The sequence below is a fragment of the Rhinatrema bivittatum genome, chromosome 16 (genome assembly GCF_901001135.1).
Source record: "Rhinatrema bivittatum chromosome 16, aRhiBiv1.1, whole genome shotgun sequence".
Taxonomy (NCBI): domain Eukaryota; kingdom Metazoa; phylum Chordata; class Amphibia; order Gymnophiona; family Rhinatrematidae; genus Rhinatrema; species Rhinatrema bivittatum.
The window spans coordinates 12,794,224-12,904,017 of NC_042630.1; the positions used below are offsets into that span (position 1 = coordinate 12,794,224).

General features: G+C 40.9%; 8 protein-coding genes across 8 annotated transcripts; 3 read left to right on the forward strand and 5 right to left on the reverse strand.

Moving 5' to 3' along the window:
- Nucleotides 1–1,750: 1,750 nt before the first annotated feature.
- Nucleotides 1,751–7,583, forward strand: LOC115077335 (olfactory receptor 11H6-like). Its single transcript, XM_029579628.1, has 2 exons — nucleotides 1,751–1,770; nucleotides 6,638–7,583. Exons 1-2 carry the CDS (start codon nucleotides 1,751–1,753, stop codon nucleotides 7,581–7,583), a joined length of 966 nt encoding a protein of 321 aa, XP_029435488.1.
- Nucleotides 7,584–10,017: 2,434 nt separating this feature from the next.
- On the reverse strand, nucleotides 10,018–22,026 carry LOC115077336 (extracellular calcium-sensing receptor-like). The gene is made up of 6 exons (XM_029579629.1): nucleotides 21,989–22,026; nucleotides 19,731–20,022; nucleotides 16,919–17,749; nucleotides 16,168–16,395; nucleotides 13,429–13,552; nucleotides 10,018–10,940 (listed from the first exon to the last, which is right to left on the reverse strand). Exons 1-6 carry the CDS (start codon nucleotides 22,024–22,026, stop codon nucleotides 10,018–10,020), a joined length of 2,436 nt encoding a protein of 811 aa, XP_029435489.1.
- Nucleotides 22,027–25,030: 3,004 nt separating this feature from the next.
- Nucleotides 25,031–34,984, reverse strand: LOC115077337 (extracellular calcium-sensing receptor-like). Its single transcript, XM_029579630.1, has 4 exons — nucleotides 34,409–34,984; nucleotides 33,181–33,408; nucleotides 30,602–30,725; nucleotides 25,031–26,066 (listed from the first exon to the last, which is right to left on the reverse strand). Exons 1-4 carry the CDS (start codon nucleotides 34,982–34,984, stop codon nucleotides 25,141–25,143), a joined length of 1,854 nt encoding a protein of 617 aa, XP_029435490.1. The 3' UTR covers nucleotides 25,031–25,140.
- A 125-nt stretch (nucleotides 34,985–35,109) lies between these two features.
- Nucleotides 35,110–41,636, reverse strand: LOC115077338 (vomeronasal type-2 receptor 1-like). Its single transcript, XM_029579631.1, has 3 exons — nucleotides 41,355–41,636; nucleotides 39,477–39,768; nucleotides 35,110–35,244 (listed from the first exon to the last, which is right to left on the reverse strand). The coding sequence occupies exons 1-3, from the start codon at nucleotides 41,594–41,596 to the stop codon at nucleotides 35,110–35,112; spliced, it is 669 nt and encodes a 222-aa protein (XP_029435491.1). The 5' UTR covers nucleotides 41,597–41,636.
- Nucleotides 41,637–47,347: 5,711 nt separating this feature from the next.
- On the reverse strand, nucleotides 47,348–62,456 carry LOC115077339 (extracellular calcium-sensing receptor-like). The gene is made up of 6 exons (XM_029579632.1): nucleotides 62,245–62,456; nucleotides 59,234–59,525; nucleotides 55,027–55,866; nucleotides 53,495–53,722; nucleotides 51,389–51,512; nucleotides 47,348–48,456 (listed from the first exon to the last, which is right to left on the reverse strand). The coding sequence occupies exons 1-6, from the start codon at nucleotides 62,454–62,456 to the stop codon at nucleotides 47,534–47,536; spliced, it is 2,619 nt and encodes an 872-aa protein (XP_029435492.1). The 3' UTR covers nucleotides 47,348–47,533.
- Nucleotides 62,457–67,261: 4,805 nt separating this feature from the next.
- Nucleotides 67,262–81,796, reverse strand: LOC115077340 (extracellular calcium-sensing receptor-like). Its single transcript, XM_029579633.1, has 5 exons — nucleotides 81,585–81,796; nucleotides 77,938–78,229; nucleotides 74,605–75,441; nucleotides 70,347–70,470; nucleotides 67,262–68,184 (listed from the first exon to the last, which is right to left on the reverse strand). Exons 1-5 carry the CDS (start codon nucleotides 81,794–81,796, stop codon nucleotides 67,262–67,264), a joined length of 2,388 nt encoding a protein of 795 aa, XP_029435493.1.
- Nucleotides 81,797–91,831: 10,035 nt separating this feature from the next.
- On the forward strand, nucleotides 91,832–92,779 carry LOC115077341 (olfactory receptor 6M1-like). The gene has a single exon (XM_029579634.1). It carries the CDS (start codon nucleotides 91,832–91,834, stop codon nucleotides 92,777–92,779), a length of 948 nt encoding a protein of 315 aa, XP_029435494.1.
- Nucleotides 92,780–102,318: 9,539 nt separating this feature from the next.
- On the forward strand, nucleotides 102,319–103,290 carry LOC115077343 (olfactory receptor 6N1-like). Its single transcript, XM_029579635.1, has one exon. It carries the CDS (start codon nucleotides 102,319–102,321, stop codon nucleotides 103,288–103,290), a length of 972 nt encoding a protein of 323 aa, XP_029435495.1.
- The last annotated feature ends 6,504 nt before the right edge of the window (nucleotides 103,291–109,794 follow it).

Genomic DNA, 109,794 nt, shown 5'->3' on the forward strand with positions numbered 1-109,794 from the left:
CAGAACAAACATGCCCCATAACAACGAAAGTACTAAACCCCACCCCCGATAATAGAAAACCCTGGTTCACACCGGAACTGAAGATACTCAAACAAGAACTAAGAAGCAGAGAACATAAATGGCACAAAAATCCCTCCACAATGACGTTGGCCGCCTACACATCCCACATGCCTTGTTACAGGAACTCCATCCTCCGCACAAAGAGAGATTTCTTCGCCCGAAAAATCCATCTCTTCATCTTTGACCCAAAGGCCTTGTTCTCCTACATCACTGTTCTCACTAAACCTTCCCCACCTGCTATCCCCGATGACCAAGCACTACTCAAATCTACAGAACTTGCTACTTACTTTGAGAAAAAAATGACCAACCTTATAGCCCCGCTTATCTCATCCAATCTCCAGCCCCCACCCCCTTATACCCCTACCAACCACCGGACAACTAACTTTGAATCATTCGAACCCACTTCATCCCTTGAGATAGAAACCATGCTCAAGAAGATGAAACCCTCCTCTCACCCGTTGGACCTTATACCTTCAAAACTACTCATCTCCATCCCAAAAACTATCGCTAAGCCTCTAGCAGAAATCATCAATTGCTCTTTATCACAAGGATTAGTATCAGACTCTCTAAAACTTGCCATTCTCAAACCATTATTAAAGAAACCTAACTTGAATCCAGCTGATCCCGCTAACTTTCACCCTATAGCTAACATACCGTTTATAGCTAAACTCTTGGAAAAAATAGTCAACAATCAACTCAAGCCGAACACAAGATCCTCGAGGAACACAAGATCCTAGCTCCCGCTCATTTCGGATTCCGCAAATCGTTAAATACTAGAGATGTGAATCGGAAAAATGGCGCAGGCCATCCAGTGCTCCTACCATGTGACAGGGGCCGGCCAATGGCACGGATACCCTGTCACATGGTGAGGGCAAAGGGCCATCGGTGCCATTTTGATTAGTGGCAGCCGACGGCTCGGGAGCGGGAGATCGCTCCCGGGACCCCCATTTCCAACCCTTATAAAAATAAGATTGTGATATACTTTAATTCATAAATGATTATCTTAAACAATTATGGCTGCCTGTATTTCACTACTTAAAATTTAAAAATTATCCAAATGCAAACAAAAATAACTCCTCTTCACACAACATTCATTAAATTAGATAGGACAGTCTGCAGAGGTTCCTCTTCAGTTTGGTAAAGTGGCATTTACATCTATGAATTGCAGTTATGAAGGTACTTGCTATAAAGTTTTGGTTGTTATCTGTATGTTCATTGAATAAATGTATGTCTATATTATTATTTTATTATTTTTTATTTGTATATTATTATTTTATTATTTTAACTTTGATACTTATTGTTGGATTTTATGTATGTACTTAAAACTGTAGCATGCTTAACAAGTGGGATATTAAGAACAATAAATGAAATGAAATGAAATACACAGATATCTTTAATTAAAGAAGGGGATGGCACACATAGCTATCTCTGGTGTGGAATTCCCTTGTACTCACAGAGTTTTAGGGCAATCAATGTTCTCATCCAGGTAAGCCTCACATGAAAACTGTGACCTGGATTTTCCCATGGAGAAGAAAGGAATGCTCTGAGTTCCTTTTAAAATTAATGATTAAATGAAAGAAGCTTGCAGGACTTAATGTGAAACAGAAAAGAAAACCATTTGAACAATCCTAGAGGCATGTGCATACCCTTTGTTGTGTTGTACAGCCTTTTGTACATATCTTTACTACTGATGACATTATATCCACAGCAGTCCTTTTAGACTTGGTTGCTCAGATCTCTCTGGTAAACAGTTTGTATATTTTTCTTCTCCTGGGTTACTGGGTGAAATTTAATTTACTAAATTCCAAAGCCTCACCTCTCATTTCTGGGCATACTCGTATTTAATCTCCCACAAATCCATAGTCTACAGTCAATAGGGACTTCTGAAATTCAAAAAAATACAATATTTGGACAGCTTTCAGCAGAGTTTGTGGAGGAGAGATTGTGCTGTAGAAATATAGGAGAAGCAATGCTATGAAACTATCTTAAAATGGAACCCATTTAACCCTTCATTTATGACATATTTTTGTTTACCTCATCAGCTAAATTTTGTTGCTCTTTGATATTAAGTATTTCATTCTCCAGTAACATTCTGGTTTTGTTCCCTATATCTGTGAGTCGAGTTAACAGGCAATTCAGTGTAACTTTATTGCCTATCTCTGTAAGCACATTAGTGTTGCCTGTTCCATCAACATGGTCAATATCAACTTTAAGCCTTTGCAGCTGCTGAAATATTTCACATTCAGAAAAGTTCACCTATTACAATTACAGTAGGTTTTGAAGGATGGGCCAATAAATGGAAGACAGGAATCACCTTATTTTGGCTTATCAAGCTTCTTTCCCATTACTATTTGCATTTAGTCTCTAGAGAAGACAAATTAGGAAGATGTCCAAGGGGGGGGGGGTGGGGGTAGAGACAGCAAGTAAGTTAAATTAATACTGAGGTATTTCACTCATTGTTCATCTCCTCACAGTTAAATTGCGATGTGGTAACCATCAAGTAAACATTATCCAACAAGAATAAAAGATCTTGCCTTTGTTGGTAGCGTTCTCATTGGCAAAACAAGATTGATTTGATGATAGTGTTCTAGGATTTCTTTCTTTTCTTTATTTCATTAAAAATGAGTTCCAGGAGAGGATAAACCAGATGTGAATGTTTTTATGTCCATCTATCTCTGTGTCAGTAAGAATCATGAAAAAAGTTGAGTGAAGAGTATATTGTTGGTGAAAGAATGAAAAATGAATGGGGAGAACCAGGAAATAGTTTGCCTACTTAATAAAGGTGCACTCCCATCAGTCTGATTCCTCTCCATGAGCAAGAGGTGGTATTGGGTCAGCAACGGCTGTGAGGGCCTCTAAGCTAAAAAAAAAAAAAAAGTCAACATTCAAACCAAAATAATTGGTAAACTCAAAGTAAGGTTTGAGTTTCACATTGCTGTATAGGTTCAAGCCTCAGAACTTCTTCTGTGGTCTTTTTTGTCTTTTGATAGCAATGACAGTAGCCATATACCAGCAACCAGTGTTCAGGAAACCAACACTGCTAGCACCCCATCCACCAAATCTAATTTCACACTTCCAACTGTGCCCTTACCATCTATTTCATACAAGAGTTCCTACACAGACCACAGACCAGAGAGATAAAGTATGGAGCAGCTGTTCAAGTGTTGCCAGGAATAAGCTTCCTCCTCACCCACCACCCCTACTGGGTCCCCCATTGTGTCTACAGTGAGGTGCTAACCGTTTATCTGATACTGTCTTTTTATCTGCTCCCATCCAAGTCTTACAGACTGTTAAATAATCACATATCATGCAGGAATTAAACCATGCAATTAAATGTTTCTGCATAAGACTGGTAATGTTTATTAGAGATGTGCATTCATTTTAAATGAATTAGACAATTTCAATGAAATTGTCTAATTCATCTTGTTTTGGGAGCGCCCCAAAATGAAGAAAAAACCCACCAAATTTTCAGGGAAATTAAAATTTTGTTTGCACTAACAGGAGTTAGCGCACACTAACTAAATATATCAGCATGCACTAATTATAGTTAGCGCACACTAACACAAAATAACCCAAACAATAAAAAAAAATCCCCAAACCATTGAAATAATGAAATTTGCCATGATACAAACTGAGACGATTCTGATACAATAAAAATAAAATATACACATCTCTAGATATATGAACCTTTATTGGAAATGAAACCATTGTACTTCTACATTGTGCAGTATTACATCACCTCTAACTTTCAGTTATAATGAAAGATGAAAACTGAGCTCACTAATATATTAATACCTGATCTCAGGCAGATGTTAAATTTTAGGCCTAAGTGAGCACATACTAATTATTGATAGAGAAGAATATACCAAATATAACTTTTGCCTGCTAAAGTCTATTTTGTAGATGATATCCCCTCATCTACAAGCACGTGGGTGCTTACTGTATCCTGCTAATTTATCCTGACATTAGTTAGGGTGCATGCTAGGCCTTTAGTACATAGCATGTTAAAAGGCCTTAAGAGACACAATAACATTTAGGCCCCTAAGAAGTAGACAAAACTTACTACATAAAGGGGTAGATTTTCAAAGGGTTACGCATGTAAGTTATGCACGTAACCCTTAAGTTACGCCTGCCTGAGGCAGGAGTAGCTCCATCAAATAAGGTAGGAGGGGCTTTAGGTAGGGCCGGGGGGTGGGTTACATAGGGGAAGGGAGGGGAAGTTGGGGGAGTGGAGGGAACGGAGGAAGCCTGCGCGGCTCAGTGTGTGCAAGTTGCTCAATTTTGCGCCCCCTTGTGCGCGCCGACCCTGGATTTTATAACATTCGTGCGGCAGCGCGCATGTTATAAAATCGGGTGAAGATTTGTTCACGCCGGGTTGCGTGAACAAAAGTACGTCCACACGCAGGTTTGAAGATCTGCCCCAAAGAACCTAAGAAGGACTCAGCAAAATGACTAGAAGATGTCACCAATCTCTGCAAATAATAGAAAATGAACGTCTTTTGAATTTAAAAGGCCGCTGCGTCTAACTGGCAATTTTACAAAAATTAATTGACAATATAAGAATAAAATTGCATGTGCTCACTTTTATCTGTAATACTAGACCATTTGAAAGTCAGGCCTTGAGGGGCATCTTTGTTTGTAAGCTAAATTTCTAATATGTTGTAACCCACTTTGAGTGAATGCCATATTCAAAAAGGCGGGTAATAAATTCAAGTAGTTAATACACAAATTCTTAAATCTTTCTCTCTTTCTTCCTTGCTGCCTCAATTTATCTCTCTCAGATCACCTTCTTCCCTTCTTCTCCAATCTTTCTCTTTGTGTTCATCTGTCGCACTCTCTCTTGCTCTCTTGCTTCCTTTCTGCTTCCCTTTCTGTCTCACAGATCCCCCTTCTCCCTTTAATATTTCTCTCTGTGTTCATCTGTCGCACTCTGTCTCGCTTTCTGATCAATTTTTTCATTGCTTCATGGTAGAACGTGCAGGTGTTTTAGGTCAAACTTTAAATTTGGCACAGGCAAAGAAATCCTGGTTCTTTTCTGCAATTTTCTTTTCCATGAGAAAGATTAAATCTGACCCTGTAGAGAAATGAGATCTATTGATTGATTGTCTAATTATTTACATAAAATAGGAGACCCACCGACCATTCAAAGGGAATCTTCCGACCTTCCAATTATGACTAACAAAGGGAATGTGACCTTTTCTTTGCCATCATTGCTGTTTCTTGTTTATATCCCATGTACAATAAACTTGTTGTTTGTTTTAAAACAAATTATTCATAATAGTCTCTGGAGTAGACATATATATTCTATAGTTATTGAATTCTTTAGAGATTCGGCCCCAGCAGTTCTTAATGGGAACAGACTTAAAACGATCCCAGCAGCAATAGTTATTATACTCTTAGGCATGAACAAAGAGGCTTGCTGCTCAAGAAAATAAACAATTAAGCCTGATACATCACTTTGAATACATATACAGCGTCGCTCTCTACTTCTACGGCAGGGGAAATGTGGAAAACAGGATTTGTATTCAGACAATCACCAACAAGGACTGAACTTCACAATCTGGGTAAACAAATAAGTGGGGGGTAGTTTGCTTATTACGGCAGTTAATACCCTAAACAATTAAGCCTGATACAGCAATTTGAATACATATACAGCACTGCTCTTTGCTTCAACGGTAGGGGGAAATGTGGAAAACAGGTTTTACATTCAGACAACATCCAGCAAGGCATTGACCTGTGCAGTCAAGCATTGGGGTAATTTGCTTTATGTGGCGGTTACTACCCTTAACCATTAAGCCTTATCTTCACCTTTGATGCAACTCCAACATTACTCTCTGCATCAATGACAGGGGATGGCAGGAAATTTGAATCAGTTACTAACAATGGCCCTGAACTTGATGGTTGATGAAACAGATAAGTATGGGAAAATAATGAAACAGATAAGTATGGGAATATAAGTGTGGGAGCTTACTAGGCAGACTGGAAGGGCTGATTGGCCTTTTTCTGCCGTCATTCCTATGTTTCTATGTATCTATATAATGAATCTCCTTTAATGAGCTTCCCTCCAAATGAGTCTAAATTATTTCAAGTTATGATAGATATTGTTGTCAAATATGTCATGAATATCCCTATTTACATAAGTTCCTACTCAGCTTTTCTTGACTATTTGCCCTTTAGAGCTTAAAAGTAATTTGGGTAAATCAAGTCCTAAATTGTGATATGCTCAGGACTAATTTGTCTGTACGCAATAAATAATTCCTGTTTTTATTCCTACTTCAGTGGTACATTGTGCTGTCTCCTTCAGTACAGATCTATCCTTAGATAGCAGACAGATCAATAACTGCCTGGACAGTACATCTGCTCTTTCTGAACATGTGCATCACCCTGGGATACGATCATTTCAATCATCTGCAATAGTCCATTTCACCAAAGATCATCGGGAATATAAAAGCACTGCTTCTGGTTATGCTCCTCTTATCTTTTTCTTATCCAAGGCTATGATCCAGCAGAACCTGGACTCTTGCTTGCACTTATCTGTCAGGGAAACTTATCCTTCATGATAGATTTATCACACAAGACAGATGGAGGAGAATCGCACCCTGGTGACAGAGTTTATGTTCCTGGGTTTTCCAACTTGTCCAGAGCTACAGATTGTTCTTTTTCTAATCTTTTTCATTATCTACATGTTAACATTAATGGAAAATCTCATCATTATTTGCCTAGTTTTCTTTGACCATAATCTTCACAAACCTATGTATTTCTTTATCAGTAATTTTTCTGCTGTTGAAATTGGCTTCACCAGTACTGCTATTCCTAAGCTGCTTTCAGGTTTCCTAATGAAAAAGAATATTTCCCTGATGGGTTGTTTGACTCAGTTGTACTTATTTTTTTCTTTTGGAACAGTGGAGTGTGTCTTTCTAGCAATCATGAGCTTCGATAGGTATATGGCCATATGCAAGCCCCTACATTACACATCAGTAATGAACAGTAGGATGTGCACCATCTTAGCCATCTTCTGCTGGGCGACTGGATTTCTGTGGATTGTGGTACCCATTACTTTAGTTTCCCAGTTAACCTTCTGTAGTCCAAATGTTATGAACCATTTTATCTGTGACACCTCACCACTCTTTGCACTAACTTGTATCCGATCATACATCACTGAGCTCATTTGCTACACCTTTACCTCTTGCATGATTCTGTTAAGTTTTGTGTTGACCAGCACATCTTACATCTTCATCATAAACACAATCCTGAATACACCATCCACAACAGGGAGACAGAAAGCCTTTTCCACGTGTACATCTCACCTTACTGTCATCTCCATCTTTTATGGCTCCGTCATATTTATGTATGTGAGATCTGCAAACGCAGAAGCTGCACTAGACATGGACAAGGTAATAGCCTTGTTCTATTCCGTGATAACCCCTCTGATTAATCCCTTGATCTACAGCCTCAGGAATAAAGATGTAACCAGGGCCCTCAAAAAGGCAATGGGTAGAAGCCAAGCTCAGGGAAGAAGATAAACCCTCTTGTTGACTTAAAAAAGCAACTTTTAAATCAAGACAGAAGGATACACAAAACCAAAGATTGCAGAAACGTGACTACAAATGAAAGCCATTTATTCTGATGTTTTTATTGTAATTATTTATTATGTTGCAAACCAAGCCACTTGGAGTCCTTGTAGAGGAAGGTGATATATAAATGGAAACCGAAATGGAAATGGAAATTCTGAAAACCTCATGTGTCAAAACTCTGACTTTGAATAAAACAGCTTTAGAGATTAAGATCATTCCCATCATATCCTGGTTTATGACTGAGGTTCATTCCTGTGCAGTAACATAGTAATGACGGCAGAAAAAGGCCAAATAAATGTTCCATCCAGTCTGCCCATCAAGCTTCTCATGATAGTATCTGCCGTTCTGTGCAGTTATCCCCAAGCCTTATGATAACACATAAAATCATTTACTGCTAGCAACATTTTTAATGGGTGATGAGCCTTTTGAAAATTCACACAGTGCTGCTTGACGTCCTTTTCCTCATGTTCAATGTTCAAATCATTTTTGGAAAACAGATCATACAAGGTCAAGATAAACAACAATGAGTCCCACCCCATCGAATCCAAAAGGGGAGTACCACAAGGATCATCCCTCTCCCCGACTCTCTTCAATATATATCTTCTCCCACTCTGTCAATTACTCACCAACCTCAAGCTAATTCATTTTCTATATGCGGATGATATACAAATCCTCATCCCTATAGAAGACTCACTACAAAAAGCTATGTCACACTGGAATAAATGTCTCTCAGCTATCAACAACCTTCTCACCAGCCTCAACCTAGTCTTAAACACAAAAAAAACTGAAATCCTCATTATAGCACCGGAAAACTATGTCTCACCCACAACTCTTAATACTAGCCAAAGCCTGGATACCTTTTCACAACAAGTAAAAGACCTAGGAGTCATCATAGACAGCGGATTCAGCCTCAACAAATTCGTCAATAACACTACAAAAGAATGTTTCTTTAAACTTCAAACCTTAAAGAAACTAAAACCACTCCTGCTATACAGAGACTTCCGCATGGTACTACAGGCCATCATACTCCCAAAACTGGACTACTGCAACTCCCTCCTTCTAGGCCTACCAGCATGCACCACAAAACCACTTCAGATGGTCCTTAATGCCTCAGCAAGAATCCTCTCAAATGCCAAAAAAAGAGATCATATTACCCCAATCCTTCTTCATCTCCACTGGCTCCCAATTAAATTCAGGATCCAATTCAAATCCTTAATGATGATACATAAAGCCTTGTACAACATCGCACCTCTCAAGCTAACATTCCAAATTCAACTACACACATCCATGAAACCGACCAGAAGCGCTTATCAGAACAGACTAATCACCCAACCAGCTAAATCCGCGCTGAGAAAACACGCCCTATCCACAGCGGGCCCTTCACTCTGGAACTCACTTCCCACAGACCTTCGCCTTGAACCATGCCACTCCACATTTAAAAAGAAACTTAAGACTTGGTTATTTAAACAAGCATTCCCGCAGAGCTAAGAGCAGGTCACATATCATCCATTTACCCCAGCATATTTCACATAACTTGTTATCTTATTTACTGTTACTTTTCATGGATGTTTACTGTTAGTTAGTTATTTTTTTTTTCATTTATTTATTATTAGTTATTTATTAATTGTTATTTTATCTATTTATTATTTACTTCTTAATTGTTAACATTATTTCTTAATTGTTAACATTATTATATATTTTTTCCTGTTATTTTGGATTAACCATGTTCATTGTAAACCGCTAACTTGAAGCGATAGTTACTGTTCATTGTAAACCGGGGAGATATGTATATTATACAGGAACCCCGGTATATAAATCCTTAAATAAATGTCGGCGTATCAGTACCCTGCATTGTAAAAGTTGTTGGTTGTCATCTGAACCCAATTACTCTCCCCTCTCCTCCCAAAACCATGAAAGAGGAGAGTGATGCTCCTGTCAAGGTAGGAAGAAAACATATCGATTTGGGGACACTGGACCACATGATACCATCTTATTCTGGTATTTGTACAACACCTTCTTTATGGCATACTTTATAAACTAGGATTCCTTTGGATACATTTTTTCTGCTCAATGATATTTATTGATTCACAGTCCTATACACTTCCAATTTTGTGATCTATAATTGTTGGTCAAGTATATCACATTTTCAATCTTCTCTTTGCTAGGCAAGCAGGTATGTTTTCACTGCATATTCCAGTAAATACAGTGGTAGGGTTTGAACAATCAACATGGACAATATCAACTTTGAGCATTGTTAGAGTATAAACCAAAAAATGCTGCTAGAAATGAGGTTTTGCTGCAGTTTGTTAGTTTTATTAAATTTATATTTCTGCTATTAAAGGTAAACACTTAACTAATTCTTACTTTTGTTATTGTACAGTACTCAACTAAATTCAGTTCTGCTCCTGATACTTGTTTTCCCCAATAAATAGTCTTTGGTATTTCTGTCTGGTTTCAGTAGGATGATGTAAACTTTCGGAAAAAATATACAGCTGAGCAGTCCAGTGCTGGAAGCCAGGATAGCAAAAACTTCCACGGCCACCATGTACTTCCCTCTTGTGCTCAGGTACGCTGGGATAAAGGAGATCCAGACACTCACAAACACCAGCAAACTGAATGTGATGTATTTGGCCTCATTGAAGCTATCAGGTAAATTTCGGGCCAGGAAGGCTACAATGAAACTGACACAGGCCAAGAAGCCCAGGTACCCCAGCATGGCATAAAACAGCTCAATTGACCCTTCAGAACACTGTATTATGATTTTTTGTGCTATTTCCAGGTTAACACTTGAGTAAGGTGGAGCAGTCCCCAACCAAACCAGACATAAAATAAACTGAATTACTGAGCACAAGGGGACAAGGTAAGAAGGAATTCTGGTGCCAACCCATTTCTTTAATGCACTGTTTGGTTTTGTGGCTTTAAAAGCAACCACCACTATAATGGTTTTAGCCAAAATACAAGAGATACTCAGAGAGAAGATGACCCCAAAAGTAGCTTGTCTCAGCAAGCAAGTTATCCATGTGGGACGTCCAATGAATAACAAAGAACAGAGGAAGCAGAACACAAGAGAATAAAGTAGAAGGTAACTGAGCTCTCTGTTGTTGGCTTTGACTATTGGAGTATCCTTATATTTTATAAAAATGCACAATATAGAGACAGTGACCAAAGAGCAGAAAATAGAGATGGTGGAGAGCAGAGAACCAAGGGGGTCTCCATAAGACAGGAATTCAATAATTCTTGGAATGCAGGTATCACGATTCCTATTTGACCATTGATCATCCGGGCACTTCTGACAATCTGTAGCATCTGTTTAAAACAAATGGTTTTTAATATGAATATACAATAATGCTTATTATTTGGGGAGGAGTCAGTGCCTCATGCTCCTTTATCTCACATCTTGTGCAATTTGTAAAATCTGTACTATGTACCTATTCTAAACATCGAATCACACATGCAGACACTACGGATGTGGAGTCCAAACTTTGTCATTTTGGATTGCTTTTTCATTTTGAGTTTTTTGGGGGATTTTTTGGTTTGTTGAGTGCTTTCTGTTTTCAATTTGGTGCATTTACAAAACAAAAAAAAAAATCATTAACATTTCCCCACCACCACCAAACAAAGCACAAAGCAAAAGTAATATTGAAACATGCACCACCCCAAAACAATCACTGGGGACTGGGCCGGGTGCAGCTGGGACATTTCCAGTGCCCTCCAAGCTTTTTCCAGCTGGTAAAATTCATTGTGGTCCAGGATTGAACGGCTGGGCTTAGCCAGGCTCACCTGGGGCTTAGCTGGGCTTCTCCTAACCCCTCCCACTCCCTTAAAAAATTGCTGAGGCCAGGGATCTTCATGCCCCCCCCCCCCCACTTACCCCTTTCAGGGGGGTGTAGCTGCAGCAGCAGCAGTGTTGGAAAGGGCAGGGGCAATGCCCACCTGCCCTCACTTTTCCCCTTTAAAAACAGCAGTGTCAGTCCTTCTGAATATTGCCAAAGTGATGCTGGGAGGCCTCCGCCCTGGCAAATTTTGAAGGGGGGAGCGGGTCTGGAAGGGTAAGGCTACCACCCCAGCCAGGCCCAGGTAAATCCAGCCAGATAGGCACAGGCCCCAGTCATTTAATGTGCAAGTAGCACATTTAAGACTAATCGGAGAAAATTCTTTTTCACTCAATGCACAATAAAGCTCTGGAATTTGTTGCCAGAGGATGTGGTTAGTGCAGTTAGTGTAGCTGGGTTCAAAAAAGGATTGGATAAGTTCTTGGAGGAGAAGTCCATTACCTGCTATTAAGTTCACTTAGAGAATAGCCACTGCCATTAGCAATGGTTACATGGAATAGACTTAGTTTTGGGTACTTGCCAGGTTCTTATGGCCTGGATTGGCCACTGTTGGAAACAGGATGCTGGGCTTGATGGACCCTTGGTCTGACCCAGCATGGCAATTTCTTATGTTCTTATGTTCTTGCAGGGCCCCTGGGAGGTGCCAGCAGGGTCCTAAGGCTTGTATTGGGGGTGGAGGTTGGCGGAGAGTGGACAGGAGGCCTTTTATCCTCGTCTCTCCCCCCGAACAAATGAAATATCTGAAACTTTTGGGGTAATTTTGTCAGTGGCCATTTTTAGTTCCATCTATTCAAAATGAACCAAAAAATGACCTAATTTGTCACATTTTTAGCAACTCCTTAAGACGCACACAAGCAAAATGAGAAAATGATCAGAAGAATTTCTTTATCTTTTTTACGACCACTCAACCACATAAACTGAGAACATTTTTTATATATATATATTCCATCCTCAGTTTTTATATATTTGGGTTGACTCCCTTGGCAACCTTTAACTTTCTCTCCTGATTACGGTCATTCACTTAGCTCTTGATATACCACATGTTCGATAAGATCACATCTAGGGGTGCATTTTCAGAAGCTTAGTGTCGATCTACGTAAGTACAATAGGGATTGCAGCAGGTAGATGGTGGGAATCCACGTTTGTAGATTTTCAGTTCCCTGGAAGTTAGCACGTGCATCCCAGGGCTGTTTTAAGGGACACATCTGCAAACAATGTTATGTGCCTGAGTGCAAAGCACTTCTTTACCCACGGAAATGCCCTTCAGAAAACTCAATAATAACCAATACACGCCTAAAATGATGCACAAACACAGACTGTATGCATGTACGTTTGCGCACTAATAGTTCAATTTCAAAAGCCCAGTGCGTGCATCACGAGATATGTGCGCACAAGCTGGGCCGGCGCATGCCAAGCAGATTTTTAAAAGCTGCCAGGGTACATGAGTAGACGCAGCTTTGCACACAAATAAGAAGCTAAAAAAAAAAAGGGGGGGCTGGATGTGGACATGGTCTGGTTCGGGCGTGGACGTGTCTGGAACAGGCCAATAGAATGTGCATGCGTACTGGGAGGGAACCGGTCAAAGGCCTGATCGGGTCACCACAAATATTCCCACCCCTGTGCGCGTGAGTTGAGGGCCGCCCACACATCCGTGCGCAGATGTTAAAATCCTGCACGTATGTGCACACGGATATTGCATTTTATAACATGCACGTATGTTGTAAAATGATGGCATCCATTTGTGCCCACCGGGAACCACGCGCACATGGACGCACTCTTTTTTAAATCTACACTTTATAGTGCACACAGTTTGGACCACAGAGGGGAAGGTATTTTCAGCATGGCAGATTTATCTGCTTAATTATCTTGGGCAAATTCTTTTATCTGTTGTCCTCTATATATATTTATACACACATACACACACCCTCTTTCTCCAATCTCTGCTTCAGTCATGCTCTCACCAGTCTGATTGGTGATCTCCCCATCAGTGCAGGGGATGCAGTCAAAGCAGCAGACGGGCTCTCCCTCTCTTGCGGCTTTCCTGAACCCGGGAGGGCAGCTGGCACTGCAGACTGAGTCTGGCACCTTCAGAACAGAACAGAGAATATTTGCTTAACTGACCATAATTAAATAAAGGATGTTTCACTGGTTATGGGAGAGAGGTGTGTGAGAGATAACTCGGGGATGAGTAGCTGATCTGTTAGCCTTGAACATGGTAGGGTTTCTTTTAAAAGTGGTTCCTGAAAAACCTTCTGCATGAGATACATTCTCTGAAGGTTAGAGAATGGAAAACAACCTATGGAATATTTTTACATTTCTTACTGGGCTGAATTTGCAAAGATCTTGATTTATGAGTGTAAATGGATGTTAGAAAACAGCCAGGGGCTGAGTGCATGGAAAAATATGGACAAAACCTGGGTTACATGCACACTTTTGTGAACACTAGAGAGAGGCATTACAAAGTGAAGTTTGGGGAAAGATCTGAAACTTGTGCGTAAACTCGCTTAGAATATCCTTTCCCTAATTGGCTGGGTATGCGCAGAATTGGCCATGCTAAGGGTTACACATGATCCAAGCTTGTAACTTGTACATGTTTGAAAATTAACCAGGGGCCAGCATATATAAAAGTGCACAAGTAACACAGTTTCCCCATGTAATTTTATGTGCCCTGGGAGTTCTAGCGGGTGTTGATGGGATGGCAAAACGACTTAAGTGCTTCTTTTTATATTTTGAAAATTATGCATAGAAGTTACCACACACGAGTTACAAATTTGGAGCTGATGTAACTCTTGTGTGTGGACAATTCCATGAATACCCAGCTATATAGGGAAAGATTTTCAAGCTGAATTTCTGTGCATTAGTTTGCTTTGAAAATCTACAGAAAATTCTGTGTACATTGTATATGCAGACTTTACTGCAATGTGGGCATTTATAAAATTAACCTCTAAGGGACCAATTTAAAAAGACTTGCTGACTGGGCATGATAACTGGTTAATTTTAACTAGAATTTTCGGCTGAACCTGATGGTCTAGGTTTTTGCCAAAACTTCCCCTACATTTTGACCTGCAAGATTTAGGTCTGCAATTTGAGCAACTGCCATCGTCCAGCTAAATTTAGCTTGTTAATCATGAAAATCAGCACTAACTGGTTAAGTCATAAGCACGCTCTAGGGACATCCAAGGTTAGCCAGGAAAAGGTTTTTAAAATTGACCATTAATACTCTTTCCCCTTTTGATCTATCATTGTTTTTCATTGATGACTGAATGAGGAGAGAAGATGTGTGGGAAAAGTCCAGTTCAAGATCAAAACAGCCTTTATATGTAGAGATGTGAATCGGAACCGGAATCGGTTCGGATTCCAGTTCTGATTCATATGTGGGATTTTTTCATTGGGGCCGAGCGAGGTTTTGTTTATCAGCTGCGCCCGAGCCGATAAACAAAAAACCCACCCCGACCCTTTAAAACTAATCCCTTTGCTTCCCCCACCCTCCCGACCCCCAAAAAACATTTTACAGGTACCTGGTGGTCCAGTGGGGGTCCCGGGAGCGATCTCCCACTCTCAGGCCGTCGGCTGCCACTAATAAAAATGTCGCCGATGGCCTTTGCCCTTACCATGTGACAGGGTATCCGTGCCATTGGCCGGCCCCTGTCACATGGAGGGAGCACTGGATGGCCGGTGCCATCTTTAAAAATGGTGCGGGCCATCCAGTGCGCCGGGCCAGCTGCTGCGCTCCATGTTCCGGTCTGGGGGCTGGTCCAGGGGCCGCTGTCACGCCCCCGGAACGCCCCCGGGCCGTAACCACGCCCCTGGACACGCCCCTGAAACGCCGCGTCACTCCCGACACGCCCCCGAAACACGGCGTCACTCCCAGCACGCCCCTGACACACCCCTGACACGCCCCTACATGCAAGCCTCGGGACTTACACACGTCCCGGGGCTTGCGCGCGCCGCCGAGCCTATGCAAAATAGGCTCGGCGCACGCAGGGGGGGTTTGGGGTAGGTTTTCGCGGGGTACGCGTGTATCCCTTTGAAAATCTATCCCACATTGGGGTAGATTTTAAAAACATACACCCTCAGGCTGGCGCATGGGAGAGGGGTAGAATTTTTCAAGTTTCGCGTGGAGACGCATCGCAGTCTTCCCCAGTTCCCTCCCAGTCCGCTGCAATTAAGGAGTGGACTGGGAGGAAACTTCCCTACCCCACTGCCCATACTCCCTCCCTCTTCCTCTGTCCTCCCTGACCCCTTAAAAAACTCTACCTTTTTTTTTTCTTTGTTTTAGAACTTACGCCAGTTTCTGATTGGTATACTTTGTGAGTGCTGGCAGGCTGCCGGCGCGTGATCCCCTGACACAGCAGCAAATGGCCGCTGTACTGGCCGCCTACAGCTCTGCTCCTCCCCGTGCCCTGGACCACCCCTCCCTGCCCCCTTTCTTCGGCTCGGCTCTTGTGCACATAATGAAGGTTACGCGCACTACTGGGCCCCTTCTAAAATGTGCGTGGAGTGTAAGGCCCAGCCATGCGTAAGCGCGAATTAAAAATTTCCCGATTATCTCCTTTGTGAGTTTAGTGCACTTTAGTTCATTGTCCTCAGAGTTTGTTGCACTAATTCTATGCCTTCTTGTGGAGACTGGTTGGTTTATTTATCAAGAGAGACTCTTGAGAATTCAGTGTGAAATTATCCATACCAAACATCTTTCTTGCCTTGGGAAAAAATGAATTCCAAGCAATGGAGCTCTGGTTGATATTGATCTTTTCACCTTGTGGAGCCGAGAAATTAAAGCTTCCTACAGTTAAGGACTTGTAGGATCTGTTTGGAAATATCTTCCAATTCAAAATGTCATAAGTTGCAGGAGGGTCGCCGTTCTCATCAAAAAACACCTCATCGCCAGATCCAGTGACAAAGCGAATACGTCTAAGGTGTTGGAGAACCTAAGCAAGCCAAAGAAGTATGCTGTAAAATGTTGATAAATATATAGCGCTGAGATCAATCAGACAGCATCTAACAAACACAAACTGATCTCTTGTTTTCCATTGTATTTCCCATTGCTTATAATTCTTATGTTTATCCCTCATTACTAGAATGTGATTTTTGCTTTTGCCCCCTACCATTTGATAGTCCCCGTTTATAAACCGTTTTGGAAAATTCGTTATGAATGTAGTAAAATTACATTTTAGAAAACCATCTAGAGAAATAAAGGTTAATAAAAAAAAAAAAAAAGATAAACCAATACTTTTTTATTTGACAAACGGAATCAATTTTTAAGAATGTGACACAACTTTCCTCAGGTGAGAACAGAGAGAACAAAAATGGACTGCACTGCAACCAAACTATTTTTTAAAAATCTAGAAACAAAAGAAAACATAACCATATAGAATGAGTAAACTGGCATTTCCATACCACTGGAAAACAGAAATGCCACAACAAATGAAAGATATATTATTTATATCGTACCTCTTGTGGATTAATTTTGTGAGCTGTAGCACATGAACCTGTAGACAATGATCCATGTTCAACTTTACATGAAAGTAGACTGTGCAGGGCATGTGCAAATGCATACACAGCTAGATACGCATTGTAGGTATACCTTAGATTGCTAAAATCAAATAATACAGGGTTCAATTGCTCTACCATCTCAGTCCCTGTGCAAAACGAAGAGTCTCTACTTGTATTGGCCATGCTGTGGCTTTCCTCTGGCCATATACATTCAAATGCTTTCTCCCAGAATGTTTTAATGAAGATGTCATCAATAGAGGTGGAAGGGTGGATGCGGTACACAAACTCCCTGAATCCAGGAATGTCCTCGACATGCAAAGCCAGTGCCAGGGAACCATTCAATGACTGCCAGGTGTCATCCGGAAACAGGTCTGGGGTGATGATAAAGGCAGTTGTGCCAACCCAGACCTTCCCCTGGATGTTCTCCTTTGCAACAGCTGTAAGTATAGGGGCCGCATTACTCACATGGGAATAAACAACGATTGCTGCTGCTGTGGACTGTCTTATGGTTTTCACAATCCTCATCACTATTTCCTTGGATGGGAGAACTGGGATTATTTCTATGAAGGCGACACATCCCCCAGACCTTGTGATTTCTTTTTTCAGACTATCAACGCTAACAACGTAGTCATTATCCTCTAGGACAAGTATTCCAATCCAACTCCAGCCAAAATGCTGAAGTAGGAGAGCCATGGCTTGGACCTCAAACAAGTCATTTGGAACAGTGCGGAAAAAGGAAGGGAAGATAATTTTGTCACTCAGTTTTGAAATGGTGGATCCGTAACTGATCTGTAAAGAAATAGGAGGCTTTACAATGTATAAACGTTCTTTTGGCTTATTAGATCAAAAGATTAAAGGGTGGGACATGGTTACATGACATTTTTAAACTTTTTTTTAATTTTAAGTGAAGTTTACATCACAGAACCTACATTTGAATTGTAAAACCTATATTGATGGAAAAAGACGGAAATGTTCTGCCATTATCATTCACTGCATGTTTTCCCCACATAATATGATTTCACAAATTCAACATCCCGATTCTCTTTATGAGGAACTGATTTGGAGAGATGTTTGCTGTCCTGATGTGATAATCTTGAAGATAAGTGATAATTATTAAGTATAAGAAAATTTACATTTTATCTGCAATATAAAAAGTTTTCAAAAAAAAGAGGAATAATGGACTATAGATTTTGATAAGTGGAGTAAGTACACACAGTTTTAAGAATGACTGATGATTAAAACCTCTGTACTAGAACTGGCACTATTATAGCACTATTATAGCCCTATATGATGTGCTTCTAGTAATGTCATACAATGGTCATTCTATTCTAATAGATGTTACAATTTTTCACACGTTTGCTTTGTTTAAGTAAGATTTTCACATTTTTGATTGATATTATTCTTACACTTTATTTTGGGTTTTCCTTTATTGAGTACTGTCTATCTAAGGCATGAAAATGCATTCTTTCCTACCAATTTCATAAAATTATGTGCATATATTTTATGTATCTAATAAAGGTGTTTGTATTTCCAAATCCTTCCCAAGAATGCTCCATTCTACTCCTTGTTTTCTTTCATATTTCTGTGCAATACCACAAATATTTATGTGCACATACTCTTGATGCTTTCCAAAATGAATATACATATGTACACAATGCATGTGTATATGCCAATTTTACATGCAGATTAAACCTCTGCACTATTGACTCCCATTCCTCCACCCATGAAAATATCAGGTATGAATTATTCATGTACTTTCTCCTTGTGCAACTTGTAAGCAATTTTCAATGTATTCCTTGCAAATTAACAGGGTCATTTTTCAAAGCATGATGGGCCATTATTGCATGTGTTAGGGCCTTACTGCATGCAATAATGCCCTAACGCACACGATAACGACTGCATCATGATGATAACATTTAAATGAGGGAAAGGGGAGGGGTTTGGGCAGGGGTTTCGATGGGATTTAAAAAATTCGGGGCCAGTTGCACTGCGGGCGATAAAGTTTTACACATTATGCCAGCAGAAGCGCTGGAAATAACTACACCTATTGCAGGGGTGATAGTGTGCGCCACGGCCACAACCACGGTGGGTGAAAACATACCGCCACATACAGGCAGGTGCACATTATCACCCCTCCCCCTGCCCCTTTTTCTGGTGGCCGCAGCTATTCATTCAGCTGTATTTATAGCGAAATAAAAAATATAGACCTAAGGATGGTCAATTATTCAAAAAGTCCACTTGTTTTTTCATAATAAAGCATGTAGGATTTATTTGAAACTTCAAGATGGCACTAATGCATTTATAATCCATTTTACATGGTCCCGCAACATGGAACATGTTTCGAATAATTGCATCGGGAGGGACCTTGAACCGAACACATCTTCATTTCAAATAAATTCTACATGCTTTATTATCAAATAACAAGTGGACTTTTTGAATAATTGACCATCCTTCTTGATGTTGGGATTTCCTATTTCTGGTTTGGTCCACCACCTTTCGCATGTTCCTTGCATGTTCCTTGCAAACTAGACATTTCAGAACTGCTCCCCCATATTAGCGTCCGCATGATAAATGTACACCTTGTCTCCAAATCACAAGACAATCCAGATACCCACAGCTAAGAAAAAAAAATCCTTCTAATTTGTTTCCAATGTCCCAATGAGCTTCTGGTGTAAGTACAGGCCGGAGGATAGATCCCACGCAGTTTGGGCTCAGTTCTTACTCAGCTGGGTAAGCTACATGTAAAGGGGAACTGATTCCCCTCTCTTACCTGTGGAATGTTATAGACACCCAGTAAACTTGCCATAGTCACACTGATATCAGGAGCAGCTTCTCCAACGACCCCTGATAACGGGGCACTGGCATGACAATGGTAGTTTGGCACGGGTTCCTCTGTTCCTGAGAGCAATGACATGGTACTCGCCACAGTCAGTGCTCTGGAGAGACAGGCATCATGGATCCTAAAGCCCAAGGTGATGTTCGGCAAAATGTTGGGATTGTGGTTTATCTGCTGGACAGCAAAGGCAAACACCAGCACCTCCCTGTAGGACCGCACCTGGAAGCTAATACAGCAAATATTAACTTATTCACTTTTTTTTACTGAAGCCTCATGTTTAGAGATGATGCTAAATATGATATTTTTTAGAGGGGGAATTATAAGCAATTTTAAATATTATTTTATCAAATAAAATAATACATGGGAATAATTCCATTCATAAAAATGCATATTTCACTGTATTTTATCTAGGTAAAATAAGCTTAAAAAAATCACAAGATTGAGTAGATATTTAATCATAAAATTTAGAGTACATTTTGGTTCTGATTATTTTTAGAGGTGGATGATTATGGCAATAAAATGTATTTTTAAGAGTCAAGGGAGAATATACAAGGACCGGTCTCAATAGAGAAATAATACATCTTGCCCAACTAACCTTACTCAAGTATATTCTTAGATGAGAAAGGCAAAGTAAATATGATTTCTGTCAAATGATTATGATACCGTGAAAGACTATTGCCCAGTAAAAAGATACATTTCCTTTGTGGTTGTCACAACCATGGCTACAGGACATATTCTGGAGAGAGGCAAGCCCTTGTAATTCTATCACATGTTGGGAATGGTCAGAGGTGCGCCTTGACGTTGCGTCTTGGCCTCCTTAACTTGTTTAAAAATGATGAGCCATGGGTATATCCTCTGAGCTATGATTGTGCTTAACTATCACATATTAAGAACAACAGGAGAAAACCTTAATTCACAGTATATTTTGTTGTTTGGTATTTTTTTTTTTTTGTTCATTCCTGTGTATTGTTTTGTGTTTTTTTAGTGTACAGCTATCTGCTATTTTTTTGCCTTTACATCTCAACATATTCTCATGTCTTCATAAATACATCTGTTTCTGGTCTGTGTGTGTTTTCTTTCTTTGTATATGTTTTCTGTATATCTTCCTTTGTTTCCACCATCTTATATGCGCGCATCTGGAAGTTTGCTTCCTATTCTCATTGAAATTTCCGGATGCTGTGCATTCCTGATTATGTTTTGGGGGTTCCCATGGGTATTCCTGTGAGCATGCGTAATTCTGGTTTCTTCCATGTGTCTACATTTAACGAGGGTAAACTTTAAAATGAGCGCCCGTATATGCGTGAATATTGGCGCGCGGAAACACACGCTGAAATCTTATATCCTGTGCGCAGGTACTTGCACGTATCGAGAAATAGGCCTTGTGCGTGCATGTGTGCTCCTCATTCTAAGCAATGGATGTGATCAGCTGGGAATAATCGGTATTTATGTGCACAAGTAAGGACATTTTAAAACATGCCCGCATGAAGGAAAGGACCAGTTTAACCAGTTCATCCACCAGTTTACCCAGCCTATATCTAAGTCATCAAGACCCCACCCTCACCCCTATTCTTTAGCTTGCACTCAGAGCTTACCCAGGCCCCTCCAAGCACCTCACATGTGGCTAAATATACTTTCATTCAGACTTACACCTGGTCAACAGCAGAAATAAATTTGCGCAGAAATGAACTGGAGGCACCGCATTTGCCATGTTATTTGCACATATATCTCTTGGCCCTGCCCTGGAACATCCATGACCTGCCCCCTTTCCACCCCCTTTTTTCACTCGATGCGAGATATTTGCACATTGGTGCTTGTACGCGTACGTGGCAGGCTTATAAAAATCGATCAGCGACACGCATGTGCTAGATGATTGCGTGCATCTGCGCTCTTTGGCGCGTGCATCTCTTTTAAAATTCACCTTTACGTGTTTCTCACCTAAAGAATTTCTCTCCTAAACCCAGTATATACTGTATTGTTATACTATCCATATGCAAAGGTATTCGACCAGGTAATTGATCATTCATCCCCCCTCCCCCTTTCACCGGGAAACATTTTCCTCTCATAAAATTTAGCTGGGGAAACGGAGAAAAGCGGCAGGGCTTAATTTTAGTCAGGTAGCGCCAACATTGAGTGCTAACTGGCTAAAGTTACATGAATCAGTCTGGTTGGAGAAAACTCTAGCCTAAAATTACCTGTGCAACTTTTCCTGGGTCACGTCAGGTGAGTGCATGCGGTGTCAGACTTACTCAGCTAAGTCCTGCTGAATTATTTTCCTAAAATCCCATTCCTTGTGCTGCTGAATCAATGTATACCTGATCTCAATATAATTATGAGTGTTTCACCATGAATGTATTTGTAAACATGTGTGCACGTGTGTGTTTTTCTGTGTCATTCTATATGCATGAATGCATGTATATGTCTGCTTTCTATTTATTTTTTGGGGTATTTCTCTTAGTTCATGTGTGTGTGTGTGTTGTTAGTTTGTCCATCTATAATTGTGCGTGCTTTCATTTGTGTCTCTTTGGGTCTGTACCGGGCTTGCCACTTCACCCAGATCAACCCAAACAGGCTGATCGTGTCCTGCTTTTTTGCTCACATGAAAGGTGGGAAAAGCTTGGACTGGATCAGCCTTTGGATCTACGGTGTCAGCCCAAACCTGGGGATGCATTTGTCTGTTTCCATGTGTGATTCTGGAAGTATATTATCTATGTGTTTTTCTGCATCTGCATAATTTTTTTTTTTGGGGGGGGGGGCGAGGGGGTTGTAGATCTCCATTTGTGTGTATGTGTGGTGGTGGTGGTGCATCTACTTTATTGCCAAACAACAGACATTTATGTGAGTCCTGATGTATTTCCCAGCCTCTCATCACGAGACAATGCAAAGTCAAAGGGTTACTTACTTAACACAGGATATTGGCGAGGGCTCCTGTCTGAAGCTGGTGTCAGGGAAAGAGCTTTCCCAGTGTACAAGAATAATTCCTCCCAACACTATATCCCCTTCCCTGAGGAAGGCTCTCACCTTCTGCTGAGGGAGTCCACATCCCACCAGTGTCACCCAGCAAGAAGAAGGCAACACTGCCAGGAGGATCACAGCGATGCCCTGGAGCATCTTAGTCCCAAACAGAACAATAATCAATGTATATGCAATGTTGCAGTCAACTTTTCATAAAGAATAAATGGGGGTTTTTTTCTGCTTGTATGCACCATTGAAATCCTATGTTGCAGGTGAACATATTACAGTTGCTGGCACACCATCTCAACATCCCTCTGAAGCAAAGAGTAGATTTATCATCTGGGCTCAGTATAAAACAAAGTTATTGTGCAGCCTGTATCCTCCAGTCCTTCTTCTGTTTTATCACTAATGATTCAAAGCTCAGATAATATACACTGTGTTTTAATTAATAAAATAACACCTTTGTCCTTACAGTCTATAATTATTGTGGTAAATATATCTGATTTTCATAATAGCTATGTCTTCAAATTATAGAGTATATTTCTGCATTTTACTGGCTAGGGTTCTGGGAGCAGGTGGGAACGGTTATACTTTCATATGCCCTGTAATTTACAGGGCATCAGAAACAACTCCAGCTCCTTGAGCTTGTAAGATGCTGTTGAGCATACAGACCAACTTAAACATAGCCTTCAGCGTGTATGTATGCATCTGTCCATGTATTTTAGATAATGATACTGTATCTCTATGCCATGCCCTTTGCTTTCTATTCATATCTCTTATTATTTATTTTGTTCTAAATACTGGGGTCAGTATTCAAAACTATACGGTTAAGTGACTCAGGGCAGGAATCATCATTCCTGGCGGAAAAAAGGGGCCGGGCCTGCGAAAGGCTGCAGCCGTTCGCACCGTGGTGGTGCGATTTCGCCGGCCACAGTGTGGCCGGATGCAGCCTTTCACACAAATAGCGCCATCTTATAATGCGGTGCTATTTGCCGCGCTACTGCCGGCGAGAATGTTCCTCACATTATTGCCAGCAGCGGTGTCGCGGCCGACTCCTCCCCCTCCCCGTCCCGACTCTTCCCCTCCCGGTCATTTACATCCTATCACGCGTGAAAAGGCCCTTTTCGCGTGCGATAGGGCCTTATCACGTGCGATAGGATGTAAATGACTGGAAGGGGAGGAGTCGGGGTGGGGAGGGGAGGAGTCGATAAGGCCCTAACGCACACGATAAACCTTTAGAAAATAACCCCCTTAGCCGGTTAGAACTTACCCGACAAAATTCTGATGTATACTCAGCGGCACAGCTATGTTGCTGAATATACACGTATAACTGAGCACTTTGCTGGATAGGTCTAATCGGCTAAGATTAGACGTACTCTATCGCACATCTAGCTTAGCCGTACAACTTATGCGGCTAAATCTGAATATCGGCAGTTAGCCGCATAAGTTGTATGGATAACTTGCTTCTTCCCCTATCTTCCTACTGCCTGCCCACAACTTATTTGGCTAACATTTTACCCACATAAGGGACTAAGACATCTAAATGGCATCCATTGAATGTGGGTGCATATTCAGCGGCTGATACTTAGCTACATAAGCCCTAAATAGTGCTGAATGAACTCTGAATATTGATGTCACTATGTCTTTACTGGATGTAAACCATATGATACTTCATTATCTCATTTGGAGTACCCCAGTAGGAAAGAGAATAACAAGTCTTTGCATTAAAATAAATAATAGATTCTATAGCATCCAATACTTTTCTAGATCCAAGTAACCATATTTTGTTTATCAATGCAACTTAGTCTTTCCCTGCAGTTGAGGAATCTACCCACAGCTCTTTTAATGCATCTCCTATGGTGCTTCAAAATTTGATCATTTTTCTCCACTGCTTAAGGGTCAGCATTAGCTGCCTGTACATTTTAGGATGAATATTAATGTTCTTTATTTGACATTTAAATTTTTATTGAAAGGAAAACCGGATTATCTGGCAAATATCTGTATTCATTCTTTACAAGCCTTCATGAACCTTGAGGTAATCGCAAAATAAACTGCCCTGGTTACCCTCACTGAAAGAAATTCTTATGGCAGGGGGAAAAAAAACTATCAACTTTCCAATATCAGGCTCCACTGATCTGGAACGCATTGCTGTGTGATATTCATTTGGAACGTAATTTTATGACATTTAGGCAAGAAGCTAAATAATGGCTGTTTATACAAGTTTTTGATTAACTGCCAGTGACATTTCTGAGGAAGTAGGCATGGATACTGTTTTATTATTTTAATGTTCATATTGTAAGATATTATAAGATGGATGTATGTTTATTATATTGTACACCATTTTGAAGTTTTGGTGAAAATTGGAATAACAAAATAAATATTGCTATTATCATTACCAGCTCAGTTCAGTTCTCTTCCTGACACTTGTTTTCCCCAATAAACAGTCTTTAGAATTTCTGTCTGGTTTCAGTAAGATGATGTAAACTTTGGGAAAAAATATACAGCCGAGCAGTCCAGTGCTGGAAGCCAGGATAGCAAAGACTTCCACGGCCACCATGTACTTCCCTCTTGTGCTCAGGTACGCTGGGATAAAGGAGATCCAGACACTTACAAACACCAGCAAACTGAATGTGATGTATTTGGCCTCATTGAAACTATCAGGTAAATTTCTGGCCAGGAAGGCTACAAGGAAGCTGACACAGGCCAAGAAGCCCAGGTACCCCAGCATGGCATAAAACAGCTCAATTGACCCTTCAGAACATTGTATTATGATTTTCTGTGCTGACTCCAGGTTAACACTTGAGTAAGGTGGAGCAGTCCCCAACCAAAATAGACATAAAATAAGCTGAATTGCTGAGCACAGAAAGACAAGGCAAGTTGGAATCCTGCTTCCAATCCATTTCTTTGATGCACTGTTGGGTTTTGTGGCATTAAATGCAATCACCACAATGATGGTTTTCGCCAAAATACATGAGACACTCAGAGAAAAAATGACCCCGAAAGCAATTTGCCGGAGCATACAAGTTGCACTTGTGGGCCGTCCAATGAATAGTAAGGAGCACAGGAAGCAGAACATGAGGGATATTAAGAGAAGATAACTGAGCTCTCTGTTGTTGGCTTTGACTATCGGCGTATCCTTGTATTTAATAAAAATGCACAATATTGAAATAGTGACTAAAGAGCAGAAAATGGAGATGGTGGAGAGTACAGAACCAAGAGTATCATCATAAGATAGAAATTCAATAACTCTTGGAATGCAGGAATCGTGCTTCTTATTTGACCATTGATCATCTGGGCACTTCTGACAGTCAACAGCATCTGCTTAAAACAAAAGGTTTTATATTTGTGGAGAACATGTTGCTTTTTAAGGGGGAGCTATAAGCTTCTTCCTTTTTCTTGGGCCTTCTAGCTCAAATGGATCTGACACTCAGATCCAGTACTATGATCCTTCCTTTACAATTATCCGGTGATTTTTCCCCAAAAAGATATCCTATTCCAACTCACCCAGTTCAGTCGTTTCAGAGACAATCATTCATTGAGGCCCATAGTTTAGGACTCCTTCCAAAACTGATCTGAAACCAGAACCTATGGGCCAGATTTTAAGATTTAAGTGTGGGTGTAGATTTGTGCGCGCAACCTGGTGCGCACAAATCTACGCCCGATTTTATAACATGAGCATGCAGCTGTGTGCATGTTATAAAATCCGGGGTCGGCGCACAAGGGGGTGTACACTTGTGCACCTTGCACGTGCTGAGCCCTAGGGAAGCCCTGATGTCTTTCCCCGTTCCCTCTGAGGCTGCTCCAAAATCGGAGCGGCCTGGGAGGGAACTTTCCTTCCGCTCCCCACCTTCCCCTCCCTTCCCCTCCCTTCCCCTCCCTAACTCGCCCCCCAGCCTTACCAACCCCCCTCTCACCTTTGTTAAAGAAGTTGTGCCTGTCTCCGGGCAGGCGTAGGTTGTGTGCACCGGCCAAGTGCCGGCACGTGATCCCCCGGCCTAGAGGCCCTACGGAGGCCTCAGGCCATGCCCCTTCCCCGTCCAAGACCACCCATGCCCCACCCCTTTTTTCAAGCCCCGGGCCTATGCAAAATAGGTTCGACATGTGCAGGGATTTTAAAATCTGACCCTCTATGTCAACATTGCAGGTGACATGTAGGCTCCCTCCCCACTGGGGCTGTGAATGCTGCCTTCACAACATTCCCATACCTGGAAAGCCTGTGTAATGAAAAAATTGACCAAGGTATCAAACCTATGTCCCTCATATGGCAGCAGTCTGCAGTACCACTCATTAAGTGGCCCAGTCTGAAACCATGCTACCTTTAACTTACAAAATATTATATCTTATAAATTATTTAGAATTCCTATATTATATCTACCTTCAACGCCACATACACATATACGCTAGGGATGTGAATCGTTTTCCATATCGTCTTAACGATAGAAATCGTGTGGCAGGGCAAGAAAATCGTCTTAGGCACGATTTTTTAGTTAAAAAATCGTTAAAAATCGTTTTTTCCGATTAGTACGCACTAACTCGAGTTAGTGCGCACTAACGGGAGTTAGTGCGCACTAACTGGGAGTTAGTGCGCACTAACTGAAAATGATACAATTTGACACTTTTCGGGTCAGTTAAGGTCAGTTTAGGAATGAATATGTATACCTATTGGCTGCCCTCTTATTTATTCATGTTACCAAGTTTCCTACTGACAGTATATGGGGGATGGGAAATGGAAACAGTTGGTAGCTTGACAAAACAAGTAATGTGATCAGTCAATGTGACTAGAACTTGTGCCCTAACCCTGATACCAGGGGTATTGTGATCTTCCTGCACACAGTGCCCTATCCCTATTAATACCAGGAGTGTTGTGATCTTCCTGCACACAGTGCCCTATCCCTAATACCAGGGGTGTTGTGATCTTCCTGCACACAGTGCCCTATTCCTGATACCGGGGGTGTTGTGATCTTCTTGCACACATCCCAGTATCAGGGATAGGGCACTGCATGCAGGAAGATCACAACACTCCTGGTATTAATAGGGATAGGGCACTGCATGCAGGAAGATCACAACACTCCTGGTATTAATAGGGATAGGGCAGGGGCACTGCATGCAGGAAGATCACAACACCCCTGGTATCAGGGATAGGGCACTGTGTGCAGGAAGATCACAATACCCCGGAGGAGTGAGGGTCAGGCAGCTCCCCCCTGTCTGTGAAGCCAGCCTCTCACTAGTAATGCAGGGAGGGAGCTGTCTCAGACTTCACCATCCTCCCCCCCCCCCCTCACCCACACACCATTCACTAGCTGGGACATGGGGGAAGTCAGGAGTGAGGGTCAGGCAGCTCCCCCCTGTCTGTGAAGCCAGCCTCTCACTAGTAATGCAGGGAGGGAGCTGTCTCAGACTGGTATCAGGGTTAGGGCACTGTGTGCAGGAAGATCACAACACTCCTGGTATTAATAGGGATAGGGCACTGTAAGAGATGACTGTAGTAGAGTGAATAAAGATCTGATGTTTCTGCTCTCCTCACACCAAACAAAAACAACACACAAGCAGAGAAGCCCTTCTTACAAAGCTGAGCTAGTGAGTTAAGTAGGAGGAAAAGTAAACATACTTGTGCCAGTGTGGCTACTTAAAAAATACACTTACCAACAATCAATTACATATATTTGAACTGTGTACAGTTCCAGCCAGGACCACCTTTCTAAAATGCACAGTGATTGGCAAATTCAACATGCACTAGCATTTCAGGTGCCTGCTAACAAAAATAATAAACAAACAAGTTCTAGTCACGTGAGTGCTGATCATTACATTACTTTTTTTGTCAAGCTTCCAACTGTTTCCATTTCACATCCCCCCAACCATTACCTCAGTATTAGCCTTGGTAACATCAATAGATAAGAGCACAGCCAGCCAATAGGAATACATACATACATATTCATTCCTAAGTGACCTTTACTGACCTGGGAAGTGTGAACACTTTGTTTCATTTTCTGTTGGTGTTCGTTAGTTTCCAGTTCCATTTCCCATCCCCCCAACCATCACCTCAGTGGTAACCTTGGTAACATCAATAGATAAGAGGGCAGCCAGCCAATAGGAACACATATTCATTCCTAACTGACCTTCAGTGACCTGGAAAGTGTTTATTTGTATCATTTTCAGTTAGTGCGCACTAAATCGAGTTAGTGCGCACTAACGGGGAGTTAGTGCGCACTAACTCGAGTTAGTGCGCACTAACACGATTTAACGATTTTTAACGATAAATCGTTAGAATTTCTATTGTATCGTGTTCTATAACGATTTAAGACGATATAAACATTATCGGACGATAATTTTAATCGTTGAAAAACGATTCACATCCCTAATATACGCACATGGCAAAAAAAAATGCCATAATGAATTATATCCACAAAGGCTTTTCATTTGGCTACAGTATCTGGCAGCAAAACGACAAAAAGTTGTTGACAGTTGTTATCAACAAATCCAGATGTCATACTACCTTTGAATTAACCTCCAAATAAAGAAAAAAAGCTTGTTAAGATAATTACTGGAGCTTCTTTTCTTTTTCATCGCTGACAAATCAACTACATTTACTGAATATTTTTATCTTTGTTCTGTTTTAAGCTTGCATTCTCTTTGAGTGACTCCTTGATTTACTATACCATTTCCTTTTTGATGTGAAAATTGCGTGCACTGTGCAACATTGTGCATTATTTTGGCCACCGAAGGGATGGACCTTTTCAGCTCAGCATGTTCACGCAGGCAACTACTGAGCAAATGCCATTGAAAAATGTGTCCCTGTTATAAAAGTTAAGACAACACTGTAGAGCAGAGTTTCCCAAACCTGTCCTGGGGGCTCCTATTCCGTCGGGTTTTCAAAATATCCACAATGAACATAAATGGGATAACATTTTCATGCTGTGAAGGCAATGCATGCAAATTTTCCCTCATGCATATTTATTGTGGATATCTTGAAAACCCTACCTGCTGGGGGGCTCCTCCAGGAGAATTTTGGGACCCACTGCTGTAGAGTAATCAGTTTTTCTGGTTGTCAACAGACACAAAAAAAAAAAATGGCAGCTAGAAAGTGATAATCAACACACATCCACACATGCACACACTCTCCTATATGCCCATTTCAGTCATTGCTTTTCTTTGAAAATTAAAAATGTTTTTTTTCAAAAAGAAATTGAACAAAGCAGCATGAATCTCCACCTGATTATTGTTAGGGTTCGCAGTTAAAGATTAATAGGTAGATTTTTAAAAAATCCGTGCACGCTTCCATGAGCGCACTACCCGGGACACGCACATGGGTGCGCGATTTTATAACATGTACGCGCCAGTGTGTGCATGTTATAAAATCCAGGCCGGTGCACACGGGGGGGGTAGATTTCCCTAGTTTACGCAAGGTGATGAGATCAAGCCTCTGCCAGTTCCCTCCCAGTCCACTCCAATTAAGGAGCGGAGTGGGAGGGAACTTTCCTCCTCCCCTACCTACCCTCCCTCCCTCTTCCCCTCTCCTCCCTGACCCCTTTGAAGACCCTACCTTCTGTAAATTTTTTCATTTCAGAACTTACGCCAAATGGCAGCTGTACTGTTGGCCTTCAGCTCTGCCCCGCCCCTGGACCGCCCCTTCATAGAGGCTTGGCTCTTGTGCGCATAATGGGGGTTACACGCGTGGCCGGGCCTCTTCTAAAATGCCCGCAGCGTGCGCAAGGCCCGGCCACACACATAACCCCCATCTTTTTTGTGCACAGCGTGGGGTTTAAAATCAAGCCTTAAGTTTCCGATTTTTTCACTAATTTAAAAATATCTTCATCATCAATTACATTGGAAAGGGTATTTTATCCTTCTCTCACCAGTCTGATTGGTGATTTCTCCATCAGCGCAGGGGACGCAGTCAAAGCAGCAGACGGGCTCTCCCTCTCTTGCGGCTTTCCTGAACCCGGGAGGGCAGCTGGCACTGCAGACTGAGTCTGGCACCTTCAGAACAGAGCAGAGAACATTTCCTGGCAAGTGCATAGATGATACTTCACCAATGACTAGGATATATGCAATCAGTAGAAAGATTAATAAGGATTAGAACAGTTAAGCCTTGAATATGGTAGAGAGTCTTTGAAAGTGCAATACTTAGGAGGTGAACAAATGAATTCTATAGAATGGATGAGAAATTATGAAATGTTTTTACTGGAGACAGACATTTCTAACCTGGCCTCACTGAGGGTAATTTTTATAATCCACTGCATAGTAGTAAAGTCTATGTGTAGACTTTACTGATAATTTGCAAATTATGAGTATAAATTGGCTTGGAAAAATCACAGGTTAGTGGCCTGATATACTCATAGAGTCACTTGTGTAAAGTTAGACCTTCTCTTTGTAGTGCATAACTTGTGCACATACATTTACATGCTTACAGATGAGCTATGCTTAAATGTAATAATACTGGCTTAGCAATTTTCAAAAGCCCATTTACTCATGTTAAGCGAACTTAATGATGGTAAAACCTATTGACCTATTGGCGTATATTGTAGCAACTTTCAAAACCCTCTTAGATGGGTAAAGTGCATTTATATATGCAAAACCCAATTTTAAGCATGCAAATGATTTTGAAAACCAGGCCCATAGGAGGTATTTTTCAGTCATACTCTCATAAAACACCATTGGAGCATTGCAGAGGCCAAACGGCATGACCAGATATTCAAAATGGCCATCGCGGGTGTTAAATGTGGTTTTCCATTCATTGCCCTGTATGTAGCTTGTACTTATATAAATGCTATTTCATAACAGACAAAAGTATGCATATACTTATGGTTTCTTGTGCATATACGTGCATAACAAAAGGGACAATCTGGGCTATTATGGACCAGGCCTAACAGTTGCAAGAACAAGTTTTCATTTAAAAATATACTCGAGCACATTTGGCAACTTACTAATGTAATTTAACGCCTGCTATTTACCTAGCATTCATTTGAAACAAATGAGGAGTAAAATAAATAAAATTATAGAGTAAGTAATTTTCCAAGATCCACTGAGCAGGTAAATAAATATTCAGTCAATTTTAACTGGTTATCTTTTGCAGAATTTACATCTGAATGTAACCGGACAGGCTGCTTGCTGAAATTATTCTCTAAATCTGGCCAAAAACTGAGTGACAGGTTGTCCAAGTCCTCAGAGTCAGCTAACACTGGCAATTCATGTTTCCTGACTAAGTCATAAGCAGGATCTAAGAACTCTTGAAGCAAACATTTTAAAGCTTTTGAATCCCAACAGTTGTATCTACTTTTGATTGATAGTTGTTTGTCTTTGGTGACTGAATCGATAGACATGTGTGGAAAAGCATTCCCAGCCATTTCCAGCCCAGGGAGCAAGAAGTCAGGTTTCCCTAATGCTAGGCTGCTACCGAGCCGCTGGGCTGGGCTGTACTACTTTCTCGCTATCCCGCCATTCATATTTGATCACAACAGTCACCGGATGAATGCAGTATCGTGTTAATTATATAGGCAACATAAAAAGCGGGCTTTGGCATGCTGTAGATCTTAAAGAAACCATTATTGAAAAATGTGTTGGGTTCAGAGAAGCGTGAAACTTTGCTGCTATGTCGGCATATGTGAATGGAAAAGAAAAATCTCTTACGATATTAAGTTTCTTGAGAGAAGGGCCGATGTACTAAATTGTGATTAACGTCACACGGGTACATGCATAATAACAAGTGGTGCTAATAGTAATAACATGCAACTGAGCCAAGATGGTAAAGGACAAACTTACTTTACCTATGGCCCTTAACTGAAAAATGTAACTACACCTGATAAGGAGTAAACAATTGTCTCATAATATTGCATTGCAAAAAAGTGGGCTTACTTTATTTCTGCACTAACAAGTCATGAGCGGTCTGGCATAATTGTGCATATCCTTACCTCATTAACATGATTTTAGTGCATAAAATCTCAAATGCTAAATTACACATGCTAGAAGTGCTATTTTCATGCGAAAACTTAACTTACGTGTGCTAGCAGTGCATTTGTGAGTTTAAATGCAACTTAAGCACAATGGCCTCAAGCAGGGCAGGTGTTTCCATTAGGAAAGTTAAGCAGTCACCTAAAATTTTGGGGGCAGCAAAATCCTTCCAGCATAAGGCCAAGAGGGGCGCTGTGCTAGAGCCAATACCACCAAACAAGGGAGTGATGTGCCGGAGCCACTGCCGCTGGTTGGAGATATAGTGATATGTTGGGGGAGGAGGGTACATGACCAAAGATTCACCTAGTGTGCCAAATACATTTGGATTGGTACTGGCCTCAGGGTTTTGTTTTGTTTTTTACTAATTCCATGCTACCTACTTGTGGATATTGGTCAGTGTTCCCATCATGTGAGACTTTGGAGATTCCCATTTAAATTCTACTCATTTCCAATTTAACTTTCACAATCAACATCATATTCTTGCCTTGGAAAAAAATGAATTCCAAGCAATGGAGCTCTGGTTGATGGTGACCTTTTTGCTCTGTGGAGCAGAGAAATTGACGTTTCCTACTGTTACGCATTGGTAGGTCCTGTTTGGAAATATCTGCCAGTTCAGGATGTCGTATATGGCTGGAGGATCACCGTTCTCATCAAAAAACACCTCCTCACCAGATTCGGTGACAAAATGGACATGTTTGAGATGTTGTAGTTCCTAAGCAAGCCAAAGAAGAACATTTCAGATTGTCACAAAACATAAATCATTGAGATTTGTCAGGTAGTTTTATGTGAAAACACATCAAAACAATTTGATGTAGCATGCACACATTACGAGAACTAAAACAAATGAAAACCTATGATATCACAATAGGCATTGACTTTAAAATTACTTGAAACGAGAAGACTGAGCAAATGGCAAGAGGATCTAAACGTTTTGTTTATTTACATTTTTTTTTGTTCCCTGGACATTCTGTCTCAGATGCAATATCAGTATTATAACATTGGGAAAAGTGTTTCCCTGAGAAAAATACAAAAGTTGATAGCAAATATGATTACAATGCCCATCTTGCCTGACCCCAATTGATCTCCAGTTTTCTCTTTCAGTCCTTTCCCTCTGCAAGGGATTCTTTGAGGGTAATTATCAGAAGCCATTTACCCTGGTAAGTGGGCAATCAGAAAGTTGCCCACCCATTCCCCTGGAATCAACAATGGATGTACTTTTTACCACATTGGGAAAAGCAAAAATGCTCAGAGAGGGGGGTTAAGTCAGGGGAAGAAGCAATGCTCACAGTTTTGCATTTTCAAAACCATTTATATTGTTTTTGTTGGAAAACCTACCCACAGAAAGAGCAGAGGCAAATCTATGTGGGTTCCTTTTTCCCTGAATTAAGGGAAAGTATGTGTGTACTTTCTCCTTGAGAATGGTGCAAAGGTCCATGGGCAAAAGTGTCATTCACTTTGTAATTACAAGCAAACATAGTTTTAAAAATTGTCTTGTTCATCCTTCATTCCCATTCTTGTGTTATTCCTTCCACCTGATAGTCTCTGCTAGCATAATCCTTTTAAAATCTTACTGTAACTCTCACTGCAAAAAAACCGCAATAACTAACTCTTGAAATGACAAGAAATGTAACAGGATGGTAGGAGAAATGTGGCAGATCTACACCACTGAAAAACAGGAATTCCATAACAAAACTGCGTATCTCAAATTGTACCTCATGAGGATGTATTTTATCAATTGTAGCACATGATCCTGTAGATAATGGTCCATCGGCAGCTTTACAGGACAGTAGACTGTGCAGGGCATGAGCAAATGCATACACCGCTAGATACGCATTGTAGGTAAATCTTAGATTTTTGAAATCAAATAATACAGGGTCCATTTGGTCTACCCTCTCAGTGCCTGTGCAAAATGAGAGGTCGCCACTGCTATTGGCCATATGGGTCTGGCTGTGGCCATAATCAGGCCATTTACATGTAAATGCTTTCTCCCAGAATGTCTTGATGAAGATGTCATCAGTAGAGCTGGAAGGATGGATGCTGTACACAAAGTCTTCGAATCCAGGAATGTCATTGACATGAAAAGCCATTGCCAGTGTGCCATTCAGTGATAGCCAGACATCTTCAGAAAATAGGTCTGGAGTGATGATAAAAACATTTGTGCCAATCCAGATCTTCCCCTTGATATTCTCCTCAGCAACTGCCTTAAGTATAGGGGCCACAGTAACCACATGTGAATACGCAATGATTACTTTTGCAGTGGATTGCCTCACTGTTTCCACAATCCTCATCACTGCTTCCTTGGACAGGAGAGTGGGGATTTTTTCTAAGAAGGCCACACATCCCCCAATCTTTGTGATTTCCTTTTTTAGATTATCACCACTAACACCATAATCATCGTCTTCGGCAAGTATCCCTATCCAATTCCAGCCAAATGTTGAAGCAAGTGAAGCATTGCTTGGACCTCTTGCAAGTTATTGGGAACAGTACGTAAAAAAGAGGGGAAGAGAATTTTGTCGCTCAGTTTGGAGATAGCGGATCCATAGCTGATCTGTGAAGAAGCAGGAGGCTTTACAATATGCATTAGATCAAAAGATTGAAGAATGCATCCATTTTCTTTCTGCTTTAGAAATTTAATTATTTGGAATGAATGGCTACCAATTCCAATAGTTTAGTATTATGAGCAAACTCAAAGGGATTATTAATTGGACAACTCCAACATTTTTAAAGTGAAAGTGTGAAGGCATTCTTGCTTTGAAACTCTACATTGGTACAAAGTACCCACAGACATATGCAAATACTTTTTGTAAGTCACTTTTTTCTTTGAAATGACAAGTAAGCATCCTAGTTTATTTTTATTTTATTTATTTAAAATTTTAAATGTAATATTTAAATGTTCTCAGCCCCCAACTTAAGCATGACCTCAAGCTAACTAAAAGTCATTATTTTGGGAAAGCCTGCAAGTACTTTCAGCAGGGTTGAAACAAGTCAGTTTCTAGACAAGTTACCAGGTAAATATCTTTGAAAATTATCCTCCACAGGTATTGTAACCTTTACTAGAGATGTGAATCGGGCTTCGGACGATTGAAAATATCGTATGATATTTTCAAAATTATCAGAAATCGGGGGCTCCCCCAAAACAATAGGAAAACCCCACGATATTGTTCGTGGGGGTTCTCTTATCGTTTGGGGGAGGGCGGGAAAAATGGCACACAAAAATAACCCCTAAACCCACCCCGACCCTTTAAAACGAATCCCTTAGCTTATCCCACCCTCCTGACCCCCCCAAAAACATTTTACAGGTACTTGGTGGTCCAGTGGGGGTCCCAGGAGCAATCTCCCGCTCTCGGGCCGTCGGCTTCCACTAATCAAAATGGCGCCGATGGCCTTTGCCCTTACCATGTGACAGGGTATCCGTGCCATTGGCCAGCCCCTGTCACATGGTAGGAGCACTGGATGGCCCGCACCATTTTTAAAGATGGTGCCAGCCATCCAATGCTCCCTCCATGTGACAGGGGCCGGCCAATGGCACGAATACCCTGTCACATGGTAAGGGCAAAGGGCCATCGGCGCCATTTTGATTAGTGGCAGCCGATGGCCCGGGAGCAGGAGATCGCTCCCGGGACCCCCACTGGACCATCAGGTACCTGTATAAGGTTTTTGGGGGGGTCAGGAGGGTGGGGGAAGCTAAGGGATTAGTTTTAAAGGGTCGGGGTGAGTTTTTTGTTTATCGGCTCGGGCACAGCTGATAAACAAAGCCGCGATTGGGCTGGACGAAAAAAAAAACACGATGTGAATCAGAACCGGAATCAGAACTGATTCCGGTTTCGATTCACATCTCTAACTTTACTCTCTCTTTTCCAGATCGTAATCTCTGACAGCTGGAAGATATACCTAGCTCAGTGGGAGGGGGTGAGGGCAAGGAAGGGCAAACTGAGAGTTCCTTAGCTGGAGAAACATTGGTGGGGTAGGCTAGATGGGCAAAATGGTCCTTATCGCCCAACACTGACTATATTACCATGTGTGTGCATTCTGAGTCTTTTGAATTCTCAGATGACTCAAAAGTACTTCTTGGAGATTTTCTCTCTGATTCATATTTCTATAGAATAGGATACATGTAGAAACAGGGCATTTATTAGTTAAGGACATTTCAACAACTAACTACAATTTACTTTAATTGGGCCATAATGAAAAGTAATTAGAGGGAAGTAGAAATGATGAACATGCATTAAAGTGGTCAATTTCCAAATAACCCCTAAATTAATAAAATAACCAGATCAATTTACCTGGTTATCTTTGACAGAATACTTGGCTGCACCTACAGGCTAGATTTGTTGATAAACCTTTGTTGATAAACCCCCTAAATCTAGTCCAGCTAGATTTAGTTGTGCTATTTGCAGGGAGAGCTACTGTCTTTTTCTGCTTATATCAATGTAAGATTAGTATACTACACAATGTTTGACTCATTGATGTGCTGCACACTGCACAGTATTGTACTCATCTCTCTGAAATTGCACCATTTGACCACTGGTTTGTAAAATTATGTGATTACTAAAAATGATAGAAGGAAAAACACTGACTATATCCATATATATTTCTAGTTTATGTAGGATTATTTTTGGTTTAATCTAAAACTTTTTTGAAGTTTGTACCATGGGATATTTATTCTATTTATCTGCTATTTGTATGAACAGAGATTTCTTTACAAATTAAGCAAGTTAATGCTGAAAATTTGCACTGTTGCTAAATCAAAACCCCAACCCGACAATACCCTTCACCCAGCTACTTTTCTAACTGGCTAAATTTGTGCACTTTGCGGGGGTGGGAGGGAGGTTTTAAATGTTTGGGGATTTTTTGGCTGACTTTCAAAGTTGATTGGGTAAATCTTTTCAAAATCAGTCCCTTAAGTCATGTCAACATTACCCCCAGCAATGTCAAAATATGAACATAAATAATATTTAAAACTTCAAATATACAGTAAATCCTGCTCAAAAATTACACCTTGATAAAAATTATGTTCTTACATCCATATTATTTTAATGCATCGTGATTTCTACATACTTTATGGGTTAAATTAGAAAAGAGTTTTGCATCTAAGATGGAATTTAGAAATGACCGAGTGCATAAAACAGAGCATATTTTCAGTAACATTGAGATGTTTTGAATGCCTATAACCAGGTAATTATGTTCTTTCTTGGCTAAACTGCCCTGGTGGAAGATTGTCCCTCTTACAGCAGGTAAAAGTACATAAAGTCACTTGTAGCTCACAGCAACTCCTTTTAGCCATATTAAAGTCATTCTTGAAGGTATGCTTCGGTCTAGGCAGTATGCAACATTTTCAAACATGCATACACTGAGTTATCCCTGTTCCTCTGCCCACAGAAATATCAGGTGAAAATTACACAGGGACTATGCACATATATACCTTGTATTTGATTTTCAAAGAAAATGAGAAATTGCCCAGGTAGGTTTCATTTTTTTTTTTAATTTGCTACAAAATATTCAAACTCAAAGTATCCACATGTTTTGCAACTAGGCAGGCTACTCAAAATTGTGTTGAATAAAACATTGGATTGAATGCCTAAGGGCCTCATTTTCCAAGCACTTTACCGCGTGCGATAAATTCGCAAATCGCGTTAACAGCTGAAAAGGATTAGGTATGAGCGTCGGGGGTTGGGGGCCACTTTCGCATTCCACATGAGACCTACGGACTGAACAGTGGTCTCTAGTGCAGATTTGCTGGCCGTCGGAGTGAGGACGCTCACTCCAAGCGGAGATTTGGCCAACATTCTCTCCACCTAGCATGTTGTTGCCCAGGTAGAGTGTCCATCAAGCTAGGTAGAGAGAACGTTGCCCAAACCACTTCTTGGAGTGAGCGTCCTCACTCCGACAGCCAGCAAATCTGCACTAGAGACCACTGTTCTGTCCGTAGGTCTCATGTGGAATGCGAAAGTGGCCCCAACCCCCGACGCTCATACCTAATCCCCACCCGAGTTAGTAGGTGGCCCTCCTATAGGGGTTAAAATACCTATGTAGGGCATAGGCACTATAGTAAGGCGCTCTCTCTCTCTCTTCTCTCCTCTCTCTCTCTCTCTCTCTCTCTCTCTCTCTCTCCTCTCTCTCTCTCTCTCTCTCTCTCTCTCTCTCTCTCTCTCTCTCTCTCTCTCTCTCTCTCTCAGCAGGCTGCCTGGGACTATTGAAATATCGTGCACTGTGATAAAAGAAACCGGCAATTATCGTGCACCGCGATAAAAGACTGAAAGAATCATCGTGCAGTGGGAAAACATCATGTGTGGTGCTAATGTTTTCGCGAATGGTGAAAACATCGCTGCACACGATGTTTCCCCACTGCACGAAAGAAGCCTCATTTGCATTGGTAACGCCCCCTAATGCGATATTGGAAAATAAGGCCCTAAATGGAGTAAAATATCTAAATACTAGGTACACCATGGTATAGTTGATGTAGGAATATATTGAACATTAGAGCTGTGTATCCAGCTGCAAAATCAATTCTGTTCATTACTTTCCTGTCTATCTTTGATTCAATGCCTAACTTGAAATTCTGAAAATTTGCTGTGACTATCTATCTTGTCTCCTTGAATGCCCCTATTATAATGTTAGATGCCTTTCTTCTGTGCAGGTTTTTGACAATGTAATTCCAAGCTGATGCTTCAATTTGTTTCTGACAGAACATCATTAAGGAACAAGAAATGCTTCGATGAGTTTACAACTTGCTCAACGGGGAATCATCTATGCAAGGGAAAGTTGGTTCCTCTCTCTTACCTGTGGAATCTTATAGAGACCTAGTAAACTCGACATAGCGATACTGATTTCAGGATAGGCTTCTCCGATTGCCCCTAATAATGGGGCACTGGAGAGACAGTGGTAGTTTGGAATGGGATCCTCTGTTCCTGAGAGCAGTGACAGGGTACTCGCCACGGCCAGAGCTGTTGAGAAACAGGAGCCATGAATCTTAAAGCCCAAGGTGATATTTGGCAAAATGTTGAGATCGTGGTTTATCTGCTGGATAGCAAATGCCATCACCAGCACCTCCCGGTAGGACCGCACCTGGAAGCTAAGAGAACATATATTAAATTTACTGTTTTATATAATGGAACCTCATGTTAATGATGATGATAAACATTGATATAAGGGAATACTATTGGTCATGCAAATACTTGAATCATTGTATTTATTTCTAGGTTAAAAAAAAAACATTTTAAATATAATCATAATAAAGATTGATTTTTTTCATCCTATTATCAGAGGTATATTTCAGTACAGACTATTTTTAGAAGTAAATATAAACTGAGACCAGAGATTAAAGTAATTATCATAGAAAGAGGATATTGGTAATCCAGTTTGCCAATCAGATTTAGTGTATTTTTTTTTAACAAAATGAGTATATTCCTAAATGAGAATGATAAGGTAACTATGTTTTGAGTTCCATCAAAGTCTTTAATACAGTACCACATTTAAGGCTATTGCCCTATACAAAAAATAAATCATTTTATAGTTGAAGAAAATACAGATTACATGTGTTTATGCCTATCATCTACAGTTGTATTTCCCTTGGGGTCAAATTGCCAAATGGCTATTCAGAACTTACTTGATAGTTTAATCTCAATTAAAGCTTGGTTAGAACTGAACTGAAAATGCTGCAACTAAATCTGAATAACTGAAGATCTGTGAATTAGTAGAGATAATTGCAAACAGGGAAGCTGGCAACAGATTACACTGACGTATTAGTGAAATGTCAGGAGCCAGAGGGCATTATTTGACAATAAGTTGTCAATGATTTCTTGCAGTCATGCCGTTGCCATTCATGTTGTGGACAAACTGAGGCCCGTTAATCAGGCAAAGCCATTTTTATAGCACAGTTGTCTAAGACAGAGGTTTCCAAACCTATTCTGGGGCACCCCCAGTGGTCAGGTTGTCAGGATATCCATAATGAATATGGCATGAGATAAAATGTGCTTGGTCCATGATTTGGGTTCTTATTCATCTGAATTATTGTAGTAGCTGGACTTTCACACAAATATTTACCTCATTACAGTTAGTTCAAAATGCTGCTTCCCTTATTATGCCTGAGGTGGCTTTCTGGTCAAAGAATGACCCTGATATAGAAATCACTACATTGACTTCCAGGTGTTTCTTGCACACATGGTTCAGAATTTTAGGCACAGTTTTTAAAATTATTAACGCCTTCAGCACAGGCTACTTGCAGCCTTAAATGTCTTATTTTACTGTTTCTACTCGAACATTTGTGATCTTCCCAAGCATGTCTTACTCCATCACTGCTTTTTTTAAAAGTAGGACATGAGAAGGTCTGTAGTTGCCTTGTCCCATGTCTATGGGATTCCTTTACTTTTAAGATGAGATCTTTGCAAGACTATGAATCTTATCGGAAATGATCTTTCAGGGTTGTTAATTATGAATGTCTGCTAAAAAATAAGACAAATTAGATAGCAATGAAAGCACATATAAAGCACATACACACACACACACATATATATATATGTGTGTGTGTGTGTGTGTGTGTCTCACCACAGGAAGAGGTGCTCGATCTCCCCACATCTTCAAATTTATTTGTGCGAAACTGTGGAGTTTACGAGGTTCTAATTATGAAAGACAAAAAATGTAATACTCGGTATTACTTACTCTGCACAGGATATTGGTGAGGGCTCCTCTCTGAAGCTGGTGTCAGGGAATGAATGTTGCCAGTGGACAAGAATGATTCCTCCCAGCACTATATCCCCTTCCCTGAGGAAGGCTCTCACGTTCTGCTGAGGAAGACGGCAGCCAGCTTGGGTCGCACAGCAAGGAGAAGGCAACACTGCTAGCAGGATCATAGCGATGCCCTGGAACATCTTAGTTCCAGGCAGGAAAATAATCCAGTGCATTTGTTCTGTTGTAATCAGTTTTTCCCAAAGTTGGTTTTTTTTTTTTGGTTTGTTTGTTTGCCTGTACTATTCAGTTCATATGTTGCATTCGATCACGTTAAGCTTTGTGTCCATTATTCTATCTCATCAGCTCTCTGAAGCAGTAGATTTTTCATCTGGGTTAAGTATCATGCAAAATTTAATGTGCAATATCAATAATTTTCTGCTGTTTTATACAAGATTGTCTCCTGGTTCACACAACATAGAACATGCTCCCTTATAATTAGTAAAATGACACCTTTTCTCCTTGATGTCTATTATTATGATAAATATATATGATTTTGTAATAGAGATATTCAAATTATAGCTTGCATTTCTGCTTGTTACCTTTGGGGATCTGGGAGCAGGTGGAAATGATTATAATGCAAAGTTTCCAATAAATTCCAGGGCACTTAAACCATACTACAACTCTAGCTTCTTAAAAGAAAAAGTTTTGGATCAACATCCCGTTCCCCATTCCCTTCCTTAAAACCGCACCCTGCCTCTGAGCCCCACAAAGCCTCCCAGTAGTACAGCAGCAGGAGGAGAATAAGTGCCAGTACAGCTGATGGGTACCAGCACTCAGGCATTCTTCCATTTACTTTCTCAGGAGCCAGGATTGGTTTGCTTCAGTAACAACTGACCCAATCCCGGTTCAGAATTCAGTTTTCAAGTTCTGTTGCAATTAATCCTCCAAGATCTTCCTCCTCCCACTGTGGAAGGCTTTTGAGGTGCTCGGAGTGGTACCCTTCGTTTTAAGACTGGGAATGGGGTATTAGCCGCTGGCCCACAATTTTTTCTTTTAACTTGGAGACAGCAGGAGCGATTGGACCGTTATAGTCCACAATATTTATTTTTAGGAAACATTGGGGTAGGAAGGGTACTTCTGCAGCATGATACTTTTTTTTTTTTTTTTCAAATATTCAGTAATCCAATGAGCAGGAAAGTTACCTGAATAACTTCTTCAGGAAAACTTTAAAGGAGGATATTATTCAATCAGTGGAAGATGAGGTCTGCTGAATATTCAGCAAAAGTTATCCAGGTATACTTTGTCATTCACCGGCTTATGGAATATTGAGTGACCTATTGGTCTTGAAAGTCTTTAAATGGACATAGCTAGTTACATGAAATCTGTCTTATTCTTCTAGGAGTCTGCCCAGACTCTTCGGTCCTCAGGAAACACCATGCATTTATGTAACGTTGCCACGGGATGTACACCTGCAAGAGGACCTTTTCATTCATGGTTTCCATAGTTTGGAATTACGGTACTTAACTGAGGAAATCCATCAGGAGCCTGGCATTGTGTATCCTTTTTGCAAAAAGTAACTAAGCTCTATTTTCAGCACAGAAGCATGGATGGGCATGTTGGTGTGCTGGTAGTCCGACCTCTGTGCTTTTAGTTGTAGGTAGGGGGACATATTTTCTGGTTGTTTTTTGCTTTGTTTGTTTTATGTTAAGAATATAAGAAATGCCATGCTGAGTCAGTCCAATGATTCCTGAAGCCCTGCATCCTTTCTCTGACAGCAGTCAATCCAGAAAAGAGGATTTATATTCAGACAACAACCAACAAGGACTGAATTACATAGTCTGGGTAAACAAATAAGCATGGGTTTAGCTTGCTTGATACGGCAGTTACTATCCCGAGTCAATTAAGCCTGATACTTCACTTGGAATACATATCCAGCACAGCTCACTGCCTCAACGGCAGGGGGAATGAAGAAAAGAGGATTTATATTCAGACAACAACCAACAAGGACTGAATTGCACAGGCTGGGTAAATAAGTGTGGGAGTAGCTTGCTTATTGCGGCAGTTACTACCCCTAACCAATTAAGCTAGGTACTTCACTTAGATGCAGCTCCAGCACTGCTCTCTACATCAATGGCAGGGGTGGAAGGTAAATAGAACCAAAAAGTTACTAATAAAGGCCAAGAGAAACAGATAAGTGTGAAAGCTTGCTGGGCAGACTGGATGGCCATTTGGTCTTCTTCTGCCGTCATTTTCTATGTTTCTATGTTTCTATGTAAGTACCAGGTGCATCCTTGTTTAATGTTGCTCCCTGCAAGAATTTAGAGCTGGCGAGCAAAGTCCATCTGGCTAATAATTATAATAGACCTGCCTTCAGGAACTTGCCAAAACCTTATTAAAACTCAAGTTATATTACTAGATATAGCCAATTTTTCTGGCAACAAGTTTCATAGTTTAATTAGGTGCTGGCAGTATTAAACAAAAGTTCTCTATTAACCTATTCCATAGAACTCATGATTTTGTAACTCTCTGTCATATACCCTCTAAGTTGAAGAGCCCTAATCTGTTTATCCTTTCTTCATAAAGTGACAGATCCATCCCTGGAATCATTTTTGCATTTTTTTTTCTTGTTCTGCTGTATCTTTTTTGAGGTAAGGTGCCCAGAACTACACATAATACTCAAGCTGTGCCTGCACCATGGATTGATACATAAGCAGTATTATATTCTCAGTTTTGTTTGGCTTTCCTTTCCAAATAATTCCTAGCATTCTATTATGCTTTGTTGGCTACTGTCGCTCACTGTGCTGTTGTCCATCAATGACCATAAGGTCCTTTTCCTGGGTGGTAACTCATAGAAATGTGCAAGCCAAAAAAGTTGTGTTTTGTTTTTCTATATGGGAGTGGGGGTAATTTGTTTTTTATGTTTATTTTAATGCTTATTTCAGTTTAGTTTGTTTGGTAAATAACAAAAAAAAATCATTAGACTTAAAAGAAATCCCCCAAATCAATAAATGAACCCAAATGGGGCCTCCTTGGGCCCTTACTGCTGCAACCTAACATCACCAGTGACGTCACAGCCTCCTGAACCCCATTCAAATAAGCCATGGCTGAGCCAGGCCCCTATACTCTCTTCCCCTCCCCCCTCCTCTCCACAAAATATCTGTGGCCTGCAGGGGCTTCTCTGGGCCTTTCTACCCCTGTACCTCACAAATGAACTATCACCAGTGCCCACCCAGCCTATATTTACCCCTTCCATAGGGAAAATGGCTTGAAAAAAGGAGGAGTGATCCCTATTCAATCCTGTTCCTCCGGATCCTTTTTAAAAAAAGCACTGACCTCAGGGCCAGCTGGTACCATATTGTTTTATGGTCATAGGGAAATATGGCCATTAACAAGCTTTATGACAAGGGAATCACAGCCAGAATCATGGAGTCTGTGGTTGACCACATGGTGATGGCCAACCCAAATAGAGGATTCACAGCAGCCAAGCCTGGTGCATAGTACTACCAGAAAAAGATCTAGGCTTCATAGTGGACACTACATTGAAATCATCGACTTAGTGTGCTTACGACTGTCAATAAAATAAACAGAATGTTAGGAATTACTAGGAAGGGAATGGAAAATGTCATAATACCTCTGTTTCGCTCTATGGTGAGACCACATCTGTAATACTGTGTTCAATTCTGGTCACCACATCTCAAAAAAGATATAGATTTACTGGAGAAGATAGAGAGAAGGGCTACCAAAATGGTAAAGGGGATGGAACGGCTCCCCTATGAGGAAAGGCTAAAGAGGTTAGGGCTGTTCAGCTTGGAGAAGAGACGGCTGAGAGGGGATATGATGGAGGTCTACAAAATCATGAAAGGATTAGAACAGGTAAATGTGAATTTGTTATTTACTCTTTTAAATAAAAGGACTAAATAGCGCATTCCATGAAGTTAGCAAATATAACATTTAAAACAAATTGAGAAAAATTATTTTTCACTCAATGCACAATTAAGCTCTGGAATTCATTGCCAGAGGATGTGGTTAGTGCAGTTAGTGTAGCTGGGTTTAAAAAAGGTTTGGACAAGTTCCTGGAGGAGAAGTCCATAAACTACTATTTGTCAGGGAATATCCACTGCTTGTTACTGCCATTAGTAGTGTGAGATCTATTTAATGTTTGAGTACTTGCCAGGTGTTTGTATCCTGGATTGGCCACTGTTGGAAACAGGATGCTGGGCTTGATGGGACCTTGGTCTGACCCAGTATGGCAATTTCTTATCTTTTTACATTGCCCCAGGCAACCAGGATATCTATTTCAATCTTTCCTCTCCGGAGTCCGTTTCACGTCTTTACAACTTCCTACATTTCATATTCTACAATATCTAACAAAGCCAACATCTGGCATTCAGTTTCAGCAGAATTACTCAGTGAGTGAATGCATGGCATAGTGGGAAAAATGACACAATTTCATCATCTTCTTCTGGTATCCATGTAATACCCACCAGTATGGTGTGTTCTGTAAATGGATTTCTTCAGATACGTTTTGCTGCTCTTTGATACTTATTCATTCACAGTCCTACAAATTTTATTTATTTAATTTATATTCCACTTTTTGGCACTTCAAAGTGGATTACATTCAGGTACTTCCCTGTTCCCAGAGGCCTCACAATCTAACTGCCTGATTCACTAAGGCTTTTTCTCCCAGTCTGTGTCTATGGGAAAACAGCTTGATGAATCAGGCTCTAAAGGGCTGGATTCATCATTCTTCGCACCCATTAGCGCCATCATAAAAGGTGGTGCTACTGGGCACGAAATTGGCAGCAAAAAGGGTTCTAACCTTTTCGCTGTCCGCAATGTCTTCGCGGCATCCGCCCCGGTGCAGCCCCAACTCCTCCTGTCCCGGTCTTGATGCCGCCCCGACTCCGCCCCCATTTAGTGATCGCATGCGAAAAGGGACTTTTTTGCGTGCGATCGTTTTGGAAAATGACCCCCTAAGTTTGTACCTGAGGCAATGGAGAATGAAGTGACTCGCCTATGGTCACTCAGAGCGGCAGTGGGATTTCAACTCTGGTTTCCCTGGTTTGTAGCCCAGTCCTCTAACCACAAGGTTACTCCTCCTCTTTTAAGGCTCAGTCATTTTGTAAATTAAAGTAAATTTTCTGTTTAGTCTTGCCAGATAAGTCAAGGTCTTTATTCCATCTCTTTTTAAGAACAGAGGCAAGATCTGTTCCATCAGCATAGACAAAAGCAACTGTGAACCTTTTGACTTCTGAAAATACTCAGAACGACTTCACATTAATAGAAAATCATTTATTAAAATTATAGTGTTTTGGAGAATAGGTTGTAAAGTGGAGAAAGGACAAACTTTATTTAACTTATCAAACTACTTTTCCATTATTATATGCCTCCAGTCCTAATAATCAAGAGAATAAATCTGTCTGGGAAGAGGCTGAAGATTTGGAGGAGGAAACGAAAGTAAGTGACATCACTGCTGAGGTGTTTTGCTTTCACTGTTCATCTCCACACAGCTAAATTTAGATGAGACCAACCATCAAGAAAGCATCTTCCACTTGAGAAATATGAAATAATGAATGAGTGACAGCAAAGGAGAAGGATCTTGCTTTGCTGGTAGGGTCCTGAGTCACTTTCACAACTTCCTTTCAACACAAATCTCCCATGAGCACTTTCTTCTCTGAATGAATGTCATGACAGTGGCTCTAGGTCTCTCCAAGACAGCTCCAGTGACTTCACATTCTGTTCCACTAAGCTATTTGTATATAAATTGTATTCTCCCTGTTCATTATAAGTTATTATCCAAGTTTCACTCTTCCTGTTCTATGTAAGACATTATAAACTATTCTTTATATTGTCATTGTAATTGTTGAAATGTGAACCGAAGTGATTAGTAACATTGTTACCTGAACTGCGGTATATAAAACTGTTAAATAAATAAATAAATAAATAAATAAATAAATAATAGCATACTTTGAAAATGTCCTAATCTTTATCTTCTTACAGGATTTGTCATTTCTGTTTCATAACTGGTACAAATAACCATAAAAGATGCTATAAATAGAGATTTTGCTAGAGTTTGCTCATTTTATTGCATTTGCAAATGAGCTATAAAAGTCAGACCCATTGGCCATCCTAATTATTTATGTGTGGAACATTTTTTTATTGTATAAAACTCAGTTAAATTCAGTTCTGCTCCTAGCACTTGTTTTCTCCAATAAATAGTCTTTGGTATTTCTGTCTGGTTTCAGTAGGATGATGTAAACTTTGGGGAAAAATATACAGCTGAGCAGTCCAGTGCTGGAAGTCAGGATAGCAAAGACTTCCACGGCCACCATGTACTTCCCTCTTGTGCTCAGGTACGCTGGGATAAAGGAGATCCAGACACTCACAAACACAAGCAAACTGAATGTGATGTATTTGGCCTCATTGAAGCTATCAGGTAAATTTCTGGCCAGGAAGGCTACAATGAAGCTGACACAGGCCAAGAAGCCTAGGTACCCCAGCATGGCATAAAACAGCTCAATTGACCCTTCAGAACACTGTATTATGATTTTCTGTGCTATTTCCAGGTTAACACTTGAGTAAGGTGGAGCAGACCCCAACCAAACTAGACATAAAATAAACTGAATTACTGAGCACAAGGGGACAAGGTAAGAAGGAATTCTGGTGCCAACCCATTTCTTTAATGCACTGTTGGGTTTTGTGGCATTAAAAGCAACCACCACTATGATGGTTTTAGCCAAAATACATGAAACACTTAGAGAAAAAATTACTCCAAATGCTGTTTGCCGGAGCATACATGATATTCTCGTGGGCCGTCCAATGAATAAAAAGGAGCAGAGGAAACAGAACATGAGGGATAATAGGAGAAGGTAACTAAGCTCACGATTGTTGGCTTTGACAATTGGAGTATCCTTGTATGTAATAAAAATGTACATTATAGAGAAAGTGACCAAAGAGCACAAAATGGCGATGGAAGAGAGCAAGGCACCCAGGGGTTCACCATAAGACAGGAATTCAATAATTCTTGGAATGCAAATATCACGATTCCTATTTGACCATTTGTCATCTGGGCACTTCTGGCAATCAGTAGCATCTGTTGAAAATAAAAGGTTATATTTGTAGAATTCATGTTGCTTTATTTGAGGGGGACTTGAAAGCTTTTTTCTGCTTAATTTTCCAGCTCACTTGAAAACTGGGGCTAGGGTCTGGCTCCATAACCCTTCATTGACAACTACCTAAGGATTTTTGTATCTATTCTACTTCCTTTCCCAACTCATGTAGGCCAGCCATTATAGTGATGGACCTTGGCTGGGATTCATGAACTAATATTAATTCTGGAGCTCTTTAATCACGTGCCCTAATCCAGCTTTTAATTTAAAAACAAAAATGTATTTTCATATTTGCCAATTTATAAAGTCTGTACTCTATCACTACGATAAACGTCACACACCCTCAAAGATTATAAATGACAAGAAGCAATTGACCATTGGTATCTACCCTCAACAAATCCAGATATCATATTAACCTTGATCAAATCTCAAATGAAAATCCTCTTTCAGATGAACAACCATTCAGATGAAGAAGAGTTGGAAATGCTTTAGCAGTTACTGAAAAACTGGTGTCGTAACCCAGTCACTCTCGTTATATTATTTATTCCAGAAAGCCTTGCTACAAAGATTTATTGCTTGAGCCCTTGAGGAAGGAAAGCTTCCAAAACACAAATCATGTCAGGCAGCATATTTGTATATGATGAACTAAGATAAGTGTCTTTGGTTTACATTCAACGATATTGTATTTCAAAATGTATTTTCATAAAATTACATCAAAACTACAAAATTTACTAATTGATTTAAGGACCTGTAATTATAAATAACATATGGGCATTTGATTTCTCAAGGTGGCTTTTAAATATAAACCACAAATAAGTGAATACATCAGTTTTCCATAATTTATATGTGGTTTCTTTAAATGCAATTGTATGATTTTCTCATATACATGGATATCTGCAATGTATAAGGATTCATCTACCATATGAAGTTCAGTTTTTCAGTTGTAGGGTGATTTTATTTGTCATGGTGCTGCCTCCTTGCCATCTGTGAAAGGGAAGTAACCTTCCATTTTTATTTGCAAAATTTAAAATACCAAAAAGCGAGCGCACTTTATCATGGACCCATGGTTAAATATGGCCCATGTTCAAACGCTTGTGAATACGCGTTTTCGGGTGTTATGATGGTCCGTCATAGCATTTCTTTAGATGTGTACCAAATACAAGTATATTATAATGCTCATGTTTGAATTATTGATTTCCTTGTTGTGTACTCCTTGCTTTTTAGTTCCAGTCTTTTATATAATACCAGAGATGGAGGAACTTGGAGTCTCTGGCTTCATTCATAGCGAGACTGCTTTCTCTCTCAGCCCTGAGGGCTCCTTGACTCCATAGGTTGGTTCTTTGACTCAGACTGGAGCCACAACTGGAATTGGATTGGCTAGTGTATCCATATCTTCTTCCTTTCAGGAGGGGCAGTTTCTATCAGGTGAGGAATCTGTCTAACCTCATAGGTTAGACAGATTCCAGGTGTTTAAAAAAGGATTGGATAAGTTCTTGGAGGAGAAGTCCATTACCTGCTATTTAAGTTGACTTAGATAATAACTACTGCTATTACTAGCAATGGTAACATGGAATAGACTTAGTTTTTGGGTACTTGCCAAGTTCTTATGGCCTGGATTGGCCACTGTTGGAAACAGGATGCTGGGCTTGATGGACCCTTGGTCTGACCCAGTATGGCATGTTCTTAAGTTCTTATGTTCTGGAGCAGTCAGTTGTCCACTATTTGAGAAACTTGTTATTACCAATTACCTGCTATTACCAATTTGGAAAAAAATTCTTTCAGAATTGATTCAGCTTTGTGGTCTTATGGGGGGGGGGGCTGTTATCTTCCAGAATTGATGAGCAGTTTCAGCTTATTAATGAACAGGGAGAGAAGATCACGGTTGTTAAAGATACATGCTTGAATCTACATGAATGCAATGTTGCCTTAATTAAGGATAATGTGGAACTTCATCAAAGATTAGAAAACGTGGGGAATCATTTAACAATACTTAATTTAAGGTTTCTAAATTGTCCCAGATGTCCCTTAATCCCCTCAACGAAATGCTAAAGAATTTTTTCCTGGACTTTTTAAAGCTTTCTAGAGATGATTCACCCTATTTCTAAAGTTTATTATTTACCTGAACGTAAGGTTCCTTCCCTTCCTGATGCGGGTAATGCTGTTTCGTCCTTTGACAATTTAGATCTTAATGGCCTTTCTTGAGCAGTCTCCTTCTGAAATTTCTGAAAGAGCAACATGTTTTCTCGCATTTGCTCAGGAATCAGATAAACACTGGATGATGCAGTTATTTTTTTATCTCAGAACCTTTTTCTAAGCCAGAAGATTTCATTGTTTCCAGGCGTAGTTAAAGAAAAGCAGCAGAAGAGGAAATTAAAAAAAAAAATACACCAAGGAATTCTTGTTTGGGGTGCAATTTTATTTTTTGTTAAAATGTTTCTGCAAATGTTTGGTGCAATTAGAAAGAATTAAGTATAGTTTTTTTTTGACCCAATTCTGTTGGAAGTTTTTTTTTCAGAATATGATATTTTAGATAATATACTTCCATAATATTTGTGCTGTAGGCCATATAATATTGTTTTGACATTTTTCTTTCTTTACTTATATGGTTTCTTCTTGTATTATTCCCTTATATTATAGACTAATTAACAGTGATAGCACGTTTTACTTTTTTCCTTCTGTTATCTTTTCCTATTATGATTCTTACCATGTATATTGCTGTGTTTTCCTATTTTCAAGAATCTCTTGATTATATATTTTTAGAAATTAGTAAAGATAAATTAACGATAAAGGGTACAAACTATCACCTGATTAATATTAGAAACTACAACTGAAGATTTTATTTCCCATTGCTTCAATAGGTTAAAAATATTCTTTAATATTTATTATATTTGAAAGTGTATTTTACTGTACTCTCACCAGTCTGATTGGTGATCTCCCCATCAGCGCAGGGGACGCAGTCAAAGCAGCAGACGGGCTCTCCCTCTCTTGCGGCTTTCCTGAACCCGGGAGGGCAGCTGGCACTGCAGACTGAGTCTGGCACCTTCAGAACAGAGCAGAGAACATTTACTGACCTGACCATAATTTTAGAGATGATGCTTCACTATTGCAACCAGTAGAAAGATCAGTGAGGAAGTTAAATCATTAGCCTTGACGGTGGTAGAGCTTCTTTTAATATCATACATTGTGATGCTGTGCAGATGAAAATATTTCTCTGATGGTTAGAGTATGGAGAAGAAAATATGGACGTTTTTTACTGGAGATGAAAATTTTGACCTCAATTTACTATGTAGTGATTTTACCCAGTTATCTTTTTCTGAATATTTAGCTCCATTTATCTGGTTAAATGCCTGGCTGATTATGTAACTACACAAAATTTGCGCAATTAAGATTTCAGCCGGCTATTTCTGTGGCCATATTTAACTTTTCATCTTTAGGAGGTCATTTACTAACCTGCATTAGACATTTAAAGATGAATTTTAAAAGCCCGGCGTGTGCCAAAACAAGGAGATATGCGCACAATTTGGGTTTTAAAATCTACCCAGATACGTGCGAATGTCCTTACGTGCACACATCTCAAAAGTTTTCAAAAATGGGCAGGGCAGGGCATGGGTGTTTCAGGACATGAACCAGAGATGTGCACATAAATATCGCACGTGTCTGGGCGTGCTCCCTGATCCCCTGGCATGTAACTTTACTTCTGCTGTGGAGGAGGTGTAAATTAAAAAAAAAACCTAAAAACTAGGCAGATCTGTGGGATTTGATGAGTTGGTGCTAATTGGAGAAAGTAAAGGCATTTAAACTAGGAGGGTTTGGCGAACCTAGAAGCTAACTGGGTGAACTGGTTTTACTGGCAATGGCATTGGCGTGCTTCCCGTTTAAAATCCTCCCACTTATGTGGTAGAAGTGGCATTTGCGCATACAGGCGCTCGCCCACTTAAAATTGATCACACGGGCACACAGCCATCCTATTTTATAACGTGCGCACATATGCATGTGTTTGATATAAAATGGTCACAACCCTGGGCACAGACCAACTCATGCTCACATATTTATTTATTTTTATTTATTTAAATGCTTTTAAAATATACCGACATTCATAGGACATATCATGCCGGTTCACAATCAACATTGGAAAGGCGGAAGAGGAAATTACAAATAACAGGGAGGGGGAGGTGGAGCAGGAAAGGAAAAAGGAGAGGATGGGGGCCAGGTGACAGCAAGCGCAGAAGTTGCGGGAAGGAGAAAGGTAGTGAAGTGTTAGGAGAGAGAGAAATTGATAGGAACTGTGTTAAAAACTGAGTATAAAAATTAACAAGTTTACATAATCAGCAATATGTGCGCCCACATATTGCGCCCAATATGTGCCACATAGTGCGCCCAATATTGAGCCCAATATGTGCCACATATTGCGCCCAATATGTGCGCCCACAAACATATGTGCGCCCACGTGCCATTTTGAAAGTTACCATCTCTCTGAGTGGTAAACACCTTACAGTAGCAATAACACATGCTGGCATTTTAAATACTGTGCATGATTTTAACCCTAATAATGCAGAGATGGTAAGGAACTGCTTTGCGGCATCTCCTTTTCATTTTCAGGAGTCCACCTTATGGTAGATAATCATCTTAATTTTTTTATTAGCTTCTGAGGTCTATCGACTGCCCTAGTATGTCCAGGAACAATTTCAACATCCCTCCAGGACCACCAGTTATTTTCTCATCATCTGAAGAGTCAGCACTATTGCCACCACCTTCATTAGCCCTAGTGCTCAGACTAAGGATGGGCACCTTTTTATCGGGAGCAACTAATGACCAGTATAACATTTTCTTATTGCTTCCTATCATACCTCAATGGTATTGGGCACCTGGCTGAGATTTAGTCTCTAGATGTTATGCAACAGGGTCACCACATGAAGGTCCTCAGCAAGACTTGTTGAGAGACAATTACACCATTTACTCCATCTATTTTCTCACCCCTAGACCATGTTCAAGTTGTCATCACAACCAACATCGTATTCTTACCTTGGAATAGATTGAATTCCAAATGATGGAGCTGTGGTTGAGAAAGACCTGTTTACCCTGGGGAGCTGAGAAATTGAAACTTCCTACTGTTAAGCACTGATAGGTTCCATTTGGAAATATCTGCCAGTTCAGAATGTCGTAAAGGGCCGGAGGGTCACCGTTCTCATCAAAAAACACCTCCTCACCAGATCCAGTGACAAAATGGACATGTCTGAGATGATGTAGAACCTAAGCAAGACGAAGAAAAATATTGCAGAATGCCACAAAACTTAAAGCACTGAAATTTGTCAGACAGCACCAAGTGAATACATGCCAAAATCATGTTATGCAGAAGACACATACTGTGAGAATCAAAGCAATGGAAGCTCTATAACAATTTGCTATAAGTTGCTTTGGGCAATCATTTGGGTTAAAGGAGGCAGGGCATAAATGCAATATAATGACTTCACATTCACAAAAGGAGAAGGCTTAGCGGACAGTAAGGGGACTAACACTGGACATTTTATTTTAAAAAGTTGCAAATCAATCTTTGTATCCCTGGATATTCTGTCACAGGTTCAATATAGATTTGTAATGAAAGTTTTATTCTAAGAAATATAGAATTTATGCCAGATATGATAATAGAGGCTGTTAGAACACCACACATAGTCTGTGTATGCTAGGGGTGTGCATTCGTTCCCTACGAATTGGGAATCCGCAACGTATACGGCCTTATTTGTTGTATTCGTGGGGAATCGAAACGAATCGTGATTCCCCACGAATCTTCGCCGAATTATTCGGATGCCTAGGAGCCAATTTAAACAAACCCCCTACCCTCCTGAACCCCCCTCCAAGACTTACCAAAACTTCCTGGTGGTCCAGCGGGGGGTCTGGGAGCCATCCCCTGCACTCACGTCCTCGGCTGCCGGTTTCAAAATGGCGCCGATAGCCTTTGACCCTCCTGACCCCCACAAGACTTGCCAAAAGTCCAGCGGGGGTCTGGGAGCACTCCCCCTGCACTCCGGCTGTCAGTTGCCAGTATTCAAAATGGCGCCGATAGCCTTTGCCCTCACTATGTCACAGGGGCTACCGGTGCCAGGTGCTAGGTCTGACATATGATATTCCTTCATTTAAAAGTACAAATTTAAACATATAAGCTGACATTATTTATTCTGAAGTTCTTTGAAAAGTATCCCATAATATCAATGTAGCCTGTCTTTTTTTCTTTCCACCAAACTTCCAACAGGCTTAAATTAATTTCTGATTTTCTCTTACATCCCTACCACCAAGGTTTCGCTATGCTTAGCCCCTGTTTTCTAGAATTTCTTTCTTGTGCTTATCCCCCTCACCACCACCAGCATCTGATAGTCCCAGCCATTATAATTCTGTTCAGAAACTTCATTATCAATGCAGAAAATTTAAACTTAAAAATCTAGAAATGGGAGAAAACGTAAAAGGATGGAATGACCAACCTGAGATGTTCATACCCCTGGAAAACAGAAATTCTAAATTTATGAAAATCAAGATTATGCTGTAGCAGTATCAAATTGTACCTCTTGTGGATGGATTTTATCAATCATGGCGCATGATCCTATAGACAATGATCCATCACCACTTTTACAGGAAAGTAGATTGTGCAGGGCATGTGCGAATGCATACACAGCTACATACACATTGTAGGTGAATCTTAGATTGTTTAAATCAAATAAAACAGGATCCATTTGCTCTACCCTCTCGGTCCCTGTGCAAAATGCAGGGTCTTTACTGATATTGACCTCATGGGTCTGGTTGTGGCCTTCCTCCTGCCACTTACAAATAAATGCTTTCTCCCAGACCGTTTTAATGAAGATGTCATCAGCAGAGGTAGAAGGCTGGATGCTGTACACAAAGTCCTTGAATTCGGGAATGTCCCTGACGTGCAAAGCCATTGCCAGTGTACCATTCAGTGACTGCCAGGTGTCATTAGGAAACAGGTCCGGGGTGATGATAAAAGCAGTTGTACCAAACCAGATCTTTCCCTGGATGTTCTCCTTAGCAACGGCGTTAAGTATAGAGACAACGTTACTCACATGTGTATAAATAACAATTACTTTTGCTGTAGAGTTTCTTACTGTTTCCACAATCCTTATCATTCTTTCCTTGGTCAGGACAACTGGTATTTTTTCTAAGAAGGCCACACATCCCCCAGACCTTATGATTTCCTTTCTTAGATTATCACTGCCAACACCATACTCATTGTCCTCTTCGGCAAGTATTCCTACCCAGCTCCAGCCAAAATATTGAAGCAAGTGAGCCATAGCTTGGACCTCTAGCAAGTTATTGGGAATGGTCCGAAAAAAGGAAGGGTAGAGAACTTTGTCACTCAATACTGAAACACTAGATCCATAGCTGATCTGTAAAGAAACAGGAGGATTTATTAGATCAAATTTTGAAGGATACAAAGTTTATGAGCACAATGAATACCGTTTCTTTTTAATTTTTGAAATGCTAAGAAGTGAATTTAACTACTGAATGGAAGGCTACAATTTTGATTTACTTAACATTATGAGCCAATTCAAAATTATTGTTAGAGATATTATAACTTTATCTTCTTTTTCCAGATCTTAGACAGCAGGACAGTATACTCATCTCAGTGGGGATTAGAGGAAAGAAGGGTCATGGCCAGTATTAAGCATTGTGTAGGCAGTCAAAAAGGCACAGCTGATAGCTGGGAGACCTTCTTAGCTAGATAAGCATCAATGAGGGCAACTAAATAGGTGGGTCATATAGTCCTTGTCTGCTGGCACCTTTATTTTACTATGTGTGTGCATTGCATACCCAAACTTGATATTGCTCAGTTTGCTCCAAAGCACTTCTTGGAAATGTTCTCTCTGCTCTGTTTTCGTTGAATAGGAAAGACCAGGGGCTTTTATGAATTAAGAATTTTCAAGTTTGAGTACGGTTTACTTGAGGTAGATAGTTCTAAAAAAAAAAAAAAAAGCAATCAGTAGGAAGTGGACAGTCTGAATACATTCCAAAGTGCTCAATTTAAATTCCAGATTCAACCTTAGTAGGTATGAGAATTGGATAATTTTACCTGGTTAATTTGTATACAGATTATCAGTGTCACATACCCAGTGAGGTCTGTAGCTATAAGAACATGATATACAGGGTCAAACCAAGGGTCCGTCAATCCCAGCATCCTGTTTCCAACAGAGGCCAATCTAAGTCATAAGTACCTGGCAGGTACCCAAACATTAAATAGATCCAAGCTATTGCTGCCGCCAACAAGCAGCTTGGCTAGAATTAGTCCAGCTATTTTTTAATCTATTTATTAATTCTCCCCACTTGAACCACGGACTCACCACAACTCAAGAAAGAGACATATTCATTGGAAGCCCCAAGCTATGGAACTCCCTGCCAATCAAAATAAGAACACAACCCAACCTAAAAACTTTCAAGAAGGATCTAAAAACCTGGCTATTCACCAAAGTCTACTTAGATACTCAATGAAAACCATACATCTGGTTTCACAACCATCAAACCAAACGAGACAAGGACACATTAATACTACAAGTGAATTTTACACTTTCTGACTCACACAACTCTAAGACGCTGGACAACCATAACAATTCTATAACCTGACACAGAACATATTGTACTATCTAACCTAAATCTGCAATTGTATATTGCTTTTTTTGAATATGAACACGGTGATATGTTAACCTGCTAACACTTTTGTAAACCGTTGTGATGGCAAACCCGAATGACGGTATATAAAAACCCACAAATAAATAAATAAATATGAATTTGGAGTTGTCTGGCTAAATGTAGTGGGTTAGTGCTGAAATTTCACATTGAGTAGCTAAATTGAAAACCCGCCTCAGGAATACCTCTGGGTTTGCCTCTCGTTTGATCAACTCCATTTCTACACATATTTTGCCAGTCTTTGGGCTGATATTCAAGCAGGGTTTGTCCAGTTAACTTTGAACTTAGTTGGAGAAACCTAAAGATTTGAATTCTCTTCCCCACTCACCAGCAACATTTTGGCCAGGTAAAATTTAGCAGGATAGAAAGAAGAAGAGCAAGAGACATTTCAGGGGTGTGGTTAAAATTTATCCAACTAGCACTGATAGTCATTCTTAACCAGATAAACATAGCCAGATAATTCTAGTTGGAGAAAATGCTGCCATATGCACTAAACTGTTGGATAAATTTATCTGGGTAAAGATTTCCATAAAGTGCTGTTGAATATCCTGGATAAAGTTACCCAGACAGCTGTATTTTCAATCACCGGATCACTGAATATTGATCTCACTATGTTTATAGCATGTCTTTATCTCACCAATGTTAAAATAACAACAAAAGCAACATTTAAAATTTCAAGCCCACAGTGAATCTGGACCAAAATGACATATTGCTAATAATGAATGATTATATTATTACAGCTATCCTCCATATACCTTCTTTCTTTCTACTTTATGGATTAAACTAGACAAGAGTTTTTCATTTAAGATATAATGTGTAGATAAAAAGTAGGGCAAATTTTCAGACAGTATTATGAGGCAGTTTTTAAAGAGAACCTGCTAATTGATTCATGCAAGTGAAATTGGACTTGTCTACTGTCTTCAGTTTTTGGGAGGAGGTCTAGGTGAACTTGTGGAGGTTCAGGGTGAAGGGCAAGATCGTGATCTGGAGAAAGAATGTGTGACATGGTACAGGCATTGATAACTGGTGATTTCAAGACAAGTACATTAAGAAGTTAGTAATTTCAAATGAATGCATACTTGTATAATCCTGTGTTTATTGACTCAGTGTCATGATTGTTTTGTGCATAAAATATATGAGCATATGTCTATAAAATGGGCAGAAAAGGTATGCTTTTTCTTGCATTGAAAAGGTGCCTGTGTAGTGAAGCATATATGTATGTGCTTTTGAAGACAAAATGTGATGGATTTTATAAACTGGGCAGCTTCTGCTGCACATTTTATAAAAATGCTAGCATTAATCTCCATGCATCCACATACTCATAAATACTGTACTATGGATAAGTTTGAAAGCTGGGATCATACTAAACTGCATGTTAATTTGTATATTTAGGCTGGTAATTCAAAAATGCACCCCAGATCTATAAAGCTCCATTTACAACTAGATTGAACATCTAAATAGGGTAAAATGTTAGACGACTAAATACTTAGTGCAATATGGTACAGGTGAATTAGGAATCTAATATTTTGAAAATTAACACGGTGTATCCAGTTGCAAGACCACTTCTTGTCACCACCTACTTACTTGTTTGCACTCCTATCTTTTGTTATCCATCTGGAAATATGCAAGGTAAGTAATTTGTCCTTTTGAATGCCCATGCTTCAATTTTAGATGCTTTACTTTTGCACAAACTTTTCTAACCGTAACCCCAAGACCATGCTTCAATTTATTTATAGCCAGAACATCGTTAGCAACAAAAAATGTTCCCGAGGGGCAGTGAAATTCCAATCTAGGAGATTGCTGGTCTAACTTAAGAGTGAGCACTTGTTCTGAATTCTGGACAGAGTCCAAAAAGGTTCATCTAACCGTCCAGCAAATGTTTCAGGGTAGTAACTGCTGATCTGTGCAGGTTTCCTTGAAACTTTATGTTAAGGATATTATCCGCTGCTCCCCTAAAACACTTGCTGGACGGTTAGATGAACCTTTTTGGGTCTGTATCTGTCATTTACTATGTTACCTCTTACTCAACTGGGAAAGATCCATTGGAAAAAAAAACTGGTTCCTCTCTCTTACCTGCGGAATCTTATAGACACCCAATAAACTTGCCATAGAGACACTGATAAAAGCAGCGGCTTCTCCCACTACCCCTAATATTGGGGCACTGGCAAGACAATGGTAATTAGGCATGGGATCTTCTGTTCCCGAGAGCAGTGACAGGGTACTCGCCACAGCCAGTGCCCTTGAAAGACAGGCATCAAGGATCCTAAACCCCAAGGTGATGTTCGGCAAAACGTTGGGGTTTTGGTTTATCTGCTGGACAGCAAAAACAAACACCAGGACCTCCCTGTAGGACCGCACCTGCAAGCTAATATAGAATATATTAATTTACTGTACCGGATCCTCATGTACAGTATAGACTGTATATATACAGAGTATGGATGTGCACAGCCAAATATTTTGCTTTCATTTTCTCCATTCATTTTTCTGTTATTCTTTTTGGAGATTTCATTTTTTCATGTATTCATCTTTACCAAAGTATTGCAAAATAGTGCATTTTCCATTTATGCTAAAAAAAAATATGGGCATATTTTTGCCCTACAATACTTGCATCACTGTATTTCCTCTAGGTAAAATAAGCTAGTCATGAAATAGTGTGATTCTGTTATCTTAAAATATGGGGTACATTTCAGTACAGATTATTTCTATCCATGGTCATAAGATAAAGTAATTTTCAAAGACAAGGGAGAATCAGCAATGATAAATCTGGGTACTTAATATAATACATCTTGATAATCTCACCCTATAAGTTTCTTTAACAACACAGATTTCTAGATAAGAAAGACAAAGTAAGTATGTTTTATTGCCATTCTCTCAGCAGTAGTGGAAAGAGAAATTGCTTTTGTGGTTAAAAAAAAAACCCCCACCAATGATAGGACAGGATCCTGAGAGCAGTAATCTCTGGAAATATTTGCAGATGTTCAGAATGGTCAATGGTGTACCTTAAGAGATGGCGATGCGTCTTGTCCAACTTAGTTTTTTTTTCACGACTAGCCATGGGTGCAATATTAAAATAGCCCAAGGGGATACAAATCCCATAAGATACAAGAGACTTTTATTATAAATTTTTCACAAGGTATCATGTTTTACCAACAAGAAACAACATTTGTGCCGTCTAAATCACGCTACAAGTTGGGGTATGTATCAGTCTCTAGTTGGTAAAACAGATTCCACTGCACGATCAATTGAAAGAAACATCGTCTTTCACCCTTTTGTGCTCTTATAGACTGACCTACTCTTCAGTTCACCACAGATATTTTAAAGCTTCAAAACTGTGAGTCTGAATTTGTATTTCTATTAAACATTTGTTTGCAATTATATTATTGAGGTGTATTTTCCCCTGCTGTGCGATTCGGCTAGTTAGCCGGGTAAGCATATCCGGCTAACTAGCAGGGTATATTCAGCAGTGAGGCCATCCCGCTAAATGTAACCGGCTATCCCAAAGTTTTAGGAAAAGCCCTAAGAATACTGGAGTTAGCCGCATAACCTGAAATGCTTCCTGCCTGCTTCTAGAACACCCCCTTCTTATCTGGATGAATTGTAGTTGCGTAATTGGTTACCTTAGCTGGAATTTAGCTGGATAAGAACTAAATATAGGTGGATAAAGCCATTTAAGGCCTCATTTACTAAGCATTTTTCCCCATAGACATAGGAGAAAAGGTTTAGTGAATAAGGTCCTTACCCCCTCATTTATAAAAAATGTGTTAAGGCGTTATCGCATGCGAAAAGCCCTTAATGCATGCAATAGCACCATATTGTATGGTGCCATGCAAATCCAAAAAAGAGGAGGAGTTAGGTTTACTGTTTTGCAAAGCCATATTGCATGGCTTTAACTACCATGTTTTCAGGAGGGTTAAGCTGTGTCACCCGTTGTGGTGTTTTTTTGTGGATGCTGGTTTTGGTAGCTTGAAGGAGAGAGAAAGAGCGAGAAAGACTAGCCATGATGGCATCCCCCTAGATAGATATTAATATCTCTATGGGAGGCACACCTAGTAACCCGAGGTGAGCTTTAGGTATGATTGTAGGGGTTAGGGGCCACTTTGATATTTAATTTAATGTGAGACGTACAAACAGAGTAGTGCTCTCTTGTGAACATTTGATGACCCTCGGAGTGAGGAAACTCACCCAAAGATGAGGTTTATGCAGTGTTCTCTCAACCTAGCTTAATGGACTCTACCTGGGTGACATCAAGCTAGGTTGAGAGAACATTGCACAAATCTCATCTTTGGGTAGTTTCCTCACTCCAAGTGTCATCAAATGTTCACAAGAGAGCACTGTTCTGTTCGTACGTCTCACATTGAATGTCAAAGTGGCCCCTAACCCCTATACTAATACCTAAACCTCACCTCGGGTTACTAGGTGGGCCTCCCATAGAGATATAAATACCTATTTAGGGTGATGGCATCATGGCTAGTCTCTCTCTCTCTCTCCCCCTCAGCAAACATGACCCCCCAGTGGTTGTACATGGGAAATACCACATTCTGGCACTTATCAAAAAGTGATCACTACTTGCAGTAACTTAGCTCTTCACATAGGTATTATTGCAATAAATTCCCTATCATCATAAAACACACCCCTTTTCCCATCACATGCAATATTTACCAGATTTTGATAAATCCAGGCCTTAGATAGCTATTACAATATCCATCTAAATGGTTTTTGAATACTGACCTCATTATATTTAAATAAATTTGCTTGCATAATGTTAATGTGATACAGGATACATGAGTGTTCCATATATAGATAGATAGATATATACACACACACACACACACTCAGATGGATAGACAGAGGAAGATTTAAGACAATTAAAAAGTATATATCTGTATATGTGTCTTAAATCTTCCTGTTTCCCTGCTACACATATAGTAATATATACAGATATACTGTATATCAGGGAAAAAGATGAAGATATAAAGTCACATTCTCATACACACATTCAGTCATACATACAATTAGGAACACAAGCAGATATAGAAATATACTCCCCACACATGTGTAAAAACACAAGAATAGATATTACTTACTCTGCACAGGATATTGGCGAGGGCTCCTCTCTGAAGCTGGTGTCAGGTAATGAATGTTTCCAGTGGACGAGAATGATTCCTCCCAGCACTATATCCCCTTCCCTGTGGAAGGTTCTCACCTCCTGCTGAGGAAGTCTACATCCAACAACCTGTGTCAACATGCAAGGAGAAGGCAACACTGCCAGGAGGATCATAGCGATGCCCTGGGCCATCTTAGTTCCAGGCAGGAAAATAATTAACGTATGTGCTATGATCTAATCAGCTTTTCCTATACAATAAAAGTTGCCAGTGCTTGCATGTACTTTTCAATTTATATGCTGCATACAGTTTATATTTAATCAAATTACAGTTTCATGTTGCCATTATTCCATCTCGACATTCTTCTGAAAGACAGAGATTTTCATTCTGCACTGAGTGTAAAGCAGAGTTACTGTGTGTAATATGAATTCTCCAGCTCTTCTGCTCTTTTGTACTAGAAGATCTCTAGCTCAAAACACATGTAACATGCAGCCTCATAATTAGTAAAATAACACCTTTGCCCTTGCAGTCTGTAATTATTGGGGCACATATATATAATTTTCATAACAAGTATTCAAATTATTGATTACATTCTTGCATGTTATTGTCAAGTTTCTAGAAGCTGTTTCATGTTTCCAATAACTTAGAGGGCAGCTGAAAATCTAGTACACCTCTAACCTGTAGGCCACAGTGGCACTTGGTCTTCACACATCCAGATACTAGCCAGACGTGGCCCTGTATAATTTCTGAGATCTAACAAATTCAGGTCAGTGCTTCTGGGACAGTCACATTAGAGAGTAGATTATGAATGAGGTGCCGCTTACGTGAGTGGCTACATTACCGGCATCTAAAAGGAACGGAGAACCCCCCCCCCCTCTACCTTTGCCCTCTCCTGATTACCAACAGGAGTATTCCTGTGTGACATTTAAAATTAAATAAAGGGTCAGCTCTTTAGCACGTGTATGTGGGTGTGCGTGTGTGTGTGTATGTGTGTGTGTGTATGTGTGTGTGTGTGCGTGTGCGTGTGTGTGTTCGCGCGTGTGTGTGTTCGCGCGTGTATGTGTTGGGAGAAAGGTGTGGGAATCATGGGCTTCTTTGCAATGTAATGAAGGACCTGCTCTCCAGGTGATGCATTGTCCTTTTGCACCGAGGATATCTCCCCAAGGCCTACTGCCCAGGAGGGAAGGGTTAGGTTGGCAGTCATAGTTGGTGATTCGATTATTAGGAATGTAGATAGTTGGATGGCTGGTGGGCTGGTGGGCATGAGGATCGCCTGGTAACATGCCGTGAAGATCGCCTGGTAACATGCCTACCTGGTGCGAAGGTGGCGGACCTCAAGCGTCACCTAGATAGGATTTTAAACAGTGCAGGGGAGGAGCCGGCTGTCGTGGTACATGTGGGCACCAACGACATAGGAAAATGTGGGAGGGAGGTTCTGGAAGCCACATTTAGGCTCTTAGGTAGAAAGCTTAAATCCAGATCCTCCAGGGTAGCATTCTCTTAAATGCTCCCTGTTCCACATGCAGGTCACCAGAGGCAGGCAGAGCTCTGGAGTCTCAATGCGTGGATGAGACGATGGTGCAAGGAAGAGGGATTCAGTTTTGTTAGGAACTGGGGAACCTTTTGGGGAAGGGGGAGTCTCTTCCAAAGGGATGGGCTCCACCTTAACCAGGGTGGAACCAGACTGCTGCCGCTAACCTTTAAAAAGGAGATAGAGCAGCTTTTAAACTAGAACAAAGGGGAAAGCCGACAGTCGCTCAGCAGTGCATGATTCGGAGAGAGGTATCTTCAAAGGATACTAGGATACTAATGATGCATTAGAACTAGGGCATCCCGACAGTGAGGTTCCAATAATAAGAAAAGTAGTCCAAGTGCCTGTAATTAAAAACTCACCTGAGCTAAAAAAAATTCTAACTTATCCCTATCAATTAAAAAGCAGAATGAAAATACAAACTCTAAAAGTTTAAGAAGTAAGATGGGAGAATTAGAATGTATAGCAGTGAATGATGACATAGACTTAATTGGCATCTCAGAGACATGGTGGAAGGAGGACAACCAATGGGACAGTGCTATACCAGGGTACAAATTATATCGCAATGACAGAGATGTCCGGGATGGCATAGAGTCCAACAGGATAAACATCCTGCATGAGACTAAATGCAAAATTGAATCTCTATGGGTAGAAATCCCTCGTGTGTTGGGGAAGACTATAGTGATAGGAGTATACTACCATCCACCTGGTCAAGATGGTGAGATGGACAGTGAAATGCTAAGAGAAATTAAGGAAGCTAACCAAATTGGTAGTGCAGTAATAATAGGAGACTTCAATTACTCCAATATTGACTGGGTAAATGTATCATCGGGACACGCTAGAGAGATAACATTCCTGGATGGAATAAATGATAGCTTTATGGAGCAATTGGTTAAGGAACTGACAAAAGAGGGAGCAATTTTAGATCTAATTCTCAGTGGAGCACAGGATTTGGCGAGAGAGTTATCGGTGGAGGGGTTGCTTGGAAATAGTGATCATAATATGATCAAATTTGAATTAATGACTGGAAGAGGAACAGTATGCAAATCCATGGCTCTCGTGCTAAACCTTCAAAAGGGAAACTGATAAAATGAGAAAAAATTTTAGAAAAAAACTGAAAGGAGCAGCTCAAAAGTAAAAAGTGTGCAAGAGGCGTGGTCATTGTTAAAAAATACCATTCTAGAAGCACAGTCCAGATGTATTTCACACATTAAAAAAGGTGGAAAGTGTTCATCTGTGGGAAAAGTGTCTCCAGGTAAAAGGGGAGGTGAAAGAAGGTATTTTAGCCAAAAGATCTTCATTCAAAAATTGGAAGAAGAAAATAAGATAATGCATAAACGTTGGCAAGTTAAATGTAAGACATTGATAAGACAGGCTAAGAGAGAATTTGAAAAGAAGTTGGCCGTAGAGGCAAAAATTCACAGTAAAAACTTTTAAAAATATATCCGAAGCAGAAAGCCTCCTGAGGGAGTCAGTTGGACCGTTAGATGATTGAGGACTTAAAGGGGCACTTAGAGAAGATAAGGCCATCGCGGAAAGATTAAATGATTTCTTTGCTTCGGTGTTTACTGAAGAGGATGTTGGGGAGGTACCCGTACTGGAGAAGGTTTTCATGGGTAATGATTCAGATGGACTGAATCAAATCACGGTGAACCTAGAAGATGTGGTAGACCTGATTGACAAACTGAAGAGTAGTAAATCACCTGGACCGGATAGTATACACCCGAGTTCTGAAGGAACTACAAAAATGAAATTTCAGACCTATTAGTAAAAATTTGTAACCTATTATTAAAATCATCCATTGTACCTGAAGACTGGAGGATAGCTAATGTAACCCCAATATTTAAAAAGGGCTCCAGGGGCGATCCGGGAAACTACAGACCAGTTAGCCTGACTTCAGTGCTAGGAAAAATAGTGGAAAGTGTTCTAAACATCAAAATCACAGAACATATAGAAAGACATGCTTTAATGGAAAAAAGTCAGCATGGCTTTACCCAAGGCAAGACTTGCCTCACAAATCTGCTTCACTTTTTTGAAGGAGTTAATAAACATGTGGATAAAGGTGAACCAGTAGATGTGGTATACTTGGATTTTCAGAAGGCGTTTGACAAAGTTCCTCATGAGAGGTTTCTAGGAAAAGTAAAAAGTCATGGGATAGGTGGCGATGTCCTTTCGTGGATTGCAAACTGGCTAAAAGATAGGAAACAGAGAGTAGGATTAAATGGACAATTTTCTCAGTGGAAGGGAGTGGGCAGTGGAGTGCCTCAGGGATCTGTATTGGGACCCTTACTATTCAATATATTTATAAATGATCTGGAAAGAAATACGACGAGTGAGATAATCAAATTTGCAGATGATACAAAATTGTTCAGAGTAGTTAAATCACAAGCAGATAGTGATAAATTGCAGGAAGACTTTGTGAGACTGGAAAATTGGGCATCAAAATGGCAGATGAAATTTAATGTGGATAAGTGCAAGGTGATGCATATAGGGAAAAATAACCCATGCTATAGTTACATAATGTTAGGTTCCATATTAGGTGCTACAACCCAAGAAAGAAATCTAGGCGTCATAGTGGATAACACATTGAAATTGTCGGTTCAGTGTGCTTCGGCAGTCAAAAAGCAAACAGAATGTTGGGAATTATTAGAAAGGGAATGGTGAATAAAACGGAAAATGTCATAATGCCTCTGTATCGCTCCACACCTTGAATACTGTGTACAATTCTGGTAGCTGCATCTCAAAAAAGATATAATTGCGATGGAGAAGGTACAGAGAAGGGCTACCAAAATGATAAGATTTACTCAATGTCCACCCTCCATTCTTTAAGTCAAATTTGACTTAAATTTGACTTAAATTTGTCAAATTTGATTCACTGTTGCCGAGTGGCTCCACCATTGTTACCTCTCACACAAAATATCCAGTGTTCCACTAAGAATTAGGTCTAAAATGGCTCCATCTCTCATCAGTTCCTGGACCAACTGCTCCATGAAGGTATCACCATCTTCATCTGGTACCCATGTTACCCCTCCTCTATGATGTTTTTTGTAAATTGTTGACATTTTTTGATAAATTGCAGACAGCTTTGGTAAGAAAGAATCCTTCCTCTTTCATTGCCTGTCTCAACACAGCTAAATTGTGATGTTGACAGCCATAAAGAGACTTCAGTATGAGACTGAAGGAAATGATGGATGAATAAGAGCAAGAATAAAGTTTCTTGCTTTGTTGATAAGATCTTCAATGCAAAAGTAAATGAGTTGTGTTATAACATTCTATGATAATGTCCTGATCCAGTTACAGGATTTCTCATCCCTGTTTCAGAATTAGCATATAAACCCAAAACAATGAAATAAATGAAGTTTTTGCTGCTGTTTGTGAGTTTTATTACATTTATATACATGCTATATGAGTCATTCCCATTATCAAGCAGATTTGGAGCATATTCAATATTTTGTTATTGTACAGCTTTCAATTAAATTCAGTTCTGCTCCTGACACTTGTTTTCCCCAATAAATAGTCTTTGGTATTTCTTTCTGGTTTCAGTAAGATGATGTAAACCTTCGGAAAAAATATACAGCCAAGCAGTCCAGTGCTGGAAGCCAGGATAGCAAAAACTTCCACGGCCACCATGTACTTCCCTCTTGTGCTCAGGTACGCCGGGATAAAGGAGATCCAGACACTCACAAACACCAGCAAACTGAATGTGATGTATTTGGCCTCATTGAAGCTATCAGGTAAATTTCGGGCCAGGAAGGCTACAATGAAGCTGACACAGGCCAAAAAGCCCAGATACCCTAGCATGGCATAAAACAGCTCGAATGACCCTTCAGAACATTGTATTATGATTTTCTGTGCTATTTCCAGGTTAACACTTGAGTAAGGTGGAGCAGTCCCCAACCAAACTAGACATAAAATAAACTGAATTACTGAGCACAAGGGGACAAGGTAAGAAGGAATTCTGCTGCCAACCCATTTCTTTAATGCACTGTTGGGTTTTGTGGCATTAAAAGCAACCACCACTATGATGGTTTTAGCCAAAATACAGGAGACACTCAGAGAGAAGATGACCCCAAAAGCAGTTTGCCGGAGGATACATGTTAATCTTGTGGGTCGTCCAATGAATAAAAAGGAGCAAAGGAAACAGAACACAAGGGTTAGGAGGAGAAGATAACTGAGCTTTCTGTTGTTGGCTTTGGCTATTGGAGTATCCTTGTATTTAATAAAAATGCACAATATTGCAATGGTGACTAAAGAGCAGAGAATGGAGATAGCAGAGAGCACGGAGCCAAGGGGGTCTTCATAAGACAGGAATTCGATAATTCTGGGAATGCAGGTATCACGATTCCTATTTGACCATTGATCATCCGGGCACTTCTGACAGTCAGCAGCATCTGTTTAAAAGAAAATGTTTCATATTCAATAGGATCTATGAGGTCAGTATTCAAAGGGTTGGTCTGGGTAGCTTTTCGAGTTGCCTGAAGAAATTGCAGGATGTGAAAATTTGCCTCCACTCCCCTGTGAAATTTTGCCCAGATAGGTTTTTACCTAAACAAAATTTAATTGGTTGAAAAGTAGCAGCAATGGAGGTGTTTTAGGGGAGTAGTTAAATTTTCAATGGGGAGCACTGATATTCGGTGGTGCTGGCTACAGATAACCAGGTAAGTCTGGTCAGAATAGCAGCTGTTGCTTGGGTGCTTTACCTCTATTTAGCAACAGACTTATCTGGCAAAGTGCCATTAAATATCCAGGTAAAGTTACCCGGGTAATCTCAATGCTCCTCTTGCCTACTGAATATTGAACTGAAAATTGTTGTTGTAATTTTTATTATTATTATTGTAATTACTGAGGGCAAGAGGGGCTGCATCCAAGTTCTAGAGCCGCAAGCTTTCATTCACTCCCATCCAGGGATTTTTCCTCTGTTATACATCCCCTCCCCACTCATCACGCTCAGTCACTCCAAGTCACAGTTCTTGGTTGGGGGCAAGAGATCTTCAATCATGAGGACCTAAAACCAGCCTGCAATTGTCTCCTCCCAAAGGCTGTGAAGAGAAGACTGCCTGCAGTGTTTCGTCAGCTCGGGCTGGCCTGGGGAGAGGAGTACTTGACCCAAGAACTGGATCCAGGTCCTTCTAGGTGCACATGTGTTCTTTTAGCCTCATAAAAAACAGATATTTAAACAGTAGGGATGAATTTTAAAAGCCCAGTGTGTGCCAAAACAGGGAGTTATGCAAGTATGTCTGGCCGGTATGCGCCACGCAGATTTTAAAAGTACGTGTGTATGTCTCGGTACTTGCACAAATAAGAAGTTGCAAAAAAAAAAAAAGGATGGGGCATGGGCTTGTGGGAATTCAACATCTATCTATTTATCTGGAAAATTGTATTGGCCGCGTCCTCCAATGATCAGGGTGGTTTGCAAGTAAAACAAACCTAATAAGGTAAAAATAAAATACATTACAAATTATTATAAAATAAAATAAAATACTTAAATATCGAACACAAGAAAAAAAAATCAAGCAGACTATACATTTACACAAAGGGCCAGATTTTATAACATGCGCGCAGGCGTAGATTTGTGCGCGCAAGGGGGTGCACATTTGTGCACCTTGCACACGCCGAGCCCTAGGGGAGCCCCGATGGCTTTCCCCGTTCCCTCCGAGGCCGCTCTTAAATCGTAGCGGCCTCGGAGGGAACTTTCTTTCCGCCACCCCCCTCCTTCCCCTCCCTTCTCCTATCTAACCCGCCCCCCAGCCCTACCTAAATCCTCACCTACCTTTGTTGTCCTTTTTACGCCTGCCTCTGGCAGGTGTAACTTGCGCGTGCCAACCAGCTGCTGGTGCGCGATCCCCCGGCACGGCTGCCATGCCGGAGGCCTTGGTCCCGCCCCTGGACCGGCGCCCCGCCCACGCCCCCATCCCCTTCCCACCCCTTTTTCAAAGCCCCGGGACATATGCGCGTCCAGGGGCCTGCGCGCGTCGCCGAGCCTATGCAAAATAGGCTCGGCGCGCGCAGGAGCACTTTCTCAGGGTTATGCGCGTAAGTTATTCGCGTAACCCTTTGAAAATCTGCCCCAAATTACGCTGAAATTGAAGTTCCATGTCGCTCCTTTTTACACTTCCTTTTTCACTACTGAAGAGAGGAAAATTCTCAGCCTGGGGAACCTAAGCAGGCAAATGCTTAGGTACCTGGGCAAATTCCTTTGAAAATTGTTTTCTATTATATAAACTATAGCGGCACCTGAGAATGGTCTCTATTTACTCTTTCTAGTTATCAACAGATACGTTGAGAGAAGCCAGAAACTGAATACACACACACACACACACACACACACACACACACATCATCATCTGACCATCATGTCCACTTCAGCCTTTGCCTCCCTTTGCAAATAAAATATGTATTTTTCCCCCCAAAAAATTAAACTAGGGGATTTGAATGTCACCCAATTAGTATTACAGTGCACATTTAAAGATTTAATTTCCCTATTATTTTTATTAGGTAGAAAACAAAACCTTAATGTCAACTGTTTTGAAGGCGAATTTTATCCTTCTCTCACCAGTCTGATTGGTGATCACCCCATCGGCGCAGGGGACGCAGTCGAAGCAGCAGACGGGCTCTCTCTCTCTTGCGGCTTTCCTGAACCCGGGAGGGCAGCTGGCACTGCAGACTGATTTTGGCACCTTCAGAACAGAACAGAGATGAATATGTAGAGTTGCGTGAAAAAGTCTGTCTGCAGTATTTAGACTATAGTATGCAAATCAATTCATATTTGGTCACAAAGAGTTGATGCATTTATGCAATAATCACATTATTTGTATAAGTAATATAAATAGTACAATTGGGAAGTTGGTGGTAACTCTAAAGGAAGTCTCTAATGAAAAATGGGTTGAGCTATTCGAGCATGCAATTTGGGGCAGATTTTCAAAGGGTTATGCGCATAACCCCAAAAACCTGCCCCTGCGCGCACCAAGCCTATTTTGCATAGGCTTGGTGACGCGCGCAAGCCCCGGAACACACGTATGAGCCAGGGCTTGAAAAAGGGGGCAGGGAGTGGGCGGGGTGGTCTGGGGGCGGGGTGGGGGCGGCGGAGACGGAGCCTCCAGGCACAGCGGCCATTTGCTGCTGTGCCCGGGATCGCGGGCCGGCCATTGGCTGGCGCGCACAATCTACGCCTGCCCGGAGGCAGGCGCAACTTGAAGATTAAAGGTCAGGATGGGGGTTTAGGTGGGGCTGGGGGGGCGGGTTAGGTAGGGGAAGGGAGGGGAAGGTGGGGGGTGGCAGAAGGAAAGTTCCATCCAAGGCCGCTCTGATTTCGGAGGCAAGCGCAAAAGGTAAATTAAAAATTTTGGGGGGATTAGAGTAGGGCTAGGGGGAGGAAAGGTTAGGGGAAGGGATGAGAAGGTCAGGTTAGGAGGAGGGAATGAGGGAAGGCAGCGCGGCTCAGCATGCGCAAGTTATAAAATGGCCGCTGTGCCTGGAGCCTCTAACCCTGCCCCTCCCACACCCCTCCCCCTTCCCACCGCTTTAGTAAAGCCCCGGGACTTACACGTGTCCCGGGGCTTTAGGCCCGGTGCACGTAACCCTTTAAAAATCCAGCCCATTCAGTTTTCTGACAGATTGGCCAATGCACTGAAATGTGATTAATATTGCTAAAGTACACTCATAATGTGCATTTTTCCATGCAATAATGGACAATATTAATAACATGCAAATGAGCCAAGATGGTAATCATGCATACCTTATTTATAGCATTGATCCTAAAAATGCATCTATTCTTTTATGTTTGTGAAACAATTGCTATGTATATTTATCACTACACTAATATATAATAAACATTTTTGCTAATTTTGGATCTTATTATCTCATTAGCATGATTTTTGGACATAAACCATCAAAAGATAAAGGATGTATGTTGAGCGCACTGTTAGTGTGTGAGCACCTAACTTAAGCATTCTATTTTTTACATGCATACACTTGTTTGTGAGTTTAAGGGCATTTTACTACATTGGCCTTAGATTTGTTGCACTCATTCTATGCCTACTTATGGATATTAGTGTGTCCATCATGGGAGACTATGAGGATTCCAGTGTGAAGTCATCCAAGTCCAATTTATTGTTCACCACTAATGTTATATTCTTGCCCTAGAAAAGAATGAATTCCAAGCAATGGAGCTCTCATTGATGGTGACCCGTTCACCTTGTGGAGCTGAAAAATTGAAGTGCCCTACTGTTATAGACTGGTATGACCTGTTTGGAAATATCTGCCAGTTCAGAATGTCATAAATAGCTGGAGGGTCACCGTTCTTATCAAAAAACACCTCCTCACCAGATCCAGTGACGAAACGGACATGTCTGAGATGCTGTAGAATCTAAGGAAGCCAAAGAAGAATTTTGTAAAATACCCCCAATTACCCCAACAAATGAGTCAAAAAATGTGAAGTGCACCTATGTGAATAGTAATCAAAAAGATTTCATGTTTCTAATTTATCATTGCTGTTAATACATATCTCTTACTGCAGAAAGAAGCCAGAATAAGTTGAATTAAATTGTAGTGAGATTATTTACAGGTGGTATAAATAATATCACTACAATTGAATTCAACTTATTCTGGCTTCATTCTGCGGTAGGAGATCTATATATTAAAAGCAATGTTAAATTAGAATCGTGAATGCTTTTCGGTTACTAGCAAAAAAGCACCGAGCTTTAACAGACAGTATCAAGTGAGTACATTTCAAAATAATGTGATCTAAAGTGCACACACACAAAGCAACTGCATATCACAATGCCTCATGAGCACATCATTCGTTTCTAGTCATCTCATCTCAAAGAAAGGTAAGTGGAACTAGAAAATGCACACAGAAAAGTGTGCAAAATTGATAAAGAGGATGCATCCGTTTCCTTATGAAGAAAAGATTTAAAAAAAAAAAAAAAGAACATTCTTCAGCTTGGAGGAGAGAGGATTGGTGGGCTGTCACTGAAGATGACCAATACTCATGCAGTAAAATGAATAATTGAATATCTAAGTGCCAGTACATGCCAGCGGTGCAGGCATTTAGATTTTCATACTGAGATAGGAGTTAAGAACTTTTTCTTCTCAGGATGGGTTACTGGCAGGGATCTGGTGATTCAGCAGATGGGGTGGTTAGGGAGATCAATGCTACTGCCTGTGGCTTTTATTTTTAACTTGGGGACAGGGCAACTAAAGCCCCCTAGCATCTTTTAATTTTTTTTACTTGGTCGAGTGGGGAGGAAGACTCGAGCCACTACTGGCCTGTGGGTTTTCTTTTTATTTCTTTACTTAATCTGCAAAATACTGAATACAGATGAGTATGTCTAAAGTCATCCGGGTAGATGCACCCGGATGACTTTAGGCCTCTTCTGGACCACAGCCAGAATTACCCAGATAAACTTATCAGGGTAGTGTTGAAGAGCGGCACTACCCCGCTAATTCTAAAACCCACTCAAGAAGTACCCCATGCCACCATTTTTTAAAATCTGCATAAGTATTTTCCAGGTAAACATAGAAACATAGAAATGATGGCAGAAAAAGACCAATTGGCCCATCCAGTCTGCCCAGCAAGCTCCCACACTTATTCTCCCATACTTATTTGTTTCACCAACCACCAAGTTCAGGGCCCTTGTTGGTAACTGATTCAAATTTCCTGCCATCCCCTGTCATTGATGCAGAGAGTAATGTTGGAGTTGCATCAAAGGTGAGCATAAGACTTAATGGTTAAGGGTAGTAACCGACACATCAAGCAAGTTACCCCGATGCTTCTTTACCCAGACTGCACAGATCAATGCCTTGTTGGATGTTGTCTGAATGTAAATCCTCTTTCCACATTTCCCCCTGCCGTTGAAGCAGAGAGCAATGCTGTATATGCATTCAAAGTGATGTATAAGGCTTAATTGGTTTAGGGTAGTAACTGCCATAATAAGCAAGCTACCCCATGCTTATTTGTTTACCCAGACTGTGAAGTTCAGTCCTTGTTGGTTGTTGTCTGAATGCAAATCCTCTTTTCCACATTCCTCCCTGCCGTTGAAGCAGAGAGCAATGCTGTATATGCATTCAATCGGGCCAATACAGGAAAGTCTGCGGGAGAGCGGGCAAATGCCCACTCTCCCGGTGCACGCACAGACCACTCTCCTGTGCCTGTGATTCACTATGCAATTTAGGCCCGGAGGTAAAAACAGGCAAAAGGAGGCGCTAGGGACACTAGCGCGTCCCTAGTGCCTCCTTTTGGACCGGTGCGGCGGCTGTCAGCGGGTTTGACAGCCGACGCTCAATTTTGCCGGCGTTGGTTCTCGAGCCCGCTGACAGTCATGGGTTCGGAAACCGGACGCCGGCAAAATTGAGCGCCCGGTTTTTGACCCACGAGCTGCGGGCCGACTTCAAATTTTATTTTATTTTTTTACTTTTGGTAACTTTCGGGACCTCTGACTTAATATCGCCATGATATTAAGTCGGAGGGTGCACAGAAAAGCAGTTTTTACTGCTTTTCTGTGCACTCTCCCGGTGCCCGAAAAAATTAGCGCCTACCTTTGGGTAGGCGCTAATTTCTGAAAGCAAAATGTGCGGCTTGGCTGATGTCACTAAAGATTCTTTATGCTTATCCCATGTTTTCTTGAATTCCATTTGTATGTTTACCCCTGCCATTATAAACATTTACAGATGCTTCATTATAAGTACAGTATAATTACATTAAAAAATAAAGAAATTCAAGGAAATATAACAGGCTGGATTGAATAAGCTAGCATATTCTTACCACTAGAAACCAGAAATTCCCTAATAAAAATGGATGTATCAAATTGTACCTGTAGTGGATGGATTTTATCAATTGTATCACATGATCCTGTAGACAATGATCCATCATCGGTTTTACAGGAAAGTAGATTATGCAGGGCATGTGCAAATGCATACACAGCTAGATATGCATTGTAGGTATATCTTAAATTGTTGAAATCAAATAATGCAGGGTCTATGTGTTCTACCTTCTCAGTCCCTGTGCAAAATGAAGGGCCTCTACTGATATTGATCATCTGGGTCTGATTGTGGATATCTTCTTGCCATGTACAACTAAATGCTTTCTCCCAAAAACTTTTAATGAAGATATCATCCTTAGAAGTGGAAGGGTGGATGCTGTACACAAAGTCTTTGAATCCATGAATATCCTTGACGTGCAAAGCCATCGCCAAGGTACCATTCAGTGACTGCCAGGTGTCATCAGGAAAATAGTCTGGGGTGATGATAAATGCATTTGTGCCAACCCAGACCTTACCCTGGATCTTCTCCTTAGCAACTGCCTTAAATATAGGGGCAACAGAGCTCACATGTGAATAAACAACAATTACTTTTGCTGAAGACTGTCTTACAGTTTTTACAAGCCTCATCACTATTTCCTTGGATGGGGAAACTGGGATTTTTTCTAAAAAGGCCACACATCCTCCCAGCCTTGTGATTTCCTTTTTTAGACTATCACTGCTAACACCATAGTCGTTGTCTGCGGCAAGAATTCCTACCCAGCTCCAGCCAAAATATTGAAGTAAGAGAGCCATGGCCTGGGCTTCTAGCAAGTTATTGGTAACAGTACGGAAAAAGGAAGGGAAGATAATTTTGTCACTCAGTTTTGAAATACTGGATCCATAGCTGATCTGTAAAGAAAATTGTGAATTTATAATACATAATCATTCCTTAGAGTTCTTTTTAGATCAAAAGGTTAGAAGATAAATGGAGTTTACAATGCATTCTTTCATGACAGATACATTTTCTTTTTACTTTTTGAAATAAAAAAAACAATTCATGGATTCATATTTTATTTTTTACTTTTTGAAGCGCTGGGAAGTAAATGTAATTGCACAAAATGAATGGCAGTGAAGACAAGAGGAATAAGATGATGAAAACAAGCCCTTTTCATCATCCGATTCCTCTTGTCTTCACTGTCACACAGCCTACTGGATCGGCTACCACTTTGTTTTTTGGGTACGTCCCTATTACAAAATGAATGGCTACACATTTCTAATGTTTATCCTGATGAGCAAACTCAAAGAAATTAATAAAGTTATTATAGCTTTACTATTTTCTTTCCAGATTGTGATCTTTTCTTTCTGGAAGATATGTGTAGGTCTGTGAATGGAAGTGATGGCAAGGAAGGGTGCTGGCCAATGCTAGCATTGGGCAGGCAGTAAAACTTGTACAACTTGGGACAACTCCTTAGCTAGAACATTATTGTTAGGAGATATTGAGTAGACCGGTTTGAGCCAAATGATGCTTATATGTCAACATCTACTATCTTACTAGGTGTTGCGTCCGTCGGTCCTCGATGGCTTTGCCCCTTTTGCCTCACCTTATTCACGGCTCCTCCCTCTTACCTGGGCAAGATGGCTACCACCGCATCTACAAGCTGACCTCTCTGGCGTTCCCAGAATGGCTATGGTACAGCCTTCCGTCATTGCTCCTCCCAGATATCTACTAGGGTGCGCGCGCGCAACCCAAGTTTTTGTACCACCCTTGGTGCGAACCTCGAGGGCATTCCCTCATGCTGTCATCACGCCATCCGGGTATATTACCTTCACTAATTTGCTAGCTCCCCGAGTTAGCAAGGACTCAAATCCGTTCTTGCCTACATTACTCTGCCGCTTCCGTGCTGCTGCAGGAAGCTCTCTCTCTTTGCCCTTCAGGGTACATGCTAACCTGGGTACCCGCTCCTCGTGGGCCCTCTGCTTTATTTCAGGTGCCTTTCAGGGAACAGGTACTCGCTCCTCAAGGGCCTACTCTCCCTGCCTCAGTGTCTGTACCTTCTACAACATACCTGGTGGAATCGCATATCAACAGCCAAAACCTAGTGAGTACTCTAACTCTCAGTCTATCTCATCCACAGTATCTCCTCACTGGGAGACCTGCTGCGGAACCTCCTGACGTCATCAAGGAGAGAAGGGTTTCCTCTGCCAAGGTCCCTGAGACTGTAACTACTGGACTTCCTCACTACTGCCACCTCTGGTGGTTCTCTTCAAGCTTTCTAATAAAGGAACTCTTATGTTTGTGTAGTATGAGTCTAGCCCAGTGCTGTGGCTCCTCATGGGACTCCTCCTCGTGGGCATGGTCCCAAGGATCCACCAAACACACATAACCACAACATTAGGCATGTGCATTTTGGGGATGATTTTAAAAGCCCAGCACACACAAATCTTGAGAGATATGCACATGGCTGGGCCGCGCACGCACCGAGCGCATTTTCCAAGTGTATCTTCCAGGACACGTGAAATTGCCGAGATTTTTAAAAAGGGATGGCCAAGGGCAGGGGCGGGGGCCAGCCAGGGCAGCGCCTAAAGGAAGGAACACAATAGCCCTATTCTCGTCTCCTTCCATTGGGTACCCATCCAATGGAGAATGAAATGCAAAGTATTGATGAGAATTCATAAGGTCATCAATGCTGATGAAGTATCTAACCTTAGCACTATCCTTCTAGATCTTTATGGTCCACTGAAAATTGTTTAATTGAAGACCTATCTCTTTATAAGGCACAGCTTAGGGATCATGTGTTTTTAATCGCAGGTCAGAACATACGGAACTCACTGCCAGAACCTTTTTGATTAACATCTTGTCCAAAATTATTTTAAAACAACTAAAAATCTCGCTCTTCCAGCTTACATTTGAGGCTATTGACTTGTAAACCTTGCTATCTGATGTCTTGCATGATTATACACAATAATCAGTCTATTTGTATTAATACTCATATTTTTAATGTATTTTATGGTTTCGTTTTTTAAATGTGATTGCATTATTATTATTATGTATTTTTGTTATCCACTGTGCATGATGGAACATGTGAGATGTAAAATTTGTAAAATAAATTAAATAAATGTCACACTTTTTTTTTCATACATATCTGTTTCTCTTGGCTCTTAGTAACCTTTTGGTTCTATTACCCTTCCACCCCCACCATTAATGTAGAGAGCAGTGTTGGAGCTTCATCTAAATGAAATATCTAGCTTAATTAGTTAGGGGTAGTAACCGCTGCAATAAGCAAGCTACACGCATGCTTATTTGTTTACCCAGACTATGTAAATGAAGACTCCAAGTCATTTGAATTCATTTCTTGCTCAGTTGGGAACCATACATACAAAAGAGAATCAGTTTCTTTCTCTTACCTGTGGAATCTTATAGACACCTAGTAAACTTGCCATAGTGATACTGATTTCAGAATTGGCTTCTCCTATTGCCCCTAATAATGGGGCACTGGAGGGACAATGGTAGTTTGGCACGAGGTCCTCTGTTCCTGAGAGCAGTGACAGGGTACTCGCCACGGCCAGAGCTGTTGAGAAACAGGAGCCATGGATCTTAAATCCCAAGGTAATATTCGGCAAAATGTCAGGATTGTGGTTTATCTCCTGTATGGCAAAGGCTACCACCAACACCTCCCGGTAGGACCGCACCTGGAAGCTAAGAGAACATATGTTAAGCATTGCTTTCTTTAATGAATTCTCATGTTTACAGATGATGGTAAATAATATTTGGGAATATTACTGGTCATACCAATACTTGTATTACTATATTTTGTCCTGTTAAAATAAATTTAAGCTATAAAGATAAATAGGTTGATTGTTCCGTCTTAACAGCTGTGGTATATTTCAGTACAGATATTTGTAACTGTGGATATAAGATAGAGACAGAGGTAAATTTTCAAAGAAAAGAGAGATTCAGAACAATCAATATGGAAACTGAAATACATTTTGTCAATCTTACCTTATAATTTTCTTTAACACCACAAGTAAATTCATAGATGGGAATGACAAAATACTGTAAACATGCTCTCTTTTAGCTCTGTCAAAGTTTTGATAACAGCACCATAGTTAAGGTTACTACTTAATAAAAAGAGATAATCCCTTTGTTGTTGAAGAAAGGGTGGAGTCGAGGAGAAATATTAATAAAGAAGAAAACATCAACAACGGGACATATTCTAGAAAGCAGCAATCCCTGGAAATTCTGGTGACTATTGAGAATGGTCAATGATGTGACTTAAGAGTTGGCGTTGAATCATTAACGATTTAGCTTGTTTATAAATGACTACTCATGTTCACAGCTCATGCACTGTGATTGTACTTCATTACCCTGTACACAGAACAAGAGTGGATATATTAATTTTGACATTCAAATAAAACTGCAAGATAATATTTTATTTATCCTAGCCTCTCTCTTTGTAAATGGTTGTTGTGTCTTTGTTAAACATCTTTTGAGCACCTATGATTCCCTATATGTTTATTAGTGTCTTGTTGCCTAATACTTTTATTCTATGTCTCTAAATACTTTCTCATATCCCTATGCATAATTTGTATATATATATATATATATATATATAACATGGGCAGTATTAATAGTATTTACAATTTCATTACTATATAATACAAAAACAACAAAAGAGAGAACACTAATGATACAAACATCTAGTTTCCACAATCATGTAAATGAAAGCAAATTTAATTAAAAATTAAAAAAAAACTTTAATTGCGTAAACCAAAGGCAAACATAATATGGATAAAAAAGTCAGCTCATAGTACTTTTAAATAACTGTCATACTGACAAATTCACAATTTTAATCATTGCTGCCAAAATAAAAACAAAATAAAGATGGTGAGTGCACCATGCCCAAGCATGCTGTAGTATTCTTGAATATCTTATTTGCAAAAAAAAGATTATCAAACAGCTTTCCACAAAAAGAAAGAGAAAATCATTGCGACAATGTACAAAAACAAAATCCCTCAATGTTCTGTTGGGGAAAGCTCCTTGATCAGACTAGATACACACGACAGATTTTGCAAAAAAAATCTGCAGAAGTAAAGAAAACATTGAGAAAGGCCTTCATTTCACCTGTGTGGTTTCCTCAGAGTGAAGGAAATATTTTAAACAGGAAAATGATGATATGTCTGTAATGATAGCTTGGCTTATGATACAACTCTTCATTGTCTAGAAGAATATCACAACAGTTCAGTATAACTCAGTTTTCAAATGCTGCAGACTCCATTGCTGGTTGAGTGTGTGTGTTACCAGGGATAAATCTATAAATGTGTGTTCATCTGTGTACTTTTCAATGTTTACATGAGGATGCATGTGTGGATCTTTTAACTGTGTGTGTTCTCATATGTATTTATTAAAGTGCACATGTTACGAGCGCGCGCGGGCGCGGTCGTCTCGGGCGGGTGGTGAGCCCTTGGGCCACGGCAGGACCCCAGGAGGAGCCCAAGGCCACACCGTGGGAGGTGAGCTGAGCAGGCATGGTGAGCCAGGCAGGCAGGAACAGAAACAGGGAGTCCGGCGCTCAGCCGGACCTGCATGCCCATGGTAGCCAACACGGGGAAGTTGACTAGTGAACGGTCCTCCGACTGTTCCCGGCCCTTTCGGACCTGCCGCAGGGAACGGCAATGGGCAGCAGGCCGGACAGAGGCGAGGGCAGACAGAGTCCTTAAACAGACGACATCAGACAGGGCAGAAGCAGGCTGAAGCAAGACGGAGACATCAGGGCAAGGGCTGAAGCGAGACACAGGAAAGATCCAGGCGAGCAGGAACTCCGATGCTGGGATACTCACATCCGAAGCCCCCTCGGCTGGCAGAGGAAGACATCAGGGTACGGGCTGAAGCAGACACTGTAGACAAGGCTGGACGGGAACATTGCACTGTCCATCAGGGCGCCCTACTCAGCCCACCCGTGGGACTGAGTCGCGGACCACCCTGTCCCAGACGCGCCCTACACAGCCCTGGGAGGCTGGTCGCGGACCACGCTGAGAAGGAGGGCGCGGGGAAGACCCAGGCAAACAGGACTCCGATGCTGGGAAACTCACATCCGAAGCCCTTACGGCTGGCAGGCACAGGAACAAACATCTAGGCAGGGTCAGAGACAGACATCAAGGCAGAGACACTAGACATCGGGAACAGCAAGCAGAGACAGGACAAGGCGCCATCAAACATGGAGGACCTGGCTCGGCTAGGTTACAGGCGACTATAAAGCTCAGTCTGAAGGCCAAGACACAGTGAACAGAAAGTCCTTAAATACTGGAGGTAGAAGGCAACTCCCTGGGAGGAGCTTGCCAGGACCGCCCACCGCTGGTCCTATAATTAGGGTAGAGAGCTGCGGGCCAGCCCCTAGGGAAGGGCGTCGCCCAACAGGAAGTCCAAACACTGAGGCTGCAAGCCACCGGCATGCCTCAGGAGCAGCTAGGCCTCTCAGGCCCTGGAGCAAGTCCTGGATGATGCGCAGGCGAGGCCCTGGCTTCAGAGCGGCCTCTGGAGGAAGGTAAGAGACCTCCTGCAGCGCAGCAGCAGGGGGGATCGCAACAGCACATGTGTTTTATCTTTGTCTTTATATTCCTTTACTGGCTTTCTTTGTGGCTGCAAGAGGGTTGCTACGTTAACCAGGTTGACCCAAAAAGGCTGATCCAGTCCTGATTTTAGCTTATTGAGTGCATGAGGATGTATTCCTGATTTTCCTTAAAAATGAATGTAATGTTGCAAAACCAGGACTGCTTCAACATGTTTTACTTGACCTACGTGAGAAGGCAAGTCCAGTCTGCATATACATTAACAGGTTTTCATGTGTCTCTATGGATGTTTCTAGGAGCATGTCTGTGTGCTTTTCAGTATCAGTATGACCTTTTGTGCCTGTTTATTTTTTCATGTGTCTCATTGCGAAAGGCTGCCTATCTTACCAGATCTGCAAATATATTTATGTGAGTCCAGATATATTTCCAGTATTCTCATTATTACCCAAAATAAGGCAAAGAGTGTAATACACGGTATTACTTACTCTGCACAGGATATTGGCGAGGGCTCCTCTCTGAAGTTGGTGTCAGGGAATGAATGTTTCCAGTGGACGAGAATGATTCCTCCCAGCACTATATCCCCTTCCCTGAGGAAGGCTCTCACATTCTGCTGAGGAAGTCTACATCCAACAACCTGTGTCATCATGCAAGGAGAAGGCAACACTGCCAGGAAAATCATAACAATGCCCTGGACCATCTTAGTTCTAAACATGAAGAACATTAATGCATGTACACTCTTGTAATCAGGTTTTCCAAAATAGTGAAAGTCTTCACGTGCTTTTGTGTACATTTCAATTCATACGTTGACATCATTTACATATTATCATATCATAGTTTCATGTTGCCAGTACAGCATCACAGCATTCCTCCTGCATTGAGTGTCAAGTAAAGTTATTCTGTAATATGTATCCTTCACTTCTTATGATGCTTTATTTAAGATGGCTCCCTTGTTGAAACCTCATAGAACATAATTCCCTTATAATTAATAAAATAACTCCTTTCTCTTTGAGTCTACAATTATTGGGATAAATATCTATGATTTTCATTGCAGGTAATTATTCAAATTATAGGTTGTATTTCTGCATTATCCTAGGGATTGTTGGAGCAGGTGAGAATGGTTTCGCTTACATATTTCTAATAACTTTCAGGTACAGCAAATACCTTGATCTTGGAGCTGACTTATGAACCATCTTCTTCATAGGCCACTATCCTGTCAGCTGTGTGTGACTTTCAGTACATGAATGATGAACAAAGGTGATAAAAGTCAGGTCTGAGGTTTTTGACTGATGCTGTGTTGAGTTCACCTCTCCTTAAGCATTTTTGCATGAAATTCTTATCTGAGTAGTCCCCCTCTCTATTTGTGCTTTTTCCAGTTTTCTTTCCTTGTGCCATATGATTCTTTAATGAGTTTTATTCTCTTGTTTTGAAAATACTGTTGCTTCTTTCCCCTTGTGTGCTGGTGGATTCTCAGTCATTCCTTCTGTTCACCAGAACCATAGTTCAAGCTTAAGGACAGAGATGGATGATGCTTGTTCATTTTCATACTTCAGCTCTATTTTGGCATTTGGTTTCCGAGTGTGTGTGTGTCAGCCATTTGTTACCTATAGTACCCAGGGATGTGTTAAGGCAGGGAAAATACCAATGGTACCATATATTTGGCAAACTGATTCACTAACAGGTGAACCTTTTAAAGACATGTGTGCGGGTCCTGGCATGCACATGGATGCACCGATTTTATAACATGGCGCATGCTCGGCCCTGCCATGCACATATGTTTCGGTATTTACGCATGCCGGAGATTAAAAATCGGCCCCTAAGTGGTTTTCCCATAGACACAAAAGGGGGGGGGGATGAATCTGGCCCTAAATTTGTTAACGATAAATAAAATTAAGGAAATTAAAAAACTGGTTAATTATTCTCATTTTCTTAAATATGTAATATTTCAAAATGTATTATTATTATTATTATTATTTTTACCTATTATTTCCATCTTTTAGGGACTGATGCCTTAAGGCTTTTCTCCCATTCTATGTATAAAAGGATAATAACTTAGTAAATAAGGATTTTATTCTTGCAAATTCATCCCTGATATGAATGAAGGCGATCAGCCTCAAAATGTCATTCTTAATTGACATGGTCACCCACGCATATGAGGCATTGTTCTTGCATTGCAGAATTCAACTTAATAAACATATCAGCCAGTGATTCATATGAGAACAAATTTCAAAATCCTCTTCAATGATTCCCCACTAATTTTAGCAGCTTAATTAATTGTGATAGCCAACTGGTGAGTATGACTTATGACAGCAGTGGGCCCTAGACAGAGTCAAATGTTCATCTCTCTCTGAACATTCTCAGTGATGTTCTACTCTTCCTGATGAAAAAATAGGTATTATCATAGACTTTCAACACCTCTAAAATGTCTCATTTGGCTTTTCCAGTTGATACAGGACACAGCTCTTTGATATTTACATAGAATACATCATAAGGAGGACCATCTTTAAATATTATACCTAGCTGAACAGTTACCTGGGTAAAATGTCCCCCACCTACACAGCAGAGACGAAAAAGGTTCATAATGTTAGCCAATTTAGCAAGAACATTTGGTATAAATATAATTATCAGATTTCCGTGTAAATGTATCATGCATAGAGAAGGGAAAAAATTTGTGTATTATGATCCAGATCATCTAGAAAAAGTTTTGGAAGAGTGCAAGAAACAAAAGGAGAGTAGTAGCACTTAAGACCCCAGGTAATTGGTTATAGTAGAAATAAATACTCCGAGTTCTGTAAGTTATGTTAATTTTAGGAATTGCATTTAATTGCTCAACTTAAGCTCCTCATTTTGTTTTGTAACAGGAGTAAGGGGAAAATTATGTCTGATTTAAATGTTGTATTGAGAAATGATTTGAAGTAACCCTGCTCCTAAAGAATATTCAAGTGTTAATTTGAATATATGTAACTGCATTATAAAATGTATCTTGCAAAATTTATAAATAAAGAATTAAAAAAAAAAAAATGTCCCCCACCTGCTCTGTTTCCCACCTGAAGAAAAGGGGTGTGGGTCTGACAGAATTCAGATTGCAAAACGAAAGATCGTCGCATGATTTATGCCGCATTCTATGTCCCATGCTGCAAAGCACAGAAGTAGCAGTAGACTTTTCACCTGCTCTGTAGCAAGTACAAATTATGGGCCTCATTTTCTAAAGTATTGCAGGCCTGCAATACTTTAGGTAATGAGGGGCGGGGGGGCAGAAATGGGGGGCAATCCTGCACTAGCTGGCAGCGATCGCACCACCGCGGTGCGATCGCTGCCGGTTTCGCACCCAATAGCGCCACCATAGAAGGTGTAGCTATTGGGCGCGAACTAGGACGTGAAAAGGGCCTTACCTTTTCGTCATCCGCGAAATCTTCGCGGAGTCGGCCCCGGAAGAGGAGGAGTCAGGCCGTCACCGGGGCCAACGTTGTCCGCGGTGTCTTCGCAGAGTCGGCCCCGATGACTCCTCCTCTTCCGGGGCCGACTCCACCCCCATCTTGGTATCGCACGCGATAAGGGACTTTTCGCGTGCAAAAACGTCCCTTATCGGGTGCGATCCGTCTGGAAAATAAGGCCCTATGTGATGACAAAATGAGATTGCAATGTGGGATTCCCCTCTCCCCTCTCCCCCTTTTACCTGCAAAGGGGAGAGTGGAAGGAAAGCTGTCTTTTTTTCTATGAGTAATTGAATATTTCCATGTATAAAAATCTTTGAAAATTGCTCTTTTTAAAGTGTGTAATAGTCCCAATATCATACCAGAAAATCTTCTGGGTTTTCCATGACCAGCCAAATGCTAACTATACATAAATCTAATACTATAATAACAGGTTAATAATGCCCCCAGTCTCAGAACCAGAATGTACCAAGTCATTGGCTAAAGGTACAGTTCAGAAACAACTCATTTACATTTTCAAATGTCATTTTGCAAGGTTTTCTGGGGCATGAGCCAACAGCCTATATATATAGACTGTATTTATGAAGGATGAGAAAAAAAGAGAAAATGAGTCTATACCAAGGCAATGTAAAAGACAGCATGGTAGCTAGTTTAGCTACCATGCTGTAGTGAATCTTCCATGGCCAAAAAGTAACGTAGACTTAGGGGGTCATTTACCAAGGAGATTGCACACGATAAGGGACGTTTCGCATGTGAAAACTCCCTTATCGCGTGCGATACCAAGATGGGGGCGGAGTCGGGGTGGCGTCAGCCCCGGAAGAGGAGGTTTCGGTGTGGCATGGGACTGATGCCGTGAAGACTTCGCCGACAGCGAAAGGTACGCTTGTTTATAGCTGTCAGTTTCGTGCTGAATAACTACACCTTTTATGGTGTAGTTATTTGGCGCGATGCCGGCAGCGATCGCACCGTGGAGGTGCGATCGCTGCCGGCTATCGCAGAACCGCCCCCCCCCCCCCCCCGCCCCCCGTTAGTGCATGATTCAGGGAGCCCTGCGACATTGGTAAATCTAGGCCTTAGGCTCCTAGGAATTAAATTATAAGACCTGTGCTGCTGAGGCAACATGTAGTCAGTAAGCATAGAGTAGCAGATGAGAGCTAAAGGGACATGTAGTAGGGATTAACTGCATGGATGCAATATTAGAACAATTTTAGTAGAGTCTCTGGTAAATTAACATGCTTAAGGATATGCTTCTGCACTCATTAAGACCTAAACGAGACATTTATTTATGTATTTATTTTAAAAAAATGTATATTCCGCCTGTCTCCAATTCTAGGCGGAGCACGTTCAACACCTGGACAAAGTTATCCTGGCAAGCGCCATTTCATTTGAATAATTGATCCCATCCCTGCAATGGGACGCTTGCAGTTAAAACTGAAAACTCCGTGTCTTCAGACAAATCTATCCTAGCTCTCAACTCCCTAATTAATTACTGTCTTCTTACTTCCTGCTCCTTTTCCGTTATGAACCATATCAATACCCATTTTTGTATTTGTTGTTGTAAGGCACCAAAAAAAAAAAAAAAAAGGACAGTGGGATGACCCCAATTATGATACAGTGAAGTCTCTTGTTGATGATTACCTGATTGCCCTCTCGGCAGTGAGCTGGGGAAAGAGTTCAGGACTTGCTGAATGCATGCACGCTGGAAGAATCTCTGGTGGGAAGCCACGCTCCCTGTGGTACATTTAATAATATTAAGGCTTCCCAGTCAGTACAGAAAAGGGAGGAAGATGTGTGCATAACTTTTATTTTTTAATATGAATAGATTCAAATACATAGCAAGCTTTATACACATGCTGACATATTTAGCTCTTATCTTTAAGAGGTGTACAGTAGCGTGTTGCAATCTGTTTTTCTCTTTTAATAGTTTCCTGACTCTTTTTTTTTTGCTTCTGTTTTGTAAGGGCATACAAATAAAGAACGTCTGATTAATGTAATCTAATTAAGATGTAAAGTGCATTATGTGGTTCAAGGGAAAGGGAACGGAGAGATTGCCTTAAAAAAATATTACTAAACAGTGTCAGAATTTTATTTTCTGCCATGATACTGGTTGTATGCAAACAAAGATGCCATGGATAAAACACTGCATATTTTTTTTAAAAAGTCCTTATGGAAAATGTTATTGTTGTAGATCTGCAAAAAAAAAAATAAAAATTTTTAAGTTTCTGAATTGGTCTGACTTGAGAGGGTCATTCCACTTATGCCCTTCTCTAGTACTGTGAGTATTCTAGCGGTTTGGCTTGTGTTATCCTGCACTCCTTTGACCAGTGAACTTAGTACTGAGGAGAGTGCAGCGCACCTAAAAAAAAATATTCTCCTTGCGTTTCTGTACCCAAGGATGGCATGATCCACGAGGGCTTTGCTTCTTCCACTCTACGCACTGCTGACCAGGGGGCCAGTAGGTGCACATGACATAGGACCCATAGCAACCCGACTCGACAACAAGACATTCCGGTTCTCAGGTCAGCACCATTTATTTTCCTCTTGGCTTCACGTGGCTCCGCTAAGCTTCTCCTTCCTGATGCTAATGCTTCCAAAATTATTCCCCACTGCAAGCCATTCTAAACATCACATCAAGTTCACATACTTCACTTCCTTTTCTGCCTCACCAGCCATTCTCTGTTCTGACTTGACCACCCCTCTAGAGCTTAAATGTTTTCCTCCTTTCATCCAGGCATCTCCCTAAAAGCGTCTCATCCATGTCACTGCCATCGCAGCTCCACTTTTCTCCTCTACTACTTCCACTTATCACTTCTATAGTGCTTTTTGACATAGGCAGCACCATATAAATGCACATAACAGATTGCCCTTGCTCCGTACAACTTACAATATAATAAGACAAATATTCAGGACAAACAAGACTTGAGAATTTTATTTAATCAGAAATTGCACTCATCTCATCTTCCTTCTCCTCTCAGTTGGAAATATGAATCCCAATCATAGCTTATTCATAGCTAACCTGTACAGATCTAAATTTCCCCTCCAGACATCTCTATCCCCCTCCTTCCTCCCTTGTTTCTCCCTCTCTCATTTCCCCTATAGATTGCCTGCTCTATTTCAGACAAGAATGCCTACATTCATGAACTCTATCTTTTTATCCCTCTAATATTTTGACTGACTGAGATCTGGTATTGCTCTGAGGGCAATGCTCGGTTGTTGCTTTTTATCACAGGGGTTATTTTTTTTTTCTGTCTGATATTCTCTTCCTCCTGCAGGTTTCAACATGTTATTCCTCTATAAATTCCTATTCTTTTTCTTCCTCTGAGGTCCATTCCATCCTCCTATTTTCCCACCATCCCTCCAGGTAGTTGTCACCTTTCAAACAGCAGATAAATCCATCTCTTCGTTCCTCACAGACTTTACATAAGAACATAAGAACATAAGAAATTGCCATGCTGGGTCAGACCAAGGGTCCATCAAGCCCAGCATCCTGTTTCCAACAGAGGCCAAACCAGGCCACAAGAACCTGGCAATTACCCAAACACTAAGAAGATCTCATGCTACTGATGCAATTAATAGCAGTGGCCATTCCCTAAGTAAACTTGATTAATAGTCGTTAATGGACTTCTCCTCCAAGAACTTATCCAAACCTTTTTTAAACACAGCTACACTAACTGCACTAACCACATCCTCTGGCATCAAATTCCAGAGCTTTATTGTGCGTTGAGTGAAAAATAATTTTCTCCGATTAGTTTTAAATGTGCTACTTGCTAACTCCTAGGCTTCTCTTCTTCATTGAACTACAGTATCTTCCCGTCCCCCTATTCTTGGGAAATTTAGCTTCCATACTCATGATTCCTAAACCTTAATGCTCAGTGCCTTAACCTTCTTATTTCATCTCCAGTTATTCTCTAGTGCCCTCACTTGTTAGTATTGCCCCTGCCTTGGCTTAGTCCATACTTCCAACTAAACTCTTTGTTTTCATCAGCTCTGTTTTTCCACTTTCTGATCATCATCTACATTATCAACACATAATTATCCTCTTCCACATTTTCATGCAATCACCACCAGCTTGATGAGAAATCTCCAACCTATTGGTACTTGCATCCTCAGCATTTCTGTCTCATCTCTCCTCCACAACCTTGTCAGAATCTGTTGACAAGGCATTTTTTCTTTTTTGTTACATAACATACAGTGCTATCTTCTGATTTGGACACACTGCCCCCCCCCCCTTCTTCCTCTGCCTTGTAAATTATACCAAACCCCAACATTGGTTCACCTCCAGAGTTTGATTCCTACATTCCTGCACCCACCCAGCAAAGAAACTCTGGCTAAAATTCTATCCATATGTTGACCTCCTACATTTCAAATTAATGCTCTCCTACTTCCAAGACTGCTATTGAACCTGCTAAGCAAGCCTACTATGTCCATTAGACAAATGACTTTATCTCCAGTCCTTTCCACCTCCTTGCTGCACTCTGCTTCTTGTCCCCTTCAATCTGCATTTATCTACAGGCTATCGGTATTTAGGGATAAATTTAAAAATTGCACACAATGGTCTAAAGTTCAAGGGAATTTTTATCTGCGAACTTGGCACAAATATTTCAAAGGGAAACCTATGAGCTCCCTTTGCAAAATTGCCTCAAGCATGAAATACCCAAAACAATTTGTATCTAACTTTTTCTGCAGGTACTTTATTGGAAGAAAATGAGTGTAGTTTTGAAAATACCAAACCAGATATATTGTTGCCCCACCCCCAGTAATGTCTTCACACAATGCAGGTAAAACCACATTCTCTGTAGGACAATGCACGGTTGTACTTGAATTCAGGGTGGTCGATGTTCAAATTGCTTTTGAAAATTGCTTTCACAGAGGGTAATTTTATAATTGCACATGTTCATTTGAGGTCTGTGCACACCATTTCTGCACAGACTATTCGTGAAATTTTGGTTTGAAAATTCATGGATGAGTGTCCCTCTATGCACACAGAATAACTTGCTTACATTTACACCTGCTCTTCAGAGGGCTTAACCTTGTGCAGGTTAACTTAACGTTTGCACTTTTGAAAATCAAGCATTAACTATGTTGCAACACTTGCCTGAAACAACTGTTCCCAGTATGCATAAAACCAGATTATGGGGCGGATTTTCAGAGCCCTGCTCGCCGGTGAGCCTATTTTACATAGGCCTACCGGCGCGCGCAGAGCCCCGGGACTCGCGTAAGTCCCGGGGTTCTCCGAGGGGGGCGTGTCGGGGGCGTGTCGGGGGGCGGGCCCGGTCGTCGCGGCGTTTCGGGGGCGTGTCGGCAGCGTTTTGGGGGCGGGTACGGGGGCATGGCTACGGCCCGGGGCGGTCCGGGGGCATGGCCGCGCCCTCCGTACCCGCCCCCAGGTCGCGGCCCGGCACGCAGGAGGCCCGCTGGCGCGAGGGGATTTACTTCTCCCTCCGGGAGGCGTAAATCCCCGGAGAAAGGTAAGGGGGGGGTGTAGACAGGGCCGTAGACAGCGGCCTTGGAGGGAACGGGGGTAGGCAGCGCGGCTCGGCGCGCGCCGGCTATACAGAATTCATAGCCTTGCGCGCGCCGATCCAGGATTTTAGTGGATACGCGCGGCTCCGCACATATCTACTAAAATCCCGCGTACTTTTGTTTGCGCCTGGAGCACCAACAAAAGTACGCCAACGCGCCTTGTTTGAAAATCTACCCCTATGTGCGTACAAATGCACCCACTGAGTCCTGGGTGGTTCTATAACAACCATTTAGGCGTGTAAAACTGTGTTTTATGCATGTAAATGGCTTTGAAAATCAGGCCCATAGTGGATATATCTTTTGGGGGGAATTTTCTTCCATGATGCAGATATCCTCCTAAACTCTTAAACGAACAAACTCCAAAGAGATCTCACAGATCAGGTCCAGTATGGGCAATTTAATATCAAATGGAAAAGGGTCCAACAAATTTTTTTCCTATGGTTTAATTTCTTAAATTGGTTATTAATTGTGGCAAAAAATGGCTATTTCCCCAGTACAAATTGAGAACAGTGACTTTCAATCTTAAATCCCTAAACTCCTATATCACAAACCCTGGAGCACTAATCTAAAAAAAATGACTGTAAAATCAGTGACAACAACTATCTTTTAACTCCAGGGCCAGATTCATAGAGACTTTTCTCCCATGTTATGTCTTTGGGGAAAACCCTTCGTGAATCAGGTATTTAGTAATTAATATGAGGGATAGTTAGCTATATTCTTGCCGAACTTTATTCGGGGTTAAATTTTGCCAAATTTCTGATTGTAGTGCAACCCAGTTGAAAGTAAAGTTGGATTGTGTAGCTGACTTGGCTTCAGTTAAATTTCTGTCTAGTTGAGTTCACATTTTCAGTAATGATGGATTCAGATTCACCTGTAGCTGAAGATATTTAATAGGAAAGAACATGTAGTATGATTTTAGCAACTTGCTGTATCTAATCTGTGACTTTTTTGCCGCAATTGCTGGTCATTCAGATTTGTAGAAAACATCCAAACAGATGTCATCTGTATCCTAGCTCAAAAAGTGAGAGAAAGAGAAACCATGACCTGTGGGATATCATGTCATGACCAATCCAAAGCTTAGTGAGCAGAATTACAGGTTTAAGAACATAAGATATGCCATGCTGTGTCAGAGCAAGGTCCATTGAGTCCAGCATTCTGTCTCTGATACTGGGCAATCTGGGTCACATGTATCCGGCAGAACACCTAGAATTGACCAATTTCTTGTATCTCACTCCCAGTCTATCTGGCTAAGAACTATTTATGGACCTTTTCTTCAAGAACTTGTTCAATCCTCTTTTGAACCCCCGCTATGTTAGTTGCCTTGACCACATCTTCCAGCAACAGATTCCATAGCTTGATTGTGCATTGAGTGAAAAAAATAACTTCCTATGATTTGTTTTAAATTCAGATCATAACAAATCAGGGCTGGCTGTAGATTGAATAATTTAAAATGAATCAAGCTCCTTCAAAAGATCAGCCATTATTAATTGTTACCATTATTTTAAGACTGCATGATATTGTATAATCAACATAACACAGTACACAAAATCAGCCATACAAAAAAATAAATAAAATATAAGACAATCAACATAGAATAAAAATACATCCCAGGGAAACTAGTATATGGTAAAATGGTAACAAATTACTACAAGGTAGTTTGATATATTCTGCCTTTATAAACAACTTTGCAAAAGTAGCATTTCTTTTAATGAACCAAGTTACCATTGTGTCATTAACGCTGCTATTTTCTGTCATCTTCTGCAGGTTTAAAATTAGCTATGGGATGTAGAAATGAGACCCTGGTGACAGAATTCATTTTACAAGGGTTTCCCAGAATTCCTCAACTTCAGATTTCACTTTTTGTTCTACTTTTAGTGATCTACCTCATCACACTCACTGGGAACATTTTAATGATGGTGATCATATGGCTGGACTACCGTCTTCACAAACCCATGTATTTTTTCCTTATGAACCTGGCTTTCCTAGAAACCTGTTTCATATCACTGCTCATCCCTAAAATGCTGGTTGACCTTTTATCTGAGAAAAAGACAATTACTTTCACTGGCTGTATGGCCCAGTGCTATTTATATTTTCTTATGGCGACAGCAGATTTCTTTCTTCTAGCAACCATGTCTTATGATCGCTACGTAGCCATCTGTCACCCATTGCATTATTCCACCATTATGAGCAACAAGATATGCGTTCAGTTGGTTCTTGGTTGCTGGGCAGGAGCTTCTCTGTTCCTTCTTTTGCCGATTATCCTGCTGTCCAGGTTGCCTTTCTGTGGCCCCAATGTGATAAACCACTTCTTCTGTGACAACTCAGCATTGCTAAAACTGGCCTGTGCAGAAACAGACTTTATCAAGTTGATTAATTTAGTTACATCCATCATTGTAATAATGGGCTCCTTACTATTAACAATGGTGACCTATATGTATATCATATCCACTATTCTGAAAATCCCTTCAGCCCATGGGCGAAATAAGGCTTTTTCTACGTGTGCTTCTCATCTCAGCATGGTGACCATAAGCTTTGGGAGTGCTATATTTATAGAGATCAGGCCAGCAGGAAAGAAATCTACAGATCTGGATAAAGTAGTGCTTATAGTGAGCAGTACATTAGCACCCATGTTGAATCCCTTCATTTATACCCTCAGAAATGATAAGGTGAAGGAAGCTCTGCGAGATGCCCTACAACGCAGTGCACTCTTCTGGAGGGAGTGCTAGGGAGCCCGTGATGTACTCCATAGCAGGTCAAGGAGGATATGGTGACAAGGGGTTATTAAAATAGGAAGCTCAGAAATGGATAACATAGCAGCGAACAATCTCAATTTATTCTGCATCAAAGAGAAGGCTGCATGTAGCTGTGCTATGTAACTTTTGAGGTTTTTGACATCCTATCAGCCACATTTTACATCACTGATTACATTAGGTGACGTGTAAAACAAAGGAAAGTGTTGCATATAGAATGTAACTCAATATACCATGTGCCATGCCAGACATTGCATCATCACATAAGATGACTGTGCAAACAAATATCATCTCTGTACATTACTGGAACAAGGATCATTCCCCACCTATTTTAGGTGGATAATTCAGTCTTATTGCGAGAGACACCATTCTATCATTTAGGGGGCAATAATCAGACTTCCTGCATTGGTACAAATATCATGAATACCAGTAATCATTACAAAATTGCATGCTTAGTTTTGGGCATGTTGTGGGCATGTTGTTCAGACCTAGGGTGATGGTGTTAATTTTTTTTTTTATAAGTTCTAATTCAGCAGTTTCATCCTGGAGTGTTCCTTTGAAGTTCCTCTGGCAACCTAGGTCTGACATTAGAAATGGCAACATTCACAAAACAACAGAGCATTTCAACCTTCCAGGACATCCTCTGTCTGTCCTTAAGGTTGCCAGAGGAACTTCAAAGGAACACTCCAGGATGAAACTGCTGAATTGGAACTCATAAAAAAAACTTAACACCATCACCCTAGGTCTGAACAGAGACAATGGCTTCATGATTCACTACAGCTATCTATGAACTTAACTGTTAGCAGATCATTTTGTCTTTTCACACTTACCTCAGTTGTCAGTAGGCTATACTATAATGCTATTAAAACACACTCTCCATCTCCACACTATGTCCTGCCTAATTCAATACCTTCTCTTTGTTCTGTATATATTTTATCCATATCCTCTACATCACTTCATGCATGTAACAAAGTAGACTCTGTCCTCAAAAGCTCATGCTTCAATAAATTGGTTAGTTTATAAGGTGCCACCCGAATCTAGTCTTTTTTGCTACACCAGACTAACATGGATATCCTTCTGAAGATTGTATCTTCTCAGTGAAGAAGTGAATGCCAAACATATTTTTAAACTTTGTATGGATAGGAGACTTCCTGCCATTCTTAGATTTTGATAATTTCTGTACTGTCCTTCAATCTTTGATACTATATGGCTTAGAATATTATAATTAGCTTTATCTTTGTCTTCCACTTAATTGGATGCACCCTTTACAATTAGTGCAAAATGCTGCTGCACATATTCTAAAACATCCATGCATGAGCACATCTCTCCAGTTTTGGCTTCACTACATTGGTTGCTTGTTAAGTGGTGGATCCAATTTAGAACAATAAATCGAATCCATAGAATAACATTTGAGGATGGTGATCGCTGGATGATCACTTTGTTGAGAATTTACAAACCCGCATGCCCTCTAAGATCTGCTGGGAAACACTTATTGGAGATTCCATTGTTAAAGATAGCTTGCCTGCATCCGATAAGTGACAGAACATTCTCTGTGGCATTTCCCTGATTGTGGATCTGCTTACCAGATGATTTAAGATCTATTGACTGCAATAAATTGTTTAAAAAAAACCTAAAAGCACACAAGATATTTCACAGCATCAATAAATTTGACAGTGGGTATACATTCAGGTAATTGCTGAGACAGCAGGAAAAATTCCTTTGAAAATTGCCCCCCCCCCCCCCCCCACACTCATAGATTAAATTAAACTGGAAAACAAAAGTCAAACATTTGAGCCTTCCAATTTGTATAGTTCTTGTCAAGGCATATTGGGGATGATGTGCTAAAATTGGATAATATTGGTAGGTAATTACCACTCGTGATTTACCACAATTATTTCTTGCTAAATGCTAGCCAATATTGCATAATATACTATGTTAATGAGATTAAAATATATTGTTCACATTAGAATGCAGGGAAAAGTCTATATCATCATGGAAAAACAAGATATATGGCAATTTCATTAAATGGCAATGACAACCCAATAGGAATATAACACCTGACCATTAAAATTATCTGTAGTATTATGAAAAACTACTGGAGAAAGAATGAAAACATACAGTTTGAAGAGGAAGAGGCATCAGATAGACAAAAAAAGAGGGAAGAGAGAAGAAGAGAAGAAGAGAAAAGAAAAAAATCTACTCCCTCAGAACTTCATAACATGACCCCATTTTCTAGAAATTGCCTTCTAATGAGATAGGCTTACCTCCTATGAATCATTAATAACTTTCAGGAATTTGGATGTCTCTAGTTCCCCGTTCTTTCCTTTTCCCTTTGATATGCATAATTAGGATCTTAAGACTCATCTCATAGGGTATTTTGATGCAAATCCTGCACCATTTTGGTAATGGTTCTTTAAACTACCTCTACCCCATGACCTTCTGAAGGCAAGGCCTCCAAAAGTGCACACAGTATTCCAGGTGAGATCTCACCAATAATCTGTACAATGACATATAGGGTCATTTATCAAAATGCTATAAGGCATTTTCGCAAGCGTTAAGGGCTTATCGCATACGAAAAGCGCCGTTAATGCATGTGAAAATGCCTTTTAACATGTGATAGTACCATAACATATGGTGTGATACAAATCTGAAAAAGAGGAGAAGTGGGGTTTATGAAGCCCTATTGCATGGCTTTAATGCTGATTTTAGCTTGTGTTAAGGCTTTATGGCATTTGGTGATGTGTTCTTAAGTGCCTGTTTAGTAGGTTTGAGAGAGAGAGAGAGAGAGAAAGCACCTAGCCATAATGCCCTCACCCTAGATAGGTATTTATATCTGTATGGGAGGTCCACCTAGTAACGCAAGGTGAGGTTTAGGTATTAGTGTAGGGGTTAGGGGCCACTTTGACATTCAAAGTGAGATGTACGAACAGAACAGTGCTCTCTTGTGAAGATCTGATGACCCTCGGATTGAGGAAATTCACCCAAAGATGAGATTTGTACAATGTTCTCTCAACCTAGCTTGATGTTGCCCAGGTAGAGAGTCCATCAAGCTAGGTTGAGAGAACATTGCACAAATATCATCTCTGAGTGAGTTTCCTCACTCCGAGGGTCATCAGATCTTCACAAGAGAGCACTGTTCTGTTCGTACATCTCACTTTGAATGTCAAAGTGGCCCTTAACCCCTACACTAATACCTAAACCTCACCTCGCGTTACTAAGTGGACCTCGCATAGAGATATAAATACCTATCTAGGGAAAGGGTATTATGGCTAGGTGCTTTCTCTCTTTTTTTCTCTCTCTCTCTCTGATAGTAAACATGGTCCCCCCAGTGGTTGTATGTAGGAAATACCACAAATTGCTATAACTTAGCTCTTCGTATATGTATTAGTGCAAATTGCAATAAACTGCCTATTACATAAAACACACCCCTTTTTCTATCACAGGTGATATTTAGTGCATTTTGATAAATCCAGGCCATAATTTGTTATGCTTTTCTCTATGCATCCTACCATGCTTTCAGTTCTGGCAATTGCCATGTTGTTTGGTTTTATTGCCTTCAGATCATCTGTGATAATCACTACAAGGTCTCTTTTCTGCTTTGTGAGATTTGCCCAAGCTACTTGGAAACAAACTACCCTTTCTTTATAGAAAGTGATTCACTGTTTCAGCATGACAAAGCAGTGGCCAGAACAAAAGGAATGTGAAGGTGGAGAGAGAGAGGAAAAAGAAGAAGCATTAACCAAAAAGGAACATGCTAATGTCTCTGTACAGGTTAATGGTGAAACTCAAGTGAACTATTATGTCCAGTTTTGGAGACCATACCTCCAAAAGGAAATGTGGCAGATTTTAAAAGCCCTGCACGTGAAAATCCAGCCGGATTTACGCATGCAGGGGACTTGCGCGCTGGTGTGCCTATTTTGCATAGGCCATTGGCGCGTGCAAAGACCAGGGACGTGTGTAAGTCCCGGGGCTTTGCTTTGGGGGCATGTTGGGGGCGGCACGGCATTCGGGGGCATTCCAGGGGCATGGCCATGGCCTCCGAACCAGGCCCCAGGCCGGGGAATGGCACGCCGGCATCCGGCCGGTGCATGCAACTAATGCCTGCCTTGGGCAGGCGTATCTTTCTGAACAAAGGTGTGGAGGGGATTTTGTTAGGGCTGGGGGGTAGGTTAGGTAGGGGAAGGGAGGGGCCAGAAAAAAAGTTCCCTCCGAGGCCGCTACGATTTCAGAGCGGCCTCGGAGGGAACGGAGGCAGGCTGCTCGGCTCGGCATGCGCAGGTTGCACAGTTGTGCACCCCCCTGCGTGCGCCGACCCTGGATTTTATAACATGCGCATGGCAGCGCGCGCATGTTATAAAATCGGGCGTAGATTTGTTCGTGCCGGGTTGCACGAACAAATCTACGCCCGGGCATAACTTTAAAAATCTACCCCAATATGTTTATCAGTGTAGACCAAAATAATTAGGCAGACTAAATAAGCCAGGTGATCTGTCATCATCTACTAGGTTATTATGTTACTCATCTGTGATTAAGGCAATTAGCTTAGCTGGGTTTAAAAAAGGTTTGGATAAATTCCTGGAGGAAAAATCTATAAATTGCTTTTAATCAAGCTGATTTAGGGAATAGCCACTGATATTACTGGCATTAGTAGCTTGGGATCTATTTAATGTTTGGGTACTTGCCAGGTACTTGTAACCCGGATTGGCCGCTGTTGGAGACAGGATACAGGGTTTGATGGACCCTTGGTCTGTCCCAGTATGGCAACATGTTCTTATGTTCTGTATATTAGACCAGAGATATGTACAAATGGCTAAATTTTAAAACACCGACTGGCGTAAAAACCCAGAGATACGCATATGGCCGGGCCATGTGCGCACCATTTGGATTTTTAAAGAGCCTCGGTATGTGCCAAAGACTGTCTCCATTCGAAAGGGGCGGGACAGGGGTGGGGTCTGGGCAGGGAGTGGGCTGGTTGTGGGCAGGCCGGGACAGCCCCATTAGGCATTGTCCACTGAAGCGCACGCCAGCAGCCGGACAGCCCACGCAACTTACTACTGCTCGGGAGAACAGGTAAGTATAAAAACAAAACAAAAAAAGCTAGCTAGAGGGATTTTAGTGATTGGAGGGGAAAGTGAGGCAGGGTAGCTTGTGGGTTAAGGAAGTTTCCTCCCAGTTTTCTCCTTTATTGGAACAAACTGGGAGGTAACAGGGGAAGGTCCTATCGCGTCGCCCCGCGCTTCTAAGAAAATCCACCCCCCCCCCCCTTCACGTGAGTCGGCACCCGCGCGCACCGATAGAAAATCGGGCTCATCTGTGTGCTCATCCATGTGACCGCACCCGAAACTGCATGCACATGGACGCCTGCAAGCCGGTTTAAAAATCTAACGTTAAAGAATCCCCACTTTTGAAGACATTTGGGGGATATCAGAGATCAAATGAAGTTTACGCCAGTGCAAATTCCTATTTTTTTCTTTCTATAAAAATGTTTAATCAAATAGAGACAGCCAGGGCTTCAGCAACAAATCATTTCAAAAGAATATGGGACAGAACTGAAAAGAATTTATTTCAGTGAGAGTTGTAATATTTTAGAGAAACATAATGATTGACTTCAACTTGCAGCTATAGTTGCATTGAAGAAGTGTTTTGTTTTGTTTTCTCAGTCATACTAAATTTCCTGGGGATTAACAATATTCCTTTGTGTTACCATGCAGAGCTAATATTTTTTTATGGGATTAGAAGACTAGATTTAATAGCAATCATGTTTTTATTTCATCCTAACCAGGTATAAAACATTCCCCTGAAAGAATTCTCTATGCTCCCGACCTCATTAGGTGCAATTCAGTTTTTAATCACCTCAGGAGGCATTAATTGTCCCCAGATCACTTATAACCTTTTGCTAGCCAATCACATTTTAATGATTTTATTTTTTTTTCACATTATAAAAAAGGTTAATTGCCCATGATAGATTCAACTAGAGCACATCTAGCAGAAAAGAATGAACTTGCTTCTGTGGCATCTTACTATGATTTTTGTGCAAGCCCTGCTGCAGAAGGGGGAGGAGAGAAGCAAATACCATTAATGCGATTTAATAAAGCATTTTGGAAGGGGAACCTCAAATGCTAGTCTATAATAGGTCTTTAAGATTTGAACATTAGTGTCGCACAGTCACCAGCTCAGAGCACATCAGAACAGGTAAATCAGTGGATAAGGGAGTCCCTAAAACCTTGGACATGTTCAGAAGTTGTGAGTAATTAATTTTGGCATTGTTTTACCGTGGGATGGAAGATGTCTTTTTTTCTGGGTTGTAATCTACAGAATACAAAAGGTCGCGTGTCATGGAACCTTTTCAACAATTAAATGCTAACATGTATATTAAAGAATCTTATCTAGCCTCTAATGTTAAGAGAAATGTCATACTGTTCAATAAATTTTAAAATATATATAGCAAGTACATTTAACAAGAAATATATTGATTTTAGAGATTTTTCAGGAATATATATGCAGTACATTACGCAAAAAGATTATATTATGTGGGATTAAATTAATAAAATTAGGAATGGAAGATAGAAGAAAAGAAAGAGCAAGGGGGGGGTATGAGGATATAAAACTGAGTTTTATTTAATACTAGTTTATCTTTTACAGTCTGATTCAGAGATACTGAATAGTGTTGAAATTTTGTTTTAATGTATTTTATTTCTATTCTTGTTGGGTATTGCTGCAAGGCTTTTTGTGCAGAGCAAAACTTAAAGAGCTACATCAGGCAGTCAGACTGTAAAGCAGTCTGTAATGATCCAGACCAAAATACAAACTATAAATCAAGGGATAGAAATATTAGTAAACATAAATTTAAAAAAAAAAATCATAAATTATTTAGAACACAGCATCTGAAAAAATGGTGTTAAACTCAATTTACATCCACTGCCTCTCGCCACCCAATGGACTGGTTAGCTCTACTCTCACAAAAGAATTAAATAAATTATTACAAACTATAATTAAAGCTACACTCTGGTAATTGGTATATCCTCTCCCAAACCCTATAGAATTATAAAAAGTTAACTCGTCTTAAAAAAGCAGAAATGCGGATCACGTCCCCACTATAGACTCCAAATTCAGAACACCCGACAAAAGCTCACGTTTCGGCAGGCAACGCTGCCTGCTTCAGGGGTGGCAATTTAAACAGAGGCTACCATCAACTACACATTGCTTGATTACCCATTCTGAAGAATATTCATTGATTCAAAAACAGCAACTATCACCCAAGTATGAACTTGTCATAATGGCTCTGGAATTTGTTGCCAGAGGATGTGGTTAGTGCAATTCAAAAAATTTGTTGCCAGAGGATGTGGTTAGTGCAATTTGTTGCCAGAGGATGTGGTTAGTGGGTTCAAAAAAGGTTTGGATAAGTTCTTGGAGGAGAAATCCATTAACGGCTATTAACCAAGTTTACTTAGGGAATAGCCACTGCTATTAATTGCATCAGTAGCATGGGATCTTCTTGGGGTTTGGGTAATTGCCAGGTTCTTGTGGCCTGGTTTGGTCTCTGTTGGAAACATGATGCTGGGCTTGATGGACCCTTAGTCTAATCCAGCATGGCAATTTCTTATGTTCTTATGTGTACTAGACCAAAATATGCCAGGAAGATGTGTGGTGCTAGAATGCCTTCCATAAGGAAATGCCTCATCAAATGCAAGGAATCCAAATCCTTCATTCAAATCTCATGACTGCATAGCTGCAGTGATACGACAAGAGGGAGGATTCTAAAGTAACTCCTATTGATGTGTTTCCTCTACAGTGACATAGCAACATAGTAAATGACAGTAGAAAAGACCACATTGCTAAGGAAACATCTTAGTTACCAGCCACAGAGAATGACCTGGCCACCTGCAAGACTTTTCATTTTCTAGGATCATCTTTTTGTCTTCTTTCTTTCTTCTCCCTTCCGTAGAAGACCATACTAAATCCCCATTTAGCTCTATCCAGCACCCGTCATTCCCGTGCCTAACCAAAAAGCTGTTTATTAATCTAAATAGCAAAGAATACTAGGGTCTCATTCCAGAAATGCATCTGTCATGTGATGTAGTCGCGCATATCTTATAAAATCCGGGGTCGGCGCGCGCAAGGGGGTGCACATTTGTGCAACTTGCGCGCGCCGAGTCCTGCACGCACTGCCCATTCGCTCCGAGGCCGCTCCGAAATCGGAGCGGCCTCGGAGGAACATAAGAACATAAGAAACTTTACTTCTACCCCCCCCGCACCTTTCCCTCCCTTCCCCTACCTAACCCACCCCCCTGGTCCTATCTAACCCTTCCCCCTACCTTTGTTGGCAAAGTTACGCCGGCCAGAGGCCGGCATAACTCTGTGAGCACCAGCAGGCTGCTGGCGCGCCATCACCTGACCCAGGGGCTAATCTGGAGGCCTCGACCACGCCCCCGGGCTGGCGCCACGCCCACAACATGCCCCCAGAACGCCCTGAAAATCGCGCCGCCCACCTGGCATGCCCCCGATATGCGTCCCGGGGCTTGCGCACACCGCCGAGCCTATACAAAATAGGCTCGGCGGGTGCAGGGGGGTTTTAAAAGGGTTACGCGCATAACTTATGCACGTAACCCTTTTAAAATCCGGCCATTAGTTTTTGGATACTTGCCAGGTTCTTATGGTCTGGAGTGGCCACTGTTGGAAACAGGATGCTGGGTCTGACCCAGTATGGCATGTTCTTATGTTCTTATTGACTATTTGAAATAAACACATCTTAATAAAAGGCATCATTGCATACACAAATTAGTATATACAGTATGTGCTAAAAATCAACCTGTATCAGTCTTTTTAAAATTATCTCATGCATTCTATATTTAAATGAAAAAACAGCAACACCTTCAGGCTTTACATAAATTGAAAAATGGCAGCTCAGAAATCCATTTATGTTGGCATTTGTGGTGCAATTAAACTGCTTAAGAACATCGGAGTGATCCTTCATTAGAGTTTTCTGATGCTTAAAATGTTCATCTTCCACAATTTTGTTTAAAAATATTTTTAATATTTGCAATTTACTTCTAATGCTGAACTAATTTTCTTTCGGAATTCCTACTTTGAAAGAGACAGATGAATGTGCATAAACAGCATTCATAGGATGGCATGGGGGCTCAGTTCATAACAGTACATGTGTAGTGTATCCTGATTTCCACATAAATTAAAGCACACTGAGGAGAAGCATTTTGGTGGGGAGAAGGGGTGGAATTTGTACTTGAAAAAATATGTGCCTAAGTTATCCCACACAAGTTATGCCCTCGGTAGAGGTGAGTTTATGCACATGTCAGCTCACTTATGGGAGAACTTTCAAAGCGATCATATGTGCATGAGTTTGCTTTCAATATTTGGGGTAAAATCTGCCCTTAAAAGCTACTCAAAACTTTGCCCCATCCTGCACAGTAATAAGATTACCCTCCCTTTGATGAAGCCCATAAAAAAAATCAAGATGTTTACTTATGCAATGATCTTTCTTCTTCAGATAAAGAATAATGACATCATGGCAGAAGGGAAATGAAACTGGTGTCACTGAATTCATTATCCTTGGATTTCCGTGTAATCCCAGGATACAGATCTTACTCTTTGTGGTATTTCTCGCCATCTACATATTAACCATGGTATCTAATGCAATAATTGTTATTCTTGTAAAGCTTCATCATCAGCTTCACACCCCCATGTACTTTTTCCTTAGTAACTACTCCTTCCTAGAGATGGGCTATGTATCTGCAAGTCTTCCGAAATTACTTGAAAACTTTCTCACGGGAAATAATAAGATTTCATTCTCTGGCTGTGTTGTTCAGCTGTATCTATTCACTACTTTTGGAATAACGGACACATTTTTCTTAGTATTAATGGCATATGATAGATATTTGGCCATCTGCAAACCTTTGCATTATACAAGGATTATGAATGCAAGAACATGTGCCCTTTCAGCAGCGGCATCATGGACTATGGGTACTCTTGTTGCTTCTGTATTCATCATGTTGGTAGCTAGGTTACCTTTCTGTGGCCCCAACGTGATTGACCATATCCTCTGTGAATCATCCCCTTTGATGAAACTGTCCTGCTCAGATGTTTCATATGTACAAATGGTGTTTTCAATAATGGCATCCACTTCCATTCTTGGCACCCTACTGCTCATCGTGGTCTCCTACGCTTTCATCATATCCACAATTATGAGAATTCCATCTGCAGTGGGCAGGAAGAAGGCTTTGTCCACCTGTAGCTCCCACATCACTGTTGTCGTCATATTCTACACAACACTCTGTGTGATGTACGTCAAGTCTCCTGGGACAGAAAGCAGCCCTCATCAAGATAAAGTTGTTTCACTTATGTATGGCATTATTACACCATGCTTGAATCCCTTCATCTATAGTCTAAGAAATAAGGATGTAAAAGAAGCAATACGGAAAGTTATAAACAGGAACAAAGCATTCCACAAGGGACTAAGAGGTGAATTTTAAAAGCAGGCACGCACCAAAATCGTGAGATGTGCTTGCATGTAGGATATGAGTGCGATCGTCTAATTTTAAAAGCCACCCACATGCACGCACAAGTCCCAAAGTGTGACTATCTCCAATCAAACAAAAAAAAGGGGGAAATCATGGGTGTGGTATCAGTGGGGTGTGTGTATTCTGGGAAGGGGCCAAAAGATGTGCACGGAAGTATCCATACGCCTGGGCGTGTGTCCGGGTATATTTGAGTACAAATTTACTTCTGCTATGAAAGAGGTTTAAGTCTTAATAAAACTATTTCCAGGCATCGCTGAAGGGTTTGAGGGTCTGGGTTAACTGGTGCGGATTGCAGGCTAATGAACCAGTGGGGGGGGGGGGGGGGTGAGCCTAGCTCAAGACTGGGCGAACTGGTGAATGAACTGTGAAACTGGTCATGCGTGGACATGCGCCTGTTATAAAATTATCCACGCCCGTTTGAAATTTACCCTCCCTATGAGCACAATGTAATTTCCCCAAGTATTGAAATAAAAGTGAGGGTATAACATATAATGCTTTATTTTTTAAAATAAATTGCCTTCATCTCTGGGGCCATTTCTGTCTGAGACGAATTTACTTAAGTGTAACATGGGACATTTATATGTGGTAGTTAGCATAAGTAACAATTCATGTTTATGACATAAAAATCACTTGAAGTTAAATTTTCTTCTCTCAATGTTAATGGATTACAGGTGATGTTAACACACACACAAAATATTTTTTGCAGCACATCCACAAAGTGCACTTATGTTTCTCACATAAAAGGGTCTGTGGTAACACTTACACATTTTAATGCAGGTTATTTTACTATACATTGATGGGCAATGAGTTGTTGTGCATAATTTTGCAGAGTATTATCTATTTTGCAAGGGTGGGGTCATTTGGTTGGAGATTATCCCCTGTCACCAGTTCCTGAAGGCGCCACTGTGGGGACATTGGATGCAAAAATTAAATAAACAGATTGGCAATTTCACCAAATGTAATGGAGGCAGGGATGTGAGGCATTTATTTATTACTTTTTTTATATACTGACATATCATATTGGTTTACATTCAGGTACTGTAGGTATTTCTCTATCCCCAGAGGGCTTACAATCTAAGTTTTTGTACCTGAGGCAATGGAGGGTAAAGTGACTTGTCCAAGGTCATAAGGAGCAACATCAGGTCTCAAAGCCTGGTCTCCGGGTTCATAGCCCACCGCTCTAACCACTAGGCTATCGGTCCATAGCATGACTGGCTATGTGGGGATTGCATGGAGCTGTTTTGCAAAGATGGAGTGCATCTCTTGGATATCAGATAGGACCTGTTCTTGAATACGTTGAGGCGGGCTATTCGCAGGATGCTGCTGGGTTTATAGCTATAATGGCCACAGATGTGTTGGTGGGAGGGTCTCAGGAAACCCTTATTGTAACTCGGGCCCTATGGTGGGGGTACCTGGGCTGGGAAGGGGCAATTGGAGGCAATGCACTCATACTTCAATGCGCTGCAAGCTGTCTGCCACCAGGGCTTCCTGGCACCGGTCTGGCAGCAGACCAGACCCCCCCCCCCCTTTGATTGAGCAGCCATCTTGCTTGGGTGAGGCAGTAGACCAGGAACACCCAGGAGGATTACCTTCGGCGGGACAGGGACCTTGCTTGGGTGCAGCAGGCTCCATCTGGAGGTGACACACTGCCTGCCACAAGGGTACATAGTTATGATTGTTCATTGTTATTATTAATAAATCTGTGGCCAATTTTTCCCACATTTGATCTTTGTGATGTTTGAAAGTGTGTGAGTGAGTGTTGCCGTCACACCCCCCCCCCCCCCCCCCCAGCAACAAATTATCGCGGCTGACGGGGTTTACGCATTAAATGCAACGGTATTATTTTATTCCTGGTAGAAACATGAACACACTTTAGTACATCAACCCATGTGGCTCCCTAATGACTCTCCTGCCGGTTTCTTGATCCATCGAGCCCATGCTGTAAATCTTTTAATTAGTTTTTTATACAAAGGGAAAAAAGGGGATGACTTCATACTTTTTTACTAAGTTCCCTTTTTCAGAACAGGCTTCCACTATGCATAGAGGGGATCATTTTTAAAACAGGCCACCTAGATGAAAAGTACCCACAGACATTATACCTAATTTTGAAAGGGAAACAAAAGACATAGTTTTCCTCTGAAAATTGACCCCTCCAAGATACAAATGACGCATGGACTTCAAACCTTTCTATTTATTTATTTATTTATCTATTTATTTAATTTTGTGGGTTGCTTTTTGCTGGAATACAGCCCACTTACATTTGAAAATCAGAGGCGGTATCTTTCAAAACACTGTGCGGTCGCACTTTGGCGCGTGTGCGCGCCGGCCGCACCGAGGTACGCGGGCATTTTATAACTTGCGTGCGTTGTATGTCATTCCGAGGACTTGCAAGCCCTCCCCAACATCCTAGCATTGCCCAGACAGCAGCGTGGGAAGGCACATGCTGAAAGCATTACTGTCAGAGCAATGCAGGATGCTTAGCTGGGAAGGGATAAAGCTTAAGTCCCTCCTGGGTAGATTTTCACTCCTGTGCAGGAGGGGACTTCTGGGAATGGAAGGAAAAGGAAAGGAGAACCTGAAAGGTAGCAGCAGCAGCTTTGTCAACAGGTTTCACTTCAGGCGGGTGGGAGCAGGGTGTAGAAATCATGTGTAACTGTGAATTCATGCAGGAGGGCGAGCGATGTGAGAATTGGCATCTGGCTTCCCTCCCAACATTATAAAAGGTTGGCTATTCCCCCTCAGAATAACACTAATTTCATGCTGGGGGAGGGGGGGGGGGATTCATGGGGGTGTGAATGGTGCCTCACATTTGTAAGCAGAAAACTGATATTGAACCACTATGGCTCCATTTGTTTTGTTAACATGGGGGGGGGGGGGGATGAGGAAAGGGTTCAGCCTGCTGCTGATCTCCAAAGATTTTTATTTATTGATTTATTTATTTGTAGGGTTTCATATACCGTTATTCGGTAGAGCCATCATAACGGTTTACAAATCTGCAATTATCATCCAACATATGCAATTATCTTACAATCAAATGGAGTTAACATAGTAGTTGGGAACAGTAGGGTTTTGTGAACAATCAACATATTTTCTTAGTCGTTGAATAACAGAATATTGCGGAGAACATTTTCAAAGAACTTAACGGATCAAGGGAGTGAGCAGGGAGGGGTAGAAAAGGAGGGTACATCAGGAGAGCATTTTAACTTACTCGCCGTGAGGGAGTTTATAGACAACTCCCTCGGTTTACCTCAGGAGACCGGGCGCATGAGATAACCCACACAGTCCTCCTTAAGACTGAGTCCTGCAGGGAATCCTGGGTAAAGGGAGGAGCCCTTCACCAGACCTTTAAAACCTGAGGGCCTAAGACGGTTCGGGAGGCCCCGGGGAGCTGAGGGAGTCCCAGTGTATGCAAAGACCACTTCTCTGTAAGGCTGGTAAAACATGAATGTGTTTGAAGGTGAGCAGCCCTGGCGATCTAACCCGGAGTTACTGTGAACTACGCCAAATGCTTTTGACCTGATGTTAAGGTGAACAGCACTGTACGGTTTGACCAGAAGCTAAGTAATGTTGCCTCTTTGTTTTGTCTGTGTTTTCCTACTGTAAACAAAGTACCCTGAAGCACAGCCAGAGTATATTGGTGTTTTTTTCTCTCAGCTACCTACGTGCGCTATTTTCCAACAACAGGAATAAGCACATTGGGGATAATTTTCAAAAAGAGTTACTTATGTAAATGCAACTACTATTGTAGCAATGCCAATTTTCAAAAGTCCATTATACTCAAGTAAATGCTTTTTTAAAATCAGGTCCAAAATATCCCAACTTTTGAACACATTAAGAGCAAATCAGAGATCAACTGAGATTTAGGACATGGCAAATGGATGCAAATTGAGAAAACAGGATGGATGTTTTGGTCCATCCTATTCTTTCTTTCTATAAAATATTTAATTCTAGACATTTATGTGAATCGAGACAGGAAAGGTTACAGCAATATATCCTTTCAAAAGAAAATTGGAAACAACTTAAAATAACTTTTCAGTGAGAGTTGTTAGATTAATTTTAAGATGTGTTTATTTTCCCAATCATACAGAATTGGCTGGGGATTAACAATATTCCTTTGTGTTCGCTAGCAGAGGTAATTTTATTATGGAATTAGAATGGAATTAGAAGAATAGATTTGGTAGCAATCATGCTTAATTTCAACCTAACCAACTATAAAACTTTCCCCTGAAAAAATTCTCTTTACTCCCAACCTCGTTAGCTGCACTTCAACACATTTTAATCACTTTTGAAAACATTTGTTGTTTCCAAATCACTTATGGCTTTTTGCTAACCAATCAAGTTTTAAGGATTTTTTTTTTTTCAGATTACAAAAAGCTTTATTTTCCATGAAAGATTCAACTGGAACATATACACTTAGAAAAGAATGAATTTGTTTTCGTGACAACATACTGTGATTTGGAATAAAACCTATAGCTAAAGGGGGATGACATCATAAACAATTAAATTATTATCAATCTAGGATTTCAAATTGATGATAATTCAACAATGAAAGCCCACATTAGCAAAGTGATCAATTCTGGATTTTACAAGTTTTCAGTGATGGTATCTCTTTCCATTCTTGGCACTCTACTGCTGCTCATTGTGATCTCTTGCAGTTTCCTCATATCCACAATTATGAGAATGCCATCTGTAGCAGACAGGAAGAAGGCCTTCTTTAGCTGTAGCTGCCACAGCATCATTGTTGTCGTATTCTACTCAATACTCAGTGTGATGTACATTAGGCCTCCTGGGACAGAAAGGAGCCGTGAAGCTCATGCTTGAGGAATGGTGTCACTGGCTAGAAGGAGATCAGCATTGCATTATTATTTTCACCAATCATAAGAACCTGGAACATCTCCACAATACACAATGGTTGCATGCTCATCAGGCCCATTGGTCTCTATTCTTTGCATACTTTGACTTTGAGATCAGGTACAGAACTACCATCAAGAATGTTTGAGCACATACTCTATCCCAGTCCTTCTTGGTAGAGGACATCTCTGGACTTCCCAGACATATCATAGATCCTGCCCAGATTCTTTTGGCCACCACCATGACCTACCCACCAGGGAATGCAGTCGTACCATGCAAACTCTGAGAAAAAGTATTAAGATGGTCCCACGACTCCCGTGTTGCAGTTGACCCTGTGCAAGCCCAAAATCTTGCACTGCTCCAGCAATACTACTGGTGACCCACATACAGAGAGATGACCAGGCCTACGTGGACTCCTGTTCCACCTGTGCATAGCAGAAACAATTGGTGGGATGACCCTGAGGGTTATTACAACCATTTCCAGCCCCCAGGAATTCCTGGATCCATTTGTCCACCAACTTTGCGGTGGATCTCCCTCTCTCAAATGGCTGCACAATCATTTGGGTCATAGTCAACTGTTTCTCTAAAATGACTCATTCATCCCACTTCCTGGACTTCCCACAGCTCTGGAACTGGCCCGGCTGCTCATGTACCATATATTCTGCCTGCATGGCCTGCCCAAGCATATTTTTTTCTGACCATGGTGCTCAATTTATGGTCAAGTACTGGTGCTCTCTCTATAAAACGTTGAACATCTCCTTGGAGTATACAATGGCTTACCAACCCCAAGCCAATGACCAGTCCAAATGAACCAACCAGACATTAAAGACCTTCCTCATGACTAACAAGATAACTGGGTCTCTCTTCTTCCTTGGGTGGCGTTCTCCTACAACTTTCACTAGCACCACCACAGGGTCCTCTCCCTTTCAGATTGTTTATGGTAGGCAGCCGTCACTCCCATTTCCGATCCCATTGACCATTCCCTCAATTGACTGCTCAGGAGCTCCAAGAATTCTGGGCCTGCATCTAAAAACAGTAACACTAGAGAATGCTAAAGGGAACGGAACAGCTCTCCCTTGAGGAAAGGCTAAAGAGGTTAGGGATGTTTGGCTTGGAAAAAAGATGGCTAAGGGGGAATATGATAGAGGTCTATACAATAATGAGAGGACAAGAACAGTTATATCTGAATTGGTTATTTACTCTTTCCGATAATAAAAGCTCTAGGGGGCGCACCATGAAGTTAGTAAGTAGCACATTTAAAACAAGACAGAGAAAAAACATTTTTATTCAATGAACAATTAAGCTCTAGAATTCACTGCCATAGGATGTGGTTAAGGCAGTTTACATAGTTGGGTTTAAAAAATGTTTAGACAAGTTCCTGGAGGAGAAGTCCATAACCTGCTATTAATTAAATTGACTTAGGGAATAATCTCTGCTTATTACTGGTATTAGCAGCATGGGATTTAATTACAGGTGTATTTCCATATCTCTGTAATCAAAGTAGCAAGATCTGAAATATTAAAATAGAAATCATCTTTGGTCTTTTACAGCTGCAACTACACTCTGAACCATTTCACATTCAAAGATTTTTATTTCTTATTATTA

Excerpts from the sequence above, each read along its gene's own strand:
- LOC115077335 (XM_029579628.1), top strand. The coding sequence starts at position 1,751 with ATGACATTATATCCACAGCA. Across the intron at positions 1,771-6,637 it reads ATGACATTATATCCACAGCA|ACAGATGGAGGAGAATCGCA; the intron begins GTCCTTTTAGAC and ends TTATCACACAAG.
- LOC115077336 (XM_029579629.1), bottom strand. The coding sequence starts at position 22,026 with ATGCACTCACCTGACGTGACCCAGGAAAAGTTGCACAG. Across the intron at positions 20,023-21,988 it reads ACCCAGGAAAAGTTGCACAG|CTTCCAGGTGCGGTCCTACA; the intron begins GTAATTTTAGGC and ends TTGCTGTATTAG. Across the intron at positions 10,941-13,428 it reads GGAGATCACCAATCAGACTG|ATGCTACAGATTGTCAGAAG; the intron begins GTGAGAGCATGA and ends TGTTTTAAACAG.
- LOC115077337 (XM_029579630.1), bottom strand. The coding sequence starts at position 34,984 with ATGAGGATTGTGGAAACAGTGAGGCAATCCACTGCAAAAGTAATCATT. Across the intron at positions 33,409-34,408 it reads ATAAAATACATCCTCATGAG|GAACTACAACATCTCAAACA; the intron begins GTACAATTTGAG and ends TGGCTTGCTTAG. Across the intron at positions 26,067-30,601 it reads AGAAATCACCAATCAGACTG|ATGCTGTTGACTGTCAGAAG; the intron begins GTGAGAGAAGGA and ends TGTTTTAAGCAG.
- LOC115077338 (XM_029579631.1), bottom strand. The coding sequence starts at position 41,596 with ATGCACTGGATTATTTTCCTGCCTGGAACTAAGATGTTCCAGGGCATC. Across the intron at positions 39,769-41,354 it reads TCACCAATATCCTGTGCAGA|CTTCCAGGTGCGGTCCTACC; the intron begins GTAAGTAATACC and ends ATGTTCTCTTAG. Across the intron at positions 35,245-39,476 it reads GTCTCTATAAGATTCCACAG|ATCAGCTATGGATCCGCTAT; the intron begins GTAAGAGAGAGG and ends GCTTCTTCACAG.
- LOC115077339 (XM_029579632.1), bottom strand. The coding sequence starts at position 62,456 with ATGGCCCAGGGCATCGCTATGATCCTCCTGGCAGTGTTGCCTTCTCCT. Across the intron at positions 53,723-55,026 it reads ATAAAATCCATCCACAAGAG|GTTCTACATCATCTCAGACA; the intron begins GTACAATTTGAT and ends CGTCTTGCTTAG. Across the intron at positions 51,513-53,494 it reads GGAATTCAATCTATTCCAAG|GTGCCAGACTCAGTCTGCAG; the intron begins GTAAGAATACGA and ends TCTGTTCTGAAG.
- LOC115077340 (XM_029579633.1), bottom strand. The coding sequence starts at position 81,796 with ATGGTCCAGGGCATTGTTATGATTTTCCTGGCAGTGTTGCCTTCTCCT. Across the intron at positions 78,230-81,584 it reads TCGCCAATATCCTGTGCAGA|CTTCCAGGTGCGGTCCTACC; the intron begins GTAAGTAATACC and ends ATGTTCTCTTAG. Across the intron at positions 75,442-77,937 it reads GTGTCTATAAGATTCCACAG|ATCAGCTATGGATCCAGTAT; the intron begins GTAAGAGAAAGA and ends TTTTCTTTACAG.
- LOC115077341 (XM_029579634.1), top strand. The coding sequence starts at position 91,832 with ATGGGATGTAGAAATGAGACCCTGGTGACAGAATTCATTTTACAAGGG.
- LOC115077343 (XM_029579635.1), top strand. The coding sequence starts at position 102,319 with ATGACATCATGGCAGAAGGGAAATGAAACTGGTGTCACTGAATTCATT.